We start from the raw sequence: 144,179 nt of genomic DNA, 5'->3' as shown, positions 1-144,179 counted from the left end.
AAAACTCCAAGGGGAGATTGCTGGAGGAATTAACCTAGAAAGAGCTACGCAGGAAGAAGAGGAATATAGAAAAAAGTGGAAGGATATTATTTTGAGGGAGGGTATGTGCAAGATCATGGTGTGCCAAAAAGTGGCGATGTGAAAAAAAGAGAGTTTGAAGACGTCTAAAAGCACTTCAAAATTTGCTCTGACTTTTTCCACCTATCCAGGTACCAAACCTGGAAGGTAAGACCGAGCCTTATCGGATATCCAATTACAGATCAGATATGTGATTTGATATTGGATATTTGATTACAGATCGGATATCCGATTTGATATCGGATATCTGATATTATCAGATATCCGAAAATATATTGAAAATCCGATATGCCAGGGAGCCTAATATAATATTATTATTATGCTATAATAATATAAAAATATTACCTTATAATAGTATAATATAATATAATACATCATAATATAATAAAATATTATATTATATTATAATTAAATACATTATAATATTATATTATATTATATTATAATACATTATGTATTATAATATAATATAATATTATTATTATACTATAATAATAATATTATATTATAATAATATAATATAATATTTAATATTACAATATATAGTAATGATATATTATATATATAATATAATAATAATAAAGTAATATATTATAATATAATGTTTAATAAAAAGTATAATATAATATAAATTACAATAATATAATATAATATAATACATTATAATAATATAATATAATATTATTATTATATAATATAATTTTAAAAATATATATATAATAATAATAAAGTAATATATTATAATATAATATATAAATTATAATAATATAATATAATATAATAATTATATTATATTATAATAATATTATATTATAATATTATAATAATATAACATAATGTAAAATATAATATAAAATATCATATGTTATGTAAAATGATTTGCGTTATAAAATATGAGATTTGCGTTATAAAATATCATATCCAATATATCGGATATCGGATATTGAATCAGATATCTAATATAATATCAGATATCTGATCCCTACCATCGCATATTTAAAAAAAAGACCCACAGCCTTGTATTTTCCAAATTTTGAGGCCAGGTGCGACCGATAAGGGTTCTACATTGGATATCAGATTCTATATCGGATATTAGATATCCAAGTAAGTTTTTTTTTTTTTTTTTTAAATTCATTTTTAATCTAAATTGAATAGATTTTAGCATAATTTTGTTTGTTTTAGTTGAATCTAGGGTCTTTTTGAAAAAATTGGTTAAAATTAAGGTTTTTTTAAAATATATATTATGTTTTGCAATTCAATAGGAATGGGTGATCAGAATGATGACACTGAGGTACAAAATAATATTCCTCATAACCTCCCACCAAACGATCTAGTACCCCTACAAAACCATCCACCAAATGATCCTCTACCCCCTCAAAACCCTCCTCGAATTGAGGATTTGATAAATGAGAACCTCACCAAGTTGAGAGGTTTGCATAGAACATATAATAATGTATCCGCATTGGCTCCTATGTTATCCATGTTAAACACCATAGTGGATAACATTGAAACCCTTACAAACCAACAAAATGTCGCTCTTTGTTGGTGTGATGAAATGCACACAATGTTTGATGATGGTTTGGACTATGATGAGATTGCGGCCCTCAACATAACCAAAGAAGTTTTGGCTAGCCTTTGTGCAAACCCGAAAACAGGTTTACCAGTCAACCCAAAAAAATCCAAACTATCTATTAAATGGTGCACAAATGATGCCATACGTGAAAACTTTTGGGATCATTGGTGGATGGTCTTTGATATCCCTCCACATGGCAATTTAGACATACCATTTTATTTCCTTAGAAAATTATATGCAAAATTTGTGTTGAAACTTAAAGTGAACTATTGGAGCATGAAGCCCAACATGGGCTTAGGACTAGGAGCTCCTTAGGATAGACCCTCTTCCCAGCGAAAGAAATCTGGCACTTTTGTCCCCCCCACTAATATCTCCCCTCCTCCTTGAGTGCAGCATCCAAATATTATGATAGAGGCTAGCTCTCAGACCATCAAAGCCATTCATAGGTTGAGTAGCCTAATGATATCTTAGGCTAGGCGAGTCCTACCTCCTCGTGTTGATGATGCTGGTGCCAGTTCATCATCGGCTAGCTCATCACACGATTGTGTGCCTCACACTTGCATTACATGCAAGAATATTTTCCTGGGTCCCATAGGTGATCTTCCTAAGTATCATTTTGTATTAGGCGAGGATACACCAGACACACGTGCAGAGGCTACAGAACTTGATGTGAGAGAGGAGGGGAATGCAAAGGCATGGACTCCTTCAGTATCAATATGTGTATACATTTTTTTGTTATGACATATGCGATTTAAAGTTAATTTTTATACTAGAGTAATTTTAATTTTTAAGCCATATTGACTTTTATATGTATGTGATCTTCATTCATGTTTAGTTGATGACCAAGGAGGAGCTCAGACAGATTGATGATGCCATGCTCTAGGCCATTTCATTTAGCCTTAAGACATCTATGGTACATTATGTCGTGTTCGCATTTTTTTTTAATTTGATATTGTAGCATATATATGGTTGCTAAACTTTCTTTTATCTTACAAGTAGTAGCTGTCCCGGGGCGACAAAGTGTGAAGGGTGAGCCAGTGCACATTCACAAAGGAAAGGTAATTAGGTGTTTTCTATTTGATTAAATATCAATGCATTCTTGTAACATGTTTGTTGTAATCTCATTTAATTACATTCTTTATTGAATATAGGGTGTGGCTACTAGCGACGAGCATGTTAAGATTTTGCATCGTAGACCATCAGGGATTTCCATTCACACTGAGAGCCCCATGTATGTATAAGTATCATTTATTTTTTATTATCCTTATCTTCATAAATAAATTCAAAACTGATTTTTATGATATTAAAAACTACTAATTTGTATGTCATAGGAGACTCCTAGTGCACATGAGGTCGGATGAGAGAGTTATGTAGAGTTGATGATGCAGGCACTCTCTCCTGAGGAGGAGCCTACAATAATAAGTTGTAGTTTGAATTCATGATTAAATATGTTATAACTTTAGCATGCTATGAATTATAATGTTATAGTTTAAATTTTAGATTCATTTGACAAACATATAATTTGAACATATATAGCCCACAATCAGAGAGGTAGAAGCATTGCTAAGGGCATATGAGAGGACTCCTGACCAGTGCAGGAGGTCAACGAGAGAGGTATTTATTAGGAAATTTTGATAGTATAAATTTTTAGTAAAAAAAAGATCACTATGCATTTGAGTAATTCAATGTTAGATACAAAGAATCATATAAATTTAGTTTTCTAACTTTCGGTTTTCCATTTTTGTTTATGTAGGAGGCATTCGATCCACCTAGTGCAGCGAAGAGGCTGCATTTTGATCATCCACCAGCACCCTAGGATAGTATAGTTATCGTAGGATGCATCATGAGACATTTTGAGATGGCATATGCCACATTGTATATAGAAACATTGATATTATACACATTTTGATGGCATGATCAGCCACACTTTGTATATGGATCCATGTATTTTGATATATATTTAAATTCTTTGTCTATGGATATGCTGGTCTATTTTGATATGTTCATTATTAATAAATGGTATATTACAGTTCAACACTTTATTATTGATTCATATTATATGAGTAATTGTTTGTAAATATTATATGATTCATATTATTGATGCCCATATTTCAAGGATTTATTTGAAAATCTTAGCAAGTGGAGAAATTGAAAGTTTGAATATATGAGACGATCTAGTTGAACATTAAAAAAAAAACTCCTGAGATTAACTAAAGTAGTAGGAATGAATGTTCATTTATTCTTGAATCTGAGAGATCTTCATCATTATGAATGTGGGTAAGAGTTTTTTCATTTATCGTTCATAAAATTCTTATAGCGAGTATTCCTCAATTCATATTCCTTTAATCATTCTTCAATGCATATTAGTGCTAATTTAAGAGCTTTCAAAAAAAATCATATAAGAAGTAACCCGAAACAATGACACAATGAATTAAATAAATTCAAATTATACACAAAACACTCCATATGAATTCATATCATATGAATTCAATATTTATTCTCAATCTCTGGCACTGGTAAAATCTTATTCTGAGTGGTTGAGCTAACCAAATGCTTTTAACATATATTTTGTCTTTTAAACATAAACTGTAATAACATAAAAAAGATGTGTGACTTATACAGATAATTATAGGAACAAAAGAGGTATAAGTACCTCGAAATGCACTTAGAGCACCTTGGAGACTCCTTGGTACGAGGTGGCCACGGATGACGAATGGTCTCCATGGCTGGAACAAGGGTGTGACTAGGGTTCACCCACCCACTCAGAGCTAATGGTGCTGAAGATTCGATGCCAAGATCAACAGTTTCAAATTTATGTTGTGGTGCACCTATGAACTGAGGCACACTGCGAGTTTTGGCATCGAGCGAGATCGCTGTGCTGAATCCAAACAGAATGTGATCTCTCAAAAATAAGATAGATTATTTTAGGCTTCAACATCATCGTTCTGTAGCATTCAACAGTTCATCGATATCCCTCACGAGTTTCAAGTTATGACCCTCGGAAGATCGACCTCAAAATGCACTTAAAGAACCTTGGGGACTCCTTGATACAGGGTGGCCGTAGACGATGGATGGTCTCCATGGTCAGAACAAGAGTATGACTAGGGTTCACCCACCCACCCAAAGCTAATGGCACTAACGATTCGATGCCAAGATCAGTAGTTTCAAAGTTGCACTGTGGTGCACCTATGAACTAAGGCACACTACGAGTTTTGACATCGAGCAAGATCATTGTGCCAAATCCAAATGGAATGTGATCTCTCAAAAATGAGATAGGTCATTTTAGGTCTCAGCATCATCATCTTGTAGCATTTGATAGTTCATTGGTAGTCCTCACGAGCTCCCAGTTATGACCCTTGGAAGATCGACCTCGAAATGCACTTAGAGCACCTTGGAGACTCCTTGGTATGGGGTGGTCGCAAATGATGGATGGTCTCTGTGGCTGGAACAAGGGTATGACTAGGGTTCACCCACCCAGAGCTAATGGTACTGACGATTCGATGCCAAGATCAGTAGTTTCAAAGTTACGCTATGGTGCACCTATGAACTCAGGCACACTGCGAGTTTTGGCATTAAGCAAGATCGCTATGCCAAATCCAAACAGAATGTAATCTCTCAAAAATGAGATCTCTAAAAAATGAGATAGGTTATTTTAGGCCTCAACATCACCATCCTATAGCATTTAATAGTTCATCGATAACCTTCATGAGCTCCGAGTTATGACCCTTGGAAGATCGACCTCAAAATGCACTTAGAGAACCTTGGGGACTCCTTGGTATGGGGTGGCCGCAGACGATGGATGGTCTCCATGGCCGGAACAAGGGTGTCAATAGGGTTCACCTACCCACCTAGAGCTAATGGCACTAACGATTCGATGCCAAGATCAGCGATTTCAAAGTTGTGTTGTGGTGCACCTATGAACAGATGCACACTGCGAGTTTTGGCATCGAACAAGATCATTGTGTCGAATCCAAATGGAAAGTGATCTCTAAAAAATGAGATAGGTAATTTTTTGTCTCAGCATCTTCGTCCTGTAGCATTCGACAGTTCATCGAAAGTCCTCACGAGCTCCCAGTTATGACTCTTGGAAGATCAACCTCGAAATGCACTTAGAGCACCTTGGAGACTCCTTGGTATGGGGTGGTCGCAGATGATGGATGGTCTCTGTGGCTAGAACAAGGGTATGACTAGGGTTTTCCCACCCACCTTGAGCTAATGGCGCTGATGATTTGATGCCAAGATTAGTGGTTTCAAAGTTACGCTGTGGTGCACCTATGAACTGAGGCACACTATGAGTTTTGGCATCGAGCAAGATAGTTGTGCCAAATCCAAACGGAATGTGATCTCTTGAAAATGAGATAGGTTATTTTAGGCCTCAACATCATTGTCCTTTAGCATTTGACAGTTTATCAATAGCCCTCACGAGCTTTGAGTTATGACCCTCGAAAGATCAACCTCAAAATGCACTTAGAGAACCTTGGGGACTCCTTGGTACGGGGTGGCCGCAGATGATGGATTGTCTCTATGGTCAGAACAAGGATGTCACTAGGGTTCATCCGCCCACCCAGAGCTAATGGTATCGATAATTCAATGCCAAGATTAGCAGTTTCAAAGTTGCACTATGGTGCACCTATGAACTGAGGCACACTGAGTTTTGGCATCGAGTGAGATCATTATGCCGAATCCAAATGAAATGTGATCTCTCAAAAATGAGATAGGTAATTTTAGGTCTCAGCATCACTGTCCTATAGCATTTGATAGTTCATCAATAGTCCTCATGAGCTCCAAGTTATGACCCTCGAAAGATCAGCCTCAAAATGCACTTAGAGCACCTTGGAGACTTCTATGTATGGGGTGGCTGCGGATGATAGATGGTCTTCGTGGCTAGAACAAGGGTATGAATAGGGTTCACCCACCCACCCGGAGCTAATGGCACTGACAATTTGATGCCAAGATTAGTAGTTTCAAAGTTATGCTGTGGTGCACCTATGAACTGAGGCACACTGTGAGTTTTGGCATCGAGCAAGATTATTGTGCCGAATCCAAATGAAATGTGATCTCTTGAAAATGAGATAGGTTATTTTAGGCCTCAAAATCACCATCTTGTAGCATTTGATAGTTCATCGATAGCCCTTACAAGCTCTAAGTTATGACCCTCGGAAGATCAATCTCAAAACGCACTTAGAGAACCTTGGGGACTCCTCAGTATGGGGTGGCTGCGAATGATGGATGGTCTCCATGGAAAAAGCAAGGGTGTCACTAGAGTTCACTTGCCCACCCAGAGCTAATGGCACTAACGATTCAATGCCAAGATCAGCAGTTTCAAAGTTGCACTATGGTGCACCTCTGAATTGAGGCACACTGCGAGTTTTGGCATCGAGCAAGATCATTGTGCCAAATCCAAACAAAATGGGATCTCTCAAAAATTAGATAGGTAATTTTAGGTCTTAGCATAACTATCCTATAGCATTTGACAGTTCATCGATAGTCCTCATAAGCTCCAAGTTATGACCCTTGAAAGATCGACCTTGAAATGCACTTAGAGCACCTTGGAGACTCCATGGTACAAGGTGGCCGCAGATGACGGATGGTCTTTGTGGCTAGAACAAGGGTATGACTAGGGTTCAGCCATCCACCCAGAGCTAATGGCACTGACGATTCGATGCCAAGATCAGCAGTTTCAAAGTTATGTTGTGGTGCACCTATGAACTGAGGCACACTGTGAGTTTTGGCATCGAGCAAGATCGTTGTGCCGAATCCAAATGGAATGTGATCTCTTGAAAATGAGATAGGTTATTTTAGGCCTCAAAATTTTCATCCTATAGCATTATATAGTTCATCGATAGCCCTCATGAGCTTCGAGTTATGACCCTCGGAAGATCGACCTCAAAACGCACTTAGAGAACCTTAGGGACTCCTCGATACGGGGTGGCTACGGACGATGGATGGTCTCTGTGGCCAGAACAAGGGTCTCACTAGGGTTCACCCACCCACTTGGAGCTAATGGGATTGACAATTTGAATACTTCTAGCCATTAGAAGTTAGATTTTGAAAAGTTGTTAAGAAAATTGCAAAAGTTGCTAAGCAACTTTTGCAATTTTTGTGCTAAGACAAGTTTTATTGCAAATGGACTCTAAAAACTCTTAGGTACCCTAATAATGTTCTAAACATCTAGACTTACCTAAAAAATATGGAATTTACCAAAAATCCACTTTATTGGACCAATTGATGGCCAAGGCTTATAGTTGCACCATGGGGTCTTGTGTCCATTACAAATGTGGATGGTCATAGGGAGATCATTAGATCTATCCCTAGACATTATTACATCAAGAAAAGAAAAATGATTAGGTGCTTTGCATTAGTGTTCCCTGTATTTCATTAATGTTTGACTAATTCAAAATTCAGACATCTATGTTTTATCACCATAAACATGAATCAACTCACAAACACTACCCTCTTTAAGGAAAATAAAGGATAGCCACAAGGAAGAGAATGAAGCAAGGTGAAACACGAGTTCAAGCTCAAGGTCAAGGAAAGCAATGAAAGGGGACTTGTCAAAAGCATTTGAGTTCAAAGGAAAATACTTCAAGATAATACACTTTGAAAGTGGAGCAAAGGAAAGAAAATTCAAGGATCAAGCTAAAGGAATTATCCCAAGACCAAACCTTCACTAGTCAAAAACATAGGAAAAGTTTGGATTTAAAGAGGTCCATGGACAAGTTCAAGGATTCAATTCATAGGCATTCAGGTGTACCAATGCAAGTCAACTTTACACTTGGTCAAAAACTTAAATGTTTGAAGAACAAAAACTATCTTACAAGGAGATCAACTTGTCTCTATTTACATCAATTTTCTATAAGGATCAAAAAAATACACCAAGAATATTCGAGGATCTACCAAAAAAGTGAGCTTAGGAGCATGAACAAGGACATAAAGAAAAGTTTGAGGTTGAGGACACAAAAGAATGAAAATATAAGATTCCCATCAACGGAGTGATCCCGATGATGATCAAGTTGTGCAAGGAAATGGAAAATGTTAATGCATGCAAGGGATTTCTCTAAGGATCAAACCCAAAGATGAAGATGAAAAAGAAGAATTACAAATGATGAAGGTGGAAATATCAAAGGTTCAAGCATTGTGAAGTCCACCTATCCAAAAGAAAGAAGTCCTAGAATGATAACAAATTCCTAAGAGCTATTTTTAGTTCCCCTAATTAGAGCTTGTAATGGATGAATCTAGATCATTGTTTTTGAATCAATCTTGTTAGTTCATTATAATTGGGGCTCCTATTTAAATCCCCAGCTCTATCATTTGTAAACCAAGGCTGTTGGAGAATTGTTGTCAATTAAATGCCAAATTTGCTCTACTTTTCATTGTTGTGTATTGCATGGAAAATTGTTGTGATCAAGTTTTGACACAAGGTAGGATGGGTAAATGATTTCATGGGAGCACTCAACAACCACCTTGCTAGAATGTAGGATTGCCAAAGAACCCAAGATGTCATGCATCAAGTTTGCATTATTGCATAATGATCCTTATTTCCTCACATAGCTTTAAATTTCATTTCATGTTGTTTAGTATTAGTTTTGTGGGATGAAAGAATTATGGATGCACTTTCTCAATTTGAATATAAACTAGATCATTAGCCTCTTGTTGATGGTAGGAATGCCTTGTGTGGTGAGTTAGTGAAAGTACTCAACTCAATAGTGTAAGTCACCCAAATGATTACTAGAAAATCACATTATTTCACTAAGTGAACATCCACAATTAAAGGAACCTTAAAATCATTTCATGATCCTACTTAGCAATCTTAGCATGAGAGATAACCTTATATCAAGAGAGTATTGAATGTTTGGTGTCATACATGTCATGGACATGGTCATTTCAATAAGGCCCAAAAAACTGTAGACAATTACAATAATGGATCTTTTTCAAATTAAATTTGGGAAGAATTACATAAAAAAATTTAAAAAATCAAATCACATAGTATTCTAATTGTTCATCCTTACTTTCTAGATTTTTCTTATTTGATTAGTTTGATAAAAATAGTTTTAATAATCATAATGTTAGCTTTATGTCAAATAAGGAAAAATCCAAACTTGTAATAAGATATTCACAAGCAATTATCTTTGATATAGTTATAAATGCTCTTAAAATTGTCTTTATAGCCTTGTATCACATGCAAATATGATTTGCAAGAACTTTTTCAATATCTTCCTCTTATAATTCCTTACAAAGAACCTACCAAAATACAAATTAGAATGTGCAACTAATTTAACCTGTCTTTTTCATTATTACAAAAACCATATATACAAAAAAAAGTTGACATCTTACATCATAATACATCATAAATCTTAGAAATTCTTCCCAATACCACCCCCCTCAAACTCTTCATGATGTACCTACATTCCAATATCATAAAAAAATTAGTAACTTATTGTATTAAACAAGATAATCATCAATTCATTAAATCATTATGAAGAAAATAACATAAGAAGTAAATATACCTAGTCGAGTGTTCCATTAGGGTCCTCTCTCTGTTTTAGGGTCTCCAATAGTGCTTCATGATCAACATTAGCAATAGTAAAAAGTTCTTTTACTTTTGGTCTTCCTTGATGCTTCAATAACTTTAGATTTTTTGTTATAATAAGATATGAATATATGAGAATTACTTTGTGCATCTGATAGTCTTCAAATGTAGGAATTCTGTTCCTTCTAAGCATGTATGTATGTAGCCATGTTCTAGCAACAACCACTGAACCAGTAGGATATGTGAATCCATCATCATCTATGATCGGTTGTGCAAGTTTTTGTTTACCTCTTATACAATGTGTTAACCAATAATCAAATTTCTCATCATTCTCCTGTGGTGCAACTAATGCAAAGACATGTCCTGGCTGAAGTAGATATGATAGATTGTTATGCTCAAGTGAACTTTCCATGTCATTATTTTTGATAGAGGGTATAATAGAAAATGGAGTAAGATAATGTGGAGCCCATGTGTCCACCCACTCACTTGACTCACACTGATCTCAATCACACTGAAAACAAGTAGGACAAAAACAAGCTAGCTGTCGTGTCCAAATGGTCCATGTACTAGAATCAGAGCTCTAGAATGAATGCATTTTTGATGAGTCTCTCATTGTAGCACAATCTAATCCATCAACTATGGACCCTTCCTCAACCAACTAAAAGAACCTGTGTACCACTAAATCAAGAGCCTCCCCCTGTGATAATACTAAACTACACCAATCAACAATGCTACGAGCATCAATAAGCTTTTCCATTGAAATCTTCAGTTGCTCCTTAACTAGAGCTCTCTTCACACATGCCCCTACTCCATCATGTTCCTCTTCTCCATGGCCGAACTCAAAAAAACTCCAAATATTAGGCACCCCTCTCTCTACGTGCATCCTACACAACCAATAAAACATCCGAGCATTCTTGAATTGACCTATACAATTATCTGACCAAATGATATGTCTATCCATAGCAATTGCATGCTCATGTAAGAAATCAAAATAATTCTCGAAACAATGTTGCACAAACTTGTGAGAGTGAGATCTCTAATAATCTTTTGATTATCTTCCGCACTATCAGGGGCATGTCTATTTGTTATTTGAACAAAAATAGCAATCTGAATGGAGTTGTAATACTGAGATTGTATCTCATTTTGAGGTTGCAATGTGTAGTTCTCAGCAAAATCAACAACTGATATAATAGTGCCAATGGGAAAAGTCTCACACATTCTAAATTGTTGATCCAACCACTGAGACATGTGACTATCTCTTGCATACTTGTAAAAAAGATTCACCTTGAAATCTGAAATAAAACTAGCCACACTGATATCTTTTCCAACCAATTCACATCTAGAGCTCTCACCCCCACTCTTCAATGTGTATTTCACCATTTCATGCACCTTTTTTTCACTATTATCTTTCCAAAATCTTGTTCGCACCCTTCATGGAAACATGTGTCAAACTTGGATAAGCCACCACATTCTGAACACTTCTCATTTAAGCAGGCATTTTTATAAAAGGAACAACCATCAACTCTACCACATAAGAGTTGATCTAGCAAGTCTCTTGATGATTTTGGAAGCCCACTAGCCCCACAATCCTCCAACATTTCTTTACTATGCAAAGTAGAATGGATGGAGCGTAATAGTTCATGGTGCATAGAAAATTCAACATGATATTTGCAACAACATGTATTTCGAATTTTGAGTGGCACACAATAAAATGGCTTCAAAGATTAAAAAGCCCTTTGTGATATATGAAGACTTGGATGACTCTCTCTAAATTGTTTGAACAACATAGTTTGACTTACCTCCAAATAGTGTTTAGGATGTGGCGTGCGATCTTTGATGCCAATTCTCAACTTTAACACATCTTTAGCATTGGGTAATACTCATGAGTTAGAGTGCCAAAATTGTGTAATTTCTTTCTTCACATCATCGGATAGATTCTTATCAAAACGTGGAAGTCTCCCACCAAATGCCCATGTTTCATTTTGAAGAGGATCATCAATTTTCTCTCATCGACTAAGTGCTCTTCTCAAAGTAGTATGATTTAGATTCAAATCAATACAAGTTCATCTCATATATCTACTCTTTTGCAAATGATGACTTACCAAATAGGTTGTAATAACCCTTTGAGCAGCTCTGTTATCCTTCTCTCTGCTATTTTTCCCAATGCTATTGAGAGCATTGAAAAGATTCTTCACAATAATGGCATTTCTTTCCAACTTTTTATTGACATGAATCTTCAATTTGGAAAGCATAGGTATCATCTTTTGCATCTTTAATAAGTGCATGAAATGCTAACATTTCTCTACCACTGTCTTGTTGCTGAAAAACATCTGATATCGTCTTGAAGCCCATAACTGAATGGGTCTTTCTGATTTTTTTCCTTTCAAACTAGTAATAATCATTTCATCAATTTCAATTATCCATTTTGGTGTTTTAGAACCTTCATGTCCATTATAATTAGGAGATATATAAGGTTCTTGTGAATTAGGTTCCTGTGCATTGTCATGTTCGACATGGTCAATTATGCAATTTGGATTATGACTTGGTAGCATTTCATCTTCAAAATTTTCATTCTCTAAATTTTCAATTTCAGCATTATCATTTTCAATAGGTACATTTTCATTGCCCAACTATACATATTCATTATTTGACTCTATGATTTCACCTTCAATTAATTCATCGTCAACTTGACTGATATTTAGCATACCTTGTCTTTTTCTTTGGTATTCCATTTTGTCCCTTTCTCTATATGCCACAATGTCTTCAATGGGTATCTTCCTTTTGCGTTTATCCTTTCGATGACTACTGCTCCCCATTTAGATGACAAATTCGAACACCTAAGGTTATATTTTCAAATTTTTTTCGATTCGTTGGGCCCAAAAATGCAACTTTTTGCAAAATTCGTGAAAAAAGAACTGAAAAAGTGATGTTGTTGGGTTTGTAGGGATAGGGATATGTTGGAAATTGGTGGGAGTAAAATTGGATATCCGATCTCAAATTGGATATCCGATTTTCTAAAATGACTTTTGATGAGAAAAAATTGCTATAATTTCCCTTCTTTGCTATAATAATATTAATATTATAAAACTCATTGGAGGGAAACCGACTTTGGTTTATTAGTACTAATAGTATAATAGTATTAATATATATATTATTATTATAGCTATAGTATTAACATATAGTATCAATATTATTATTATACCTATGATAGTATTAATATTATTACTATAGATATAATAGTATAAATATTTAGTGTTTATTTATATTATTATTATTATGCTACAATAGTATATATATATATATATATATATATATATATATATATATATATATATATATATATATATATATATATACATACATATATAATAGTATTAATATATATATATATATATATGTATAATAGTATTAATATATATATTATTATTATAGCTATGATAGTATTATTGTTATTACTATAGATATAATAATATTAATATTTAGTGTTTATTTATATTATTATTATTCTAGAATAGTATTAATAGTATCTATACATACATACATACATACATATATATATATATATATATATACTTTCATTTTTTAACCATTATTAAACATTCTAATATGTATGTAGGGCTCTTAGGACCCCTAGGGACATATGGCATCATTTAATGGGTCGTGTGGGTCATAGGACAACCTATGACCCCCTTTGACCCATATTAACCATTCTAATATGTCCCTAGGGGTCCTGGGACCCCTAGGGACATATGTCATCATTTCATGGATCAAAGGGGGTCATAGGTCACCCTATGACCCCCTTTGACCTATATGAACTATTCTAATATTTTCCTAAGGGTCCTAGGACACCTAGGGACATATGTCATCATTAAATGGATCAAAGGGGGTCACAGGTCACCCTATGACAACCTTTAGCCCATATGAACGATTCTAATATGTCCTTAGGGGTCATAGGACCCCTATGGACATCTCTCATCATTTAATGGGTCGTGGGGGGTCATAGGTCAACCTATGACACCCTTTCACATATATTAACCACTATAATATGTCCCTAGGGGTCCTAGGACCCCTAGGGACATATGTCATCATTTAATGGGTCAAAGGACCTATGACCCCTTTGACCCATATGAATGATTCTAATATGACCCTAGGGGTCCTAAGACCCATAGGGACATATCTCACTATTTAATGGGTCGTGGGGGGTCATAGGTCAACCTATGACCCCCTTTCACACATATTAACTATTCTAATATGTCCCTAGGGGTCCTAGGACCCCTTGGGACATATGTTGTCATTTAATAGGTCAAACGGGGTCATAGGTCAACCTATGACCCCCTTTGACCCATACTAACCATTCTAATGTGTCCCTGACCCCTAGGGACATATGTCATCATTTAATGAATCATGGGGGATCATAGGTCAACTTATGACCCCCTTTGACCCATTTAACCATTCTAATATGTCTTTAAGGGTCTTAGGACCCCTAGGGACATATGTCATCATTTCATGGGTCAAAGAGGGTCCTAGGTCAACCTATGACCCCCATTCACACATATTAACCATTTTAATATGTCCCTAGGGGTCCTAGGACCCCTAGGGACATATGTCGTCATTTAATGGGTCAAAGGGGGTCATAGGTCACCTTATGACCCCCTTTGACTCATATATACAATTCTAATATGTTGTCATTTAATGGGTCAAAGGGGGTCATAAGTCACCCTATGAGCCTTTTTGACCCATATTAACCATTGTAATATGTCCCTAGGGGTCCTAGGACCCCTAGGGACATATGTCATCATTTAATGGGTCATGGGGGGTCATAGGTCAGTATATGAGGTCATTTCACACATATTAACCATTATAATATGTCCCTAGGGGTCCAAGCACTCCTAGAGACATATGTTGTCATTTAATGGGTCAAAGGGGGTCATAGGTCAACGTATGACCCCCTTTGACCCATATTAACCATTCTAATATGTCCCTAGGGGTCTTAGGACCCCTAAGGACATATGTCATCATTTAATGGGTCATGGGGGGTCATAGGTTAGCATATGAGGTCCTTTCACACATATTAACCATTATAATATGTCCTTAGGGGTCCAAGCACTCATAGAGACATATGTTGTCATTTAATGGGTCAAAGGAGGTCATAGGTCAACCTATGACCCCCTTTGACCCATATTAACCATTCTAATATGTCCCTGGGGGTCCTCAAACTAGACTCCTAGGGAAATATCTTGTCATTTAATGGATCATTGGGGGGTCATTGGTCAACCTATGACCCCCGTTGACACATATTAACCATTCTAATATGTCCCTTGGGGTCCTAGGACCCCTAGGGACATATCTCATCATTTAATGGGTTATGGGGGTTCATAGGTCAACCTATGACCCCCTTTCACACATATTAACCATTCTAATATGTCCCTAGGGGTCCTAGGACCCTTAGGGACATATCTCATCATTTAATGGGTTGTAGGGGGTCATAAGTAAAACTATGACCCCTTTTCACACATATTAACCATTCTAATATGTCCCTAGGGATCTTAGGATCCGTAGGGACATATTTCATCATTTAATGGGTCGAAGGGACCCCCTTTGCCACATATATACCATTCTAATATGTCCCTAGGGGTCTTAGGACCCTTAGGGACATATGTCGTCATTTAATGGGTCAAAGGGGGTCATAGGTCAACCTATGACCCTCTTTGACAAATATTAACCATTCTAATATGTCCCTAGGGGTCCTAGGACCCCTAGGCACATATCTAATCATTTAATGAGTTAAAGAGGGTAATAGGTCACCTTATGACCCTCTCTGACCCATATTAACCATTCTAATATGTCCCTAGGGGTCTTAGGACCCCTAGGGACATATCTCATCATTTAATGGGTCGTGTGAGTTCATAGGTCAACCTATGACCCCCTTTCACACATATTAACCATTCTAATATGTCCCTAAGGGTCCTAGGACCTTGAGGGACATATATCATCATTTAATGGGTCAGAGGGGGTCATAGGTCACCCTATGACCTCCTTTCACCCATATATACTATTATAATATGTCCCTAGGGATCCTAGGACTCCTGGGGACATATCTCGTCATTTAATTAGTTGTGGGGGGTCATAGGTCAACTGATGACCCCCTTTCACACATATTAACCTTTCTAATATGTCCCTAGGGGTCCTAGGACCACTAAGGACATATGTTATCATTTAATGGGTCAAAGGGGGTCATAGGTCAACCTATGACCCTCTTTGACTAATATTAACCATTTTAATATATCCCTAGAGGCCTTAGGACCCTTAGGGACATATGTCATCATTTAATGGCTCGTGGGACCTATGACCCCCTTTGACTCATATTAACCATTCTAATATGTCCCTAGGGGTCCTAGGACCCCTCAGGACATATGTCATCATTTCATGGGTCAAAGGGGGTCATAGGGTGACCTATGACCCCTTTTGACCCATATGAATGATACTAATATGTCCCTAGGGGTCCTAGGACCCCTAGGGACATATGTCATCATTTAATAGGTAAAAGGGGGTCATAGGTTATCCTATGACCCCCTTTGACCCATATACATATGTCATCGTTTAATGGGTCAAAGGGGATCATAGGTCACCCTATGAAATTTGTTGACCAATATTAACCATTCTAATATGTTCGTAGCGATCTTAGGACCCCTACGGACATATGTCATCATTTAATAGGTTGAAGGGGGTCATAGGTCACCCTATGACACCCATTGACTCATATTAACCATTCTAATATGTCCCTAGGGGTCCTAGGACCCCTGAGGACATATGTCATCATTTAATGGGTCAAAGGGGGTCATAGATCACCTTATGACCCCATTTGACCCATGGGAATGAATCTAATATGTCCCTAGGGGTCCTAGGACCCCTACGGACATATGTCATCATTTAATGGGTCAAAGTGGGTCATAGGTCACCCTACGACCCCCTTTGACCCATATTAACCATTCTAATATGTCCTATGGATCCTAGGACTGCTAGAGACATATGTCATTATTTAATGGATCAAACAGGGTCATAGGTTAACCTATGACCCCCTTTGACCCATATTAACCATTTTAATATGTCCTAGGGGTCCTAGGACCCCTAGAGAAGTATGTCGTCATTTAATGGGTTGTCCTATGACCCCCTTTGACCCATATTAACCATTTTAATATGTCCCTAAGGGTCCTAGGAACCCTAGGAACATATGTCATCATTTCACGTGTCAAAGGCGGTCATAGGTCAACCTATGACCACCTTTTACACAAATTAACCATTCTAATATGTCCCTACGGGTCCTAGGACCCTTAGGGACATATGTTGTCATTTGATGGGTCAAAAAGGGTCATAAGTCACCCGATGACCCCCTTGGAGCCATATATACCATTCTAATATGTCCTTAGGGGTCTTAGGACACCTAGGGACATATGTCATCATTTCATGGGTCAAAGGGTGTCATAGGTCATGTTATGACCCCCTTTGACCCATATAAATGATTCTAATATGTCCCTAGGGGTCCTAGGACCCCTAGGGACATATGTCATTATTTAATGAGTCAAAAGGTGTCATAGGTCACCCTATGACCCCCTTTGACCCATATTAACCATTCTAATATGTCTCTACGAGTCCTAGGACCCCTAAGGACATATGTCGTCATTTAATAGATCAAAGGGGGTCATAGGTCAACCTATGACCCCCTTTCACCCATATTAATCATTATAGTAAGAAGTATGACATCATTTAATGGGTCATCCTGTGACCCCCTTTGATCTATATTAACCATTCTACTATTTCCCTAAGGGTCTTAGGTCCCTTAGGGACATATGTCATCATTTCATGGGTCAAAGGGGGTCATAGGTCAACCTATGACCCCCTTTCACACATATTAACCATTCTAATATGTCCCTAGGGGTCCTAGGACCCCTAGAGAAATATGTCATCATTTAATGGGTCGAAGGGGGTCATAAGTCACCCTATGACCCCCTTTGACCAATATATACCATTCTAATATGTCCCTAGGGGTCTTAGGACCCCTAGGGACATATGTTGTCATTTAATGGGTCAAAGGGGGTCATAGGTCACCCGATGACCCCCTTTGACCCATATTAACCATTCTAATATGTCTCTAAGTGTCGTAGGACCCCTAGGGACATATGTCATCATTTAATGGGTCATGGGGGGTCATATGTCACCCTATGACCCCCTTTCAAACATATTAACCATTATAATATGTCCCTTGGGGTCCTAGGACCCCTAGGGACATATGTCATCATTTAATAGGTCAAAGGGGATCATATGTCAACCTATGACCCCCTTTGACCCATATTAACCATTCTAATATGTCCTTAGCGGTCCTAGCACCCCTAGGGACATATCTCATCATTTAATGTGTCATGGGGGTTCATAGGTCAACCTATGACCCCCTTTCACATATATTAACCATTCTAATATGTCCCTTGGGATCCTAGGACCCCTAGGGACATATCTTGTCATTTAATGGGTTGACCTATGGACCTCTTTCACACATATTAACCATTCTAATATGTCCCTAGGGGTCCTAGGACTCCTAGGGACATATGTTATCATTTAATGGGTCAAAGGGAGTCATAGGTGAGCCAATGACCTCTTTTGACCCATATTAACCATTCTAATATGTCCCTAGGTGTCCTAGGACCCCTAGGGACATATGTCATTATTTAATTGGTCGACGGGGGTCATAAGTCACCCTGTGACACCTTTTGACCCATATTAACCATTCTAATATGTCCTTAGGGGTCCTAGGACCCCTAGAGACATATGTCATCTTTTAATGGGTCGAAGTGGATCATAGGTCACCCTATGACACCCCTTGACCCATATTAACTATTCTAATATGTCCTTAGGGGTCCTAGGACCCATAGAGACATATGTCGTTATTTAATGGGTGAAAGGGGGTTCATAGGTCACCCTATGACACCCTTTGACCCATATTAACCATTCTAATATGTCTCTAGGGGTCCTAGGACCACTAGGGACATATGGAGTCATTTAATGGGTCGAAGGGGGTCATAGGTCACCCTATGACACTTTTTGAGCCATATTAACCATTCCAATATATCATTAGGGGTCCTAAGACCCCTAGGGACATATGTAGTCATTTAATGGGTCGAAGCGGGTCATAGGTCACCCTATGACACTCTTTGACCCATATTAATTATTCTAATATGTTCCTAGGGGTCCTAGGACCCCTAAGGACACATGCCATCATTTAATGGGTCGAAGAGAGTCATAGGTCACCTTATGATGCCCTTTGACCCATATATACCATTCTAATATGTCGTTAAGGGTCCTATGACCCCTAAGGACATATATCATTATTTAAAGAGTCAAAGGGGGTCATAGGTCACCCTATGACCCCCTTTGACCCATATATACCATTCTAATATGTCCCTATAGGTCCTAGGACCCCTAGGAAGATATGTCATCATTTGATGGGTCAAAAGGGGTCATAGGTCAACCTATGACCCCCTTTGACACATATTAACCATTCTAATATGTCCCTAGGGATCCTAGGACCCCTAGGAATATATGTTGTCATTTCATGAGTCAAAGGGGGTCATAGGTCACCCTATTACCCCCTTTGACCTATATTAACTATTCTAATATGTCTTTAGGGGTCCTGGGACCCTTAGGGACATATGTCATCATTTAATGGGTGACCTATGACCTGCTTTGACCCATATATACCATTCTAATATTTTTTTAGGGTTCTTAGGACCCCTAGGGTCATATCTCATCATTTAATGAGTCATGGGGGGTCATAGGTCAACCTATGACCCCCTTTTACACATATTAACCATTCTAATATGTTCCTAGGGGTCCTAGGACCCCGAGGGACATATGTCATCATTTAGTGGGTCAAAAGACTCCATGACCCCCTTTGACTTATATAAACGATTCTAATATGTCCGTAGGGGTCTTTGGACCCCTAGGGACATATGTCATCATTTAATAGGTCAAAGGGGGTCATAGGTCACCCTATAACCCCCTTTGACCCATATGAAAGATTCTAATATGTCGCTAAGGGTCCTAGGATCCCTAGGGACATATCTTCTTATTTAATGGGTCAAAAGGGGTCATAGGTCAATCTATGACCTATTTTGACATGTATTAACCATTCTAATATGTCCCTAGGTGTCCTAGGACCCCTAGGGACATATGACATCATTTAATGGGTTAAAGGAGTTCATAGGTCACCCTATGACTGCCTCTGACCTATATGAACAATTCTAATATGTCCCTAAGGTTCTTAGGACCCCTAGGAAAATATGTTATCATTTAATGGGTCAAAGGGTATCATAGGTCACCTTATGATCCCCTTTGACCCATGTGAATGATTCTAATGTCTCTAGTGGTGCTAGGACCCCTAGGGACATATGTCATCATTTAATGGGTCAAAAGGGGTCATAGGTCACCCTATGACCCCCTTTGACCAATATGAATGATTCTTATATGTCCCTAAGTGTCCTAGGACCCTTAGGGATATATGTCATCATTTGATGGGTCAAAAGGGGTCATAGGTCACCCTATGACCTCCTTTGACCCATATTAACTATTGTAATATGTCACCAAGTGTCCTAGGACCCCTAGGGACATGTGTCATCATTTAATGTGTCAAAGGGGGTCAATGGTTGACCTATGACCCCCTTTAACTCATATATTAATAATACACACACACACACACACACACATATAACATAATATAACGTAATATTTTTATTAAATATAATAATGTTATATATATATATATATATATATATATATATATATAACGTTATTATATATATATTAATAACATATATATTAATATAATAATATATATAATATATTATATATATTATATATATTATGTTATTATATTTAGTAAAAATAATAATAATATAAATTATATTTATAGATTGTAATAAGATTAAGATAATATATTATTATATATTAATAGATTATATCTTATATCTTTACATTATGTTATTATATATTTATATATATATATATATATATTAAAATACGTCTTTACATAGTAATATAAGTGAAATAATTTATAAATCATAAGCTATAACTTTTAAACGCAATTTTCCCTTCAAAATGGGTTGAGATTTGAAATTTTCCACCCAAATTTTGTCGAAGCATATTGTATATCCGATTTGAGATTAGATATTCGATTAGGCTTGGTATTTACCAAGCCTACCCGGTCAACCCAAAAGACGTGTTTGAAGAGGGTTTTAGTGATACTCAAACTTTGGGTAGCCATCTAACAATGTTAATTTGATCAAAATTGAATGAAACGAAAAGGGTTTTTTAATATCGCTCTCGAGATTCCATCAATATAATTTTTGTCAAATTTTGAGTTTGATAAGTATTTATTAGTTAATTATCAATGAAGAGTATTGTAAAGTGTTGATTGACATACTAATTGAAAAATAGCTTTATCTTTCAAACGTTATAACATTTTTTAAATCTAAAAGTTGTGTCACATTCTATGCTTTGCCTAGTATAAGAAAAAAAATTAAAAAATTTGGTAAAATTTTCTATTAGTTAAGGTGGTCAGACATGAGACTTTTTTTTTTCGAAAAAGTTTTGGTAGAAAATTCATATTTAATTATTTATTTGGAATAAAAATACCAAAAAATATACTTAATATCTGGGCATGAGTCTACTTTTCATATCTATTATTATATTAAAAAAATCTTATCATTTGATTTTGATTAAGGTGGTCAGACATACACCTACCTTTTATTTTCATTTTGAAATTTTCATAGTACTGCATTAAAATTCAAATTTTTGACCGATCAATTGGTTTTTTCTCTTAATAAGGCCTAGTAGTTTAGAAACTACATTCAATTTCCTATAGATTATTTTCTTATAACTTTTTGATATAAAGTACATAACCACTTCAAAATTATGTGTCAAGTTGACATAAACTTGATTTGCTGATTTTTCATTGCCACTTAAGGCCATAATTTGGTACATCATGGGAAATTTTTTGGAAACAAAGATCAAGAGTCCAATGGTTAACTAAGGGTGATAAAAACACTACTTTTTTTCACAGGTCAGCCTCTAACCATAAAAGAAGAAACACAATTTGTAGGCTGGAAGGTGAAGGGGGAAGAATTTATAAGGATCAAGAGGAGATGGGAAGACATGCAATGGAATACTTTAGCAAGGCATACATTAAGGACAATAAAGCAAGAAATCTAGTGATCAGAAGAAGCTTGATTAATACAATCCCTCAGTTGTTGGGTGTGGTGGAAAACAATCACATTCTAGGAGACATTACAAAGGAGGAGGTGAAATGTGCGGTGTTTTCTATGAAAGCTTATAAGGCCCCAAGTCCAGATGGTTTCTCTCCAATTTTTTTTCTAAGATTTCTAGGAGGCTGTTAAATTTGAACTTGTTTGGGCTACCTGAGATTTTTTTAGAATTGGGAAGATCCTAAAGAGAATCAATAAGACTTTTATTTCTTTAGTCCCTAAAACTCTGACTCCCTTGAGCCTTCTCGATTTTAGACCTATAATCCTATGTAATACTATTTATAAGATATTTGCTAAAGTCTTGGTTAATAGAATAAAGCCTTTCTTGGAAAAAATAATTGGCACTCCACAAAAAGGATTTCAACTAGGGAGAAAAATCTCGGATGTGGCAATGACCACACATTAGATCATTCATTCAATGGAAAAAATAAAATACCCAGAATGGTTTTCAAATTGGATATATCTAAGGCTTATGATAAGGTTAAGTGGGATTTCCTCTATGATGTGCTTGAAAGAGTGGGGTTTACTGACAAGGTTATAAATCTGATTAAGATGATGGTTGGCTTGATTCAGTACTCTATTCTTCTAAATGGTTTCCCCTAGGGTAATTTTGGAGCAAAGAAAGTTCTAAGATAGGGTGGCCCTCTTTCTCCCTACCTTTTCATTATGGTTGTTGAGGTCTGAAGGAGGTCTTTCTCTAAAGTAGTTAATATAGGTTCTGTCAAGGAGGTTAAGCCTGCAACTACTGCTGATACTAAATTTTTGTAGCAAATTGTAGATGATACATTCCTTTTTGGAGAATCTTCAGTTATGGAGGCTAAAGCTTAGAAGACTATTCTTCACAATTATGAAGAAAATTCAGGTCAAGAAATTAATTACCACAAGAGTAAGATCTATTTCTTTAATATTGATGCCTCATTACAAAGGAGGATAAGGAACATTTTGGGTTGTCAGTCTGCCAACCTCCCAGATATCTATCTTGGCCTATCGCTAGCCACTAAAGAGGTGACTAATGACTTCTGGAATACTATAGTGGAAAGAATTCAGAAGAAACTTACAGGATGGAAAGGGAAAATTTTAAGCAACATTGGAAAATCACAATTGCTCTCCAAGGCATTCCTATTTACTTCCTGTTCCTTTTAAAATCAACCAAAATATGGCTAATAGGATTGAGAGAATACAGAGGAATTTCCTTTGGTCAGGAACAAAGGAGAAAAATAAATTGAGCCTGGTCAACAGGGAAGAGGTGTGCAAGCAAAGGGAGAAAGGAGGGTTGGGAGTAAGAAGACTTCGTGACCTTAATAAGGCCCTCCTTACAAAGATTGGCTAGAGATTGGGAGAAGATAATACTGATTGGGGTAATATTATGAAAGCTAAATATCTGGCAAATTCCCTTTTCAATTGGAATCTTTTCAATAATGATCTTCTAGGAGGCTCTAAAATATGGATGAATATTGTTAAGAGTAGAATCTTATTGAGGGAAGGAACAAGGTGGATATTGGGGAATGGTCATAGTATTAGATTCTGGGAAGACAATTGGATGGGAGGGAAACCACTGGTTTTCAACAAATTTAAAAGACTAATGGAGTTACTTAAGGAAGAAATGGGAAGAAAGGTGGAGGACTATATTGACCAAGGGAGGAAGTGGAAGAAGTTATGTAAAGATACTTACTCCTAGGAGGATATTCAGCTTCTCAAGGAGTTGGAAGAGTTGATAAGAGCACAAAGACCCCCAATTCTAATCTAGAAGGATATTAGAGTATGGGACTTAACTTCGAGTGGTAACTTTATAGTCAAATTGGCCTACAAGCACCTCTTTAGCAAGGACCACTGTCCACCATCATGGAGTAATATTTGGATTAGTAACCTTCTCCCTAAAATTAATTTCTTTTGGTGGATAGTTCAACATGGTAAAATTTTAGTTATAGACAATTTGAAGAGAAGGGGCTTTAATATAACAAATCGATGCTATCTCTACAAGGGTAAGGAGGAGAGTATCTCTCACCTGTTTCTTGAATGCCAATATGCCTTAAAGATATGGGCTATGGTGTGGGAGAGATTTGGTTTGAATTGGGTAATGAAAGACAACTTATGTCAATTCGTGGAGAGCTGGTGTTGTCCCTTCCACCACCCAAAATTGGTCTTTCTGTGAAAATTTGTTCCACCATATATTTGTTGGCATATATTGAAAGAAATAAATAACATAATATTTCAGAAGGAGGAAAAATCAATGGAGGTGGTTTTTGGAATAATGGAGAAATTGCTGAAGGAAAATATTAGGGTTGCCAAATGTAAGTTACTAAAGGAAGAACTAGGTAGGCAAGAAGGTCAAATTGCTGAAAAATAGGGTATTTAGGAGGATTTTCACCTTTTTGATAACTCAAACATGTTAAAGAGATAGCAAGATAGATGGAAACCACCTACCCTTACTCAATTCAAAACTAAATTTTGATGGTGCTACTAGAGGAGGTATAGGAGCAGTAGGTGGAGTGTTGTGGGATAGGAATGGGTATGCACTATTAGTCTATGCTGGGAAGGTGGGAAGTAGAAGTAATAATTTGGTTGAGGCAATGGCTTTGCTTTGGGGTCTTCAGATGATTAGTGAAACACAACTTAAGGAAATAATCATAGAGGGGGACTCCAAATTAATTATTGATTTGGTTAATGGAATATCCCAACTGGGATGAAATATTTAGACTATCATTATGGACATTAGGCATATGTTAGAAGGGATGGAAAGTGTCCACCTGTAACACATCTACATGGAAGGAAATAAGGTAGCTAATGCGGCGGCGACCATGGGGTTTGAATTAATGGAAATCATGTGCTAGAGAAATATGGAAAATCTAAACAAGGATATTAAATCCTTGATATGCTAGGAAAGATGGGGAAGTATCATTTAATTATGGCTATAAAATTTAAGGCTACGGCCAAATTTGGCAATCCTTTCCTTGGGGAGTCAAACTAAGCTAAATTTAATAAAGGTTTTAGGGAAATGAGGAGAAGTCATGGCCATACAAATGGAGAAAAGAATGAATGCAATTTAAGAAGAGTGTCATTTCATCATTATGGTAACACAGTGTGGAATTCAAATTACTTCCCCTTTGAAAGTATGAATGATAAGGGAAGGGCGAACTGTAATGTCCCCTTTTTAGCATTCATAGCATGATGTTATCGTTAGCCTATTTCCCCATAGTCCCATAGGCTAACTAGGACATTAAAGGGGCTTAGAGGCCATTTGGCCTAGATAGTTTCAGTTGCAGGTCTTCCTGAGGGGTTTTGAGGCAACTTTGGGCATACTTACTATTTATAGTAAGCCATCTTGGGCATGGGTGGACATCCAGTGGCAATGGTATGTCGATGGTAATTGTTTAAAATTGGCAAGAAGACTTGTTTATCATTGATACGATTTGTTTTGCATTGGTAAAGCTATTTTATAAAGTTAAATTAAATATTTAACTTTATTAATGCATAGACTATAGTTTGTGGGAAATATTTAAATTAAAAGAGTCCCCTTTATTTTATAACACATTGGAGACATAAGTTACATAAAGGGAGTTATGTTTTATCCCACATTGAGAAAATGAAGGATGGAGCTCTTGTGAGAACACTATAAAAGAAATGGAAGAGCTTCTTTTAAGCATGGTTGGAAATATCAAAGAAATTGGGGAATTTGCTGGAGATTATGTCACAATAGTTTTGAGGAGGAAATCCCTTCAAGCTGAAAATCTTGACGCCATTGAAAGATATGGTCTTGAGATTCAACATAGTAGCAATCCGAAAAAGCAGGCACGAAAAAGTAGTCTGAAAAAGTAGAATCGAAAAAGCAGGCTAAAAAAGCGGATACGAAAAAATAGTCCAGAAATAGCAGAACCAAAAAAGTGGGCCAAAAAAGCAATCTGAAAAAGCGGAACCAAAAAAGTAGGCTGAAAAAGAAGTTCAAAAAAAGAAAATCAGAAGGGGCAGCATTGAAGAAGATTATTACAGCCATCTACAACCAGGTTTCTTTATTAGTATTGTTTTTTTAGGGTGTTATGAATTTCAGCTATAAGTGTGCATTATACCAGCATTATCATTTTGTAATCCATGTAAATGCCAAAAGTCTTGGCCATATTTCATGAGCATTGTATTAGAAATTTCATTGCAAATTAAGAAGATAATAGTTGCTGGTGTCATTTAAGCAATTTAATATCATTATTTATTAGCTAGTTAGTTTGCACACCAACTATTTGTAAAAATGCCAGTTAGCTGTAGGTGTACATTTCTCATGATTAGATCATATATATGCACTAAATATTGTAAAAATTAGTAGCACACTCATGTTAGGCCATTGTGTAGTCCATTTGGAGTCTTCTAGCACAAGTTTTTCATTGATGAAAATTGAAAAGGAGTCATTTAAAGCCAGCTGAAATACTATATCAGTCATACATCCCTTGCATGTGAATTGTTTGATGAAATTCCTTGAGCTTTCATCAGCATTTTTTTGAGAGCAGATTTGAGGTGGGTTATTACAGTGGTATTAGAGCTTGCTTGCAAAGTGTTTGATGAAATGTCAAACAACTGAAGTATAAAGATTTTTTGGTGTTTGAAGAAGTTATAACCTATTAGGGTTATTACAAATCATGAATCAGTTGAATGAGAAAAAATAGTATAGACACAAATGCAAACCAGGACTAGGTTATATAGAAGAAGATGAATCATCCAGACAAGGAGCTCTAAAGAATCAAAGGCCTACTTGTAATCATTGTGGTAAGATAGGTCATACATAAAACAAATATTGGAGCAATGGTAAACCAAAATTCACTGGAAGTGTTACAGCTATAATAAACATGGTCATAGAGCAAGTGAATGCAAGGAGAAACCTAAGTTTGATGGTAAATATAATAATTGTAAGAAACAAGGACACAAATCTTTTGAATGAAAAACCAAGATATTGAATCTAGTAGAAAATATAGTGAAAGCAATATTTGGATGGGACTACAAGACGTGGTGTAGATGCCACTACTGTGGTGAATTTTGGCATATTGGAACTAACTGTGTAAAACAACATATAAAGAAAAGAGATACCACTAAAATATACTTTATTTGTACAGAACTTCGGCATCTTGCCAAGAACTATATGAACACAAGAAGAATTGAAGATGAAAAGAAAGACAAAGCTAACAATATTAGAAAGTAGATGAAGCAACAATGGATACCAAATTTTTTTGAGAATGCAAGTTCAAGTCATAAATTAAATGTCACTAAACAGTTTGGTGACTCAAGCATCTCAACTTGAATCCCTATGGGAATAACTAGAACTAAGACTCTAAAGAAAACATCTCTCATTAGTTCTAGCCAGCTAGAAGAAGAGATCCATATCAACATTTAAGATGCACAAGGATTACCGAGTGGTCACAAAAATCATAGACCTTACCAAGCTAGTTCAGGTTGCAAGACCCTATTAAGCAAGGTTGGGAGACACTAAAGTATTGTATGTGGATATTGAGCATAATGATTATGTTGAGCTATGAATGTCTACTAAGCATTAAAAATCGAACCAAGTGGAAGACATCCTATCACCAAGCGAACAAATGTACCAAGCATTAATGGTGATTGTAAAGAAGAAATTCGTTAAAAAGGAGAAAGTGAATGCATTGGTTCACCATGAATTTCTAGAGCTAGTTGAGAAGAGTAGTTTCAAAGCTTAAGAATGATTTGAGTGTTTGTTGTTGAAGAAATTTTGAGTTTTTTAAAATTGTATGAAGCATGGTGTCTTCTAGTAGAAAAACCAAAAAGGGGTCTAAAATGTTGGTTCGACAAGTCGATTACAAGGCACCAAACTTCAAATTGAGTCTAGTAATTGCAAAAGCACTAGACCTAGTTGGTGCACAATCACAAATTCTGCCCAAGGTATTGCTCATACATGATATTCATTCATATTATAAATGTTCTATCCAAGATCTAGGAACTCATGAGATAAATGAAGCATTGAACAAGTTATGTGTGAATGGCATTCTAAAACCTGAGCATCAACATCTGGAAGCTAAGGGCTTAACACATATTTCACATATGCCAAGGAAATTTTTGTCAAAGTTAATATTTATCCTTAGCAGAGTTCACCATGGAAAGTTATGGTTAGACCAACCCATTCTGATCACAAGGAAAATGATTCACAAAATTACTGGTCTTCCAATGTTGGACAAAGCCAAAGTGACCAAAATGCTAGGTCGGGTGCAACTAGAAAAGAAAATTCCTACAGAGTGGGATGGTAGAGGAATGAAGATCAACAATGTAACTAACATGGAACTGAAATTTGGCATCTCTATCATTGCTCATAAGATCTACAACTCCATTCATCTCAACAATGTGTCATGTGACACAATTGATCTAGCTCTCAAATTAGTGAAGAATAACATGTCATATGACCTTGCTGAGGTTTTATTGAATCAATTCAATATGAACATGGAAAGCATCAGAGGTTCCAAGAACAATTCGTGTAAGTTTGGTTCAGTCTTGAATTGTTTATTTTTCTTTGTGCAAAAATTATTCCCATCTTTAAAGGATCAATAGTATGGAAAAAAAAAATTCCCTATTTTATATCAAATAAATGTGTATATAGCATAAATGGGTGAAAATTTTGATAGCATCATGGATAATTACTTTGAAACATTCAAAGAGAAGATGTAGAATAGATAGGGGATACTTGTGAACCTTGTAGAAAACTACAAGGATACTATATGTTTTATGGTGTTGGAATTTCAAGTGAGAAAGATAAACTTCTAGCGAGGGGGCGCGGGGGTGGGGTTGGTGAATCAGGAGTTTAAAATTCAACCCATAAAACTTTCACCTTTCATGCATCACATGCATTAACATACTGAAATAACATGTAAAGTAAATACATCTAACACATATAAGTAATCAAACACACACACTTGACACTAGATATGATCACCTAGAAACCCTCCAAATGAGAAGGCAAAACTAGGGTGGGGATGACACCCACAAATCTTCACTATTACAGAAATAAAGTGTAGCCAGTTAAGGTTACAATGTTTTGACCATGAAACATGATCTTCCCTATTAAAGGCTTACAAAGATTGTTAAGTCCCAACTTGTTAAAGGATTTCAACACCCTATTAGAAGTGTGCCTGGCTAAAGGACTTTAGGTCACTCACTTGGAATGCCACCCTATTAAAGGATTTGGTAAAGCATGTTAGGACTACTCTACCTAGGATATTTGACTAAAATCACCTATCAAAATGTCTCAGCATAGATCTTGTGGTTGGAACTTGCTTGCCTAATAACATACCACCTCTATTTAGTCTCTAATTAATCTTTCATGATTTGATGTAACAATGTTGTATCCTATATCCTCTATTCTTCACTTAACTGATTCTACAATTCATTCTTACTAATAAGTCACCTTGAATGCTCTACAAATTGTCTTGTTCACTTCTTCAATTCAATCACTCACCCCTTCACAATGCTCTCAACTCTCTTGAAAATTTAGGGCTTTGTCCTCCTTAAGAAGACCGAGGTGGCTTAGGGTTAGGTATGAATCTATGGCTGAGATTCATCTATTTTACCACTTAATCCTTCCCATTTTTTGATTGGCTTCATGCAATTGCATAGGGAATCTCCATGTAGATTTTTCCTTATCTCTAAAGAATTGAAATCTATCCTCAGGTAGCTAAAAAATGGTTTACACAGTTGTTTGTGCCATAACAAATAAATATGTCCAATCTGTGTTACTCAACATATGTATTTACTGATGCTCGACATATACTATAATTTAGTTTCTGACTCGACACCTGAACTGCTCGGCATCTACTGTTCACTCGACACTTGAATCACTTAGCATTGTCTATTTGCTTGGCACTTGAGTGACTCGACACTCATTTCAACTCAACATGGTCTTATATTTATGTGTTATACTTGTCATCTATTACTAGTTCAACATGAACTAAGTAAATGTCTTAAGTGTGTTGACACTCAATTGTCAAAACTAATCTAAGATCAACAATCTCCCACTTTGACATGAGTGTCAAAAGTACTTGAATATACATAATCAATCTAATCTTCTCAAAAATAACATATCCATGACTCAGCTTATATACGGAACTTCAAAATTTTAAAATTTTGCAATAACCTATGTACCTCAATATCTATTCCATAACCAAAATCTATTCTCCATTCTAAGTAGATTTTTCTTTTCTAACTGATACTCTTTGACTTCAATGCACTTATACTTTTTATGTTCTACCTTTGATGATATTTTATTTTCTCTATGTCCATCTCTTCATTTTATTTCTCAAAATTGATATCTCCCCCTTTGTTCATGCTTTCCCTTTTTTCTTTGTTCATTGTATTTCTCCCCCTTTCTCACTTACTCACTTACTCCCCCTTAACTCCTTGCATATTTACTCCCCCTTGCTTCTATCTCCCCCTTTTTGACACTTATGTCAAAGGGGCTATACACTTATAGTGTATTTTTCCAAAAAGGATTTATGGACTTCCATCATTATTCTGAGAGCTGCATCCCAATTGTCACATGCAACATCCAATGACTTAACTTGGATAGCGAGTTTGACTACAAGGTGTATTAGGCCATGTAATGTAGAAAGATTGGGATCTTTCTTTAACAAAGTTTCTGCATAGCCTTATTCTTTATGGAGGATTTCTATGTGTCGAGTGAGAGGGGCTTGAATTTGTGTCAATTTGGATCTTATATTAGCCTCTTCTACTATTAACATAGCTAATTGACTTTGTGATTGAAGCAATGTGTGGAAATTCTTCTCACTCTAAGCTAGGTTCTTAGGTAGTTGTGTACCTGATATGTTTAGATTCCTCTCCAAGCTCAAAATTCTATGTCTGGTCTCTTAGGTGAAGAGTGTGGGATCACAAAATTTGGTGTACAATGAGAAGATATTCTCAAGTACCTTCTTTACATCATCAACCTTGGTTTCCAATGCAACTTGAGTAAGTGTTATATCACTAGATATCTTTTCATTTACTTTCCCTTGAAACTTTCTTTTAGACCATTCTAAAAGTTTGGTATTTGTATCCAGGTCTTCATTATTAACCTTTTCCACAATATCTAACAATTATTCTAGTAGTGGCTTGGTTTCTTTAGGAGTAGGCAAGCTGAATGCATCTAAAAGGATGTCTTTTAATTTCTTGTAGTACTTGCTTTTGTATGTACTCCTTCCTAAGAATTTCTTGATGTTTCTTCTTTTCTAAAGCTCGTTGTAGAATGCTTATTTGATCTATTGTCATTGTGACATAGAAAAATTTAGGAATAATTATCTCTTCATATAAAGTGATATCACCATAATGAATTACCTTTTCAACTTTAGAAGAGCTTGAGCTTGGAACTGAGAATTGTAGGGGTATAGCTTCCGTGCTTGGCTTCTGAAGAAGTTTTGTAGGTGAAGAGCTAGATGTTGGTAAAATTACCAATGCTCAGATGGCCTTTTGCTCCTTTACCTTCAGTGTTTGTTCACCTTCTTCAGACTTATCTTGATCTATGACAATGACCTGTCTTGCACCTTGTGTCTATGCTTTAGGTACAGATGTATCTATATGTCCTGTTTGCTTTGTTGTTGTCTTTTGTCTTCTATGGTAGTCTTCTTTGCTCAATTGTGTCCATTTAGACACTTGTGTCAACCTTAATAGATGTGTCTTCAATTTTTTGAATCATAAGTTGATCACTAGTAAGTAAAGGGATGATAGAAGTTGGTTCTTGTGTATTCACCTTATCCCTTGTAACTTCAGTTACTGCCTTTTGAAGTTCTTCTACACAGATAGTTTATAATGTTTGTGAAGAATTTAAGTTGCCACCAAGTTCTATAGTTACTACTGAATCCTTTGAACAAATCCTAGTGATTACCAAGCAGATTCAGTTAGTATAAAGTCTAGCAGTATAAACTGTGCATTTCAGTGTGTGTCAAGTTTATCAGTGGTTACCAAGCATTGCAATGCCTACCGAGATTGTAGTTCATGTGATGTGAAGCCAATGTTAAACAAGTGATTTAGTGTTTGTTGAGTTATACAATATCTACCCAATCACCAGTGCAGGCCGAGTTCAAGACCTCTTGAAAGTGATTAGTATGGATTGAGCTTCTACATTTATTGAGTGCATGATGATGTCGAGCATTAATAGTGAATGCCGAGTATCAGAACCTCACCACATCAATCTTCAAAACTCGAGTATCTTCATATGGGCCGAATTTGTAATATGTGTGTTAACTTCTATCATGGCCAACTTTGTGATTATGAAATTTGGATTGGTATATATATGTAATGCATTGTACCATTTAATGTAATGTGAATATGTATACGAAAGTTCAAATTATGAATGCAACAGAAAAAGAGTGAATTGTAAAGGCCATAGTAGCATAAGAAGCAACAGAGACATATATATCACAGAAAGGTGATCAGTACACAAAAGAATCTCTTTTAGCAAACCCAGTTACAAATCATAGATCTACTACTTCATCCTAATAGGTGAACCAGTCAAAATCCCTTAACAAGGTAGACCTAACAGTCTCTCATAAATCTCTTTACTGAGTGCATACTTCATTGTATGTTTGTAAATCCTCTCACAAGGTGAACCTAGTAGTCCTAATTGCTCCTAATAGGGTAGATCATCAGAAGTGATCAATTTAAGCCTTAACAAGCTAACTTTATATTGTAGTACTAAAGTTTGTGGGTATCATGCCCACGCCAGTTTTACTTTCTACTTGGAAGGTCTCTGGATCACCAAATTGTTGCGTCAAAGTGTTATGGATGCTTTCATGTTTTCAATTTTTCATACATGCAATTATATCAGATGTGATGAAATAAATGTTAATTGAATTATTGGATTAAGAATTGAAATTGTTAAAGTTTTAGGAGTTACTAATTCACCCCTCCCCTCTCAGTAACTTAGCATAGTCTTAAATATTTCCAAAAATTGGTATTAGAGCTTTGTAGTTCTTAGGAGAAAGTTTAATAGCTTGAGAAAAGATCAAGGATATATAGATATTTAGACTTGACAAAGCCATTGAAAATGAAAAGTTGGATCTGGTAATTGCCATTACCCAACTCAAGAAAACTAAGGAGAAACTTTCCCAATCTCTGAAAATAAGAAAGGAACTTGCAAATCAAATGAATGATCATCTCTACCTTGAAGAAAGAATTGAAGACATTCACAACTTAGATGAAGCCAATGAAGCAATCAAAGAACTCCTAGAAAAGAATGGTTCCCTGCAAGAACAAATAAGAAAGCTAAGAAGAGAACAAGAGATCCAGTCAGTAAGGTTATGTAAAGTCTTGGAATAGAGAAACAAGATAAAAGAAGAGATAGATGGAAGGAACAATGAAATCCAAAACCAATCCCTTCAGCAAGCAGACCTTATTGATCAACTCTCCAATGCAAATGAGGAAATCATGAGCCTAAGATTTGGAAATGAAAGAATAAGGAATGATATAAATTTTGAAAGGCAAGTTAATGAAAGAATGAAAAGTGATCTAAAATTTGAAAGAAAAATCAATGAAAGATTGAGGAATGAAAATTAGTAGTGTCACTAACGCATAATTAAAATTTGGAATTCATGTTATTGTACACAATTTATACAGTTCAAGCTGACTAAACAATGTGTCATGTGAAGCCATAGATTTGGCATACAAGGTGGTTAAGAACAACTTGTCATATGACCTTGCTGACCTATTGTTGAGACAATTCAACAAAAACATGGAAAGCATAAGAACATCAAAGAACAACCTATGAAAGTTTGGTTCATTGTTGACTTACCTATTCTTTTATGTACAAAAGTTCTTCCCTTCTAAAGGGACTATAGTTTGGAGAAAAGATGTGCATGTGCTCTACTAAATAAATGAGTATATTGCCAAGATTGGTGAGAACTATAACAATATCATGGAAAACTACTTCGATGCATTCAAGGAGAAAATGAACAATAGGTTCAGGATTCTGAAGAAGTTAGTTGAATAATATAAGGATGATGTATGCTTCATGATGGACAACAACAAGGTGTATATCCAGGCAGTTAAGCCTAGAATTGCATGGATGAAACCTTTTGGCTATGAGGTGAATATTGATGAAACAAAGGACATCATTGAAGATCTTGTCAATGAACTAGTTAATCCCAAGGCCTCTTATTTTGGAATGTATGATGAAGCAAAGGCTAGGATTGAACTTGAAATAAAGCTCCTATAGGCAGTCAACAAGGGAAAGAGAAGGATAGAAAAGATCAAATCAAGTGCATCTCTCTTGTTAACCAAAGGAAAAGGTGAGGATGTGGAGGAAGCAGAGGATGAGGAAGAATCTGAGAAGGATCATCATCAAACCAACAAAGTCATCCACTACAGTCTTCACAAGGAGGTCATGAAAGAAAGATGACAAGGAAGGAGGTGACATTATATTCAGTAGACCTCCACCCACCTTCTCGGATAGGATAAAGGAATTCAAAGATGGAGCCAGTATAACAAACTTCAAGGAATTGAAATATGAGACTAAAACTGAGGCTGAGCAGAAACAAATAGAAGGTTTGGTCATGGATAAAATGAGACAAAGAAAGTACTCTCCTAACCAGCTAGCTTCTCAAATTCCCAATGTATTATTGGAAAAAATTAAGCCAAGAAGGGTACTTGCTAAACAAATAGTCAAAGACATATATGCACAAACCTTGAGACAACTATTACCAAGCACATTATATGCAAAGGTAAAAGAATCTTTGAAGAAAAATGAAGATAAGATGTCTCTAAAATTTAATACCTGTTTAATTTTAATGAAAGATATTGAGTATGTTGTGAAGAATGCAACAAATACTTGGAAAAATGTCTATCATCTTCACAAACCAAGTGAATTTCCAATTGAAGTAAAGGATGATGATGATGATGATGATGACAAGGATGAAGAGGATGATTAAGGATCAACTCATTTTGTTACAGTTGATTATGAAGAATACAAGGAGCAAGAGGCTACCAAGGAAGAAAAGTAAGATAATGAGGAGACTGACCCTGTTAAAATAGTTGTCGCAGTCATTGCCTCTATTCCTCACTCCTTGAGAAAACCATTGACTACATCAAGTATGGAGACAACTTTAGCAAGTTTGATTGTGACCACTAGTGATATATCAAATGTCCAATGACTCTTTGCCCCTACTTATCTTAGCACATCATTGATAGAAGTAACTTCTACTTCATCTACCAAGCTGCAGACTCCTTATTCATCAACCGGGTTGGCATCATCAACTATGGATACATTGGCTACTTAAGTTTTGACTACATCAGTGGTAAGCACACCGGCTTTGACTACTTCAATTTTGGATACTACAATTTTGGCTTCATCAATTTTTGATTCTTCAAGTATTTTTGTAAGTATTCCCTCAGTTAGTATAGTATCATTTTGTTACTACAAGCCCAAGTATGTCTACCATTGTTTCCATTCCGAATGCTAAAGCAATAAGTGCAAGGACAGTTGAGCCTAATGTTCAAATGAACATACATTTTTTGGGAAAAGGAAAGGAGATAGAGGAAGACATTGATTTAGATGAGGAAATAGTAATCCCTAATTGGGATATTAACAAGCTTACTCCAAACCAAATGCAGAAATTTGGTGAACTCTTCTAGAAAAAGGCTAAACAACAAAGACTAAGAGAGGAGAGAGATAAAGAGTATAAGATAATTGAAGATGCCAAGAACATTTTGAAAAAGGCAATAGGAATTGAGATTGATTCTTCTTAACCTATTTTGTATTAGCTAGCAGAAGTAGTCCAAAAATTGAATGAGGACATTGATGGACAAGATAAGCTAGTGGAAAAGGATAAAAATAAATTTAATAATAAAGTGTTGGAGAAAATTGCTTAGCAAATAGCATTTCATCAAGTAGAGCTTTCTACAATTTTGGTCAATGTTAAGTCGTCCTGTTCAAATGTGTCATCACTTTTTGGGAAACTATGTGATGTCTCTGAGTTTACAAGGGAAATAAAGGACAAATTGTCCAAAATAGATATAGATATAAAGGCTAGTGCTCAGTAGCTACAACTTGACCCTAGTTCAAGCTTTGCACATTTCAAGAAAAATAATTTTTTGTCAGACATGCAAGTTGAATTGCTAAGAGAAGAAGCAAGGATAAGATCAACATTAATTGACATACAAAATATGATCCTTCCAAACATGGATGCAATGCAAAAACATATTGTATATTCAAAAATTATAATCCATGATAATAACTTCTCTATTGTGGACCATATGATTGAACTATCAATAGAGGTACAAATTGCACTTCATACATGCATGGTCCTACAAGAAAGTTGGGATAAAACCTTGGAGATCATTCTCGAGATAGATTCTAAATTCTTATCCCATTTTGGTGTTTCTATGTAAATAAGTTAGAATAAATCTTTGGCATTACTATCAAAAAGGGGGGGAGACACATAGTATGAGGAGAAAGATAGAAGACAGTATGGGGAGAAATATGCTATGGGGGAGAACTTGTAACAAGTGTGAAATGATCAGTAAGACATGTTGTATATAACAAAAGATGTATAGTATATTGTATATACCTTACAAAATCAAATTTGAAAAATCTCAAAAAAAATAGTATACTCCACCAAGTTAGTATCATGTGGTGATGAATACAAGGTATTCAATTTTGGTTAATAAGTGTTTTTGTAACTAATGCCAAAGGGGGATATTGTTAACATATTAGTCAAGTTTGTTATTAGTGACACACACTTATTCAGATTGTATATAGTTATCGAGCTTATTGTATAGTTTATTGTGTATAGATACCAAGCTTATTGTATAGTTTATACTATTTTCCAAGCATTTTAGTTGTCACTAAGTTCTATAATTGCTAACGAGTCCTTTGGACAACTCCCAGTGGTTACCAAACAGATTTAGTCAGTATAAAGTCTAGCAGTATAAACTGTGCATTTCAATGTGTGTTGAGTTTATCAATGGTTACTAAGCATTGCAATGCCTACCAAGTTCATAGTTCATGTGATGCGAAACCAGTGTTAGCTAAGCTCAAGGTGATAGTGTTTACTAAGTTTTGACATGGTAAACAAGTGATTCGGTGTTTGTCAAGTTGCACAATATCTATAGAGTCACTGGTGTAGATCGAGTTCTAGACTACTTGAAAGTGATTAGTATGGATTGAGCTTCTATGTCTACTGAGTACATGATGATGTCAAGCATTGATAGTGGATGTCGAGTATCAGAACCTCACCGAGTTAGTCTTCAGAACCTGAGTGTCTTTATGTGGGCTAACATTGTAATATTTGTGTTAACTTGTATCATGGTCGACTTTGTGATTATGTAATTTGGATTGGTATATATATTTAATGCATTGTACCATATCAATGTAATGTGAATGTGTATGCGAAAGTTTAAATTATGAATGTAGCAAAAAAAGAGAAAATTGTAAAGGCCATAACAACATAAAGAGCAACAGAGACATATCTATAACAGAAAGATGATAATTACACAAAGGAATCTCTCAACAAACTCATTTACAAATCAGAGATCTACTACTGCTTCATCCTAACAAGTGAACTAGTCAAAATCATTTAACAAGGTAGACCTAATAATCTTTCATAAATCTCTTTATTGAGTGCATACTTCATTGTATGTTTGTAAATCCTCTCACAAGGTAGACCTTACAGTCCTAATTGCTCCTAACTAGGAAAATCATCATAAGTGATCAATGTAAGCCTTAACAGGCCAACTTTATGTTGTAATACTAAGGTTTGTGGGTATCATCCCCACCCTAGTTTTACTTTCTATTTGGAAGGTTTCTGGGTCACCAAATCATTGCGTCAAAGTGTTATGGATGCTTTCATGTTTTTCAGTTTCTCATGCATGCAATTAGATCGGATGTGATGAATTAAGTGCTAATTGATTTATTGGATTAAGAGTTGAAATTGTTAAAGTTTTAGAAGTTACTAATTCACCCCTCCCCTCTCAGTAACTTAGTATAGTCTTGAATATTTCCAACACAATACATCATTATTTCTAAAGGTTTTTGCTATTTTATCAACTTCCTTAGCTAGAAGTGCAGTAATTGTTGTTGAGGCTTCATCAACATTGATCTCATAACCTAAGGGTCTTAGCCATCTAACCCTAGGTGTAGTAGCCTATACATATGTGTAATCATTATCTACAAGAAACCATATGTCATTTTAGTATTCTTCAACTAAAGAAATAGGTATCCTCATCCTTTGCTTCATAGACTTCTTAAAGTCTTCAAAATAACTTGTCATAATAGTTTCAAAATTCTCACCCATCTATTCAATGTACTCATTTATCTAAGCAACAACTGGTCTATTTTTCTTCCATCCTAATTTGCCAAAAGATGGGAATGTATTATGTACACATAGAAAAATATACAAATTATAATTGATCTAAATTTTCACTATGTACTCTTAGTCTTCCTTACTACTCCAAGGTTTTCCATTATTTGTTGCAATTGAAGCTTAGCTATATCATAAGTATGATCTTTCTTCACAATTTTGTATCCCACATCTACTGCACTATAGGGTACACTGTTTAATCTATTGCATTGATAAAACTTGTGAGAAATAACCCTTACTACAAAGTTTAATAGTGGATCTATTATAGAGTTAATTGTCATTCCTTATTTGTGCCACTTTGCTCCTGTATTCTTCTCTATTACCTCTTCTGAATCACTCTGCAAAGTCTTCAGCCAATCTAGGGTTGGGAAACTAGTAACCCTATGAATTATTATCTTTGATATCTTTATTAGTCCACCTTCTAGCCATAGGGATCCATCGTGAATTTGGCTCAACACTATTCTAATCCATTTTTTTTTAATATGCTAGGAAATTCTAGGGCATGTGTCAAACCCTTCCTTTCAACAATTTTGAATTCTTCTTTCAAGACGTTGTTTTCACACAATCTTTTGTAAGCTTCTCTTATCTCTATGTCACCTATTCCTCCTATCTTGTAGTTATAACATTTTCTAACATCTTGGACCATAATGACATTTGAGGGAATCATGGACAACACACCTAAGGGATCTTGTTTGTAAGAAACATTTGGAATTGTTTTGAAATCTACCTGTTTTACCTCATTACTAACTAATTGCACATTCAAGACTTCTTTCCATTCTACGTTTATTGAGCTAGATGCCATTGTGACAAACTAGGGTTTTTACAAATGAAAACTACATAGCTTAGCTTATGATAAATACCTTTAAAAAATTGAAGATCTAGAGTGAAATCATCATTGAGATCTTTATAGTCACTTCAAGCAAACTTTTGAATCACCTTCTACTCCTTTTTTCTCTTGCTCAAATTTGAAATCACAAGAAATGAGTGAAAAATGACCATATACCCTTCAAAAAACCTTTCAATGAATGTTGAGTGCTTGTACAACTATAAAATTGGCATTAACTTGATTTTAGATTCATTTGGCATCAATTGATATTACCATCACTTGGTAGCTACTACAAATTCGACATCAACTAGCTAGCCTGGCAGCTTGGCACTAACTGGCATTCCACTCAGCATCTATTGAAAAAATTTTCATGCTCAACAACAACATGAAAACTTAAAAATTTAATCTTGAATTTTCAACAACATCTTGCATCTTCATTCATGCTAATGTAGTCCTTTTAGTACTAACTTCTTTTAGAACTGATTTATGATATAATACTTTGAATATTAGTTCCACATACCACTTGTTTGCTTAGTTTGATGAGGTGTAATCACTTGAGCCATTAGGCGAAGTGATCCCTTCTCCATTTGATGTACTACAACCATCTTTCTTCTTCCATGTCTTATTCATCTCTTGCTAATGTGTTCAACATGTACCTTGCCTTTGCCTTTATCAAACTCACAACTTGGTGCTTTTTTTTGACCTAGTTGGATACTACTTGCTAATATGACCAGTCTTCAAACAACTAAAGCATGTGGTTTGACTCAACCCCCTTTTTTAGTTACCACTAAAGTGAGTCCTAATAAAATTCTTAGGTATATGTCCATATTCTTGATAGTAGTGATAGTTATATCTTGTATTATAATCCCAATTATAAGAGTTTCCTTAGCTTCTTACCTTTACTGGCTTTTTTGATGACCCCGTGGACTTGGATCTGCATTCAAAGGCTCAATGTCCACACTTCTAATAGTTGTAACAATATCCTTCAAATTTTGGTGCATGCATGGTTCTAGTTTTGCATTCATGTGCCTGATGACCTTGTTTATTGCACTTATGACAATGAGTCATGTTCTTAGGCTTGACATTATGATTTGCATTGTTTCTTCTACACACATTAGTAGTATGTCCTTTCTTTCCACAATTATGACAAGTAGGTTTGGAATTCTTACCTTTTTTGTTCCTTTCTTTAGCAACTTTGGATGGTTCTCCTTCTTTGGTACTTGTGTAGCCCAATTCTGATGTATCTCTATTGGATCTAGGGGATCTTAGTAATTGCTCAAAGTATTTGATGGCTTCATTTGGCTTGTTGAAACTTTTATCAAATTCCTTTTCTCTTTTTAGGTCATTCTGAAGTTGTTCATTTTGCAACTTCAATGTAGTTATCTCAATGTCTTTGACATTCAACTCATGGTGATATTTCATCATTTGGCTCAAGATATCCAATTGCATGTTTGAGATCCTTGTTAGCTCTGTTGATTTCTCTTCCAAACTATTTGCCAAAATTCTTGTCTTCTTCAATCATGGCTTTATCTTCCATAGCTTTCTTCTTCTGTTTAGTCACCTCACATAGCAGTATAGTTTGTGATTCTTGCTCCAACTTGAGACTTATGATTTCTTCAACTTGTGTGCTATTCTTTTCCATTAGATCTACAATTTTTGCATCAAATTTATTGGAGTTACCATTTGTAAATAACTTTGTGGTGTTGATCTCTTTGTATTGCTTGTCATTCTTTGCAATGATAATTTCTTTCCTTCTCTTCAAGAAACTCTTCAAAGCATCTCTGACTTCATTCAGTTGATGTAGTATAAGATGTATCTCAATCTCTTGGTTCTCCACTAGTACATTTGGGTTCAATTTTTGACCTTTATTGGTCAAAATTTTGTCCCAATTTTGGACCAAATTTCAACCATATTCGACCAACCCATTGGTCAATATTTTTTTGGTCAAAATTTTGACCAACTCACTAGTTGGTCGAAAGTTTGACCAATCTGTTGGTAAAAAACCCAACAAGCCATTGTCTAAGGTCATGCAGGAATTGGTCAAAATTTTGACCAGCAAAGGTAGAAAAAAATTTACATGTTGGTGGAAATTTTGACCAACAAAGGCAGAAATTTTTTTAGGCGTTGGTGGAAATTTTGACCAATGAAGGTGGAAATTTGAACTAACAAAGGTGGAAAAAATTTGAGGCGTTGGTGGAAATTTTGACCAATAAAGGTAGGAAAAAAAATTAAGCGTTGGTGGAAATTTTGACCAATGAAGGTGGAAATTTCAACCAATGAAGGTGGAAATTTTGACCAGAAAAGGTGGAAAAATTTTGAGGCATTGGTGGAAATTTTGACCAATAAAGGTAGAAAAAAATTTAAGCGTTGGTGGAAATTTCGACCAATGAAGGTGGAAATTTTGACCAACAAAGGTAGAAAAAAATTTAGGTGTTAGTGGAAATTTCCACCAACAAAGGTCAAAAAAAATTTAAGCATTGGTGGAAATTTCCACCAACAAAGGTCGAAAAAACCTAAGCGTTGGTGGAAATTTTGACCAATGAAGGTGGAAATTTCCACGAACAAGAAGGTGTAAATTTTTTTCAGGCATTCTATAAAATAGTTCACATGTCTTGCCTATGATATAACATTTTACATGCATCCTACACTCTCTCATCCAGCTGATGATGGATTACGCAAAGTGATCTAAAACCATGATTCTAAAAAACACACACAATCAAATCCAAAATGAACTTGCACTACAAATGGATTATGCAAATTTGATATTGTTAATTTTACATGCATATCTACCAAGACAAACATATGTTTAAGTTGTGATTGTCCTCGTAGACATGCATGCAATTTTACCAATATCATATTTCCACAATCCATTTGTAGTGCAAGTTCATTTTAGATTTGATTGTTTATTTTTTAGCATAATGGTTTTAGATCACTCTGCGTAATCCATCATTAGCCAAATGAGAGAGAGTAGGATGCATGTAAAATGTTGTATCATAGGCAAGACATGTGAACTGTTTTATAGAATGCTACAAAAAATTTGACAATAACTAATATGAAGAATACATAACTAGTTATTTAATTGAGAAAAATCATGTACTAGTGAATTGGTTGAAATTTCAAGCAAAAAAATTTTCACCAATGGGTTGGTCAAATTTGGTCAAAATTTGGGTAAAAATTTCAACCAATAAAGGTCAAAAATTGAACCCAAATGTACTAGTGCAAGTATGCTCACCAAGTTGACTCTTTGAGTTTGGTCATCAAGTCACCCCACCAAAGTGCTTCATCAAGGTTAGTCTTGAGGTCTACTCATCGAGCTTGCTCATCAAGTAAGCTTGCCATGTCATGTCTCTAAGTGGCCTCACTAAGTCGGCTTGCCAACTTGCCCCACCAAGTTGCCACTTTAAGCCCACTCACCATGTTTAATTTTGAAAATAACATCTAGTAACCAAAAATTGACATATTATGTCAACGATTAAATGGAAAAAAGAGTAAGAAGGTATAGAAAATACCTTTTGTCCTCCTACTACTTTGATAGTATGTAGACCAAAAAATTTAGTGATCAATGTGCTTTCATAAGTATGAACATGATTATAGTAATTTGGTAGAATACAAAGAAGTACCTGTAAAATGGTCACACTGGTAAACAATGAAGAAAAGAAAAACAATAGGATGCTGAAACCCTGTAGAACATTAAGGAAAACTGAGGAATCCCACAATATAAAATTTGTGCACCTTAGAACTAGCATTAGTTGGCTACCACACCTGAATGTATAGCTTAAAGGACTCATTAAGTTACAGCTAGCATCTTAAGATACAAAGATGCATCAATTTCTAAGAATTCTGACAAAAAGTGCCAAATAAAATAAGAACAATAACTCCCAATTTCTTCGACTAATTGCAAAAATTGCATAGATGAGACTAAATTAGTATGCATGGTGTTTAAGATGTAAATCTCTTGTACACCCAAAACCAAGTGTGGCAAATTCAAAATTTTGTGAATCCAATATGTCTAGGGACAAACACACAAACTCAACAGTATATTTCAATATAGTCTTCTTCAGTAACAAGAAATTGACTAAAAATAAATACACATTTTAAAATCATATTGTTTTCATCATTCAAATATTACACATATACATTTTTCATTCTCTTGTAAGTCTGACTCTGAATTTCTTGTTAGCAAAATCAATAAACATTACAAGGCATATCCATATAAATGTAAAATATTGAGCAAGTCGCTAGTCATATGTGTGAATATGCAAACCTAATTCCCAATTGCAGATTGAGCATTAAGTCATAATTTCTGTGCCCTTTATAGATAATTTCACCCGGTCTCTTACTTTCATTTGGCTGCCATTTATGCCCTCTTTTCACAGCCTTGGAAGGCACATTTATTTTGGATACCTCATTAATCAAAACTCCTTGAACATATTCTCTCTTGATAGCAGATTGCACAGGAAATTTTTTTGGACCACAAATTCTGACACCCTCGTCATTATCATCAAATTCCTCACTACTTGAGCTTCTTATCCCATCAAAGGAAAAGGTTATTACTATTCTGGATTCAAGGGTTTTTGAGGATGTTGTTTTAGAGCTAGGGGCATAAGAAGTATTCAAATAAACCTCAAAATTATACATAGAAGAGCTTCTCTCCTTCCAACAAGATTTCTCATCAACGGAGAGATCATCATGTTGATCCACACTGGAAGGCAATGATTCCAAAAGGTGGCATAGCCTAGTCTGATTGCCACATGCAGGATAAAATGTACCTTTCCCATCTTTGAGCCCCTTACTCCAGGTACCCATTGTAGATGCTAAAAAATGGTTCGCATCTATGATTTCATCACTTCTTCATACTAATTTTTCCCATTTTCTCATTCTACTTACTTTGATCTTATGGCCAGATTGACCATATCTTGTCATCTGTATCCTCTTTCACATCAATTTCATATCAACTCAAAATCATATCAAATCAAATTAGAATCATTCAAAATCAGTCCTAATAAACCCAAAACATATCAAACATCCCAAATCAATCATCATTTGTCCAACTCCTAGGTATTGTTGTGGCTTTTAGTGCCTTAGAAATCTATCAACCTATCAATCTTATCAATCTAACCTTAGTACTGTCGTGGCTCTCAATGCTAGGTCAAACTATCATTCATTTCATTCAATCTTTGAAATTGTTGAGGCTTTCAATGTCAAATCATGTCATCATCAACCATTTTAATAACATTGACAATATTCGTCGATGTTATTATGATCAAACCTTATCAATCAATTTCAATCCTGTAGCATTTACAATGTCAGTTAAATGTTACATATCAACCAATTCATGTCATGTGTCCTTGGCATGTTATCAACTTCAATCAATGAATATGATCATGGATTTGATCTACTAGTCATCATCTTATTCCATATCCATCATTGTCACATTTTCATCAAAGGATACATTCGCATTCATTTAATCAATTTGGCCAATTATCTACTAATTTTCTCTATAGGATTAAATAACCCATAATTTAATCCTATTCTTTCTAATTATTATTCCTAATTATCATCCTCAATTAATTAATTTTATTAATTAATTGGTTTATCATCTGCAAACCATGGAAATTCTTAATTTCCTAAGTTCCATTTTCCATCATTAATTCCATTTTCTATTAATTCTTATTTTGTGGAATAAAAGGATTTTAAATTCAAATATTCCATAAAATACTCCATCATCATGACACTTGGATATGACACCTCGTGGATTCTCCTTTGACACTTGGCTTAGATTTGTCATAATCAAATATTATTACCTCTTACGCATGTCTCTATTTGGCTTCTTTGTCATAGATTCTTGGCTTTAAGTGGGTTGAGGTGTCTTATGATGCATGATAGATTCTCTTCCACATTTAGCCAAGTTTGACTTGCATGTGTCATAGAATCTCACAATTGGCATATTCTGTCATATGTGTCATAGGAATCTCTTGCCACATCGCATATTTGTGGGTGACAAATCCAATGCCCTCACTTTGAGTGTTGATTATAAAATGAACACTCTTTCTCTCATTTTGGGTCCTTAGATCTGAATGCTTAAGTTTTGAGAATCCAAATCTTTGAGTCTTTGAGTCTCTACTTCTTTGAATTTTTCATTCTTTCTCTCACATTAAATCACACTTCAAGTATTCTCATGGCTTTATCCCTATTCTTAGGCTCTTTGCTTCAATCTTGTTTGCACTATAGTCAAATTGGAGCTACAATCACTTGGAGAAGAAAGAATAACATGGGAGCTACAAACGAAAAAGGGAGTTTTTAATTATGTTTGCTTTCTTTTGATTAGTTTGGCTTTCATGGTAGGCTAGTGGGTGCTAATATATGTTGATTGAGTTTGTGATTTGCTCATAGTATGTTATGCATTTTAACCCCTTTTTTTGGTCCTACACCCATATAACAACTCCCATCTGCCCATTTGTAGACTCCATGGCCATGCTTTAACCCATCAAGCCATTTCTCATCATATTTATCCCCATTGGTCTGACTCATAATCCCCATTTGATCATGGGTTTCCACCATATCTTCTAACTTATCATAAAAGGCAACAAGGTTTGGCCTGCTAAGGTTGGCATGAAAATCTAGCTTCTCTTTTTTTTCCTTGAAAATCACTTCTTTGAAGGCATCATAGTATACAATCTTCATCCTCACACATCTGTTTCTATAATCTCTTAGTCTTGCCATGTGTCCCGCTTCCTCCAATTTCACCATTTCTACCTTTAGCTTATTGATGTTCTCCATGAGAAATTCCTCCACCTCCCTTTCCACTATCAAGAAAAGACTGGCCTGGTAAGAAATAAAAAGAACAATTCTCAGTACATATTAATTTAACAAACAAATTGTGCAGCACAAAGCTTTTCATAGATAAACTCAGTTTCATATGTACCAATTTACTATGGATTGATGTTTTCTACTTATGTATAAATATATTCCAACTATAAGACAATTATTAGGATTCAATTATATAATTTTTGAATCCATCTATTGATTCATTTACATGAATAAATGATTGGCTGTATATAAAAATCTATGACTTTTTAGTTGAATTTATGAACTGATTTCTCATGAGTAGCTGTATACAAGAATCTCTCTCCTAAGAATGATGGTAGTAGATGGATGCAATAAAAAGACAAATAAAGAGGAAGGCAATAAATGGACAAGTTATTATGGATCAGTTAAGTGGGTTCTTATCACTGATTACTTATGAAAAATAGACTAACAAATTTAACTGAAAAACTACACAATTAAATTCTAGTTCTAGAAGTACCATAATTTAACTTGCTATGAAAAAATATCAAAAATTTACATACTAAATAGATAAAAGTAGTTTTTATTTTAGAAATTATAAAAAATAAATTAAAATATAGATCAAAGTCTAAATGCTAAATCTGCTATTCACTCTTGCAGTTTACATCATGGATCCAATGATAGGCTTCCAAACCTGATTGCTAAGTAATCTGTAGTTCTCTTCAGCTGGCTGAATTAACAATTTAACACAAAATTCTATTCTTCTAGACCCAATTCTACTCTACTATCGAATTAAGCAAGTGAAAACTAAATTCTATTTAGGAAATTGCATTATGAGTACAATGAAGGATAAAAAAGTTCTTAAAAAACCAGGCAAGATGACAAATTAGAGGGCATTTTGAAACTAGCCTCCATCTTTGCTTTTTTGGCTTGCAAATAATTAAAAAGTAAGATGAATAATGTCAAAAACCTTAATTGAATTCCAAGACCAAGAGCATCTAGTTGGACTTCCATGGAAGAAGAAGGTGCATCTTGTGATAAGGGAAGCACAAAAAGCCCTTCCAAGTTAACATTGCTTGTGTTAGCATGGAAGACTGCATCATACCCAGTGTGATTTGAAATATTAGCCTGATCTTGGGTAGTAAATAGGGAATTCAATAAGAATGGTTGCAAACACAGAATTCAAGAAATGAATTTCATTGATATGTGTAACATTTTAACTGATGATAAAAAACTCTATAAAATTACCAAGAGTAAAGGAACTTCCTCAATAATCCCCTTGAGCTACCATAGCCTAAAGAACAGGAAGGAAGAGACAACTATTAGAATCCTAAACAATGTACAAATACCATAAAAAATCAATACATGCATAACTTGAATGAGTGTGGCTAAAAATGAAGGTGGCTATGACCATTCGCATGCAAGCAGTGTGTAAATGCTTGTCATAAATAAACTAAATGAAAGAAAACATTCAATAATGTCCAAGGGACCATTAACATATAAATATCAAAAATCCCCCAAGGAAGTAATTTCATAAAACTGTAAGCTTATACAACTGTATATTGTAGGTAGTAGCAGATAGAAGAAAAGGGAATAGAAACATAGGAACAAGGATCCAATTTTTTTTTAATTTTGGAGAATCAAATGGAGCACTAGCATTCAAGATGGATGCTTCTGCAGGATAGAGACTAGGAAAAAGACACACAACTTATATTTAACACTACAGGTCACTTGCACAATATCTGGGTGTTCCAACCTTGTATGGCCATCAGAAATGGACACTTGCATTAAAGAATGGTGCCCTTCCCTCTGCAAATCACAAAACTGGACACATGTACTAAAGAATGGAGATCCTATAGACTGAGAAGACAAACTATTTTGCAGAAACACTACTCCATGACAATTCTACACTCTGACACTAGTGTCTAGACAAATAGTGGAGCCTTGAATACTAAGAGATGCATGATCATTCAAAGTTTAATTAGATTGACATATAAACTGCTATATGGACTCTGGACATCTAGAAAGCTAAATATTTACCTTAATAGGGACAAAAGACAAGGGTGTTGTTGTTTGGGAGACTGTCTTGGTTAGTCCTCTAGGTGGTATCTTTCAACCTTAACTGAGCCGATTGAATATTTGGGTGTGTGAGATATGCTAGAGACTAGCCAAATACTATTAAGTGGTGTTTACGAGAGACAAAAAAACAAATCTTGGATACCAAGTTCAAAAGAAGGTAAAAATTAACAAAACAATAAGATCATTATTTTTTAGCTGTTGAAATCTAACTTGTAATACAATGTTTCTTAGCTTTTAAAACCCAGCTTCTATCTTATGTATTCAAAATCTAGCATCTCATACCCAAACAAAAGGTGACAAGATGGAATCAGAGCTAGAATGAACCTAAAGCTAACCCTAAATTCTTCTCAAAGCAGAACTGACAAAAATTATGGAAAATAGAAGATCTTTTCCCATGCATGGTATGACAGCTACACGAAAATACGCAAAGCCCTTGCATGCCACTACATCTCTATTAGGAATTCAAAAAGTGCATTTCCTCTCACTAAAAAATGTTTCTCGACAGTTCACAACTTCTAAGACCTTTATTGTGAAGCTAAAATATGGAGAGGACAAAGATAACAAAGGCATAATTTATGAGATTGAACTAATGTCAAATTTATGAATTATGATAGTATAATCTAAAGAGAATGCCATGTTTAAATACATACACTAAAATTTCATAAGCATAAGATACCAACAAGTCTTGCATGGGAATGTACCTACTATAATCAATTATGAGAAGTTGTGATGACATAAAAATTCCCATTAGAAGCAAACAGTCTCAGAATGAGGAAGATGTCAAGATTTTTATAGTTGAGAGTTATGCCATTTTAACCAACTTATGTCACATTTAGAAAAATCTCCAAAGGCTATATGGCCTCACAGATTTTACTCACACAAGAAAAAAATCACATTAATTTATTTCATGTGAAAATTATAGCATAAAGAATATATCTATCCCTGCTTTCAAAGTGTCAATTTAGATATTACTATCCATGTTTAAGTTTTGCTCTCTCGTTTCTTGACAAAACTATCTTGAGCTCTATGAGGAAACTACAATCTAAAAACTCAATAGCTAGGAATCAGTTAAGCAGCTAAATGATGGTCTCATTCTAGTTAAGTTCACTGAATGATAGACAATCAAAAAAATTGATTTAAAAATATCTTTACTGAAGCTCATAGTCCTTGCCAACAATTTAAAGAAGATTATAACATATTCACAAGTAAAGCTTTTATATTTTGTATTTTACATCAAAGCCATACAAAAACCATCAAAAACTAACAATGGAAAAGCACCAACATCCAAACAAATACATGCATGACTATATAGTAAACAAAGTAGCATGTGCATTTAACTTTCTATATAATGCTTGACAACCATGTCTTCACATAATTTATTAACCCTATTCAAAGCAATATCACCAATCATAAAGTAACAACTTATCCAACTAAAACCTCTGATCTAGGGAGACTGTACTTACCCGATTTGATGTAGAAAGAATTGAATGAAGATTTGGTATTGAATCAGCACTTTCAATCTTCACAGTCACATGGATATCTAAACCACAACCTTCACATAATTACAAATACAAATGCATTGATATTTTATCACATTTTAAATTTTGATTTAAAATATAAATTAAGGGAACATGCTATATCAAGCCCAATATTGTATGCAAAGGATTATATTACATTGGAAAGTTAAAATTTTACTCAAAGGTTTAATTTTAAGGTAATCTTTCAACTCATGCACCACTTTAGCATCTTTAACAAAGGAAACAACATAATAGTCTATGCCATTCTCAACTCCAAATTTAATATCATTCCAATCTTTATCTACGAAAAAAAAGAGACAAGAAATAGATTTTATCAAATACCAAATTAAGCTATCCCAGATGTTGTGCTGGTCAAAACAACTCATCACATATACAAGTAACAACAAAATACAAATATTACACATATTTCAAGATTGATAAACATATCATTCAATTATATTCTAGGTAACTTCAATAAATCAATATTAGGTACAAAAAAGAGAAATCCCAATGAAATCAAAGCCCCTAAGAAAGAAGCAGATTGAGATGTACATGTCAATAAGCAACAAAAATCTAATTTTCTATGCATGCCTGAGAGTTGATAAAATGGTCTTAACCTATAATGGAAGGCAGGGAAGCACTTTTTCCACACACATTTAAGTGTCATCGTGATTTAAGCTCTCCTCCATTGATTACTTCACAAATTATAGAATCTAATGTTTTTGACTTCACTTGTAGTGACATCACCCCCCCTAGAGAAATTCAAATAATGATAAGAAATAGAAAGCCATGAAAATGTTGTGAATAATATTAGTAACTTTGTTCTTTTCAGCTAATAAATGAATTTTCAAGCCAGCACAAGAGAACGCACCATCAACAAGTAGTGTGTCTCCTTTCTCCACATCATTCACAAAATCATCATAATTCACGCTTACACAGTCTTTAGAGCCCACTCCTCTTTTGATTGTGAAAGTAAACTCTTGGCCCTTTGTGAGCATGATAGGCTATGGTAGATCTCCACTTCTGACTTTAGGGCCCTACAATAAAATGATCTTTTAATTTATTGTTTGAGCAAAGGACTAACTCAAAAGACATATCAAAAAGGGGGTTATCTGATAAATTGCACCTAAAACATTAAAAAAATGACTATTAATAATGTAGATGTATTTTAATTTAGGATGAAAAAAAAGTGAAACGGATTTCAAATCTACATCTTTTCTGATTGGCTAACAGTGTTGAAATATGAAAATAACCCACATTATGATGTTTTCAAATAGTTAGTTCCAACAACAACCTGTATATAATAAAGGAGTTTCAACACCTATGAAACTCTATGTAAGGAAACTTGGTAATAAAGAATATAACCGTTTCCACATAACCCATAATAGATCTAAAATAAACATGAAATTAAAATCCACATGCAACAGAATAGACAACATACCCACAAAATTGTGACACAAGATATACCTTGGGAAACCCTCATTGAGGGAAAAACCCAGCCTCCAAAAGCATCCATCATCATGTATTATTCAGCAAAAAATACCATTTCCATACAACCATGGAAGCCTTCATGGCCATAGCCACAACCGAGCAAACTATGTGATCAAGCATGAATCCACACATCCCATGCCATGCTTTCAACCTTCACAAATGCTCCCTTGGCTAACATGTCAAGCCTTGTCCCACTCGACTCTTGCCTTTTGTCTTCTTCGTGTCACTCTTTTCTCTCTCTTTTTTTACAACAACTACCCTTGTGGCTGCTTATATAGTAGCAAGTCCCACAAAACCACTAAATGGTATTACATAAACCATGTGCTACCTAACCCACTAACCCCACATTTTATATTGGGCATTTAATTCTTTTTTTCCCCAATATTAAATAACTACATGAAATATTTTCACAATGTTACAATACAACTCATCAAGAATATTCCATGGGAATCTTTACATGTTGCACGTCCATTTAGGTACAACATTACATAATAAAATAACAATATTATGCAATGTGTGCAACACCCATTATCTCAAAAATCTCCCACTTGTTGTATACATTGCATAGGGTCAATCCGTAGCCACACAAAATGAACAAGGGAACAATCCCTCCTAGCACATCCACCATCATGGATCAAAATACACCAAGTGCTCCATCCTGGTACTCGCAAAAAAATCAAAGTATCCAGCATCTCAAACATGAATGATCTCACCTCCTATTATGCCACTCCCACTGGACATACATAGAAGCCATCCAAAGAGAAATCCACCCAACCTGTTGCATTAGAAGATCATAAAATCCTGTACCAACTGAAATTCCAAGCACAAAAACCTGATCCAAAGGTAATCACATGTATCCATAGTTGTCAAAATATCCATAGCTGAAATAGCACCCACAACAAAGTGCCAACCCATCCAACTATCCATACCTCTAAAAGGTATAACAAGTGAATCTCATATCACCGACATATCCAATCTATAACCTGCAATCACAAGCTTCAAGAGCAATACCTACCACATTTATACCAAGAAGCTCCCACTGCAAAAGATAATGTCAAATCTATAACCAATCCACTCACAACATCTCAAAGAAGTGAATCCATGTAGTATCAAGGACATCCACAATACATAAACTGATATCCTGTAGAAAAAACTCTCATAACAGGTCTCCAATAGTCTACCAAATTCTCCACAACCAACAGAGGAAAGAGATAAAGGAATAACCATGTCATCTCTCACATGACATACATGAGCACAAACCGGTGATCACAATCTTCAACCAATCTCAAATCCAATGTAAGCAAAACTGAACATCCAAGAAGATAACCAAGACCAGAGAAACCATGCAAATCATAACCTATATTATGTCCTTCTACACACACCTCTAGATGTAAACTGTGCAAGTATGATCTTCTCCATAAAATCCCAACAAGAAGCCTCAGCAACACCCAAACCATACCATATAACTCATCATGGATGTAAGCCTCTCACAAGAAGATCAAACTCATAAAAACCATTCCTAAACCAAGGAATAACCATTCCTAATCGAAGGAATATGCCCAAATATAAAACCATCTCCCAAACTCAACCAGCATAACAACATATGCACATGGAGATAACCAATGTTAAACCATCTCTCAAATGAACCCTCCAGAACTAAATCATGTACCATAGCTCAAGATCCATATCCATGAAAGACTTGAAATATAATGCAACTGAGAGAAACAATGGGCTATACCTCTCAAGTAGCAAACTGCCGAGTAGACCAAGAGTGGGGAATGAGAATGCTCATCAAGATACCCAAGTATCTAACCAAGACTCATCTAAGAACAATCTCCTCTCAAGTCCATATCCGGTGACTGCCCCTCGGACTTCCTGCTGAAACCATCAACTGTCCCAACAAATACTTCTCTAATCTAAGAGAAATCAGCGTCACCACCGTTTTTAAGTATCCATGAGCACCTGTAACCAATCAATCCATGCCAACTCCAAATGCAACATAGCAATATCATGAAGTATCCAGCTTATGATCAGTGTACTCAATACCAAGAAACTAAACCAAGATCAATGTCAAAGTTCGAACCATGGCCTTAGGAACATAAACATGACAACATGATCTTACCATCTCAACTAAAGAGATAACATGCTCCACATGAACATACTATAACATGTCACAACTCTAAATGCGTATCAAGAGTATACCATGACATAATAATGAAACCATCCTCATACCAAGGATAACATGCCAAATAAAAGCATAAACTACACCTTTACCAAGAACCATGTGAGTCCTCAAGATGCAACTATCTCCACACACCATGAAGAAAACCATCTCCATATACCAGGAAGAACCATCTCCACACACCATGAAGATAACAAGTGCACCATGCAAATGTCAAAGACGCTTCTACAGCAATAGGATCTAAGACAAACCTCCAACATCTGCAAACACTCAATAAATATATCAATGCCAACAACTCCCATGCAACCGTGGTACCAAGTCACCTATGGCATCATAAAATCCATCCTCTCCAAACCAAGAAGATATAAACCAAACCAAGAACTAATCCTGCACTGTCACCCCATCACTGTCACAAGCTCCCACTAAACCGTTTATCCAAGCTATCCATGACATAATGATGAAAAAACCATCTTCTAACCATGAGAATCAACCAAGGCATCAAACCATCAAAGAACTCAAAGTGCACATCATGAGCTCCTCAAAAGAAACTAAATAACTATGATCCTCAACCAAGAAGATATACCACCATAACTAAATCAAAAATCTAAGCTAATGAACATCAAGGATGTACTTGTATATCCAATCATGTCATGCCAAAATCCATGTCACCATGATCACATCCATGAATCGAGCATCTGGCTCTCAAAGTGTCCAACTTGTTAGCATAGTCAACCACAATCCTTTGCCATGACTATACCTAGTAACAACATCTCATCCTTTCTACATGAAGATAAAATCATGTGACTTAGGGCATAGACAACCCAAATCCAAGCCACCAATCTAAATATGCATCAATAATGAAAGATCAATGGGCAAAGACAACCCATAACCAAGATATAAATGCAACCTGTAAGTATAGACCGCTTACAACACTGCACAACTTGTAGACCCAACAAGTCATCATGCATATCCAAACCAAACACTGATAACCATATCATCATGAGACCAATCTAAAATATGAACTGAGTATACAATGACATCAAATCTTAAATCTCCAATGCCATAAACTCACAATGTTACCATAGTCAAAAATATATCTATAAACTGTTTAGATCAATATATCACCAAATAAGTTATGCCAAACCTACACCAAATCTGAACCAATGTGTAGATCTCTCCAAGAGCTTTTTGTTGACTACTCGAAGTCCAAAATCCGACTCTGTATGCCCAAGTTATGCCCTAATCCGTTCTCAAAATAAATAACATCTAACTTTAGGGCTCTTAAAACCTAACAAAATCTCAAAATCATAGAACCAAACCTACACCATCTTGGAGTGCTCTGAATTAGCATTCCAACGCCTATAAGAACTCTAAAATTTGATATTTTGAGAGAAAGTTATGGCCATTTTACTAAGACAGTCTTTTTACCATTTTCAGTACAATTTTTTATTTTTTATTTTTTCAGTGACAAAAATTCCGACAGGATTAAATTTGACGGCCATCATGGGCTGAAACTGAAAAACTCTTTCATTTCCTCTGAACATGGCCAAACTAGGGCATATTATATATCAAATTTTATGGAAATGTCGACCTGGATCCAATGGTGAGGTTTTTTTTTTACCTAGGAGGTCATTTCTGCAAGCTACCCCCCAAAACCCTCATTTAAATGAAACATCCGAAAAAATCTTTTTGTCCAACAATTTCACATGCCCAAATCTTTTAACATCCCATCATAACAGCAAACCCAAAACCCTCAGATCTGCAATAAATCATTCATATATCTTTCCCTTTCTTTTATCCTCTCATGCATTCCCATGGATTCAATCTAGGGTTACAATAATAAAACCATAGCTCTGATACCACTTGTAAGGAAACTTGGTAATAAAGAATATAACCATTTCCACATAACCCATAATAGATCTAAAATAAACATGAAATTAAAATCCACATTCAAGAGAATAGACAACATACCCACAAAATTGTGACACAAGATATACCCTAAGAAACCCTCATTGAGGGAAAAACCCAGCCTCCAAAAGCATCCATCATCATGTATTATTCAGCAAAAAATACCATTTCCATACAACCATGGAAGCCTTCATGCCATAGCCACAACCGAGAAAACTATGTGATCAAGCATGAATCCACACATCCCATGCCATGCTTTCAACCTTCACAAATGCTCCCTTGGCTAACCTGTCAAGCCTTGTCCCACTCAACTCTTGCCTTTTGTCTTCTCCTTGTCACTCTTTTCTCTCTCTTTTTTTACAACAACTACCCTTGTGGCTGCTTATATAGTAGCAAGTCCCACAAAACCACTAAGTGGTATTACATAAACCATGTGCTACCTAACCCACTGACCCCACATTTAATATTGGGCATTTAATTCTTTTTTTCTCCAATATTAAATAACTACATAAAATATTTTCACAATGTTACAATACAACTCATCAAGAATATTCCATGGGAATCTTTATATGTTGCACGTCCATTTAGGTACAACATTACATAATAAAATAACAATATTATGCAATGTGTGCAACACCCATTATCTCAACAGTCTAGATGAAAGCAAATCTTGTATGATCTTAAACATTAGTGGTAGAAAATGCTTCCTATTTAAATTACTTGCCAACAAAATAAGCATCTCACATTGCAGATTAAAGCCCAAAAATAGTTATAGCAAATGTATAGAAACAGATCTGAGCCTAGATCAAGATAGCTCAAGTCCATACGAAATGTCTCAATGATTGAGTTTCTATATATAGTTATCTTATTTTAGGGCACCAAAATGGGTTTTATCCCATCACACAAGTAAATGATCTATTAAAATATCCTATATTTGTAATTATAAAGCTTTGCTTCGAAAAAAATGCCATAATCAAATTGTGAACTAGAGAATAGTGGAAGGCCACACAGGCAATTACTTCTCACAAATACTATGATAAGAAAAGATAGTGCTCATGTTGGTCTATTTTTTTGCGTATCAAATTTTCTTTGAATCACAAAAAAAATCAGATGAGAATCCTCTAGTAAGTCATAGGGTCTTAGGTTTTTGTCTAGTGTATTTTGATACCTTTGAAAGTTTGTGAAAAACCCTAAGTTTGGCTTTTAAAATTTACCCTGGCACGAATTCTTTTTTTAAAAAGGGGCAAAGAACGGATATTCTTATCCCACCTGTTTGGATGTCATGGTTGAGTCTTATGAAAAAGGGTTTTAGTCCTACCATCAGATCCGATTTGAATCCACGGTTGTTGCATACTCGCTAGGGCAAGCAACTCATATGTTACTCATAGCGAGATATCAATCAACAAAAAATTACATGTGATATTGAAAAGTGGAATCCGATGTCGCGAAATGTGTTCACGAGATGATCTTATGACCATGTGATACATCCTAGACCTGTCAGTTTCAAGAAGGAATGCATGTGGGAAAAAACTTGCAAGTGGTGTCACTAGAGTTCAAAATTATATGGCAATTCACCAAGTCACTAATGGGAAATACTTGCAATTTGTTGGTGGCGATATAGCGAATGCTCGAATACTAGCTAAGTAGCCACGAAAATGCACCGACTAAATAGCCTGTGTCGTTACCTCCCTTACTTCCGTCAGCTCCTACAAAATGTACTACCCTGCATGATTTTGGGCCGTGTCCTTTTAAATAGGCCTGGGGCAGTGTGAAGGTGGGGAAAAATATTTATGGGGCCCTGAGCCCACGTGGTTGGAAGTTGGAAGTTTGTGGTTGTGGGCGGTTAGTGTTAGGGGTTTGGGGTTATAGTATAAGTTATAGTTTTAGTATAAGTTAGTTTATATATATATATATATTTGTTAGTTTTGATTATGTTTTTATTTATATATATATATAATTTAATTAATATGTGTCTTTTAAAAATTAGTTTAGAATTAAGTTAGTTTGTGATGTGAATATCAGGATTTAACTGTGTGATTTTGAGTCAAACTCGATGACCCATGTTTCATGAGTAGTGATTCAACATGAATCCATCTCTCATGAGAATAAATGGAACACTTAGCACTCATTGGATCTAGGTGATGCTCACAGGGGTGAAGCATCGGGACTTCTCGGGAGGTCACCCATCCCAGTACTACTCCAGCTTGAGCGCGCTTAACTACGGAGTTTCCTCCACAGTTAAACCCAAAGCTTGCAACCCCATTTGCAAAACCTTCACCAAGTGTTGTGCCTTATGAACCATTCATTAGAAAGCCCCTTAAGCTCATCAATTGATAAGTAGGACATGATTTCCACAGCTAGTCAAATTGTGATGTGAATATCAGGATTTAACTGTGTGATTTTGAGTCAAACTCGATGACCCATGTTTCATGAGTAGTGATTCAACATGAATCCATCTCTCATGAGAATAAATGGAACACTTAGCACTCATTAGATCCATCTCTCTTAAGTTAGTTTGTTTTTATTTAAAATTATTTAAATTAATATTAAATTAAGATTAGTTTTAAATTTAAATTAGTATTAGATTAGTTTAATTTTAAGTTAGTATAAATTTAATTTACTTTTTAGTTATTAATTAAATTTATTGTTTGTTATAATTAATTTAGTTTTAGTTTAAAGATAGATTAGTTATTTAAAATAAGTTTAAAATTTAGATTTTAATTGTTAGGTAGTTTAATTTAAAAGTTTTAAAACATTGAAAATTTATTGTTTGAAAGTTAAGTTAGTAGTGTTAATGTCTTAATTTTTATTTTTACTTTTCATTAATTTTAGTATTATGAGTTGTTAATGAGTAGTATCAGATTTTAGATAGTTTTTTAAAAAATTAGGTTTTAGTACATTTTTAAATTAGGATATTTGACAATAGAGTTTTTTGTTTTGTATTAAATAAAGTATTAGTTTAAATGATGTTAATTAGTATATATATATTTTTTAGTGGAATCAAATATAATTGCTTTAAAAGCATAGTTGTGTTAGTATTATTAAATAGTATCATTGTTAATTTATTTTTTAGGATTGTATCTTATAGACCAAATTCAACATATAATTATCTCTTCTTACACAATAATAAATTTACTTATCTATTTACCTTTATAGTATATTTTTGTTGGAAATGATTGAAATGATCATGAGGGAGATTGTTGGAAATGATTGAACAAGCTCAAGAATGAAAGTAATAGAATTGGTAAAGAATGTTCTCAATCATTTTTTTGTCATTGATGTCAAACTTGCTACTTGCAGGAATGACAATTGCTTTAGTGATCCAAAGACTATCACTTGGTTGATTGACAAGGAGGTGGCAATCAATAAGATATAACTAGAACACCTAGAGAAAGGTTGAAATTATGATGATGTAATGAAGTACAAGGATCAACTAAGCCATTGATGAAATAGTGTATTGATGACATACTCTAAGACACAGAGAATAGGCACACTAAAACACATCAAAGATGTAAGGTTTTAGCTATGTCATTTGTAAAGCCTAACTAAGATCATTAGAGAGAGAGAGCTGAGAAAGCTAGTTAGTGCCGAACAGATTCTTAATTGAAGCTGAGCAAGTTCAACTTGAGTATGTGCCAAGTAAAGAATATATGTCGAGTGATCTTCAGGTGCCGAGTAAAGATCAGGTGGCGGGTAAAGATCAGGTGCCGAGTAAAGATCAGATGCCGAGCAAAGATCAAGTGCCAAGAAAATACAAGTGTCAAGTAATACAGAGGTGCCAAATATCAGTAAACAAATAGTGCTGAGTTGTTGCATTATTTCAAAAATTGAAGATTTGTCAGATCTAAACTGACAAGGTTGTTATCTAAAATTCTATGAATTAAATAAAATATAAGAGTGATGAGTTGGTGGCACAAAACACTATGTACAATGTTTTTGGAGAATACAACTGGACTCTAGAAGAAGTTTTTAAATAAGAGCAAGATATGGGGTAGATATATTGTATCCTACCTAATCCATTTGAAACCCTAAAGTAGGAGAGGGAGAATCGAGCGCGAAAGGCAATCCAGATTTCTATTTAAGGAATCATAAGGTCATGAAGCAAAGAGAGGAGGTCAAGCATGAAAGCATAAAGTGCTAAAGGAGGTGCAGAGAGCATAGTTACTCTACTTTAATAGATGAGCACAGATATGGTTGAATTGGCATGATGAGTAAGAAGACTCAAGGAGACAAAGCTTGAGATGACAAGCTGTCAGAGCTAAAGTGATTAAAGCCAAGCAAAGGATTGAACTGAAGAGTGATCTAAAATTTGCAAGATATGCTGTAAGCTGTATCAGATCAACAAGCCATTATTGTTACTCTCTAGCAATTGTAATAGGCAGTTTAAACCCTATGGACTTAGGTTGGTTTAATAGCCATGTTGTAAATCCTTTAATAGGGTGACATTCCAAGTGAATGTTCTAAAGTCCTTTTACCAGGCCCATTCCTAATAGTACGGTGAAATCCTCTAACAAGGTCACATTTAACAGTGTGTTGTAAGCCTTTAACAGGGTAGGCTTTTAATAGGGCATCACTTTAGAAGAGTGAAAATTAAGTAGCATGTTACTGGTGGTTTTTCCCAAATTAGGTTTCCATGTAAATCACTGTGTCATGTGTTGATCTTGCATTTTTATTTATGCATATTAATTTTTTATAACTTGCTAAGATGATTGATCTAAGCTTGGAAGGATGAATAGTTTAATGGGCTCACTATAATTGGTGAAAAAGTGTTATTATCGCATTTAAACCTTGGATAACTGATTCACCCAAGCTCAACAAAGATAACTTTGTTGCATGGAAAAGTTTGATGAAGCTACATCTTGGATCGATAGGAGATTATGGCCAAAATTCAATTATTATTGAACATGTTGATCCAACTGGTACTCTTACTGCAAAAGATTTGAAGAACAAATAGGAACATAATCAAACAATGCTGGAGATTGCTTTTGCACTCAACTATGTTGAATTTGATGATACCAAAGGATGTGACACTGCATTCAAGATGTGGAAAGCACTGTTAGACATTTATGGAGGAGATCTAAATGTCCAAAGAGAAAAAAGAGAAAGCCTCAGAGGAAAGTTTGATGATATGAAAATGGAGGAAAGTGAGAATGCTGCTCAATATGGCGCTAGAATAAAGGAAGTGGTAAGTGTAATAAGATGTTTGACTAGTCAATTGGATAAAGATACTATCAATAGTAAGTTCTTAAGAACCTTGCTCCCTATCTATGCTATTAGAGTATCTACAATACAAGAGCTAAGATGCATGCTAGGAAACAATCTAAGTATTGAAGGTATAGTGGGTAGACTGACTGCATTTGAGTTATCTAACTTTGACAACTACAGACCTGAGAATGTTGAATCTGCTTTCAAGGCCAAGCTATCACTGAAAGATGCTGGACAGGTGAAATCAAAGAAAGGAAGAAAAATGAAATATGTATCTAGTGATAGTAGCACTGATGAGGAAGATGTGGAACAATTGGAAGCATTGCTAGCTAGAAGATTTCATAGAGGCAAAGGAAAATTCAAAGGTAAGATGCCTATCATTTGGTTCAATTGCAATGAAGTAGGACATATTGTTGCAAGGTGTACATAGAATAAGGATTACAAATAAGGCAACAAGTACAAATATAGAAGAGAAGATGATAAGAAAGATTACAAAGAGAAAGGCAACAAGTGTTATATTGTTGAAGAGAATTTTGATGATAATGATGATGAAGTTGTTTATGTAGCCATGAAGGACCAATCTGATGAAGAAGGACCTACAACACTGGTAACATGTATGAACAAGAATGACAAATGGATCATAGAAAGTGGATGCTTACATCACATGACAGGAGACAAAAGTAAGTTTGTTAACTTTACTCAATATAATTGGAATAGTGTTAGATTTGGTAATGATGCTCCATGTCAAATAAAAGGAAAAGGCTCCATCAAGATTACAAAGAAAATTTCATGTGATAATGCATACTATGTAGAAGGACTAAACTACAATTTGTTGAGTGTCTCACAGTTAGGTAATGTAGGATGCAAAGTAGAATTTGGAAACAAAACTGCAAAAATCCATGATACTAATGGTAAATTGATAGGAAAAGGAGATCAAACAAGAAGTAATCTGTTTTACCTTGATATGGATGATGTTTCTTGTTTTGTTGCAAAATTTGATGATGAATGGCTATGGCATAGAAGGCTATGCCATGTCAACTTTGACAATCTGGTCAATATCAGTAAAATGAAGAAAGTCAGAGGTTTACCTAGACTGAAAAAGCCTGACAATATCATGTGCAAACAATGTCAACTAGGAAAGATGACAAAGTCAAGTTTCAACAGTAAAAACTATACATCTAAAGAAGTACTTGAGTTAGTTCATACTGACTTATGTGGTCCAATGGAAGTAAAAAGCTACAAAGGAGACACATATATAATGTTGTTTGTTGATGACTATTCTAGGATGATGACTATTATGTTCTTAAAGCGAAAATTTGATGCTTTTCAAATGTTTAAGTGGTATGTGGCTAGAGTTGAAAAGGAAATAGGAAAGAGTTTGAAATGCCTGAGATTAGACAGAGGTGGTGAATTCACATGAAATGAATTCGAGATATTTTGTAATGAAAAAGGAATCAAGAGACAAACATCAGCTCCTAGAACTCCCCCATAGAATGGAATTGCTGAAAGAAGAAATAGATCTATGATTGACTGTGCTAGAACATCAATGATGGAAAATATTGTTGCTCTAAAATACTGGAGAGAAGCTATAAGTGTAGCTGTTCATACACTGAACTGAGTAGAAGTCAAGAAAGGTACTAGTGCAACACCTTTTGAATTATGTTATGATCACTCACCCAATGTAAAACATTTCAAAGTATTTAGTTGCAAATGCTTTATCCTTAAAGATGCTAGAAATGAGAAATTTGATGCAAAAAGTGATGAAGGAATATTCCTTGGTTGCTCCACTAGAAGTAAAGAATATAAGTGTTTGATTACTAACACTAACAAAATTGTGGAAAGTGCAAATGTAAACTTTGATGAGCATACATAAGTCCAAGTTGAAGAACCAAAGAGAATGGATGAATACAGAACCTTTGTGTATTCTTATGAAGGAATGCATGTTGATGAGGTTGTTGTCAATCAAATTGGGATTCAACAACAAGTTTTAGTTTCAACCGAGTCACAACCTGTGAATGCTAAGTTACATTTAGAAGCCAAGTTGTAGAATGAAGAAAATGCACATTCTGATCTTGAAGTTAGTACACATGAAAGAGATGAAGACCAACCCAACAACGAAGTGCATAGTGACCCTAAATCTGAAAGATCAAACATGGAAACAAGAACAGAACCAAGATTATCCAAATATGTAAAATGACATCACCTTGCTGAATAGATAATTGGTGACAAAGATGCAAGACCAATGACAAGGAATAGACTAAGACATGAATCATGTCTGATTAGCAAACTTGAACCTAAGATAGTATATGGTGCATTACAAGATGATGATTGGTATAATGCTATGGAAGAAGAAATTGATCAAATAAAGAAGAACAAAACTTGGAGTTTAGTTCCTAGACCAATTGACAAAAATGATGATTGGCACCAAGTGGGTATTCAGAAACAAGTTAGATGAGAATGATGAGATTACTAGAAATAAAGCTAGACTAGTATGCAAGGGTTATGCTCAAGAAGAAGGATTATACTATGGGGAAACATTCACACCTATTGCTAGAATGGAAGGAGTAAGAACTTAACTTGCATATGCTGCATATAAAGGTACTAAAGTCTATCAGATGGATGTAAAGTCTACTTTTCTAAATGGTATATTGGAAGAGGAAGTCTATATTGAACAACCAAAGGGATTTTTTGATGAGAACAACAAGGATATGGTTTGTAAATTACATAAAGCACTCTATGGTCTAAAACAAGCACCCAACGCATGGTATGAGAGACTTCACAAGTATCTAGTGCAAATAGGATTTGAAAGAACTGATGATAACAGCAACATGTACATCAAATTAGAAGAAGGTAAGGATATTATTGTATCTAAAATCTTTGTGGATGACATAGTTTTTGGAGGAAAGGAAGTGCTTTGTAAAGGTTTTGCTAACAAAATGAAACATGAATTTGAGATGTCTGTGTTTGGAGAGATTAAATTTTTTGTTGAATTGCAAGTACATCAACTAAAACATGGTATATTTGTGACACAATCAAAGTACATCAAAGAGATACTTAAAACATTTGGATTAGGGGAATCCAAACTAGTCAACACACCAATGGCAAAAGGAAATAAGCTATCCAAAAATGATGAATCAGCTGAAGTCAATCAAACAATGTACAGATCCATGATTGGAAAACTACAATATGTTCTACATAGCAGACCAAACATAGCATTAGCAGTTGTAATAGTGGCTAGATTCTCTACTAATCCCAAAGAAAATCATCACATAGCAGTAAAAAGAATAATGAGGTATCTCAAAGGAACTAATAACTTTGGTCTATATTACAAAAAGAATGAGAAGTTTGAGCTAAATGCATATACAGATGCAGATTGGGGAGGCAACATTGATGATAGAAAAAGCACAAGTGGAGGTGCATTATTTCTAGGAAAAAGGCTAGTTACTTGGACTAGCAAGAAACAAACATGCACATCCCAGTCCACTGCAGAATCAAAATATGTGGCAACAGTAGTCAATTACACAAACATTGTGTGGCTCACACATCTATTGAAAGGAATGAAAGAAGAGGTAACCAAACCTATGATATTGTATTGTGATAATACAAGTGATATAAACATATCCAAAAATTGAGTAATGCATGCAAAAACCAAGCATATTGCAATCAATTATCACTATGTCAGAGAGTTGGTAGAAGATAAACAAGTGAAGTTGGAGTACATTCACAGAAAGGAACAAACTGTAGACATCTTTACCAAACCATTACCCAAGGATGCTTATGAATATCTTAGAGGAAAGTTGGGGGCAATGCCCCTAACTCAAGCAGTCTAAAGCAACAAGGAAGCAGACTTGCATCAACAAGAACACATCATCGAAATCAGAAGAATGATGCAGAGGATGACAGCAGAAGTAGAAACTCCAAATCAGTCATAAGCATGGTGACAGAGGGAGAAATCATGAAAGGCAAAACTTATATTTTGCATGTTAAAGATGCTACATATTTGGTATTCATGTCAAAGAGGGAGATATATGTAAAAAATTGATCACTGCAAAGTAAGAGGGAGATATATATGAAAGAGGGAGAGATATGAGATCAGTAGTAAGGATCCAATAGTCAGGAAAGAAGCAGAAAATGTATAGAATTTTGGTGGTAACCAAGTTGATCAATTGATCAGTTTTGTTTGCCATCAATGCCAAAGAGGGAGATTGTTGGAAATGATTGAACAAGCTCAAAAATGAAAGTAATAGAATTGGTAAAGAATGCTCTCAATCATTTTTTTGTCATTGATGTCAAACTTGCTACTTGCAGGAATGACAATTGCTTTAGTGATCCAAATACTATCACTTGGTTGATTGACAAGGAGGTGGCAATCAATAAGATGTAACTAGAACACCTAGAGAGAGGTTGAAGTTATGATGATGTAATGAAGTAAAAGGATCAACTATGTCATTGATGAAATAGTGTATTGATGACATACTCTAAGACACAGAGAATGAGCACACTAAAACATGTCAAAGATGTAAGGTTTTAGCTAAATCATTTGTAAAGCTTGACTAAGTTCATTAGAGAGAGAGAGCCGAGCAAGCTAATTAGTTATGTAAATAAATTTTTGGATTAGATTGTGTGGAGATTTTTACCATCAACGTTTTGAATCACACTACGTGATCCATCATCAGGATGAGAGAGCAAGAGATGTCAAATAAAGTAAATAGCAGATTTAGCAAAGACTCACCATATAAAGGAGAATAGGAAAAATTAATGCACCAACTCCGAAGCTAAACCAAAAAATAATAAATAAATAAAAATATAAAAATAAAACAAGACAATAGGGGTGAATGACTAAAACAAGGAACAACACACAAGAAAAAGGTAAATAAGAGAAAAAATAAAATAAAAAATAAAAATAAAAATGAAAAATAAAAATAAAAACAAAAATTAAAATAAAAATAAAAACAAAAATTAAAATTAAAAATTAATTAAAAAAGGAATTAAAATGAAGACCAAGAAAATCAATAGCTACAAAAGTTTATATATATATATCCAAGAAACTATGTAATACACCTAAAAACTATAAAACATAAAAATGAGCAAATATCATAATTAATAATATTTACTTGGTGTATATATGTAATACACGTATTACATATATAAATAAGCATATAATATATCTATATCTATATATATATATATATATATATATATATACATACATGCACACATACATACAAACGTACATGAATATATGTATATATATATGTGTGTGTGTGTATATATATATGTATGTATATATACATATATATATATATATACATACATACATATATATACATACATATATATATACACACACACATATATATATATATACATATATTCATGTACATATATATATATATATAAGACTTAATTACATAAAAGTAGTATAGGCTCTTATGCTAACTAGATGAATATAAATACAAATCTACCTATCTAAATAACCAAAAAAAAAAGATAATGAAAAGTAGTAGAAGCTAACTAGATGAAAAGCTAGTTAGTGCCAAACAGATTCTTAATTGAAGCTGAGCAAGTTCAACTTGAGTATGTGCTAAGTAAAGAATAGATGCCAAGTGATCTTTAGGTGCTGAGTAAAGATCAGATGCTGAGTAACGATCAAGTGTCGAGTAAAGATCAAATGTCGAGTGAAGATCAGGTGCTGAGTAAAACAGAGGTGTCGAGCATCAGTAAACTAATAGTGCCGAGTTGCTGCATTATTTCAAAAATCAAAGATTCATCAAATCTAAACCGACAAGGTTGTTATTTAGAATTATGTGTATTAAATAGAAGATAAGAGTGATGAGCTGGTGGTACAGAACACCATGTAGAATGTTTTTGAAGAATACAACTAGACTCTAGATGAAGTTTCTAGATAAGATCAAGATATGGGGTAGATACATTGTGTCCTGCCTAATCCATTTGAAACCCTAAAGTAGGAGAGGAAGAATTGAGCGGGAAAGACAATCCAAATTTTTATTTAAGGACTCATAAGGTCACAAAGCAAAGAGAGGAGGTCAAGCATGAAAGCATAAAGTGCTGAAGGAGATGCTAAGGAGTAAGAGAGCACAGTTACTCTACTTCAATAGATGACCACAAATATGGTTGCATTGGCATGATGAGTAAGAATACTCAAGGAGACAAAGCTTGAGATGACAAGCTGTCAGAGTTGAAGTGATTAAAGCCAAGCAAAGGATTGAACAAAAGTGTGATATGAAATCTGCAAGGTATGCTGTAAGTTGTATTAGATCAAAAAGCCATTATTGTTACTCTCTAGCAATTGTAACAAATAGTTTAAACCCTATGGACTTAGGTTGGTTTAATATCCATGTTGTAAATCCTTTAATAGGGTGACATTCCAAGTGAATGTTCTAAATTTCTTTTACCAAGCTCATTCCTAACAGTATGGTGAAATCCTCTTACAAGGTCACATTTAATAATGTGTTGTAAGCCTTTAAGAGGGCATCACTTTAGAAGAGTGAAAATTAAGTAGCATGTTACTGGTGGTTTTTCCCAAATTGGGTTTCCACGTAAATCACTATGTCATGTGTTGATCTTGCATGTTTTATTTATGCATGTTGATTTGTTGTAACTTGCTAAGATGATTGATCTAAGCTTGGAAGGATGAATAGTTTAATGGGCTCACTATAATTGGTGAAAAAGTATTATTAGGGCATTTAGACCTAGGATAACTGATTCACCCCCCTCTCAGTTATTCTAAAGAATTCTAACAATTTTGACAATTATATAAATATTATTAATTCTTATTTTTAATTAAACTTTATAAAAAAAAACTAATAATTAATATAGTGAAGTTGTAAACTTGTAATAAATTAAATTTTAAATAGGAAATTTTTGAAATAAATTTTCTAAAATTTAATTTATATAAACTCTTGGAGAACTACTATGCTAAATCTATGTGAATAGTTTTCTTAATAAAAAATGATATAATATTTAGCTGAAACTTTAATAAACTTATTTTATAGTCTAATTATTAAATTTAATTATTTTTAAATTATTTTAAAAATAAACTTATATAATAAACTTCCCTATCTAAAATCTGATACTACTCATTAACAACTCATAATACTAAAATTATTGCCAAATATCCTAATTTCTTATTTAAAATTTAATTTATTACAAGTTTACTACTAATGTTTGCAAGAGCAAGACTGCAAATTAGAATCCTAAGTAGAAGTTCATGGGTCACTGCCACAAATGCAACAAACAAGAACATCAGGCACATGAATGCAAAACCAAGACCTTGAGCACACAAAGATTTGAAGGATACTCCTATAACTATCAGAAGTATGGAGATAGAGCATATGAGTGCAGATCCAAGCCTAAGTGGTCATCAAACAAATAGACAATGGTAAATCACAATGGAAAATCTTATAATTAGGACTACAATACTAGGTATAGTTGTCACTACTATCAAGAGTATGGAAATTTTCCTAAGAATTGCATAAGAACACACTTTAGAAGTGACTAAAAAAAATGGTTGAGTCAACTACAGGTTTTAGTTGGTTGAAGATTGGTCACATAAGTAAGAATTGCCTAATAAGGTCAAAAGTGCCAAGCAGTGATCCAACAAAGGTAAAGAAAAGGAAAATGTTGAGAATGTCAAAGATGAAATGAAAACTACATGGAAGAGAAAGGAAGATTGCAACACATCAAGTTTTGATGGGATCTCTTCACCCAATGGGTCAGTTGATGACACCACCTCCAACTAAGAAATCAAGAGGTATGTGTGGAACTGATATTTAAATAATATATCATAATTATTTCCAAGGACTTATTTTTGAAAATATTATATTTTCAAGAAGAAAGATGCAAAGTTTTGTTTATAATCTTGAAGAAATCTTTTAGTTTTTCAATTTTCATGTTACTGTCAAGCATGAAAATTTTCACTTAAGTTGTTGAGTGAAATCTAGTTGATACTAAGCTATTATAAGTGATAGCGTTGACCAATCTCATAGTGGTTTCTGAGCAAGAAGTAAACTTCATGGAAGTTGAGCGAGTTGAAATTTCTATTCAAGTTGAGCTTACAGTTGTGTAAGGACTGGGCATTAATTACAAAGTTTTAAGGTCTATATGATCAATTTTTTACTCATTTGACATCAACAAAATTTAGAGAGAGAACAAAGAGCTAAAGGAAAATTGAAGAGATCATTCTAAAAATTTTCAAAGTGAATTCAACCACTATTCAACATTGTTCATCAAATTTTTGAAGGCATTTATTGTATGTTGAGTTACACTATTTGAATTTCTATAAACCATAGGTGATAATTATGGTGCCTAGTTCTTCTACTACCAAGGTTAAAGAGGGAAAGGAGGTCTTGAATGTGCAACTAATTAACAATGAGATTAGACAACCAAATTTCAAAGCAATCCCTAATATTACATATAAACAAGATCTGTTTGGTGTGTTATCCATGATACCACCACAAGTCTTAATGATTCAAGATGTGAAATGTTGTTCACATGCAAGGTGGGTAGCATAGGTGACATGGAAATCAAAGACCTATATGAAAAACTATGTGAAAATGGAATACTAAAGGAGAAATACAAAATTGTAGAAATAAAAGGGTTAATCATGCCCTATATTTTCCAAATATTTTCAAGACTAAGTGGATTAAGATTATTTTAATCAAAATTCATGATAACTCAGTATGGCTAGAAGATGGACCTATCAAGATAACCAAGAATATTGTGCAAATGATAATAGGGTATCCAACCCTAGATAGACCAAAAACCATGAGGAGTGATGCAAAAGAAGTTATTGAGAAAAACATAGGGGCAGTGTGGAATAAAAGAGGAATGACAATGGATACTATCATAGATCCCCTCATTTATTTTGTAGTAAGGATTATTGCACATAAGTTCTTTCAATCAAGAAGATTGAATAGTGTACCTTGTATTGATGTTGATGTAGGATAAAAGATAGTGAAGAAGGATTGTACTAATGAGCTTATCAAGCTTCAATTGCAACAACTATCAAAAAATTTGGGAGCCATGATGAAAACCAAGAGTGCACAATGCAAGTTTGGATCAATACTTGTATGTATACTTTTCTATGTGTAGAACACATTTCCTTCCTTTGGAAAAGTTTCATGGAAGAGAAAAAAATCCATTGTAGTACAAATAGGAGAATTCATTGAGAAAATGGGAGAGACATTTGAGTCTATTATGACTATCTATTTTGAGGACTTTAAGTAGTCAATGAAACAAAGACACAAGATACCAGTGTCACTAGTTGAGAAACATTTCAATGATGTTTGCTTTCTAGTTGATACTGATTTCACAAATGTACAAGTTGTAGCTCCAAGGGTTAATGGTTGAGATCACTAGGATATGAAATCAATTTGGATGAGGCATCTATAGTAATTGCATCCTTTCTTGTAGAAGAAGAAGTAGATAATAAGGCTACTAACTTTGTAAATTGTGATGTTGCCAAATCAAAGATAACTATGGATCTAAAGACAACATTAGTGATAAGGAAGAAGAACAAGATTGCCAAGAAATTGAAATAAAAATATGGTGAAGGGGGAAAGGAAGATGATGAAGATGATAATGATGATGAAGAAGAAGATGTACTAGCCCAAGCACCATTGGCCCTAACACAAGGTCAAGGAGAAGATCAAGGAGAAGAGGAAGTCAATCTTGAAGAAGGTGTCAAAGGAGAAGAAGTTAGTGAAGAACCTATAGCCATAAAGAAGAAAAGAAGGTAGTCAACAATTAAATAAGGTTGTAAAACCTAAACCTACAGTTCTAGCTACACAAACTAGCACAAGACCTACTACTAAGAAAGCTCAAGAAGTAGCCAAGCAAAAACAAAACAAAGCTAGGAAAGCTATACAAATTGATGTGTCTGAGAAGAGACAAAGGAGAAAGTACATTTCTCCAACTAAATCATATGAAGAGAGGATAGAATTTGATGATAATAGCCAATTTAAAGTGGTAAGTCATAGTCCTTCTGATTTAGATTATCTATGTGAAAATATAAAGAATAATGTAGATTTGAGTGGATTTTCACATATTGGATTTGATAGACTTGGAAAGCTAGAAATGGATAAAGTAGAAGAGTTAGTATATGCCATGATGGTAACATTTAAGATGACTCTAATTGAGATTTTGAACTCTCTACCAAATACTTTATACGATAGAGTTGAGAAAAGATGGAAATATAATCTTACAATAGAAAGGAATATTAGAGAGACTACACTTGTAAGAGTGATGCCAGATTTAGGTAAAGCTAAGATGACTAAAGCCATAAAGAAGTATGTAGGGAGATTTTATTCTAAGTATCATGAATTTAATATTCTCCAAACTAAAATTAAAGATGTTGTTTAGAAAAGTACCCAAATCTGGAAGGTAATTTATGGGTTGACAACATCTAAGGTAATTGAGGAGAAACCTATTGAGGTAGGTGAAGATAAAGATGCGCAAGAATTAATTGAGGCTACTAAAGTTGATACTAAGAAGGATGAGCATATGGAATGCACTAAAGAATGGGAAAAAAAATAGGAAATAATTGAAGATGAGTAGGAAATAGAATAGAGTATACCAAATATACAAATGTTGACTACCAATCCACTACATGTGACAAAAGTAGACACTAAAATCATATAAATCAAGGATGTTTCTGACACTATGACTCAAAAAATTAATTCACTAATAGAGGAGGACATGAAGAAGATACTACTAGACACCACTCCCAAATAAAACTTATGTAGTCACCCTATATTGGTCAGTGCAGATGAACTTAAGGAGGTAGAGAAGATATTTATAGAGGTGGAAACTTGAGACATCAAAAACCCCTTAATTTACTATGATGAAACCTACATTACCCATTGTAGTGTATCAAAGGAAAGAAACAACCACCATGGCTAACATCAAAAAATTGGTGCAAAATTTTTTAGCACCAAAAGTTTCTACTCAAGCATGGGATGGAACACAAGTTCAAACAAGACAGGTAGATACTCATCTACCTACAACACAAGTTCAAGATGTAATTGAAATTGAAAAGAAAGAAGAGGAAAGATGGAAGATTCAAACTTGATTACATAGCCTTGTTGGAAGATTAGAGAGATTTTTGGAATATAGGTTTGATGATAATATGTAATGTTCACTCATCACTGAGTTTGGCATTGATGTCAATATAGCATGTTTGATGTTTTATGTGGTATCTGACAGAAGAACAATGGAAATATCAATTTGATATGCTTGACTAGTTGAACATAACAACCACTCATGGTTATGAGAGATGCATTTGAGTATCTAGCATATTCAGTTAACATCGAAAGTAGAAAGGTTAAGTCTAGAAGAAGTTATCTAAGTTTTGGTAATGTTTGTTCTAAGATAGAGTTTATAGAGGCATGTTTGGGTAAACTTGTTATATCTCTTAGCAGATTTGATATATTGAGGATCAAGGTTGAGGACTTGGAGAAGACATGTTAAGCATGGCATGGCTAAGCTCACTTGTAATAATATTATGTGTACAAAAAGTTATTCAAGTTGCAAGGTGGAAGATTTGTGTTATCACTAAGTGTAACATGCTCTTAATGTGGTCCTATAATAATTAATTGAGAAGGATTAACAACCAACTCAAGGAATTTTTTAATGGACTTGGTATAAAGGAAGGATATTTTCCTTTATCATGCTATGGATATATGTGAATTATGAATGTTTGGAAAGTAGCAGAGAGTATGGAATGTGAAGTTGAGCAACGAAGTGTTTAAGTAAAGGAAACTTTATTGCCAAGGTTTTTTTGAGTGATCTAAGGTTTGGTATTTGGATTTGAGGTTTATGACCTGGTCTACAAGGTCTAATAGTAATTGGTCTTGTTGATAGGATAGAGGAAAGAACAAGCAGGAAAGATAAATAATAGTAAATTACTTGTTTGAGAAATGAGCTCTTCTCGTAGTTGAAATTGCATGTTTTGGCAATGGGATCTTCTTGCATACATTTTACCACAACTCCTAATAGGGTTGGAATATCCTAACAAGGATTCAAAGTCTCTTAACAAGGATTGATTTTACTAAATGTTGTAACAGACTCCTAACAGGGTCTATACTGTAACAAGGAATATTTATATTAGTACATCATCTTGCAGGCATCATTCCCACTAGGGTTTTCCCTCTGATCAAGGATTTCCCTAGTCAATATATCTAGTGTATTTGTTTATGTGAATCTTTCTATTGTTTCTATTTAATTTGGTTGAATAGTTAAGTTTTTTTAAAGAAGATAAGTGTTTTAATTATTGGATAACTAATTAAAACCCCCCCTCCCTTAGTTATCTTGGTTGACTATTGTTTCTAATAAGCCTGAGGAGAAATTGTCAATAAAAACACTGGTTACCTTACAACCAACCACTACTCTTCCAAGTCAAGCACTTCAAAGGTCGAGTATAGAACTGACACCATTATAATCACCAAGGTCTAGTACATCCAAGGTAGGTGAGGTTACATCATTTATTGATGTCAACTTGGATGAAGTGATTTTCCTACCAAATTTTGGCCTTGCAACAATCACAATTGAACAAATGGGCATACTAAAAAATTCACTTGCAAGGAAAAAGCATCAAGAGCTACTCAGAAGGGAGCATAGGTAGAAGCAAGCATTGCAAGACATCAAGAATATATTTATTGATGCATTCAGCCTACCAGCACCTGAAGAAGACAAACCTATCATGGAACAGCTGGTAATCATTGTAGAACACATCAATGATGCAGACCTAGATTCAAATGTCAAACTACTTGAATGGTCTGAGAGAAAATTTCAAGGAAAGGTAAATGACAAGGTATCAAGTTCTATTACAGTTAGTCAGGTTGAGTTAGCAACCAAGACTAAAAGTGTAAATAAAATCTTAGAGAATATTTTCTTACTTTACACCAATCTGTGTGATACAAATTTGTTCACACAAGAAGTACAATGCCATTTTGACAATTTGGAGGCAAAAATGAAGCTAACAGGTATTACTCTACCCAATTCTCTAGCTCAGAGTTAGAAACACTTCAAGAATTTGATGAATTCCCAAGGTCAATTGGTTGACCTGCATGCTCAAGAAAAAAGTATTTGGTCCACATTGATTAGCATCCAATCCATGTTGACCCCACAGATGGAAATACTTCACAAGGAGCTAGCCTTTGTAGAGAAACTAATGCAAAAAGATCCCCATCTTTCTATACTAGAAGGCTTAGTTTATCTTTTTGCCAATTTGGCCATCCAAATCAAATCATTGGAGGTAGCTTGTGATAATTGGGATGTAGCTTTGAAGCTAATACTTGAGATCCATAAATCTTTTTTGGATAAACCCACTATTTAGGTATAACCCTTTGACATAAGTGTCAAAAAGGGGGAGTAATAAGATAGAAGGAGAAATAAGAAAGGGGGAGCATGCATAATAAGTTTTTTAGTGACATTGACTCCAAGTGATGAATAGATACAGTTTTGGGGAAGAAAAAATAAAGGGGGAGTCAAAGACATAAACAAAGTATAGCATATGCATATTTACTTAGCAATAGTATTGATTCAAGATTCAATATATAATAATAAACTCAAGGGGATTTATAAGATTTTGTGGTATTATAGTAAAGTCAAGTTTTGCAAAATTTTGAAAATTTGAAATTTTGTATTATATAGAGTAAAAATGGCGATTATCTAAGTTATGCTTATAAGTTAAAGATATTCATGCATGACCAAGTGTTTTTTCCACTCATTTCAAAGGGGGAGATTGTTAATTTCAAATTGGTTTTTACATATGTGTGTTTATACAAATAAGTCATTTACAAGATTAGTTCATGTCGCACAAGTAATACATTTGGAGCATAACATGTCAGATAGTGCATATCAAGTGAGATTCTTAGTGTATGTTGAGTAAACAGTTGGTGCCAATCCACTCAAGTGTTGAGTAGATAGATGATGTCAAGTGATTCAAGAGCTGAGTAATCAAAGGATGTTGAGTTATTCAGATGTTGAGTTCTTGCATTGAAGTTGTAGTTGATGTTGAGCATCAGGGACTTCTAGTGTCGAGTTATATAGTTTTGACATAGTTGTTTGTAATGGCACAAACTCCTATGTAAATTATTTTGGAACCAACTTAAGGATATATTTTGATATCCTAGATGATAAGAATGAATCTTGATTGATTATCCCAATGCAACACACACAACCAATCAAAAAAAAGAGAAGGATTAAGCAATAGGTGAATCACAATCGTTGATTCATACCTAACCCTAAGTCACCAAGATTTACATAAGGAGGGTAAACCCTACTATAGAATGTAAGTAAGGAGATAAGTAGAGAGATAATTTTGTGCATGCAAAAATAGAATCAAGGTGTGACTAAGGAATTGTGATCTAGAGACATGAATTATAGAATATGTTAGAGGAGAACATAGTAAAGGAGTTAGAGGATAGAAGAGATACATCTAATCAAAGAAGGATCAAGAATACATGCAAAGAGGTGATCTAACATCAAGTAGTAGAGTGATAACAAAGGATCATTTTTGAGACATTTTAATAGGTGAATCATTTAAATCTCTTAACAGAGTAGTCCTAACATGCTGAGATAAATCCTTGAATAGGGTGCTTACTTCATTGTAAGTTGAAGTCCTCTTACTAGGCACACTTCTAATAGGTTCTTGAAATCCTTTAATAGGGTAAGATGTAATAGGCTTTGTAAGCCTTTAATAGGGCATACCATTAATAGGGTAGATCATATTTCATGATCAAACATTGTAACATTCATTGGATATACTTTATAAATGTAGTAGTGAAGATGTATGGGTGTCATTCCCACCCCATTTTTACCTTCTCATTAGAGGGTTTTTGGGTAATCATATCTTGTGTCATATGTGTGAATGTTTATTTAATTTCAAGCTATGAATAGTTATGTTTAATTTGGTATTTTAGTTTACATGCATAGATTGTGAGATGGATGTGTAGTGAATGATTTTACGGATGAAGTTTTCAAGTATTTTATGGGACTTAGTATTATCATATATTTATTGACAAACCTCCCTGCAGTAAGTGTTAGAGTAAATAATTATTTATTAATTATTTATTCTATTACTTAAGCTTACTTAGGTAAATGCATTTATTTAATATTTTGTATTTAATACATGTAGTGGTTAGTTGTTGACAACACAGGAGTTTGTTCCCTTCTAGCATGTTCCACCTTTTGTGGATATGTGCTGAGTTGTCAATCTTATCTTCTACCACCTTCTAGCTTGTTCTGCAAGCTTCCATGAGCTCTTTATAAGCGGGCTCTCTCATTGTATTTTAATAATATCACATCTTAACATATCACATATTGTATATTGTAAATACATTTTTATTGTATTTGCATATGTGGTCTCTCATGTCCATTTAGAGTTTTTTCCCTTGCTCCATGCTCTTCCTCTTCTTGGCTTCTCTTTGATAGGTTCTCGCATGCAAGTGATCATGGGCATCTTCAGAGTTGGCTTTCCTCAACTCCAACAGTAAGTCAATTTCATCAAACAAAAAACAAAAAAAAGTAATGATTCACTTGACCCCATGTCACATGAATTCTGGGAAGGTTGACGTCAGGTTGGGATTATAGGGATGTTAAGTGGGTTAATGTTATTTGTATGGGGAGATGTATAAGTAAAGTAAAATGTAGTAAATAAAATATTTGGCTTAAATATATTTTTTTTTAAAAGGATATAAGGGTTAATAGCTAGTGGATAGGGAATTAGTGATAAAATTAGATAAGGGGTGGTAGGAAGTAAAGCAAGATGTAGGGGATAGTTATAGTATAGTTTAGGAATGGTTAGTAGAAAATGTTAGGAGTAAGGAATTGTATATCATATTACTAATAGAGATTATTTTAATTGATTTAATTTTCAAATACTATAAGAAAATAAATTAAACTAAGATAATATACATGTTTATATATATAATAAATATATATAATTAATCAATTTACAAAAAAAATAAAACACACAAATTATAGCATTTATAGCCTTGTTTTTGTAAAACTTATGGGTTTCAGGATCCCTTAAAACCTGTTTATCTTATCAAAAACTATTCACATAATAAAAAAATGAGTAGCTCAAATTAAGATAAATTAAAAATCATGTTTATCATTACAATACTAATTATTGAATATTCTTATTATTTAATTGAATTAATTTTATCTTAGATGGTAAATATTTCTTATAATTTATAAAAAAATTGAAACTAAAACATGCAACATTACAAAGAGAATGGACTAAATTAATACACAAATCTGTACACTTATTTTTCAACTAAATAACTTATTTACAAGAAATGTTTTATCTACTCTACCTTTCGTAAATATTTCGATGGTCATACCCCATCATTTTATGTATAAACTATTAATTAAAAACAGTAGTAATATATAAACCTGCTTCTTTTGAAAGTTTTCTACTAAACTATTAAAATAGTCAACAATCATTATCAAACTTTTAATAATATTTGATATTTTTAAATCACAATGTGGATCACATTTTCACTATCAAAGTACGTTTGGATCAAACAAGACTGTCAGAGTATGTTTGGTAGGTCAAAGTACATTTTGTTCTAGATAGTTAACAGATGGAAATGTAATGGCACTGGCTAGCTGGTGCATTATTGCGGCTATTTAGCTAGTGCCATTTTGAAAATGGATACCGAAACTCGCCATATCGCTAGCCGAGTTTGTTGGTATCTATGCTGGTAGCGATGTAGCAATTTCTCAGAAAATGGTAATGTAATTGAAAATCCTCAAAGGTGGGCCCCGAATGAGTGATGTGATAAGGCTAAGTTGTGTAGATCGAGTTACACAGTGGCATCCCATTGAGCATCTTTGAGCAGGAAGATTTTGATTCATCGAAACTCGCCATATCACTAGCCAGATTGTTGGTTTTTATGTCGGTAGCGATATAGTGATGAGGCCTAAGACATGTGATGTCATGTAGAGATTAGAAAATATATATATGTGCCAGCGTGTTGAGCCAGCTCAATGACAATGATATCATGGACCCACTTCTTGTGTACTAGGTACGAAGATTTTGGTCGTGAGATCGAGCTGGGATCAAAGGGTGGCGTTGACTCACTATGAAGAAGTGCTCGAAAGTTAAGTATAGTGAGTAAGCGAGTGTGGCCCACCACTGTTGAAGTAAAATTGATGTCCATAAGATCAAGTTTGGATTGATGATACTCATTGACTCGCTATAAAGAGATGTGCCAAAATTAGGTATAGCGAGTTAACGAGCAATGAACCCACCATCGTGTTCTTAAAGGTTGTTTCAATTGTCTACCACATGATTAAAGTAAGATCAATGATCATTGCTAGCTCACTGTGGAAAGGTGCTCGAGAATTATGTATAACGAGTTAGCGAGTTGATGACACGTGTCCATAGTCATCCATGGGCCCAATTTGAAGCACCAACCTTGAATGAAAGGTACAGGTGAAGGTGTTTTATTGGCTTGATTGCCAATGTGTTAAGAAGAAAGCTGAGTCAGCTTAGTTATCATTCCTAGATCGTAGGATTTTTCAAGGATCAATGACACAAGTTTAAAAAAGAAAGTGTGATGCCACTCTATTTTTCTATTCAGTGCATTTATGATAAGTGAAAGCTTCCCATGTGGGAGAAAAAGAGTATAACATAGAGATTTTCATTAATTCCAATCCCACATTAACAAAGATTGCAAATTTTTTGAGCACAAGAGCCTGATTGATTGTGTCGTGTTAAACCTGGTAAAGATGTGAAACTATTCTTCTATCGTTAGAGAGAAATTTTAGAAGTTCAAAGAAGAACAAGTTCAACAAGTCAAGTAAGTACTCATATTATAACCTCTATGGCATTACAATTCTCTCAATATTGTCAAAATGCCTCTAAAGAAACCATTCTCTAGACTAATTAACTATATGGATAGAAATGTCCATGATGATTTATTAGAATTACTCCTAGAATCTATTGTACAGCCTGCACAAGTTAAAAAGTTAATTTCCTTAAACCCTAGGCTTTAAATTGGTGATGGCCTATATGACAAGGGGAATTGGGTTAGGCATGCAACAACTACTCAAACTGGCCTTATCTTGTTTAAAAAGTGGTTTTCAGAAAGAAAGTTGTTAGCCCCGCATGCTAATGTCTAGAATTTTGATTTGGGAAAGTTAGTAGTCCCAAATGTTTTCATGGATTATGATTTTCTTGAAGCCATTGCTAAGAATTATGACCAAGCCATTAGGGTTGTAAGAAGAAAGGATGGTGTGCCTCTGGTCTCAATTACTCCTAAAGAAATTAGAGAGGTTTTTCACCTGGAACCATTATTAGACTACCATGTGCAAATCAATCTACTAGAATTAGAGAATGAATATAAAGAAAAGAAGGATGTAATTAGGGGAGGTGCACTAAGGGCACATATTGGTACAATAGGAACTTTTCGAGTAATTATTGCAGCCTCTAGAGAGCCTTTTAAGAAGAGTCTTTTCACTTCCCAAGCTCTAGAGATATAGAGGACCTTATGCCAAGCTTTTGATGAAGATGAAAAAGAATTTATTCCCATTGGTTTCATGTACATGATGGTTCAGATTGCTTCCTTCGATGTAGATGTTTTTTTAAATTTTGCTTCCTTTTTGGCTGAAGAAATTCACATTGGTTTAGTTGGGATTGCGAAGGGCAAGGTGGAACTTTTTTTTGTCAGTACTCTCTATTAATGCATATGTTTTTGTTTAAATGAGTGACATATTTTGGTAATGAGATGGAACTAAATAGAGAGGAGAGTGGGGAAATACTGCCAATCTAGTTGTGGAGTGTAGATATGACATGGGATGCAAGTAATGCTAGTTTTGTCAGATTTGATAGATATTTTGCTGCTAAATTGAGATGCTTGATATTGAGTGACAATCCTAGAATCCCTAGGGTACTAATGAGTCTCATCAAGCCTCTGGATAACTCCCACGACTTGAAAGTTTCACATAATTGGGGAGATATCATCCCCTACCCTATTTCTAGTATTTTTAAAATCTATGGTTTCAAGGGGAACCATAATGTTTTGCCTTACCAAGTTCCTTTGAAGGTGGGAATAGCTGAAGTTTTATGGCAGTTAGGGGGAGTAGAAGAAATTTTTTTTGTTGAAAAGGCAATTAGGGTCAATTTTCCCTACCTACATAATGGCCCATCAGTTTGTGATTCTGAGGGATTTTTCAATCAGATGTTGAGGCATAGAAACAAGTTGGGACCGTTCAAGCACAATTCTTATTATCTAGAGGATATTATAAGGAATGAATTCTCATTATAGGAGTAGGAAACTAAAAAGGAAAAATGGAAAGTTTATTTTTGGGTCTTAGAATTCATTCATTATTTTGATAATAAATATGATACTTTGGATAATGCTATTACAGAGGCTGAAAAAATAAGTAAGCTCATGAATACCTTCCCTAAAATAATGGAGGTCATGAAGGAAAAGACACAATTTTTTATTGAGTCATATCTTGATAAGGCCAGAGAGGTCATGAGGAGGTTGGCTTTCACTCCAAATATGCAAACTAGTAAAATAATTGTATAAAAGAGGCCTACATATACTATACTTTAGAATAAATGGGTTCCTATAGACAAGGGTAAACAAATAATAGGATCTACCTGTATAGCCCAAGAGGAGAGACCTAAAGAGCCTAGTTCTAAGAGGTAAAAGGTAAAGACAAAAGAAAGGCCTCAAGATGAGGAATATTCACCCACCCAGTCCCCTTTGAGGATTGGAGAAGAGTAGCTCACTGGTGAACAGGTTGAACAAATGGGATCACAAGGAGATATTTTTATTACTCAAGTAGAATTAGATGAGGGTAACCCTCCAGAACTTCCTCTCCCAAGTTTGGGTCTAACAATAGTTGATTATAGAGGTAGGGAGTTGGACCCTATATTAGAGCAGGCAAGTCATCAATTTTTGACTGATGATAGTTTTGTGAAATCAAGGGCTTTTCAGTAGTTTGCATGGAAGACAAACATGAACATTTTCGAGGAGAAATGTAAAAAGATGAAAATAGAGCATCCGAAAATGGATGAAACTTCCATGAAAAACCAAATTAAAAAAGAAATGATGAAGGAATTGCAAAATATAAGCCCTGAGGAGGGGAGTAAAATGATAAAGGCATTTAACATTTTATTATTGTCCAATTGGGATATTGCAGATGCATTAATTTTCAATTCTGTTTCAAGTAGATTGGAGTTGGAAGACCCAAATAGAAGAGACTTCCAAGGCACTTCATTCATTGAAGATCAAGCTACATTGGTTTGTTGGTCATTGAGAAAGGGATCTAGAGCCACACCATCATAATCAAATGAGTCTGGGTTGATGGGAAAGATACTTGTAAGAAGGATTGCTAACACTTCACATGTACAGGAAAAATATTGGAATGTGGATTCTTCTAAGTTTGTGTTGGCCACTGCTAAGATTGAGGAATAGGTTATGTCTGAGTTATAGAATAAATATGAAATACTTCTTGAGGCCTATAATAGGGAGGTAAAAACGAGAATTGAACTTGAAAACAAGGTAATGGGGAAATCCACAAGGCCAAGAATAATATACCCCCATCCTCCAGTGGAACCTTTTAAATCCACTCCCCTTGTAGAGATACCAAACACAACTCAAAGGCCTGAATATTATACAACTGAGGAATTTGAAGAAGAGAATAGTAAACTATGGGCCTTACATGTAGAGTTAAATATACAGTATGAGGATAAGCTTAGAAAGGCTCTAATGTATTTAGTGGACAAAATTGAGTGGCCCTTATTCTTTGATCAGTTGGTAAAAGTAATAGATATATGGGAGGAATTGAAAACTCATGATGATATCCTGAAGCCTATTGTTAATAAATGGGGAAGAAGGGAAAAGGAAATCACCCTTCTATGTTATTCAGTTATAAAGTCTTCCAATGACCATGTTGAAAAATTGTATGATATTGTGAATGACCTGTCATATTTTGATAACAGGAGAGTTGCTTTGCAATTTTGAAAATTGTTTCTTATTTGAATAAGTACAAGAATAAAAAATTTGATCTACTTCCTTCTGCCTTGGATAGAAAGAAGAAATTGAAAAATAAGGAATAGTGGAGTAAAGAATTGGATGACCTTTTCTGCACAAGGATAAATAAAGTTATTAATGAAAAGGGGCATGCCTGGTGGGCCACCACAATAGAGGAATTGGTTAAAGTCCAATTATTTTTTGATTCTTTGAAGCAAGAATTTGTTGGTTTTGAAAAGGAGGCTAGTTATATTTTAAGAAAAATGATATCCTACAGTTCAGCTGGCCGGATGATATACAATTTGACACTTCCATGGTAGATCTTTTGTTGGACAAGTAGTTAGAGGAGGATAGTTTAGATGATGATGAGAAACAAGAAGGTGAGGTGTAGGTTATTGACACCTCTACACCAGAACTAAAAAAAGAAGGCGAAAAGGTAATAATGCCTGCTCAGGGTGAAAGCAATGAGAACCCGTAGGAGAAAACCAATTTGGAGGGATCACAAGATCATCCTTCTTTAGCCAGCTTGGTAGCCACATATTCTGAGGAGCCAAAATAATGAGAGACAAATCAAAAGTTGATGATTCACAACAAAAACTGGAACGGGCCTACCTGAAGGAATAATTGATATGACTAGCATTCTGTTGTGATTTTTTTTTGTCTTTTGTATGATGCTTTGTTCCTTTGACACTTGTCAAATAAAAATTTCCCTTTGCTTGTTACAACTCATGCTATATAAATGAGTTTTCAACGCATTGTGATGGTCTGAGACTTGTGCAATTTTTTGTTTCTTTCAAGAAGAGTACATATTTAGTTGGTCCAGTAGTATGCAGAGGTTTCGAGTTTTCTTCCATTGTACTTTCTTATAAGAAAATTGAAATGACAGAAATGGCAATCTATTCTGGGCATTCATTTGGTTTTCTATTGGTTATTGTATTAGTCATATGAAAAGGATAATACAAAGGGGTATTTACACTAGATCTGTGTCATCAATTTTTGTCTCCAGTTTATGGGTTTGTTTACTTTGAAGTCATTTAAATAAGGTTTATTTGGCTGAATGCAGTCTGGATGGGTTGTATGCTGGTGTTATTGTTACTTTTAATTCAAGCAATTATATAAATGCTTCAATAAATCTGTCGGGTTTATGAGTTCATAAAAGGGATATTGCATAATAATGGAGATGGGTGATTGCAGATGATTAATTCTTATACAAGTTATTTGAATTAGATCTCCCACCAATGGTCAATTTCTTGCCCAATGGATAAGGTACTAGTCCTATAAATCAGAAGTAAACAAGGATGAATTCTGCTACTCTATATCAAATCATCTTACAAAATCAAAATTATTTTCAATCCTATTTAGGAATTATAAATGCTGGTTTGAACTCATTTATATCTAATTCCTGAGTCCTAGGTAGCTGCTATTCCCAAGAATATTTGTAAATTTTAGGAGAATTATGACCAGATTGTTGATAAGGGATGTGTATAAGTTTGAGATCATTGAAGAATTGAAGTGAGCTATTTATGTATGTGAGGGTAACAGATGAGAATCAGAATGAAACTAAGATAATTTCATAAACAGTTGCATTAGAATTATCCCTAGGTATACCCACCTTGGTTTAGTAGAGCTAGAAGAGTAGGAAACCATCCTTTGGTTTTGTTGAAGTTGGGTTATAGTGATTCATTCATATAGTTGATATTGGGAATTGGCTAATCCCTAGATTGTGTGAGTCATTTCGCTATGATATTAAGCATTTTGTTGCTTGATAGTTTCAGCAGTTTGAAACACCAATAGCTCACACACTACTTGAGATCTGAAATAGAACAAGCTTCAACAATACATTGCAATATATATATATATGGATGTTTTGGCACTATTACTAAAATAGTTTACCTTCTAGGTAAGAACATAAGTTTGTCTCAATATACAAATCTTCAAAAGGAATTTCATATTAGAAAAAAAGGTAACAAGAAATAAATTAAATTGCAGTGCACTAGGAATAATATAACACATAATGAATACTAAACCTCAATTGAACAAAACACTATACAATGGCTTCATTAAAACTGATGCTACACCTAAACCATCACTTGTAGCAACCTACTTGAAGATATGTAGTACAAACCATCCCAGAGAACAACCTTTAATTTTTAAAAAAATTCACTTTTATTGGGTGAAGTTTTACTTTTTTCCTTGACAAAGTCAACCAGGTCTTCAACCAACTTATCTTCAGGTTTAACTTGTTTGCTAGAAGTTAAAGATTGTTGTGGATATGCATCATTATAAGTTTCATCATGAATGGAGATGAAAGCCAATTTTCCTGACTAGATTCTTATAATGAATATATGAGAGCACTTTAATTTTATTTTTGAATTCTGCTACACCGTGGACTTATAGAGATCCTTTCTTGTTCCTCTTTGCGCCCACCACTTAGCCCACATTATTGAGTGTCCTATACAAGAAAGTATTATAGCAAGCAATTTACCCAAGATTCTTGGAGTTGTACCACTATAAGATATGATGAAATCATGAACTAATTGCCTATTATTTAAGAAAATGAAAAACACTATAAGACACTTTGCAGTGCTGCAATAATAGCCAAATCACCAAAGTAGGCATGCTTTTTGGATCATATTCTCTCTCAGACATAAATGTAACATGCATTTTGGTTGCAGGTGATTTCTAGGAGCTTGAGGTTTACTATCAATTCCAACACCTTCGACTAAAATTTTTGAACAAGTAAAAAGTTGTTCCACTATAATGATTAATAATAAACTTTATCATTGTTCAAGTCAAAAGTTTATCATTAGCAAAAATGGTAGATAATTTTGTTCATGGTCTCAAGGAAAACAAAGACTGCTTGACAATAGTAGGAAATAATACAGATGACTTAGAAATAGTCTGTCACAATGAAAGACATATTTTGCCCATCATAACACTAGCAGTGCTCTGCTATCTCATTTTTGGTAACAGAGACACCCCCCAAACATGAAGGATTCATGTAATGCCCCGCTTAGAGATCCTTGGAAACAAGGATGAAAACAAGCTAGAATAATTTATTTTAACAAGTGTAAGTGCACATGACAAAAACATACACGGATCATCCAGATCGCAATGGAAGACTTAACGACCATTTCGACACCCAACAGATTCCAAACATCACCACTAACCAAAACACAAACAAGAAAACATAAGAGATCAACTAAGCTAAATGATCAAAATAGACTATTGAAAATAGGCTAAGTCTGAATTCTGAAGCCCTAAAATTTCCTAGAATCTATATCTTAGCCCGTAGAGGTCTGAAACCCATCTCAAATGAATCGTCGCATATATTAAAATATATCTTAAGTATAAGAAACTTATACTTAAATGATATATTTTAAACCCCGAGGAACTATAATAGAAACTCAAAAACTAGATTTCAAGAGAAACCATCTGAAATCAAAATGCAACAACATAGGGTCAAAGAATGCCCAAAAGGGTATCTAGATCAACTCTCAAAAAGTTCTAATCAACTCAAAAAGTGCCCGTTTCCAGCCTACATAGATTTTTACAAAAATTGTGTGATACTTTAATGCAGCATAAAAAAGTGTCATTCGACATTTCGAGCATGAAGGAGTGTGACACTTTCAGGGACTAGGTGATACTTTTCATTAAGGCATGCGACACTTTAATAGTGTGGTATGACATTTCTTTAAGAGGCATGCGATACTGGAAAGTGTTGTGTGAGACTTCTCAAAAGAACATGCGATATTCTTCCAGTGTTGTACAACATTTCTCAAGAAGGCGTGCAATACTTTATAGTATCATATGATACAGTTTTTATGGGTGTGTGATACTTTTTAAATGTCACACATTGCTGAATAAATGTCACCCATAGAAAACAAAGAGACTTCCAGAACTCAGAAAAGGGAAAAATAGACCAAAGAACCTCCATACCGGGGAGTATCAAATCCACACTTTGAGGCTAGAACACTCAAACCAGAACTAAGTAATAGAAATACAAAAAAGGAATCTAACCATCTAACAAACAGTAAAGGAAATCATACATAAAGGAAACATCACAACACCTATAATAACATCGTAATGAATAGTATAACCAAATAAGTACGTGGTTCCTCCCAACCATCAATGGTGTCATAAGACCATCGTCGGCCCTAGCCATCCCCTGTGTGTAACATCCCAAGCCACTGATTAGATCATCGGTGCTATCATGATAGGGACATCACTACTAAACATGCTACAAAATAAGTAAATGAACTCTAACATGCTAGTAGAAAGCATAAGATAACCATGTAATTAGATAACATCATCTACTATATGCTAAAAATCATAATAAGGAATGCATAAAACCAACATCATGTAAACATGGAGACAACATCCTAATGAAAGCATAAATCACTAGAAAGCATACTTTGCAAATCAAAGTACCAAGGGACACATCTAGCAACAATCATGCTAGAATAATAGATCGTCTCTACACATTGATCCCTAGTAGTGGTGAAGGTAGCTATGCCTCCCAACCATGTGGCATCCATAGGCCCACACCCACCGTGCTGATGGAGATAATGATCCAACCACACACACACAAAACAACAACCATGGCTAACACACACGCCAAGCAGTATGATGACTGAATCTAAGACAAAGACAATGCATAAACTATAGGTCCTAGTTAGACATCTCAATGGACTACTACGTAGGGACTGACATCATGGAGAGTCACTTGGCATCGACAAGCCCAAGCTAGTATAGGTAGCTACTCTTCTCAACAAAAGGCACACAACCTAGGGCAGCTACTCTTCACGATAGAAGGTGCACAACCCACACACATTTTATTATCTTGTATTTATTACCACCCAATGTTTTTATTTAATTATCATGTATATAAAACTTCCTTTTCCAATCGGGAAATAGTCACCAAGTTGTAAGATAGAAGCCTCTCCATATGTTACCCTACCCTACCCATGCTCATCCAATGATGAGTGCCCATAGGCATGCAAACTGCTGACTCAACCCCAATGATCACAACTTCTGAAAGTACCACGAAAGATCGAGCCCTGTAGGTCACCCGACAGATGTACAAGTGTGTGGCACACCACCATCACAGAGATCATACACAAGGACAGGATGAGAATGCAAACAAAATTCAATCAACTGAAAGCATAATTCTAGATGACGAATGCTACATGCATCCCAATGCAAAAAAGATGCAAAAGTGTTTCGACTGGTATCCAAATGGATCATCTAGGTCCATGAACCACAATGTGTTGAGAAAACTCGAGAAAATAGGGTGGCATGCAAAACGAGGTAAAACTCTCAAATTTTGAAAAATTTCTAAATAAAAAACCCATTTAACCAAGTTGGGTTCAAAAACCCCAAAAATTTAAAAATAAATGAAATCAAACATCGTATGCAAAAACGGCCAGCATAACGGCTCAAAATCTCAAACCCCCATTTCAAAAATAGAAAAAAATGTTCATACCTGATAAACCAAGCAGAACCAGCACATAGAAATAGAGGGGAATGTTAGTTCACAACCTCCTAAAATATTGCTACAAGAAATGGAAGTAGAAATAGAGCAAAAACATTAAAATGGAAAGGCCCTACCTGATAGCAAAAGGGGTCGAAACACAAACTCGTAGAATAAAATAAATACTCAACCGAAACTGTTGAAACTGACGGCAAAGCAAAAACTCCTCAAGCTAAATCCAATGAGACCAACCTCATGAAGATCCCATGCTCACAGCTCTCACAATGAACAAAACAGTAATCCTTCAGAAGAGGATTTCCAAATTTGCTCTCCAAATTCAATTTTCAAAATGTGAGAAGTGAATAATGAATTCACTTTTTCAATACTTATTCACTTTTTGAGTGAATAATCAATTCTGAAAAAAAGCTAGCTGGAGTAGCTAAACTCTGAATTGACCCAAACCAAAAATATGTTATTATTCGTAATGGAAATTCACATAAGGCAAAGCTGCCAAAAAATAAATCTGAAAACATTTAAAACACAAAATCACAAAAAATCACTAAACACTTTCATGGAAAAAGTGAACTTCTAAAAGCACAGACACACTTACTAGTCTAGTTACAAAATGCAGATGAGTTTGGATTTACTAATCACCAAAAGGTTTTAATTAAAATAATTAAAATAAGGATACGTCGACCATATAGGGATGACATTGGTAAATATGAATAGCTGAATCACTAACTCCATATACCACTGCCAGGGATATAATTCCTGCACACTTAAACACACAATCAAGTGCAATTGCATATAATATCATAGCTGAAGAAACATGAATTAAAATACCTATCTAATCCATTTACATCACTCACATTCGCAGAAGTGTAAAGAACATAAATGAAGTAAATAACCATAGCATAGAATTCATCTCATAATATAATCAACATGTCCAATACATAATATAACCAGATATCATCATAGATCTACTGTCATCTCAAAGTAGCATCAACATGCAAATATGGTAAACTAAACAACATAGCAATATAGCATCTATGGAACTAAATCAAAGTATAACATCTGACCCTCGGGTCATCATAAGTTACAAAATAAGAGTATCAAGTATCTCTTTAATCAAAATAGATAGGCTACAAACTACAAACACAAGAGGCACTACATCCTCCCCCACTAGCATAGGCTTACTCCTTGAAGCCAGCAAAAAGATAGGGGTACAATCCCCTCAGTCATGTAGCATCCTCCCAAGTCGCAAAGGTCTCATCACTCAGGTCCCATTGGACCCTTACTTGCTCTATTTCCCGACCTCACAAGGTCAACCTTTGATGCTGTAGGATATGAATGGGCTCCAAAGTAAGCTACTCGTTTACTACCTGCAAAGCATCCCAATCAAGAACATGGGTCACATCTGCTATATACTGTCTCAACACAAAAACATGGAAAACATCATGAATATGCAATAGGCTAGGTGGCAATGCTAGTCGATAAGAAACAGGACCAATCCTCTCGAGGATCTCAAAAGGTCTAACAAAATGTGGCACCAACTTAGAGCCTTTCCCATAATGGATGGGGTTCTTCCTTGGCTGTGCTCTAAAAAACACCCTGTCACCAATAGAAAAGTGACAATCCAACCTACGGGCATCAACATACTTCTTCTGCCTATCTTGAGTAGTAACCAAATGCTCCCTGATATGAACAACCTATTGCTCCATATCTTGAAGCATCTCTAGACCCAAAAGAACTCAGTCCTCTAAACGATTGCAACTCAAAGGTGTACGACATGGTCTATCGTACAAGGCTTGAAAAGGTGACATGCCAAGAGAACTATGATACCCATTATTGTATGCAAACTCAACAAGGTACAAACAGTCCTCCCACTTCACCTACCTGTCCATAACATACATGTGAAGCATATCCTCCAAAACCTAATTTACTCTCTTAGCCTGACCATCGGTCTCTAGGTGATAAGCTGAACTGAAATTGAGCTGAGCATGCAACACATGTTGTAGAGACATCCATAGTGCAGAAGTAAACACTGGATCTCTATCTAAAATGATCCAATGAGGAATCCCATGCAAACAAACAATATCTACCAAGAAAAAATGCACTACTGAAGAAGCAGTGTAGGATGCTCTCATGTGTGAAAAATGTGCTACCTTGGACAACTTGTCCACTGTCACCATGATACAATCATGTCTCTGTGATGACATAGGCAACCCTATGATAAAATCAATAGATATCATATCCCACTTCCACTCTGGAATGGTATGTGGCTGCAAAAGACCCACTGGATGCTGATGCTCTTCCTTCACTCTCTAGTAGTCAAGACATCTAGCAACAAATTCAGTGACATTGCATCTCATCCTCGCCCAAAAGTATAGTTGTTTGAGATCAGCATGCATCTTCTTGACTCTAGGATGTGTGAAATATGGTGCACAATGTGCTTCTGACAAAACCAAGGTACGAAGATCACCCAACAAGGGTACATAGATATGCCCCATGTGATGTAGTAGTCCATCCAACTCAAGTACATAGCCTAAAAATCTCCCTTCAAGGGTACATTCACACTCAATGTTTGTCCTCACCTCCTAATACCAAGTGTTAGTAAGAAAAGCCTCCAAGATACGGCCTCGCAAATCCACTCCCAATGACAACACTAATACCTCATGTCACCTTCTATTCAAAGCATCTGCGATCACATTCTCCTTCCCTTTAATGTAATGAACATCAAAGTCATACTCACACAAGAACTCCATCCAACAACGCTATCTTGCATTCAAATTTGGTTGAGTAAATATATATTGCAAGCTCCTATTATCGCTATGCAACTCAAACCTATGTCCCAAAAGAAAATGCCTCCAACGGACAAGGGCATGCACTACGGCCGCAAGTTCCAAATCATGAGTGGGGTAGTTAAGCTCATGGTCTTTGAGTTTTCTAGATTCATATGCAATCACTCGACCATCCTGCATCAAAACTGCATGCACACCTTCCAATGAAGTATCGGTGCAAACCATGAAATCAACTATAGGATTAGGCACTACAAGGATTGGTGCACAAGTCAAACACTCCTTAAGAGCATTAAATGCTACCTCACACTAGTTTGACCAAACAAACTTCTTCCCTTTCCCCTAAAGAGAAGTGATGGGATGGACTACTCGTGAAAAATCCTTCACAAAGTGATGGTAGTAACCTGCTAATCCCATGAAACTATGAACTTCTGAGACATTAGTGGGTGCTAGCCAATCCATGATAGCACAAATCTTCTTCAGGTCCACTGCAATACTAGCACCAGTGATGATATGTCCCAAATACTTCACCTCTGACTAGAAGAGCCCAAATTTACTCAAGTTGCTATACAGCTAATGGTCTCTCAAGCACTACAATACTTGATGTAAATGGACTTTGTGCTCCTCCATAGTCTTCAAGTAGATCAATATGTCATCCAAAAATACAATGACACACTAATTGAGGGGTATACAAAATACCCCATTCATCAAACTCATGAACACTGATGGTGCATTGGTCAACTCAAAAGGTGCAACTGTGAACTCATAATGCCCATATCATGTACAAAATGTTGTTTGATGAATGTCAAACTCTTGGATATGAAGTTGATGGTATCCTAACTTTAGATCAATCTTTGAGAACACTTGTTCTTCCTTCATCTAATCAAATAGGTCATCCATCCTTGGCAAAGGATAACGGTTCTTCACCGTCACCTTATTCAACTATTGGTAGTCAATGCACAAATGCAAAGAACCATATTTCTTCTTTACAAAGATGACTGGTGCACCCCACGGGGATACACTAGGATGAATATGGCCCTTGGCCAATAATTCCTTCAACTGCAATTTAAGCTCACTCAACTCTTGAGTGGTCATGTGATATGGAGCTTGAGAAATTAGCTCTGCTCCTGGTACAAGATCAATCCAAAAATCAATGTCACGCTGCAGTGGCATACCTGAAATCTCATCAAAAAACACATCTGCATACACATGAAGGAGTGGATGATCATCAAGTGTCAACGTATGACTCTCAGCTTCCTCGAGATCACCAAGAGACATAAGAAACATTTGGCAACCCTTTCATAAACTCTGCTTCAGCTGATTAGCTGAGATCATACGAAGAGAGACTGGTACCTGAATTAACTAAAGTTCTACCTGCCCACCTATGTCATCAACACACTGTACCACCTTTTGATGGCAATCGATATTCTCCTGATGGGTGACTAATCAATCCATGCCCAGCACAATGTCATATGATCCTTGAGGTAGAATGAATATGTCCACTATGGTGGTGAAGGTTCCCAAACTCAAAACACAACTCCTAACCAATGAGTCAACAGCCACCTTAGAACTCGTGGCTAGCTTAACTTGCCACACATCAACCTGACACATTGCCACCAGCCCACATCGCTGAACAAGAGATGGTGAAATAAAAGAATCAAAAGCACCAGAGTCAAATATAATTGAAGTTGAAATACCATGCAACATACCTATAGCCTCGACTATCGTACCTTGATGCTTAGCTTGATAGTTGTCAACCACTGCAAAGACTCTATGATTCTAATCCACATCTCCTATAGTAGGCTCAGATCTCGCTACACTCTTACTAGGTCCTGTAGATGGTTTGATGGAATAATCATAAGATTTATGGCTAGGTTGGCCACAAGAATAACAATTCCTTGAAAATTTGGGTCCGGTCCCATGACTAGCCTGAGTAGCACTAGAATATGGTGCACTACCTCTGCTAGAATTCTATTGATTGCTCTGAGGAGAATGATCCTACTGGGACTTCTATCCTTGATTCTAATTATCTCCTTTCTTCTCTAAGGTACCATAATATTGTCCCCCTTTAGCTCTATGATGATAATGACCTTTCTTACCACCATGAGGGGGTTCTGATTGGGCTTGACCATTCCTAGTGGACTAAGAATACTGAGAATTTTGTCCTGAATACCTTGCACTTTGGTTCTCAAAATTAGATCTGATACTGAATCCTCTAGCCAAATTCTCTTCTGCAATATGTGCCTTCTCTACTGTGAGCACAAGAGTCCTAGGCTGATGCATGCAGACTTATCCAATGAGAGAATCCTTCATCATGATTGTAACAAGAATACTGCTTGAGTTCAAAGAATCAGATCTCATACTGATCCACTGACATATTTCCCTATCGAAGTGAGTGGAAATCATCAGCATGGGCCTCTCTGAACTGAGGAGATAAGAATCTCTCTCGAAATCTCTCCTCAAAGATCTCCCAGGTGAGATCTGCAATGCTAATCTAAAGCTTATGATTCTCAATATTCCACCAAATGGATCCGTGGTCTCTCAACTACATAATTGTACAATGGTCCCTCATGTTGGTTGAAAATGGATACATGGTGAAGCAATGCTCCATGTCCAACAACCAAGTCTCAGCCTTAAGGCCACTTCCCCTACCATCAAATGGTGGTGGTCTAGAACTCTGAAGGGACTTCATGATATCCATTCTGATGGAATCCTCACTATTGTGGTCTCGCCCACCCTAATGGTACCCTTTGCCACCAGGTGGAGTAAGAGAATGCTCATGCTCACATTCCTCCTCTCTATGCTCAGAGTGATGGAAATCTCCATGATGAGATCCCTCTTCCCAATTTTGATCCTGCTAGTGCTCCTCAACACGAGGGACCAAAAGAGAAAGAATCTACTGGAGAACAGGCATCATCACACCTACGCCATTTTCATCACCAATATTACCATGTTCTCACCCTCCTCCCTAACATTCCTCTTCATGGTTTTCATTTCCATGGTTACCACTATGAGTACCACCATGGCTACCAAGTCTATGGGCAGGAGGCATCACTATAGGAACAACAAGATAAGGTCAGGAACAACAAAATAAGGTCAAGACAAATGGATCACAAGCATAAGAGTTAAAACATGAAACAATGAGATATCAAATAATAAAACATAATATAACAATACACAACAAAAAAAAAACCATAGTTGAAGCATAACACAGAGATCCCAATGTTGCAATATGGGCTCTGATACTAGATGTAATGTCCCGCCTAGAGATCCTTGGAAACAAGGATGAAAAAAAGATAGAATAATTTTTTTTAACAAGTGTAAGTGCACATGACAAAAACATACACGGAACATACAGATCACAATGGAAGAATTAATGACCATCGTGACACCCAACAGATCTCCAAACATCACCACTAACCAAAACACAAACAGGAAAACATAAGAGATCGACCAAACTAAAAGATTAAAACAGACTCCTGAAAATAGGCTAAGTCTGAATTTTGAAGCCTTGAAATTTTCTAGAATCTATATCTTAGCCCGTAGAGGTCTGAAACCCATCTCAAATGAATCATTGCATATATTAAAATACATCTTGAGTATAAGAAACTTATACTTAAATGATATATTTTAAACCCTGAGGAACTATAACAGAAACTCAAAAATTGGATTTCAAGAGAAACCATCTGAAATAAAAATGCAACAAAATAGGGTCGAAGAATGCCCAAAAGGGTATCTAGATCAACTCTCAAAAAGTTTGGATCAACTCGAAAGGTGCCTGCTGCTAGCTCGCGCAAGATTTTACAAAAATTGTGCGATGCTTTAATGTAGCGTAGAAAAGTGTCGCACGACATTTCTCATGAAGGAGTACGACACTTTTAGGGATTGGGTGATACTTTTCATTAAGGCGTGTGACACTTTAACAGTGTCGTACGACATTTCTTTAAGAGACATGTGATACTGGAAAGTGTCACGTGAAACTTCTCAAAAGGGCATGCGATACTCTTCCAGTGTTGCACAAAATTTCTCAAGAAGGCGTGAGATACTTTATAGTATTGTAGGATTCAGTTTTTATGGGTGTGCGATACTTTTTAAATGTCGCACATTGCTGAAAAAATGTTGCCCATAGAAAATAAAGACACTTCCAGAACTTAGAAAAGGGAAAAACAAACCAAAGAACCTCCACACCGGGGAGTATCAAATCCACACTTAGAGGCTAGAACACTCAAACCAAAATTGAGTAATAGAAATACAAAAATGGAATCTAACCATCTAACAAACGGTAAAGGAAATAGTACATAAAAGAAACATCACAAAAACTAAAATAACATCGTAATGAACAATATAACCAAATAAGTACGCGGTTCCTCCCAACCATCAATGGCGTCATAAGACCATCGTGGGCCCTAGCCTTCCCCCGTGCATAACATCCCAAGCCACCAATATGATCATTGATGCTATCGTGATAGGGACATCACTACTAAACATGCTACAAAATAAGTAAATGAACTCTAACATGCTAGTAGAAAGCATAAGATAACCCTGTAATCAGATAAGATCATCTACTATATGCTAAACATCATAATAAGGAATGCGTAAAACCAAAATCATGTAAACATGGAAACAACATCCTAATGAAAGCATAAATCACTAGAAAGCATACTCTGCAAATTGAAGTACCAAGTGACACATCTAGTAACGATCATGCTAGAATAATAGATCATCTCTGTATATCGATCCCTAGTAGTGGTGAAGGTAGCTATGCCTCCCAACCATGCAGCACCTGTAGGTCCACACCAACCATGCTGATGGAGATAACGATCCAACCACACACACACAAAACAACAACCATGGCTAACATACATGCCAAGCAGTATGATGACTGAATCCAAGACAAAGACAATGCATAAACTATGGGTCCTAGTCAGACATCTCAATGGGCTACTATGTAGGGACTGACATCATGGAGAGTTGCTTGGCATCGACAAGCCCAAGCTAGTATAAGTAGCTACTCTTCTCAATAGAAGGCGCACAACCTAGGGTAGCTACTCTTCACGAAGGAAGGCGCACAACCCACACACATTTTATTATCTCGTATTTATTACCACCCAATGTTTTAATTTAATTATCACATATATAAAACTTCCTCTACCAACCGAGAAATGGTCACCAGGTTGCAAGATAGAGGCCCCTCCATATGTTACCCTACCCTACCCATGCTCATCCAACGATGAGTTCCCATAGGCATGCAAACTCCTGACTGAACCCCAATGATCACAACTTCCAAAAGTACCATGAAAGATCGAGCCTTGTAGGTCACCCGATAGATGTACAAGTATGTGGCGCACCACCATCACAAAGATCATACACAAGGACAAGATGAGAATGCAAACAAAATTCAATCGACTAAAAGCATAATTCAGGATGACGGATGCTACACGCATCCCAATGCAACAAAGATGCAAAAGTGTTCTGACTAGCATCCCAATGGATCATCTAGGTCCATGAAACACAATGTGTTGAGAAAACTCGATAAAATAGGGTGGCATGCAAAACGAGGTAAAACTCTCAAATTTTGAAAAATTTCAAAATTAAAAACCCATTTGACCTTTGGGTTCAAAAACTCAAAAAATTCAAAAATAAATGAAATCAAACATCGTTTGCAAAAACAGCCCCCATTTCAAAAATAGAAAAAAGCATTCATACCCGACCGACCAGGCAGAACTAGCACACATAAACAGAGGGGAAGACTAGTTCACAACCTCCTAACATATTGCTACAAGAAACGGAAGTAGAAACAAAGCAAAAACATTAAAACGGGAAGGCCCTACCTAACAGCAAAAGGGGCCAAAATTGAAACTCGTAGAATAAAATAAATACTCCACCGAAATTGCTGAAATTGATGGAAAAGTAAAAACTCCTCGAGCTGAATCCAACGAGACCAACCTCGTGAAGATCCCACACTCACAGCTCTCACAATTTGAACAAAACAGTAATCCTTCAGAAGAGGATTTGCAAATTTGCTCTCCAAGTTCAATTTCCAAAATGTGAGAAGTGAATAATGAATTCACTTTTTCAATACTTATTCACTTTTTGAGTGAATAGTCAATTCTAGAAAATAGCTAGCTGGAGTGGCTAAACTCCAAATTGACCCAAACAAAAATAGGTTATTATCCATAATTGAAATTCACCTAAGGCAAAGCTACCAAAAATTAAATCTAGAAAGATTTAAAACCCAAAATCATAGAAAATCACTAAACACTTTCATGGCAAAAGAAAACTTCTAAAAGTACATACACACTTACTGGTCTAATTACAAAATGCAGATGAGTTCGAATTTACTAATCACCAAAAATTTTTAATTAAAACAATTAAAATAAGGATACGTCGACCATACAAGGACGACATTGGTAAATATGAATAGCTGAATCACTAACTCCATATGCCTCTGCCAAGGATATAATTCTTGCACTAAAACACATGATCAAGTGCAATTTCATATAATATCATAGCCAAAGCAACATGAATTAAAATACCTATTTAGTCCATTTACATCACTCATGTTCATAGAAGTGTAAAGAACATAAATGAAGTAAATAACCATAGTGTTGGTGTAAATACGTACTTTACTATTTACACTTACTTAAGTTTACTTAGGTTAATGCATTATTTAATTATATTGCATTATTTTATTATTTTTATTATGAGACACTTAGGAGTTTGCACACCTTGTTAGTTTTCATGTTGACAACATAGGAGTACACAACTCTATTTGAGCACATGGTGTCTACAACACTATTTTGCGTGTCCCACGCTTGTAGACTTATTTTCACATCATCACACTTACTTTCGTGCTTAATGGAGGATAATCCATATCTGGTGGACATGTGCTTGGTTGTATGACACATCATGGTGCTAACTCTATGCATTCTAGAAGCTCTCTTGAGGCCTTTATATTCAGGCACTCCTAGTGTACTCTTAATGTGACAGTTATTGAATACATTGTTATTTTGATCATACTCTCTCCATTTTTGGTCTACAGTTGTGCTTGTGTTTGAGTTCTTAGTTCTTGGATGAATTTTTCCCTTAGGAAAATTCTTACATGGTATTAGAGCTTGGAGACTTTCTCTTCACAAGTCATTCGAGACCTCTTGCTACTTCATCACCTCAGCCTGAATTCAGAGTGCTACAGAAATTGGGAGTGTCTAGCATCAGATCTGACCTCTCCATTGTGTCTAGAGCGCTGAATTAGTGAAGATTGACTATAAATTCACCTATCTTAGGTGAAAGTTGACTACAAGGAAATTTTTTTTTGCAAATCGGCACTCGAAGGCACCGATTTGCAACTGGGTATGATTATTTTTATTGATATGATTAGTTGATTTTTGGATCTAAATTCTTTGTTATTTCAAGCTATTTTCAGAATTATTTTTTGGATTAGCATTAGGCAGAGAATATTTTTTAGACAGACCTGGGTGATCAAATCCTGGATCTGTAGTGTTGGTGGAGTATTTATTTATTTGTAGGGTTTATTTATTAATCTGTGAGATATTTCATCTAAATCTGTGGGCCATACTACTTCTTGCAACTTCACAAGTTACGACCATCCCTCTCCACCAAATCGACGATCAAAATACATTGGCATAACATACCTGCGGTGCAGTGACCGATAGAATCCATAACATCTCGTCCACCTCGAGGACTCTATAGTCATTTACTTTCAACTTGCGGTAGTCTGCATTTAAAAAGCGCAAAATTCACAATCCCCACAAATGTGGTACTAAACCAAACACATCGCCGAAAACCTCCCATTCGGTGGCAATGTTTTTTGACGTTGCAACAAACCCTCTGACACATTTGCAGGTGCCATGCAGATGTTCTACAGTCATCTGCACCATGTAGGATTCAACAGTTTGCCACGTAAACAACAACTTAGCGCTGATTCATCGCCTGTTAGTGTCCAAGTCAGTTGCCATCTAAGCAGACACATTGTCTTCATCTGTACTGGCATGTAGGAAGCCACATAGATTTTTTGTACATATTATATGGATCCGTACATTTCCATACAGTATAGCCTTGCCAAGTCAACCAAGCGAGTCATTTCTGCTGACATCATCATTTTAGTGGGTTAAATTTGACGCCCGTCTAGACGTCATTCTGGGGCATTTTAGAACTACTTCAATGGCCATTTGACTGTCAAATTTAACTTCAGAGCTTTTTCTCCAAACCCCTCTTCAGATTGCTTTTTAGTTTGGCAGCCTAACTTTGCGAGCTCATAACTTGGACATACAGACTCCGATTCAGGTGCAATTTTTTTTGAAATCAGTAAATTTTTTTGAATTTTCTAGTGGTGGTGTTGTCTTTTGGTTTTGGTGCACAAATTTTGTAGAATTAGAAATTTTTGGTGATTGTACCTGCATAATCTTGCATTTTGCAACTTTAAAAGCTCTGTACTGGCACATCTAGTCACTTTTTCAGGTTCCATTTTTTTTGAAAGTGTGTTTTTTTTCATCTAATTTTTAGATTTGAAGTCAGATTCTAGGGCTATATGGACCAATTTCTCACTTTCAAAATTAGGCCTTCTTTGGCATTGTAAAGCTTTGATTGTTTTTAGAATTGTTGTAAATCTAAGCTACAGTGGTTAAGTGATAGATTTTAGCCTCATAAGGCAGTCGTAAAAGGAAAATTAGAAAGTCCACTTTGTTCATTTTGACAAGTGGCCCATTGTAAACACACTACTTATAAAGTGCCAACAACATCTTTTTTGCGGGGGTCTTTTGATTGAGTGAAAAGGGGGGGGGGGGGGGGTGTGTACTATGTTTCTTGTGTGTCTATTTTGTGCTCTTTCATTTCTACATCATGGGTTTTAAATGTCCTCCTCTAACTTCATGCAACTATTCTACATGGAAAGATATTGCATGGAGTAGATTAATGGAAAAAGGATATAGTTTGTATGTTGATGGTACAATTACCAAACCTATTGATGCTAAAGAACTCATTGAGTGGACAAATCTAGACCGATAGGCTTTAGGTGTAATTAGGAGTTGTGTACATAGAAATATTCTCTTCCACATTAAAAATTGTTCAGAATCTAAGGAAGCTTGGGATAAACTTGAACAGTTGTATGGTAAAGTGGATGAAGAAAAGGGATTTTAGATTGAGGATGATCTACTTCTCTTAGATCCTAGAAATTATGACACAATTTAGGATTACATTGTTAAAGTCAATGAGTATAGGGCACTTCTTAAAGATTGTGGAAATCCCATGAAGGATGATAGGTTAATTCATCACATCCTGAAAAAGCTACCTACTGAGTATGCCAACTTTGTTTCAAGTTTTAATACTCACAAGTTGACCATGGGATTTACTTACCAGAAGCCTTCCTTTGATGGATTTGTAGATATGTTGATTGTTGAACAATCTCACTTGGTGGATTTTGGCCTTCTCAAGTCATCTAAGACCAAAGCCTTAGTGGCTATTGATGATCATAAATCTAGTCAAGGGGGAAAAAGAAACAACAAGAAGAAGCAATGGAAGCATAAAACACAATCTGAGACACAACATGACTCCTCTCAACAAGGCGGTTCTTCTTCAAACAAGAAAGGAAGTAATGAAAAGAAGGACAAGCTCTTTTGTGTGTATTGCAAAAAGCCAAATCATGAAGAGCATCATTGCAAGACAAAAAGAATCGATGAGTTAGAAAATCTACTCAAGAAGAATAAGATTCAAGTGTCAGGTACTTCTAAGGATTCAACTCCAACCTCTTCAAAGGGTAAAGGTCAAGCACTTATGGCAAACACAAGTTCTTCTTCATAATGGATACTTGATTCAGGAGCCTCCTACCACATGGGTTCTTCAAAGCAAGATTTTTCTTCATTGAAGCAGTCAAAGGTACCACACATCTTCATAGGAGATGATGCCAAAATGGAATTTGAAGGGAAAGGACATGTAGAAATGGAAGATGGGAATTCAAAGACATTCTCTATGTTCCAAATCTAAGCTCTAATCTACTATCAGTTTACCAAATCACTCACCTTGGAGATGGTCATAAGGTTGAGTTCCTTCTCAATTCAGTCATGGTGCGAAGTCTCAAAGATGATTCATTGGTAGCAATTGGGAAAGTCAATTATAGCAGGAGGCTTTATTCCTTCTCCCACTTTGTGCATAAGAGTGTTTCCCAAGCCTTGTTAACTCACTCTACTTCAAACAACTTATGGCATGAGAGGTTTGGTCACCTTGACTTCTTCTCTCTTCAACAACTTTTCTCAAGACACATGGTTAAAGGTCTACCCAATATCAGCTTTTCCAAGGGGGAATGTTCATCTTGTTCAGTGGATATGCATCTCAAGGAGAAGTATGATAAAGGGAAGTCTTCTCGAGCTCTAGTTGTTCTTTAGCTTGTTCACATGGTATTAGCAGGACCATTTGTAGTGACTTTAGTCAGCCAAGGCTACTACATACTTGCATTTGTTGATGACTTTTCAAGATTCACTTGGGTCTTTTTCCTTCATCATAAGAATGAAGTACTTCATAAACTTCAAGAATTCAAGGGTCATGCTGAACACAAGTCAAGGAAATCCATCAAGGTATTAAGAGTGGACAATGAGAACAGATATGTTGATAGAAGACTTAAGAACTTTTGCAAAATTGAGGGGATTGATCTTTAGAACTCACCAGCATCCAGTCCGCACAAGACAGATGTTGCAACTATGAGGATTAGGACTCTCAAGACCATGGTAAGTTGCATGATTAAGGCCAAGTCTCTTGATCCTACACTTGAAGTTGAAGCCATTAGCAGTGCTATTCACATACTTAACAGGTCTCCTCATCCAACCTTAGGTGGAAAGACTCCTTTTGAGGCATGCTGTGCCAGAAAACTAGTTGTGAGTCACCTTAGAGTCTTCGGTTGTCCAGCATGGGAAAACCTTTCTTCCAGGAGTTGCAAGGCACCGACAGCTAGGCCTTGTACCTTTATTGGTTATGAGACAATGTGAAGGCTTACAGACTTATGGATCTAGAGACTCATGAGATCTTTGTGGAGAAGGATGTTCATTTTGAGGAAAGTTCTCCCAGCTTATCCTCTACTCCTCTTCACACTTCATACACAATGGAAACTGATAGTGACAACAATGATAATGCTTCAATAGGTTCAAACACGTGGGGTTCTATCGATAGTTGTAGTGACAGGTCACATCAATCTAGTCCATGTGCTTATATTGCCATAGTGAAAGGTCAATCACAACATGGTACATCTCATCTTCTAGCTTCAGCTTCATTTGACTTGGGAGATAGACCTTAGGACTTAAATCTTCTCATTGATGATGATTCTTCTATAGTTGTTGCGAGGGCTCACTCTGACCCTCATGTCCATTCTCTATATGATCAATCTGAATAGGTTGGTGTGATTATGGATCCTTATGAACAAAAATTAGTCAACGTCTCTTTGTCAGTAGAGGAGACAGATGGTTCAGTGGAACAGGTTCAACAAACATCCTTAACAGATCTGCATTCTTTCTTGTCAACACAGTCGAAAGGGGTGAACTTCAGCATCAGTACAGGGATACTTGAGCAGGTTTCAGGGCCAGCACACATCTTTAGGACTGTACCTTTGCCTTTGTTTCTTCCTAAGGGGAGGAACACCATTCTGCAATCTTGGACCAGCTTCTTCATTGGAGCAGCTTTCACTTGTTGGAAAAATTCTTTTGGAGGGGGAGTGTATTCTGTCTCTCTTCCTTCTCTCATTCGCTTTTGTATATATTGGATGTATGTCGTAATGGGGGGGTCTTGATTACTCCATCCATCGATGCATCCTCTTTCATCTCTCTTTTTGGGGGAGTGTTTTTCCCATGAGGTTTTCCCTCTTTCCCTGCTTCATGGGAGATTGCATTTCATTATGTACATGGGTACCTTACATGGCCTAGTAGCTGGGACCCATTATGCACCTTCATCCTAGTTTGTAAGCTTAAGGGCATCCCCTAAGTTACACTTAAGGGTGGTTGTTGGTGTAAATACGTACTTTATTATTTACACTTACTTAAGTTTACTTAGGTCAATGCATTATTTTATTATATTGAATTATTTTATTATTTTTATTATGAGACACTTAGGAGTTTGCACACCTTGTTAGTTTTCATGTTTACAACACAGGAGTATGCAACTCTATTTGAGCACATGGTGTCTACAACACTATTTTGCATGTCCCACTCTTGTAGACTTATCCTCACATCACTGCATTTACTTCCTTGCTTAATGGAGGATAATCCATAGCTGGTGGACATGTGCTTGGTTGTATGACACATCATGGTGCTAACTTCTATGCATTATAGAATCTCTCCTAAGGCCTTTATATTCAGGCACTCCTAGTGTACTGTTAATGTGATAGTTATTGAATACATTGTTATTTTGATCACACTCTCTCCATTTTTGGTCTACAACTGTGCTTGTGTTTGAGTTCTTAGTTCTTGGGTGAATTTTACCCTTAGGAAGATTCTTACACATAGCATAGAATTCATATCATAATATAATCAACATGTCTAATACATCATATAACTAGATATCATCATAGATCTACTGTCATCTCAAAGTAGCATCAAAATGCAAATATGGTAAACTGAACAGCATAGCAATATAGCATCTATGGAACTGAATCAAAGTATAACATCCAACCCTCGAGTCATCATAAGGCACAAAATAAGAGTATCAAGTATCTCTTGAATCAAAATAGACAAGGTACAAATTGCAAACATGAGAGGCACTACAATTCACCCCCTAAACATCTTCAAACATGAAATGATCCACTGTCTATTAGACTGGTGTCTAATCCAGGCTAAACCTCCATCAGCAATTACCATCCAACACTGCACTTACACCAAGTTTTCACACTCTCCTAAATTTTGTTAATATAGTACAAATAAATTATCACAACCTCATTATCTCCCACCAATAATAGTTACTATAGGTGGTAGGAGAGAATCTACATTTGAAACTTTAGAATAAGTTCAATTGATTGTGCCTAACTAGTCACTGGTTTGAATGCACATGTCTATTATTCCTTACTCAACTCGCAATGAAAATTAAAAGAATGGGTGGACAAGATAACAAAAATAATAAAATTTTCTCACATTAAATATTAGTCAAAATGCATTTGATACATCATAGGAACTCACTGTTCCATGGGACAGAGATTGAATTGCAGAGAATAGGATTATTTTATTGATTAAATTTTTTCACAATGCCTTGTATCACCACCCCAACTCTACTTCTCCCCTAGACACTCGAAAAATCCCTTCTAAATAACCAAACAACAGTAAACAACCACTGCTGTCTAACTATCTGACTGTTACTAGTTAGTTATAAACTGTGTCAACTTTGACAACTTACAATGATATATGCCTTTAATATATTTCACTAACCTTTTCAAAGGTTTTATAACCTCACTAACCCTTCCAAAGACACCTAAAACCCTTACAAGATGTACTAGGCCTAAAGACACCTAAAACCCTTACAAGCTTTTCTTTGCATTTTTTCTACATTTGATACTTTCTTATAGGTGGACATATCTATCACAAATATCCAACATGTCTGTCCTTAGACTTCATGGCAAAAAACCCTCCAAAAAAAAAAAAAAAGGGGGACATGAACCATCCAAACATCTCTAATAGCTTGTGGATATCCCAAAGATGCATACATGCATGACTTGTGAAAACCAGAAAGATAAGACTAACTTGTATAACAAGCGAATAACCAAAATGATTTTATGTTTGTGTTATGTTTGACAATGATAATGATATTTGGATTCAAGTATGAGGAAATTTGTATCAATCAAATTATTAAATATCATTTGAATACAAAGAAGATTTTAAGAGATTCAAGAGCATAATTATAAGCCAAATTTTTGAAAGACCTAAATTAGACCTAAGTGAATAGACATGTGAAGGTTTATTTTGAATATGATGAGCAGATCTAAGGCATAATTTTTATGGAGGTATATTCCAAGTTTAGCGCATTTATTGAAAAACACTACTTCAAATCTTGGTGGATTACTCATAAGTACAAGGCAAATTTGTTGAAGACCTCGAAGGAGATCTAAGGAAAATCTACCTACATTATAAACACTTTGCATTTCAAAGGTCAGTTCCTTCTGCATTACAAGATTTGAGGTTGGTGTCTCTTGCTAATTGAGTCTACACATTTGTTTGAAGTTATATACATACATACATATATGTGTGTGTCTGTACATACACACACAATTCACCTACAAGGATTTCCATGCTAAATGGTATATGCATCTTGTCTTCTTTTTTTAGACATCAACTATGCGAATGCTTTCTACATTGCTTTGAGTTGACTAAATATATATAATAAAATATGCAGGTTTCTATGCCAAACTAACTTCAATGTGGACAAATATCTAATAATTGGGATTTAAACTAAGAAAGAACTATATGTTCGAGGAACCAAAAGATGACTGCAATGAGACTATTACAAGCGAAAAAACTTCAGTCTTGTTAAAGAGAATTGGGATGTGTGTTTGAAGACTTAATAAATTTGAGCTTCACTTGGTTTCAAGAATACTATAATAGTCTCTACTTAACAAGGCCAACCATGTGAAGGTGGAAACTCATTCGGCCTCACCCCCCTCCCCCTAACACCAATCTAAAGTACCCATTATCATTTAATTACATACTTCATTCATTCATTGATCCATTTATGAACTATAACATTCAATCACATAACATTCACTAATATGATATAAAATTCATTAATACACAATGCTAATCAAAAATTCATTAACACATAACAATATTCATTAAAATAAACTAAAAATTTCTATTAATACACATCATTCATACAAAATTACTTAAAACAAAGTTCTTTCATTATCCAAAAAGGTTTATCGAAGAAGATTTTTAAAACATGATTTGTTTTTTTTGTTTTTCTGAGCTCTCTTAAGAAAAGTGCTCATAGGAGTATCCATATCTACTTCATTCTCCTCCTTTTTAGGCACATGTAATGTCAAATTATGATGGCTCCTTCTTTTTGGAGGAGCAGGAGGTTGCTGCACTAAAGGGGGCTCTGTTGCAAGAACAAATGAATGCAATAAATTAGAATACTCTTTTTCTTTTTCTAACTGTTACAAGTTTGTAATTAATTATGAGTACAACATAAAATGCATTTTTCTTACCTGACAATGCCACATCATCTACATTAACATTTTGATCTGCCATTGCGTCAACATGTTGAACACTTGGAACATGGTCCACTACTTCAACATGATGTTCAACATGCTCTGAAATATTCAAAAAAAGGATACATGTCAAATTCCAATTGAAGATGTTAAATTGTATTCATAATTGCATAATTAATTTCCAATAGAAAATTAATATCTCCACCACTATAATGCACATCATGGCCTTCATCAAGAGCAGGTTCTGTGGTAGCATATGAAGGCTCTAGTAAAATATTATGCACATTGTTATATAGTCAATTTATGTTTAAAACTAATACCAAAAAAGAATCTTCTCAACTATTTAATTTCATTTACTTTTGATTTGACCAATTTACCTATGAGATATCATTTAGTGCACTAGATTCTTGGGTAGGGCTTACAGATTCTTCACGTAGGCATGCAACCACAACTTTATAGCCTTCCTTCAAGGCAATTTTACTATCTTCATCTGTGACCTCCACATTGAAATCTATGCCCTGTGTTTTTTTCTTGATAATGTCAGTTTTCCATGTATGGTTTCATTAAAAAAAATTTTTTGCAACATTATATTAAAAAAAAAAATATAAAATTCATTGCTCTACTTACAAGTCGAGACTGCAAATTCATATAGCCACCAGAGCCAAGTTTGTGTTGGCCAACCTTTTCTATTCTCACTTTTGTAGCCATGGATGTGTCCTGCAATCTATGAACAATTTCAAACATATTAGATTATATATTTTGAAATATCAATAATTAGTGCATGATTACAATGTACTTAATACTATAATGACATACCTCTTTTTGCCCTGTGATGCTTTATTATCTCTATCTTCATATACCCTTTTCTCCTTTGCATCTTCTATTATTTCATTCCACTCCATCGGTGGAATTATAGGAGGATGGTCGTACTTTGTGTTATCCTTAAGAGCCCTTCTATATTGATCTCTCATAGTCTTTATATGCTTTTCTGCTCTTTTTAGAAGTAGGCTAGTGTCAAAAATGTTTTTTCCAAATTTCTCCTCAATGGATGCAATTAGCTAATTTTTTAATTCCACAGCTTGTAAATTCCACCTTTTTAAAAACAAATAGATTGTTAGATTAATAGCTTTAATATATTACAATAAATAGAAGAAAACAAAAATTATGTAGCAATGATATGAAACTACGTACCTTTTACGTATGGTAGGTACAAATAGTCTAAATGTCATATGAAAAAGATGTTCAAAAAAAGCATTATTACTTACAAAAACATAAACCATTTATCAGTCCAAAATGAGTAATGTAAAAGTAAACTAAATTTAAACTTTAAATAATATCAATTTTAAAGCACCTGGAAGCTTTTGTTCTCTTAATGGAAACATAGTTTTCTTATTCAGCAACAATGTCCCTCCATACGAACCAGTACTAATCACACAAACTGCTCTAGGAAATGGATCATCTTCAGTAGTACTGCTCTCTATTGCTCTATCAACTAAAACATCATACAATTAAATGACAATTTTAGTACTGCTCTCTGTTGGTCTACCTCCCTGCCTATGTCCATGTCTCTCTATGTGTGGCTATTAATATATATGTATGTATGTATGTATGTGTGGTGTGTGTATGCATGTGTTTATGTGTATGCAAGCTTCTGTAGACATCATTTAAGAACTAATATGCTACTTAGTTGTTCATCAACTACCACAATATCCTAAGCATGGCGAACACTCTGGTAGGAAAATTTGTAGGGCCAAGACCTAATATTGATGTAGTGAGGACATTTACCAGGAGAAAATGGGACCTTAAGGGGCATGTAGATGTGACTGCTATGGCCAAAGGCTTCATGTCTTTCGAGTTTTCTTGCTCGAAAGATTTTTCTCGTATACTATGTGCTGGGAACTAGTCTTTGGGCAGATCCAACCTAATATTGCAAAAATGGACATCCAACTTGGATTTGAACAATGATTTCCAATCTCAGGTTCCAGTTTGGTTAAGATTTCCAGAACTTCCTTTGGAATATTGTCATGAGGATGTCTTTGATGGCCTAGCTAGGACCTTTGGAGAGCTCCTCTCCATTGACCCTGTCATAGCCGCTAAGAAAAGATTGAACTACGCAAGAATCTGTGTAGGAGTCATTGAAGGCCAAGACATGCCTCAAGTTTTAGAACTACAATCTCGTCTGGGAAACAGATCTCAAAAGATTGACTATGAAAGTGTGCCTTTCGCTTGTTTCCATTGTAAGAATGCTAGCCACAAGGCTGGATCATGTCCACTTTTCAAAGGGAAGAGTACGGTGGGAAAGGCTCATCCACAAGGGGGGATAAAAGATTCTCTAGATCCCAAAAAAGAATGGAGGAAAAAAGCATCGCAAGTCAAGGCAAATGGAGAGGCAGAAGAAAAAACAAATTCTGCTCCTAATGCGCCCCAAGAGGAATCAGGGCCTCCTCGGGTGACTAGAAACTTAGGAGGGGGAGAAGAGGAAGGAGTGAAAGACGATTCAACACATCTCCCCAATGCGAAGGAATCTGAGAAGAAATCTAAGGAGATAGGTGAAAAAATGACTCTTCCCCCTCTGGATTCTCAGGAGGATGACTTGAAACTATCCTTTGTCCCGAACTCCATGGAAGAACCAAAGGAGGGGGAACCCATGTCCCAGGACCCTAACCTGGTGTGTTGTCCCCCCCCTACAACAGTAAACAGAATCATAGAGAGGCTGTCTGCATCGACAATGGAAGATTTGGCGAGAATTGATGCTTGGCTGGACAAAGGACTAGAGGGAGAAGAGAATCCCTGGACGGAAGTTAGGAGTAGAAAGAAGAAAAATAGCAGGGACCCTTCTCCGGTATCTCCCCCTTCTACTAGAAGCATGGCCAAGGCTGATCTCGGCCACAAATCTAACCTAGTGGGAAGGAAAAACAAGAATGAAATTAGGAAAGAGGAAGCCAGAAGAAACATTAAGGATGGTACGCAGCGCACCATCCAGGAAGCATGTTCAGTAGATAAATCATGAAGATCTTATCTTGGAATATTCATGGACTCAATGGAATCCACAAGCAAGAAGTTATTAGAAATATGATAAGGGACCAAAGGCCTGATGTGTTTCTAATCCAGGAAACTAAAATGAAGAAGGAAAGGATGGAAAATATTAAGTTCAACAATAGCATGAAGGGCATAGCCTCTAACTCTGAAGGAGCGTCTGGAGGACTGCTGTTACTTTTCAATGATAAGTATTTCAATATAGTAGCTGAGTATGATGAAGATAACATTCTTTTCTACAGAGTTCAACATTTGCACACCAATGATTCCTGGTATTTAGTGAATATTTACGCCCCCAATAATAAGAGAGATAGAAAAAAATTTTGGACCAAAGTTGGTAATATGGTGCAAGATTGTGACATTAAGAAAGGTATAATCATGGGAGACTTTAACACACCACTAGAAGATAAAGAGAAAAAGAGAGGTAAGCCCCCAGATTGGGAAAGTAAACAGGATCTTTCTAACTTCATAAATAATTTGGCCCTTATGGACGTAGAGCTTAAGGGTGGATCCTTTACCTAATCAAACAAGAGAAAAGGCCATGATTGCATTCAGGTTAGGCTGGATAGAGCTCTTATATCTTCGGACTGGCTTCAATCCTTCAGCTGCAGACTATCTCTGCTTCCCAGAATTGGTTCAGATCACTCTTCCATTTCTCTTGTTGTTTCCCCTCTAGTTCATAGGAGATACCATCCTTTCAGGTTTGAGAAAATGTGGACCTCTCACCCTGACCTCATGGATAATATCAAGCTATGGTGGGGGATAGAGGTGGAGGGCTTAGCCATGTTCAAAGTCACCAGAAAACTTAGCAATGTGAAGAGGATGATTAAAATTTGGAACAAGTCTGATTTTGGTCACATCTTCCATGAAAAGAAAGATTTATTTGATAATCTAACTATTATCCAAGATTGCATTCAGAAGGAAGGTTACACTGAGACCAACAGGGTTTCAGAGCTCAAGACCCTGTCTGAAATTCATAACATTATTAATAAGGAAGAAAAATTTTGGAGGCAAAGATCGAGGATCACCTGGCTAAAGGAAGGAGATCGGAACACTAAGTTTTTTCACCTAACCACCCTCAAGCACTGTGCTAGTAATAGGATCTATGGTATCAGAAAGGGGCAAGAGCTATTAACTGAAGAATCTGCCATCTCGAAAGAAGCTGTTTCCTTTTTCTCTAACCTTCTCTCTGAGGACCCAATGCTTTCCAATTTGGACCAAGAGGATTTGTTACACTGTATCCCTCAGCTCATTCAACCTATCCATAATAAATAGCTCTATGCTATTCCTAAGGCTTCAGAAGTTAGAGAGGCTCTCTTTTCTCTGCCTGCTGACAAGGCTCCAGGCCCGGACGGTTTTCCCACTTTTTTCTTCCAAAGGTTCTGGCCGGTGATCATGGGAGAGGTTGTTCAGGCTGTTCAGGAATTCTTTGGAGCCAAATCTATTCTCAAGGAGCTAAACTCGACTTTTGTGGTTCTCATTCCTAAATCCCCTGGGGCAGACTCGTTGGACACCTTCAGACCTATTAGTTTGTGCAACTCTCTCTACAAGATCATCTCTAAAGTTCTCACTTTAAGAATGCTCAAGATATTGCCCATGATAATCTCGCAGCATCAATCGGGTTTTGTTCCAGGGAGACAAATTTTGGATTCTGTCTAGATGGTGCACGAAGTCATCCACTCTCTTGAGGCATCCAAACGGGAAGGTATGCTTCTCAAATTGGATCTTTCTAAAGCTTATGACAGGGTGGACTAGTCTCTCCTTGGGAAGGTCATCTTGACTTTTGGCTTTGACAGTAAAGTTTGCAAAATTATCTCTCAAGTGGTCTCCACCTCCTCCTTGGCTGTTCTGGTTAATGGAGTCCCTTCTAAGTTTTTCAAACCTTCCAAAGGCCTCAGACAAGGAGTCCCCCTTTCGCCCATTTTGTTCATCATTTTAGCTAAATGCTTAGGAAGGTTTATAGACTGTAGAAAGCATGAGGCTTGTATCAAAGGGATCATTCCCTCCTCTAATTGCGTTCCCTTCACTCATCAACAATTTGTTGATGATACTATCTTGGGGGGGGAAGCTTCTATCAAAGAGGCTAGAGCCCTAAAGAAGATTCTTGATACTTACTCCAGTGGGACGGGTCAGCTGATTAATTGGAACAAAAGCTCGCTCTTTTTCATCAACACCTCTAAGTTTAGACAAAGTAAAATCGCCAGGATTCTGGGTTGTGGGGTAGGCTCTTTCCCCTCTACCTATCTTGGTCTTCCCTTGGGATCCTCACCCCCAGAGTCTTTTTAGAATGATATTTTGGACAGATTCAACAGGAAGATGGCTGGTTGGAAAGGGGTCTCTCTTAGTCAAGCGGGGAAATGCCTCTTAGTCAAATCTTCTCTTCAAAATCTGCCAATCTACGCCCTGAGCCTCTTTGGAATTCTGAGGAAAATAGCTGAAAGAATGGAGAAAATCTAGAGAGACTTCCTCTGGAATGGTAATGAAGGGAAGAAAAGATATCTTCTTGTTGCTTGGGAGAAGGTTTGCCTCCCTATGAGGTACGGAGGTCTGGGCATTAGAAAGATCACTCACCTCAATAAGGCTCTCCTAGCTAAACAAATATGGCAGATTTTCAATAGCACCGGTGAATGGAGGGACACCCTGGTAAACAAGTACCTTAGAAGACCCACTCTTCTTTTCACCCTTTTTAATGAAGATATCCCAAAAGGATCGAACATTTGGAATGGGATCATGAAAGCCAGGGACCTGGCTAAGGCCAGGATATCATGGAAATTGGGAAATGGGAAGGACATCCAGTTCTGGTCGGATAGATGGCTTTCCCAAGATCCACTTATCAATAACCCTATTTTTGAGAGATGGATGCAAGCTTGTACTAATCAAATTGGGTCCAAAGTTTGTGATTATTGGAATGCTCAGGAATGGAGTGACCTATCCCTCATCTCTGAGGACTTGACTCCTATAATGCTTATGCTCAATTTCATGATTCCTATCAATTTGGGGGATGAGATGGTCTGGAGGGATAATCCCAATGGAAGATACTCTGTTGCCTCAGGCTATAATTCCCTTTGGAGCTTAAAAGAGAAGGCCCCTTGGGCGGAGGCTTGGATTCCGGGTCTCACTCCAAAGATCAAAATTTTTTACTGGCTGGCTCTTCAGAACAAAATCCTTACTCATGACAATCTCATGAAGCGAGGACATGTTATGCCCAGTAGATGTCCCTTGTGTAAGAATCAGGCTGAGACCGAAAATCACATTTTCATCTTATGTGAGTATGCTTGGGAGGTATGGAATTTCATCACACGTGATAATGAAACCCTCTGGTGCAAATCAGATAATCTCATGGATTTTTTCCATCAGTGGAAAGGTCTTTGTAAGATTGCTGGTCGGCAGGATCACTCGGACTGGATTTTACCCCATTTTTGCTAGGGAATCTGGAAGGAAAGGAATAATAGAATATATAGAGATAGAGAGGAGTCGGCTATAATCCTTGGCAGGAAGGTCTCGAAGAATATAAAGGAAAATCTCCAAGTGCTGAAGGAGGAAGAAGAAGAAGAAGGGGACAAAAAGATAGCAAAAGAAAAAGACAGGAACCTCAAAAGGCAGGATGCTAGCTGGCTTCTCCCCCCAAATGGTTGGTCAAAAGACAACTTTGATGGGGCCTCCAAGGGTAACCCAGGCCCTTCAAGCTGTGGTGGAATCATAAGAAATAGCTATGGGGAGGGAATAGCTGCCTTTGCTTCCCCGCTGGGAATCTAGACTATTCATCTGGCTGAAGCAAGAGCTGCGAGTAAGGTGGTCAAGTTAGCTTTTGAAGCCGAGATTACTAAACTCTGGCTTGAGGGGGACTCCAAAAACATTATTAATACCATTAATGGTATTTCCCCTCCCTCATGGACGATTGCAAACATAATTGTTGAGACTTGTGCCACTCTCACAAAGTTCGATAAGGTCCACGTCACTCATGTTTACAGAGAGGCAAACCCAGTCGGTGATTGGTTTGCTAATAAAGGGGTTAACGCCACCAATAATCTATCCTAGCATGCCGGAAAATATTTTCCGGCGGAGGCAAAGTTGCTCATCGACCAAGATAATATCTTGAGAAGGACGGCTCAAATCCAATGCAATTATGGATAATAAAGATTGCTTAATAAATGGTAAGTGTCATTATTGGCATCATGATTTGCACCAGCAAAAGGGGTTTCCTCTGACATTTTGACACGTTCGAAAGGACGATACCATTATTTTCAGAAAGAGTTTTATTCATGGGTATCATAAAAGAAACATCACCATTTTTTCAAATGCAAATAACTTGCACAGATCAGAGTTCATGAGAATTGTGGAAGTTGATCAGGTAAACATGATGGGTGAGAGGAGCAGAAAGGAGCCGGTGGGGGAAGTTCAGAAGTGGAAGAGCAAGGCCAAAGTTTGGAGAGAGTTGGAAAAGGGTGGGGTTACTAATTTCTTCGAGAAACTTCATGGCTCGAATCCTGAGATCACTAACAGTATGGTGAATTCGTGGAATAATGGTAAGGTTAAGGTGAACGGGGTCTATTTTCAAATTACTGAGGATGTGGTTGCTGAAGTCACGGGGATTCCGATGGAGGGGCATAAATTTTTTAGAGACAAGAAGATGTCTTCTAATGCTATCAAGGATTTTGTGAAAAACACTGAAGAGCTGAACAAGCTGGGCAAGAAAGAGACATTTTTTGTAGCGGACACTATAAAGTAGCTCTGGAGGTATGTTCTCTATGTTGTCATTGAATATATAACCCTAGACCCCAGGTTTGATAGGGTTAGGACTCACCATTTTGTGATTCTGAATCATTTTTGGCATGGTAGTAAGATCTCCTTCCCGTATTATCTTTTTAACTCGATGAACAAGGCCATTTCTAGTTTTAAAAAGAAAGCTACCGTCAACCCAGCACTGCATGAGCATTTCCACGCTCAAACCATTAGCAAAAACCCTATCTAGGGGGCGGATGTTGACAAGAGCAGCTCCAGTTTTTCCTCAGATTCCAACGATGTCGAGAGCATCAGCTCTGATGAGGTTTTTGAGCATTTAGGTAAGAAGACTAAAAGCCATAAGAAGGATTACCCCTCTATCAAATTACCCAGCAGAAAGAGCCCTAGAGGTCATACCCCAGCTAAAATTGGCTCTGCTGAGGAGGAGGAGGAAATGGATACTGATGATTCTGACAAGGTTTCAAAGGAGGAGCTGGATGAGGAGAAACTAAGAAAAAGACAGAAGAGGGAAGGAGAGAGCATGGAGCACTCCAGCAGTCAGGGAAAGGATTCTCTGCCCATTCCCCTCTCCCCTATACATCCTCAGCCTCCTTTGGAGGAAAATGACAACTCTGGACAGATTGAGGGGGAAGTGCAAGTTAATAACAGAAGGAAGGCTTGGAAGAACTTCAATGTGAGAACGGCCACTATGGGAATTTACAGAGAGGTGATGAACCCCCAACTCCTGGTGGACGACCTCGAGAAGCCTAGACTCAATGAGCTAATTGACCCGGCTAAGGTGGCTATTTCTGATAATGCAAGAGAAACGGGTATGAATTTGTTGAACAATGCTCGCAATAGCATGATCGACAACTTCAGATCAATTAAATGGCTTTTCCATGAGCTTGAGGATGTCAGAGATAGGGTTTCCCAAATGGAAAAAATCAAGAGCAAGATAGGTACTGAAAGCCAAGGCGACCAGAATAGCTGGGAGACTTTGATGGAGAGGAGAGTAAAAAATATTGAGAACTACAATCACAACCTGGCTAGTCAAATGATCTCCCTCCTCGCTTCGATCAACGACAACATCCTCTCTCTCTTGGATAATCTCAAAGACAGGAACCAGATGGAGGAAGATGATAAACAGAACAGAGACAAAGATAGGCTGAATGTGGATAAAGCCAAGGACAACACTATGGAGCAAGATTTGACGAACGCCCAGGATCATAAGGTAGAAGAGCAACAAGAGTGCGCCGAAGCTGCCTAGACCATGCTCGAGATGGAGAAGTAGTCTGCTAGGTTTGGTCTCTGTCCTTTGGTTTTTGTTTCTCCTGGCTTTGGCTTTTTGTTTGGTCTCCATTTTTTTTGGTTGGTTCTCTGGCCTTTTTAGTGGGCAGCTATTTTGGGCTGGGCCTTTGGGCTTATTTTCAGCCGTAAGGATTATGATTTGGCTGGGCAATTTTTCGCTTATTTTCTTAATGAGTACATCAGATATGTTGGTCTAAATTTTTGCGAATCAAATTTTCTTAGGATCATAAAAAAATCAGATGAGAAGTTTCGGATAAGTCATAGGGCTTTAGGTATTGGCATAGTATATTTCGATACCTTTGAAAAATTTGTGAAAAGCCTTAGGTTTGTCCTTTTAAGTTTTTCCTGGTGCAAAATTTTTTTTACAAAAAAAAAAAAAAAAAAAAAGACAAAAGGGAGTGAATATTCTTTTCCCGCCTGCGTGATCGCCGTTGTTAAGTCTTTTGAAAAAGGGGTTTTAATCTTGCCATCTGATCTGATTTGAATCTACGGTTGTCACATGTTTGTTATGGAAAGATTCTCATATGTTATGCATAGCGAGGTAGTGACCATTGGAGAATTATGTGTGATACTGAAAAGTGGATTCCAGTGTCGCGAAATGCATTGGCAAGAAGATCTATTGACCATGTACTATGTCCCAGACCAAAGTGGTGTCATCAAAGTTTAATTTTATCTGAAAATTTTCCAACTCGCTAACTAAAAACACTTGCAACTTGCCGATGGCGATATAGCGAAAGCCTGAATTTTCCAAAGACAATGTCTTTCTGAGGTTAGAAGTAATTTTGAGGATCTCGAGGAAGATATGGTGCACATTTCACTTTGGTTCCTCTGCAGGTTATTGTCTTCTATAATTTCTTTTTTCGGGCATTGTTTTTAAAGTGCTTACCGAAACTCACCATATTGCTAGCCGGATTTGTCATTTTTATGTCGGTAGTGATGTAGCGATTGCTTGAAAAATAGTAATTTAACTGAAAAATCCTCAAAATTGGGCCCCGAATGAGTGACATGATAAGACTGAGCTGTGCAAATCAAATTACATGGTGGCATCCTGTTGAAATATCTTTGAGCCAAAAAACTTTGATTTGTTGGAGCTTGCCATGTCACTAGCTAGATTGTTGGTTTTTTTTTGGTAGTGACATAGCGACCCACCTAAAAGTCGTAAAGATGGCAAGGCCCAAGACATGTGATGTCATCAAGAGATTTAAAAATATATATATGTGCCAGCGTGTTGAGCCAGCACAGCGACAGTGGTATCATGGATCCACTTCCTGTGTATAAAGTAAAAAGATTTCTAATCATGAGATCGAGCCAGGATCAAAGGCCATCGTTAGCTCACTATGAAGAAGTTCTTGGAAGTTATGTATAGTGAGTTGGCAAGTGGTGGCCCACCACTGTTGCAGTAAATTGCTGACTGCAAGATCAAATCTAGATTGATGACACTTGTTAACTCGCTATGAGGAGATGTACAATAAGTAAGTATAGCGAGTTAATGAGCAAGGGACCCACCATTGTGTTCTTAAATGTTGTTTCAATTATCTACCACATGATTAAAGTAAGATTGGTGGTTATTGCTAGCTCGCTGTGGAAAGGTGCTCAAGAGTTATGTATAACGATTTAGTGAGTTGATGACATGTGTCTGTGGTCATTTGTGGGCCCAATTTGAAGTGCCAGCCTTGAAGGAAAGGTACAGATGGAGGTATTTTAATGAGTACATCAGATATGTTGGTCTAAATTTTTGCGAATCAAATTTTCTTAGGATCATAAAAAAATCAGATGAGAAGTTTCGGATAAGTCATAGGGCTTTAGGTATTGGCATAGTATATTTCGATACCTTTGAAAAATTTGTGAAAAGCCTTAGGTTTGTCCTTTTAAGTTTTTCCTGGTGCAAAATTTTTTTTACAAAAAAAAAAAAAAAAAAAAAGACAAAAGGGAGTGAATATTCTTTTCCCGCCTGCGTGATCGCCGTTGTTAAGTCTTTTGAAAAAGGGGTTTTAATCTTGCCATCTGATCTGATTTGAATCTACGGTTGTCACATGTTTGTTATGGAAAGATTCTCATATGTTATGCATAGCGAGGTAGTGACCATTGGAGAATTATGTGTGATACTGAAAAGTGGATTCCAGTGTCGCGAAATGCATTGGCAAGAAGATCTATTGACCATGTACTATGTCCCAGACCAAAGTATCATGGATCCAGCACAGCGACAGCGACAGTGGTATCATGGATCCACTTCCTGTGTATAAAGTAAAAAGATTTCTAATCATGAGATCGAGCCAGGATCAAAGGCCATCGTTAGCTCACTATGAAGAAGTTCTTGGAAGTTATGTATAGTGAGTTGGCAAGTGGTGGCCCACCACTGTTGCAGTAAATTGCTGACTGCAAGATCAAATCTAGATTGATGACACTTGTTAACTCGCTATGAGGAGATGTACAATAAGTAAGTATAGCGAGTTAATGAGCAAGGGACCCACCATTGTGTTCTTAAATGTTGTTTCAATTATCTACCACATGATTAAAGTAAGATTGGTGGTTATTGCTAGCTCGCTGTGGAAAGGTGCTCAAGAGTTATGTATAACGATTTAGTGAGTTGATGACATGTGTCTGTGGTCATTTGTGGGCCCAATTTGAAGTGCCAGCCTTGAAGGAAAGGTACAGATGGAGGTATTTCATTGGTTTGACTACCAATGTGTTAAGAAGAAAGCTTAGTCAGCCTAGTTGTCATTCCCAAGTCGTAGGATTTTTCATGGATCAATAGCGTAAGTTTAAAAAAGAAAATGTGACACCACGGAAAATATTTTCCGGCGGAGGCAAAGTTGCTCATCGACCAAGATAATATCTTGAGAAGGACGGCTCAAATCCAATGCAATTATGGATAATAAAGATTGCTTAATAAATGGTAAGTGTCATTATTGGCATCATGATTTGCACCAGCAAAAGGGGTTTCCTCTGACATTTTGACACGTTCGAAAGGACGATACCATTATTTTCAGAAAGAGTTTTATTCATGGGTATCATAAAAGAAACATCACCATTTTTTCAAATGCAAATAACTTGCACAGATCAGAGTTCATGAGAATTGTGGAAGTTGATCAGGTAAACATGATGGGTGAGAGGAGCAGAAAGGAGCCGGTGGGGGAAGTTCAGAAGTGGAAGAGCAAGGCCAAAGTTTGGAGAGAGTTGGAAAAGGGTGGGGTTACTAATTTCTTCGAGAAACTTCATGGCTCGAATCCTGAGATCACTAACAGTATGGTGAATTCGTGGAATAATGGTAAGGTTAAGGTGAACGGGGTCTATTTTCAAATTACTGAGGATGTGGTTGCTGAAGTCACGGGGATTCCGATGGAGGGGCATAAATTTTTTAGAGACAAGAAGATGTCTTCTAATGCTATCAAGGATTTTGTGAAAAACACTGAAGAGCTGAACAAGCTGGGCAAGAAAGAGACATTTTTTGTAGCGGACACTATAAAGTAGCTCTGGAGGTATGTTCTCTATGTTGTCATTGAATATATAACCCTAGACCCCAGGTTTGATAGGGTTAGGACTCACCATTTTGTGATTCTGAATCATTTTTGGCATGGTAGTAAGATCTCCTTCCCGTATTATCTTTTTAACTCGATGAACAAGGCCATTTCTAGTTTTAAAAAGAAAGCTACCGTCAACCCAGCACTGCATGAGCATTTCCACGCTCAAACCATTAGCAAAAACCCTATCTAGGGGGCGGATGTTGACAAGAGCAGCTCCAGTTTTTCCTCAGATTCCAACGATGTCGAGAGCATCAGCTCTGATGAGGTTTTTGAGCATTTAGGTAAGAAGACTAAAAGCCATAAGAAGGATTACCCCTCTATCAAATTACCCAGCAGAAAGAGCCCTAGAGGTCATACCCCAGCTAAAATTGGCTCTGCTGAGGAGGAGGAGGAAATGGATACTGATGATTCTGACAAGGTTTCAAAGGAGGAGCTGGATGAGGAGAAACTAAGAAAAAGACAGAAGAGGGAAGGAGAGAGCATGGAGCACTCCAGCAGTCAGGGAAAGGATTCTCTGCCCATTCCCCTCTCCCCTATACATCCTCAGCCTCCTTTGGAGGAAAATGACAACTCTGGACAGATTGAGGGGGAAGTGCAAGTTAATAACAGAAGGAAGGCTTGGAAGAACTTCAATGTGAGAACGGCCACTATGGGAATTTACAGAGAGGTGATGAACCCCCAACTCCTGGTGGACGACCTCGAGAAGCCTAGACTCAATGAGCTAATTGACCCGGCTAAGGTGGCTATTTCTGATAATGCAAGAGAAACGGGTATGAATTTGTTGAACAATGCTCGCAATAGCATGATCGACAACTTCAGATCAATTAAATGGCTTTTCCATGAGCTTGAGGATGTCAGAGATAGGGTTTCCCAAATGGAAAAAATCAAGAGCAAGATAGGTACTGAAAGCCAAGGCGACCAGAATAGCTGGGAGACTTTGATGGAGAGGAGAGTAAAAAATATTGAGAACTACAATCACAACCTGGCTAGTCAAATGATCTCCCTCCTCGCTTCGATCAACGACAACATCCTCTCTCTCTTGGATAATCTCAAAGACAGGAACCAGATGGAGGAAGATGATAAACAGAACAGAGACAAAGATAGGCTGAATGTGGATAAAGCCAAGGACAACACTATGGAGCAAGATTTGACGAACGCCCAGGATCATAAGGTAGAAGAGCAACAAGAGTGCGCCGAAGCTGCCTAGACCATGCTCGAGATGGAGAAGTAGTCTGCTAGGTTTGGTCTCTGTCCTTTGGTTTTTGTTTCTCCTGGCTTTGGCTTTTTGTTTGGTCTCCATTTTTTTTGGTTGGTTCTCTGGCCTTTTTAGTGGGCAGCTATTTTGGGCTGGGCCTTTGGGCTTATTTTCAGCCGTAAGGATTATGATTTGGCTGGGCAATTTTTCGCTTATTTTCAGCCTTTCTTGTTGTTAAACTTATGGGTTTCAGGACCCCTTAAAACCTGTTTACCTTATCAAAAACTTGTAGAAAGACATTAAAAAATATAACACATTACAAAATATAGCAAAACAAGGTTTTATCAGTTCTACTGGGCATAGACAATGATGTTTGCATGGTCCTTGTTGCTGACAATGTTGCTGACAATAGTGGACCGCCAACTAAAGGAGGAGTCTGCATTTCATCATGAGCTGAAGAATAGAATATTGTTAGCAAAGATATTTTCAATGGATAAATATCAAATGGGATACTAGTGAGAAACATCCACAAAAAAAAAGGTAAGTGTTATAATTTTGATCAAAACAAACAAAGTGTTACTTACACGAAGGTACTGTGCAACAATCTTGACCATGTTCACCATGTGACCTCGCAACTAGCACATATGTCTATACAAGAACACATAAAATTAGAGATCATGATCCATAAGATACTATAAAATATTACTATCTATTGAACTTCTATTATTTCTTACTTTCAAAGATTGGATTCTGTAGTCCAATTCTATTCTTAGTGCCTCTTTCTCCTCACTTCTATCACCCTTGATGATAATTCTAACAAGCTCATCAGTGTATCTTTGTGTAATTTTTTGGGTGATGAATACAGGTTCAGTACTAAGGCCAATGTTGTGTAGATATGATGCCCATATTTTAGATTGCATTTGATCAGCGGTCATTGTAGCTTTTTCCTATCATTTGTGACATCAAATATTTGTATACTTTCATCAAAATAACTCCAAATCCATAAAGAAAAGAACATAATAATAGGACATTTGTTTCTATATTAACATTAAAATTTACAATAATTAATGTTTGCCTCTATTTAAAGTGTCTGAGATGGTGCATCCATATCACCCTGTGAAAAAAATTAGTAAGTCTTAGAAATCAGCAATGAAATTAAAGTAATAGACTTACCAAAAAATAAATAAATAATAAAGTAGATTGTATATGTAAATCATTTTTCTTAAGTTAAAAATTTAGCATAACTAATTTTTATATCTAAAAAGATATTTGACATGTTCTACTTAATGTTTATATGTGCACATATGGTTTGGAAAGAAATATTTGATCATACAAGAGCCTATCATAGTTGACATTGATCGTATCCGAATATTTCATTGATCATCATGATCTTCATCCATGGCATCATCATCATCATCATCATCATCATCATCATCATCATCATCATCATCAAACTTGTCACTTTGATCGTCGTCATCACCACCACCATCTTCATCACCATCATCATCCTCTTGATCAATATCATCAGCATGACCATCACCATCTTCATCACCATGATCATGATCATCATCAGCATCCTCATCATCATCATCATTATCACCATTATCGTTAGCATGACCAAAATCATCACCATCTTCTTCTTCTTCATCAATGGGTAACTGTTGTTCCTAATAATCATTTACTTCCTCTTGTGCTTCTTCAATATCTTCTTCTTTGATCACATTATACTTTACTGGCCTTCCTCTTGGGTCATGTCTAACAAAAAATGACCAACTTGGTTTTTCTGGAACACCAAAGTAAAACACTTGCTCGCATTGACTTGGAAGAACATAGGGCTCATCTCTAACTGGCTCAAATAACCTTATATTAATCATAGTAAATCCATTGCCATGTTCAATAATAGTCCTATCAGGATCATTTTGATTCATTCGTAACCTAAACAATTTGATGACAAATAGAACTATTTTGAATAAATCAAAGTCACACTCGAGTATATCATCCAAAATGCCATAGTATCAATTTTTAGATTGTTGAGGATGTATGTCAGTTCTAGATGAAATATTGGTGATCGCAAAGACACCACTTATCCTGAAATCACACGTTTTCTTTGTTTCATCTAACTTTTTTGTGTGGAATTTATAGCCATGGTAGTACATAGCTTTGTGGTGTTTGACCTAAAATTATTCAAACATATCAAGAATCTTCTCATTGATCTATGAGTTGATATTAAACTTATGTCTCATGATTAGTAATCTTATGCATACCTTTGTATCTCTTAAGTGATATATTATATCAAGTACCATTGGCATAACATTAGGATCTCCATTATGATAAGCTTCTTAACCAAAAATGCAACACCATCCCATATTAATGAGCGACCATTTTCTTGAGACTGTTCAATCCACACTGTCATCCAATCAAGATTGTTTGCAATGTACAAGTGTAGTGCATCCCACTCACGACCAAGTATTAAGAAGACAATTACACCAGTTAGAAACAACTTATATATATATTGATGATGGATAAGAATTGTTAAATTACAAAAGAAACTTATAATTACCTGTCACCCTCCTCAATCTACCTTTCCCTGTCAGGTACTCCCCTTTGAATTTGTCATTATAGTTGGGATCCCAAATGCGATCTACATGGATACCTGCTACAAACTTTGGAAGATATTCACTGATATACACCATGGTCTAGTATATCATATATCCCTCTATCATAGAAACCTCAGGACGTGCTTTTTGTCGAACCAAGCCCTTCATAAATTTCAAGTGCCTCTCAACCATCCACATTGATCTAGCTTGTATAGGTCCACACAATTCAATCTCGTCAAATTGATGTATGAGGTAGTGTTCTTGAGCATTGAAAAATGTTGGAGGTAAACACTTTTTCATTCCACACATAAGCTGCAAAATTTTTCTCTTCCAATATTTTATATCTTTTTTTATCAATTTCTTTAGATGATAACCACCTAAAAGAGATTCAACACGCAAAAACACATAGAGGAGATTTCAAATAAAATTATACAATAGATTTCAAATAAAAAGCTACAAATCTAAGAAAAAACACTCTTCTAACGTCATGTATTTTCCAAGATCATATATAAATTTTTTAATATTGTTGTCAAAGTGTTGTGGAAGGGATAGAGGTAGGACGAACTGCAATCATTAAAATATGATCATTTCAATATATTATTAAATAATGCAATTGGTACTACATTCAATCTTACAAATATACTGTAAATAGAAAACATGACTTACCTTGAGGAAGGTATGCCAATCATGTGTCTTCAACCTTGGTCCAAAATCACCTTTCTTTGATAGAAGAGTTCTTATATTTGCAACAAATCCTGTTGGAATTTCTTTTTTTTAATGACTTCTTTTAATGCATCACTTTGTTGCTCTGTTAATAACCAAGGAAGGGCACTTCTATTTATGAAGTCTCCATTCCTATTTGATTCAATGAAAATTTTTAGTGCATGATTAGATTCATGAATGTCAGTACAAATTTTAGCAATTTTTTCTCAATCACGCTTCCATCCAACATTTTTCATAGTGTCTCTATTACATTCTTTCCAATATGCATAACATCAAACAAATGTGCGATTGAGAGATCCTTGTAGTATGGTAACCTACTAAATTGAGTAGGATAACTTTTCATTCCTCTAGGAAGTTGGTCATTGATGCCTTGATGACCTTCATGAGCATCAATTACAACATTAGTAAATATAAGACAATATTGAAATACAAATTGTAAACTTTGAACGACCAATTGGACATTACCTCGACGATTTAGTCAATCATATTCCAACTTCCATAAATGAGGTTCCATTTTTTGTGGCCTTGATGATGTCTCTTCTTTCCCATTGAAAACATGTTTTTTGGCAATTTGATACTTATGATTATGGTGGAGAAAGTGTCTAAACTCATCAAACACCTACTTTCCTAAACTTCTCGAATGATGATATTTCATCTTTGTACTACAAACTGGACATGCAAATTTTCCTTTTGTCTAAAGACCTAAAAGATTATGTATAATTGGATCGTGTACAATGATCACATGAAACTTAAGCATTCGATAGTAATGTGTAACCACTATAACATACCAAAAAAATGTAATCTTACCAATATAACATACTAAAAAAATGAGTTAGCCCAGGGGCATCATGTATTGTCCATACAAGCATTACATGGAATTGAAATTGTTGATGTCCTATAGGTCTAGAGATGTCATGCACAGTGATGCCATTCCATAACTTCAACAACTCATCAATTAGGGGCTCAATATACACGTTCATATCTTTAACTTGGTATTTACCTAGCAATTGAATGAACATAAACATTATGCAATTATTATAACTATTTTCATGCACTATTTATAAATTAATTTAGATAACTATAAAATAAAAAAAATACTTGGCACAATAATTGAAAACATTATATGCTCCCTCTTTATGAACATCCAAGGAGGAATGTTATTGTTAATAACAAAAATAGGCCATACTGAGTAAACAGATCTCATATCTCCATATGGATTGACACCATCTGTCGCCAATGAAAGTTTCAAATTACGAGGTTCTTCTTTAAAGTGTGACCATGTTTCTTCTATCTCTTTAAATGTAGAACCATCGGCAGGCATTTGCATAATGTCATCCTGACTTCTATTGCGTGCATGGTAATCCATAAATTGTGCCAAGCTAGTGCACCTGAATAATCGTTCAAGACATGGAATAATAGGAATGTATCGAAGAACCTTGTGAGGCACTTTTTTTGTTATTTGATCTGATCGATATCTACTAACATGACAATCAGGGCTTTCTGTTGCAAATTCATGTTGTTTATAATATAGAATGTGATCATTGGGACATGCATGTATTGTCTGATACTTCATTCCAATTTGATCCATAATGTTAGATAATTCTCGGTATGAACGAGGCAAAATATTTGATGGTGGTAACAAAAACTCACTAATCAACCTACAACAACAAATATGCTTTGTTAATATAATGAATAGTAATTGTATGCTAACATTGAAGATGACAAAAATGACACACCTTAGCATATGTGACATTGCTACATTGGATATACTATTCATAACCTTTAAGTTCACCAACAACACTATGGCCTACAATAGAGTTGTTTGGGAGCCTTCATATAAGGGCTCGTGTGTCTTCTCAAGTAAAGGTATATCAAGACCATCTTCATCATTATTATCAAATTTTCTAGTATCATCATTGTGAGCCTCTTCATCACTTGCCTCAATACCATCTTCTTCAATCATGTCCTTTAGCACATTATCATCTTCTTCCATGGGAGTGTTATCCTCAGCTTGGATATTCACACCTCCATGTTCCTCCAGTAGAAAATCCACATTCAGCAATGGATGAAAATTGTGGCCCCCTTCAACATGACCATATTTCCTACGATGAATCTGGGCTGTTGTAATTAGAATTCTTTGATTCTTTAAGCCCTTACACTTTTTGCAAGGACAATAACATTTATTAGGTTTTCTTCGGAACTAAGCCCACAATGTAGCCATTGTCTCATTATTTTGTTCTGGGTTCATATTGTCAAGCATGGTCTTTCTTCATAGGAAAATATACTTACTTGCTAAAGATATTTCAAGTTCAGCAACTCTTTAATCATAGGATCCACAATAGTTGGACGCTTTGACCTATCTGTCAGCTGTGACTTGGCTTGCATCAACAAAAAATTCTTAGTATATGCATCTCAACATTTAAAAAATACATCAAGAAATTTAGGTTAGTTATAGTCTGTAAATTAACTGGCATTTGTTTCTTCTTTAACATATTCAACAATCGAGTACAATTAATAGGAATACAAGAGCAAAACTTGGAATTCTACTAATGTCACCAATGTTAATCTTGGGTACTAGTACAAAGCCAGTAAGAAATCTGCAGTTGCACCAACCAAGATATTTACAAGACTTGATCACAAAAGGTTTATTTAGCACAAAACAACTTCAAAAATATTGTATATATACACTCTTTGATGCTGTCAAAGGGAACAATTATTTTAATGTTGTTTTACATAAGAATTACTAGAGGAAATGATAAGCATGATCTCTTTGTTTCGTAGAATCCACCATTAAATTCCCTTGTGATTCACTCTCATTATGTCTCCCTTTCCACCTAGGATGATTTTATAGATGTACTCCTAATTTATCAGTATGGCAAGTCTTGTTGGAGCTACAAGCTTCACTACCATGAACATGTTCAATTGGAGATCTCAATTCAACATCTTAATCATGCTTATGTGAGAAATTTAATGGGAGTTCATACATCACCATGTCTTTTGAAATGGTTTTAATAAATACCTACTCTTATCCACTCCTAATGTTAATAGTAGAAAATTCCTTTGAGCATGTATTATCTGGATTGGTATCATCTATAATTAGCTTCAATGATCTACTTGTGAGAGAGATGTCTAAACCTGTCAACAAAAGTCATAGATTATGAAAATTTGAAGTAATATCTTGCTAACGATAAATTATTTATTTCAATAATTATTGGTGCCTCAAAACTAACAAAAGACACCCTTTGAAAATGCATCTTGCATTTTCTTGAATCCATAAGTGACCTTATATGAGGGAGAAATTATACTAGAATGTACAAGGCCTCTATATACACAATATTCTTGAACTAAGTCATCAAGCATTCACATGTTCACCTTCATTCAGCTAAGTTCATTCTATGAGAAGAAATGCACATAAGAAAATAAATTCATTCAAAAAACTTGTGACAACTTATCATGATAGAAAAAATGGAGATGATACCTACTATTTGGAAAATAAGTAAATATCCCCAAGGAAATACCAAATTCAAACTCATCCTCAGGTTGTATGTGTCAACATTCCCCATCGACCTTAGTCGCAAGGCTAACTAACTTATCAAGAGTGTGTATCCCACAAATGAAATTGGTATAAATGTTACAACCACCAAATTTGGAGGGCATGTAAATTCATTCATCACTATCCTATGTAGTACACTTAATTTCATATGTTGGAATCATTTTGTGACTTGTACACATGATAGTCCAATAGTTTTTAATGTCATCTTCATCACAATTTTTCTATGATAGTCTAATAATTGCAGGTGGCATCTTCATGACAATCTTTCCATGATAGTTTGTTATTCATCCAAATGGAAACCCTTGTAGGGAAGACCTAATTGCAATGCAACAATTAAATGTAATGTTGAAATATAAGAGAGACATTTTTTTGGTTGAACTAGAAGATAAAGCATCTTCTAACAAAATGATAGAGACTTTTAGTGAAGGATCCAAAGTACACCAATTTAATTATAGTCTAGTAAATTTAGGTGCCATCTTCATCATAAGTTTTTGAAGATAGTCTAGTATTTGTAGGTGTCATCTTCATCAAAAAATTTCCATGATAGTCTATTAGTTTGAAGAGTCATCTCCATCACAAGTTTTCCATGGCATACTTGTAGTTAGAGGTGCATTGAAGACCTTTAATCACTACATGAGCTAGTAGCAGATGGTGATTATTCATTATCATCATCATCATCTAACATAGAATCACATGAATATCATGTTTTATAGCCCACATGGCCTAGGTATTGAGGGTACAACTCCAAGCACTAAACACACCAGATTTCAAATTATTATCTTTATGTGTTGATGTTTAAGTTGAATTTTCTAGAGTTGAAGAGAGAAACACACTCAATTTTTTTTTTCTTTTTGTTCTTTTTTTGAATATGAAACTGTTGTCTAAATGAGACAATATAATTATGTATTATTAAAACAAAAATACAAGAAAAATATGATACGAACACAACTATATTTATAAAACAAAAAATTTGTCATTATTATTTCTTCTAAGCTTTTACAACTACAGCTTCTACATATACATTTCCTTTATTTTCTTTCATTACTATAACAAAATGTATAATAGTTGTTACAATAGACCACAATTCCAAATGATAAATCTGCATCTACACACTTTCAATAAAATGAAACAACAAGTACATTACATTATTTTTGCAATTAGACTCTTTTTAACACTTATCATCAAAACATCACTGAGAAAAAACACTTGAGCAGAGACTCTCCCATTTATATTACACAACAATGGCTGAACTTTGGCATAAAAAATAATAATGATAGTAATAATATTCACTTCCATCTTCAATATTATCATAAAAATCTACACCAAAAATATACATGTACCTATGGAAATATGCTCAAAGAGAAATCCCTCTCCTCGACTACAACAAAAATACACATGTACCTACGACAAAAATACACATGCACAATGTTAAAATGCACTACCTTGCTGTAAATTAACTTTCTAGAATGATGACATGGTGAGTAGACCCAAGTGGGGGTATATATTTTACAGATTAAAATATCCATAACTATCTAAGCTACTATTACAAATTCAAGTAACAGTATGAAAGAAACATTTCTACAAATGCAGGAATGAAGTACAAAAAAGGGCTAGACCTAAGCTAGTGCATTCTTCAAAATTCATCATGTCAATAGGAAAAAGATCATATAATGTATCTCACTAAATAGATAAGCATGCAAGCCTGAAGGCCAGACATCAAAAAGCTTTAGCTTAGCTTAAAAAGTTATAGCACAAGAACACAAAGTAAATAGGAATTTTACTGGAGGACTGGAAGTGATACAAGAGTTATGTGGAAATTTGACAAAAAATAGTCGAAGAGTTGGAAATCAAGAAATGACCTAGATCTATGCTCGAAAGCATTCTTGATCTCATTGATCCAGGTAGTAAAATTATTAAGTTTGTACTACTTAATAGTCACAAGCTCTCTAATTCAAAAGTAAAGATCTGCAGTATGTTAGTGCCTAGAAGCAATAAATACGCTAGCCCATAATAAGAATCTATTTATTTCCATGTCTTACATATCAGTAGTGACTCACTGACTTATCAATAGAACATATCAAGGACTACTTAAGTCGATGGCACTAAGTTTGAAAATTTAAATAGAATACCCATAGCTATGCATATAAAAAACTTACAGAGGTTGTGTGGATATATCCATGGAGTTGCTGGTTTCTCGGGTTAACTATGCTGGATAGTAAAAATGTTTTCTAGAATTTTTTTCACAAGTTTGAATTTGTCAGAACTAGTAGCCACTAATTTATTATGTCAAATCAACGTACCCAACATCTAGCAGATAAATGTGCAATACAATTTGTGTGCTATTCACATTAAATTGTACAAAAATGATCCCCCAATTGAGTACAAAGTATCTTTTAATGAGTACATCAGATATGTTGGTCTAAATTTTTGCGAATCAAATTTTCTTAGGATCATAAAAAAATCAGATGAGAAGTTTCGGATAAGTCATAGGGCTTTAGGTATTGGCATAGTATATTTCGATACCTTTGAAAAATTTGTGAAAAGCCTTAGGTTTGTCCTTTTAAGTTTTTCCTGGTGCAAAATTTTTTTTACAAAAAAAAAAAAAAAAAAAAAGACAAAAGGGAGTGAATATTCTTTTCCCGCCTGCGTGATCGCCGTTGTTAAGTCTTTTGAAAAAGGGGTTTTAATCTTGCCATCTGATCTGATTTGAATCTACGGTTGTCACATGTTTGTTATGGAAAGATTCTCATATGTTATGCATAGCGAGGTAGTGACCATTGGAGAATTATGTGTGATACTGAAAAGTGGATTCCAGTGTCGCGAAATGCATTGGCAAGAAGATCTATTGACCATGTACTATGTCCCAGACCAAAGTGGTGTCATCAAAGTTTAATTTTATCTGAAAATTTTCCAACTCGCTAACTAAAAACACTTGCAACTTGCCGATGGCGATATAGCGAAAGCCTGAATTTTCCAAAGACAATGTCTTTCTGAGGTTAGAAGTAATTTTGAGGATCTCGAGGAAGATATGGTGCACATTTCACTTTGGTTCCTCTGCAGGTTATTGTCTTCTATAATTTCTTTTTTCGGGCATTGTTTTTAAAGTGCTTACCGAAACTCACCATATTGCTAGCCGGATTTGTCATTTTTATGTCGGTAGTGATGTAGCGATTGCTTGAAAAATAGTAATTTAACTGAAAAATCCTCAAAATTGGGCCCCGAATGAGTGACATGATAAGACTGAGCTGTGCAAATCAAATTACATGGTGGCATCCTGTTGAAATATCTTTGAGCCAAAAAACTTTGATTTGTTGGAGCTTGCCATGTCACTAGCTAGATTGTTGGTTTTTTTTTGGTAGTGACATAGCGACCCACCTAAAAGTCGTAAAGATGGCAAGGCCCAAGACATGTGATGTCATCAAGAGATTTAAAAATATATATATGTGCCAGCGTGTTGAGCCAGCACAGCGACAGTGGTATCATGGATCCACTTCCTGTGTATAAAGTAAAAAGATTTCTAATCATGAGATCGAGCCAGGATCAAAGGCCATCGTTAGCTCACTATGAAGAAGTTCTTGGAAGTTATGTATAGTGAGTTGGCAAGTGGTGGCCCACCACTGTTGCAGTAAATTGCTGACTGCAAGATCAAATCTAGATTGATGACACTTGTTAACTCGCTATGAGGAGATGTACAATAAGTAAGTATAGCGAGTTAATGAGCAAGGGACCCACCATTGTGTTCTTAAATGTTGTTTCAATTATCTACCACATGATTAAAGTAAGATTGGTGGTTATTGCTAGCTCGCTGTGGAAAGGTGCTCAAGAGTTATGTATAACGATTTAGTGAGTTGATGACATGTGTCTGTGGTCATTTGTGGGCCCAATTTGAAGTGCCAGCCTTGAAGGAAAGGTACAGATGGAGGTATTTCATTGGTTTGACTACCAATGTGTTAAGAAGAAAGCTTAGTCAGCCTAGTTGTCATTCCCAAGTCGTAGGATTTTTCATGGATCAATAGCGTAAGTTTAAAAAAGAAAATGTGACACCACTCTATTTTTTTGTCCTATGCATTTATGATAAATGACAGCTTTAAGTGTGGAAAAAATAGAGTATAATACAAGAGATTTTCATTAATTCCACTCCCACATGAACAAAGATTGTAGATTTTTTGAGCACAAGAGCCTATTGATTTTGTCATGTTATGCTTGGTAAGAACGTGAAAACGATTCCACAGTTGTTCGAGATCAATTACAGAGGTTCAGAGAAGAACAAGTTCAAAAAGTCAAGTACTCATACTATAACCTCTGTGGCATTCCAGTTCTCTCAATACTATCAAAATGCCTCCTAAGAATCCATTTTCTAGGAAAATTAACTATATGGATAGGAATGTCCATGATGATTTATTAGAATTACTCCCAGAGTCTACTGTAGGGCCTGCACAATTTAAAAAATTGATTTCCATAAACCCTAGGCTTAAAATTGCGGATGGCTTGTATGACAAGGGGAATTAGGTAAGGGATGCAACAACTACTCAAACTGGGATTATCTTGTTTAAAAAGTGGTTTTCAGAAAGGAAATTGTTTGCCCCGTATACGAATGTCTGGAATTTTGATTTGGGAAAGTTAGTAGTCCCAAGTGTTTTCATGGATTATGATTTTCTTGAAGCCATTGCTAAGAATTATGACCAAGCCATTACGGTTGTAAGAAGAAAGGATGGTGCGCCTTTGGTCTCGATTACTCCTGAAGAAATTAGAGAAGTTTTTCACCTGGAACCATTATCAAATTACCATGTGCAAATCAATCTGCTAGAATTAGAGAATGAATATAAAGCAAAGAAGGATGTAATCAGGGGAGGTGCACTAAGGGCACATATTGGTATAATAGGAACCTTGCCAGTAATTATTGTAACCTCTAGAGAGCCTTTTAAGAAGATTCTTTTTACTTCCCGAGCTGTAGAGATATACAGGACCTTATGCCGAGTTTTTGGTGAAGATGAGCAAGAACTTATGCCCATTAGTTTCATGTACATGATGGTTTAGATTGCTTCCTTTGGTGAAGATTTTATTTTTGATTTTGCTTCCTTTTTGGCCGAAGAAATTCACATTGGTTTGGTTGGGATTGGGAAGGGCAAGGTGGAAATTTTTTTTGGTCACTACTCTCTATTAATGCATATGTTTTTGTTTAAAGGAGTGACATATTTTGGTAATGAGATGGAACTAAATAGAGAAGAGAATGGAGAAATACTGCCAGTCCAATTGTAGAGTGCAGATATGACTTGGGATGCAAGTAATGCTAGTTTTGTTAGATTTGATAGATATTTTACTTCTAAGCTGAAGTGCCTTATATTGAGTGACAATCCCAAAATCCCTAAAGCACTAATGAGTCTCATTAGGCCTATAGATAACCCCCATGACTTGAAAGTTTCATATAATTGGGGAGATATCATCCCTTACTCTATTTCTACTATTTTCAGAATATATGGTTTTAAAGGGAGTCCTCATGTTTTTCCTTACCAAGTACCTTTGAAGGTAGGAGTGGCTGAAGTTTTGTGGTAGTTAGGGGGAGTTGAAGAAATATTTTTTTTGAAAAGGAAATTAGGGTCAATTTTCCCTACCTGCATAATGGCCCATCAATTTGTGATTACAAAAGGGAAATGGCTCTTTTTGCATACAATTTTGGAGCAGTATATGATGGCTGTCTCTCATCCCCATTTTTGTGATTCTAAGGGATTTTTCAATCAGATGTTGAGACATAGAATCAAGTTGGGACCAGTCAAGCATGATTCTTATTATCCAGAGGACATTATAAGGAATGAATTCTCATTGCAAGAGCAGGAAACTAAAAAGGAAAAGTGGAGAGTTTATTCCTAGGTCTTAGAATTCATTCATTGTTTTGATAATAAATATGATCCTTTAGATAATGCTTTTATAGAAGATGAAAAAATAAGTAAACTCATGAATACCTTCCCTGAAATAATGGAAGTCATGAATGAAAAGAAACAAATTTTTATTGATTCCTATCCTGATAAGGCTAGAGAGGTCATAAGGAGATTGGCTTTCACCCCAAATGTGGGAGTTGGTAAAATAATTGTACAAAAGAGGCATGGGTATACTACAATTCAGAATAAAAGGGTTCCTATGGATAAGGGGAAGCAAATAAAAGGATCCACTAATATAGCCCAAGAGGAGAGACCTAATGAGCCTAGTCCTAAGAGGTAGAAGGTAATAACAGAAGAAAGGCCTCAAGTTGAGGAATATTCACCCACTCAATCCCTTGTGAGGATTGGAGAAAAACATCTCATTGGTGTACAGATCGAACAAATGGGATCACAGGGAGGTATTTTTATTACACAAGTAGAATTAGATGAGGGTAACCCTCCAGAACCTTCCCTCCCAAGTTTGGATCTAGCTATAGTAGATAATAGTGGTAGGGAATTGGACCCTGTGTTAGAGTAGGCAAGTCATAAATTTTTGACTGATGATAGTTTTGTTAAATCTAGGGCTTTTTAGTAGTATGCATGGAGGGAAAACATGAACATTTTTGAGGAGAAATGTAAAAAGATGAAAACAAATCATCTAGAAATGGAGTAAACTTCCATTCAAAACCAAACTAAAGAAGAAATGATAAAAGAATTGCAGAATATAAGCCCTGAGGAAGGGAGAAAAATGGTCACGGCATCTAACATTTTATTATTGCCAAATTTGGATATTGCTGATGCTTTAGTTTTTAGTTCTGTTTCAAATAAATTGACTTTGCAAGACTAGAATAAAGAGAACTTTCAAGGCACTGTATTCATTGAAGATCAAGCTGCATTGGTCAGTTGGTCACTGAGAAGAGGATCTAGACCCACATCATCATAGTTAGATGACTTTGGCTTGATGGGAAGCTTAATTATGAGAAGAGTTGTTGATACCTCACATGCGCAAGAAACATCTTGGAATGTGGAATCTTCCAAGTTTCTTTTGGATATTGCAAAGAAGGAGGAACATGCCATGTCTGAGAGACATGGTAAATATGAAACACTTCTTGAGGCCTATAATAGGGAGGTAAAAAGGAGAATCTAACTTGAAAACAAGGTAATGGGGAAGTCCACAAGGCCAAGAATAACATATCCCCATCCTCCAATGGAACCTTTTAAATCCACCCCCCTTGTAGAACTACCAAACACACCTCAAAGGCTAGAATACTATATAGCTGAGGATTTTGAAGAAGAAAAAAAAAAGCTATGGGCTTTACATGTAGATTTAAATATGCAATATGAGGATAAGCTTAGAAAGGCCCTAATGTATTTGGTAGATAAGATTGAATGGCCCTTATTTTTTGATCAGTTGGCAAGAGTAATAAGTATATGGGAGCAACTGATAACCAATGATGAAATCCTCAAGCCTATTGTTAACAAGTGGGGAAAAAGGGAAAAAGAAATCACCCTTTTATGTTATTCAGTTATAATGTCTTCAAATGACCATATTGAAAAATTATATGATATTGCTAATGACTTGATAGATTTTTATAATAGGAGAGTTTCTTTGCAACTGAAAATTGTTTCTTATTTGAATAAATACAAGAATAAAAAAATTGATTTGTTTCCTTGTGCTTTGGATAGAAAGAACCAATTGAAAAATAAGGATGAATGGAGTAAACAACTAGATGACCTTTTTTGCATAAGGATAAATAAAATTGTTAATGAAAAGGGGCATGCCTAGTGGGCCACCATGATAGAGGAATTGGTTGAAGTCCAGTTAATTTTTGATTCTTTGAGGCAAGAATTTGTTGGTTTTGAAAAGGACGCTAATTATATATTAAAGAAACAAGATGATATCCTGCGGTTCAGCTGGTCGGCTGACATATAGTTTAACACATGGATGGAAAATATTCCTTTGGACCAATAGTTGTAGGAAGGTAGTTCAGATAATGATAGGGAACAGGAAGATGAGGTGCAGGTCATTAACAAATCAGGACCAAAATTGAAGGAAGAAGAAAGTGAAAAAGGAAATAGTGCTTTCTCAAGGTGAAAGCAGTGAAAACCCATAGGAGCAAACTGATCTAAAGGCATCACAAGATCACCCCTCATTGGCTAGCCTAGCAGCCACATATTCTAAGGATCCAAAACAATGAGAGACAAATCAAAAGTTGATAAGTACAATAGTGACAGGAACATGCCTACCTAAAAGAATATTTGATACGCCTTACATTTTGTTGTGACCTTTTTGTCTTTTGTGTAATTTTTTGTTCCTTGGACACCTATCAATCACATTTGCCCTTTTCTTGTTGCAACTCATATCAATATAAATGAGTTTTCAAGGCATTGTGATGGTCCAAGACTTGTGTAATTTTTTGTTTTCTTTCAAGAAGAGTACATATATAGTAAGTCCAATAGTATGCAGGGGTTTTGAGTTTGCTTCCATTGTACTTTCTGATAAGCAAATTTAAATGACAAAAATGGCAATCTATTCTAGGAATTCAATTGGTTTTCTATTAGTTATTATATTAGTCATATGAAAAGGATAATACAACAGGGTATTTACACTATATCTATGTCATCAATTTCTGTCTCCAGTTTATGGGTTTGTTTACTTTGAAGTAATTTAAATAAGGTTTATTTGGTTGAATACAATTTGGATGGGTTATATGCTGGTTTTATTATTTCTTTTAATTCAAGCAATTATATAAATGCTTTAGTAAATCAGTAGGGTTTATGAGTTCATAAAAGGGATATTGCATAAGAATGGAGATGGGTGATTGTAGTTGATTAATTCTTGTACAAGTTATTTGAATTATATCTCCCGCCAATTGTTAATTTCTTTCCCAATGGATAAGGCACTGGTCCTATAAATCATAAGTAAACAAGGATGAATTCTGCTGCTGCATATCAAGTCATCTTATAAAATCAAAATTATTTCAATCCTATTTAAGAATTATAAATGCTAGTCTCAACTCATTTATATCTAATTCCTAAGTCTTAGGTAGCTCTTATTTCCAGGAATATTTGTAAATTTTAGGAGAATTATGACCAAATCTACTGATAAGGGATGTGTATAAGTTTGAGAGAATTGAAGAATTGAAGTGAGCTATGTATGTATGTGAAGGTAATAGATGAGAATCAAAATGATACTAAGATAATTTCATACACAGCTGCATTAGAATTATCCCTAGGTATACTTGCCTTGGTTTAGCAGAGCCAAAAGAGTAGGAAACCATCATTTGGTTTTGCTGAAGTTGGGTTATAGTGATTCATTCATATAGTTGATATTGAGAATTAGCTAATCCCTATATTGTGTGAGTCATTTCATTGTGATATTAAGCATTTTGTTGCTTGATAGTTTCAGCAGTTTGAAACACCAACAAGATACACGCTACTCCTAATCATTCAGAGCACAAGCATGAGGGAAAAAATGAATAATTATTTATAGAAAGACTATCTATGAGAGAATATAACATAGCTTAAAGAGTATGAGCTACGTCTTTAGCTAGAGATTATAAAGCAAATTGCTTCTTTTCTTCTTCTTTTTTCTCCCACACAAGCATACCCATCTGCACATCATCTACTAGAATCACTACATTACATTTTCTATTTTGGAGAAATAGTTCCTTAAAATGGTACTTCTAGATTGCACCAAGAAAGCTTGTATAACTTATAACAATGCATCTCGTATAGTTTCCTCATAGTATTTACATTGTTGGGGCTCCAAAATCTACATTGAAGTTCTTTTGAAAACTTGCAAGCTAAGCTTCCTTTCTTCTTTAAATAAAGTAGTGAAAATGACTCCCGACTCAACAAGGTTATGTTGTTGATGCAAGCCATACAAAAAGATGAAAATAAACTACTGGAATGAAAAGGAAAGGAATGCAGATATAGATGTTCTACAATATATTAATCCTCCCAAAGATTGAGTTCTTGTTTAATGTCTTGCAAAACAATCTATAGTAAAATGGCCACAAACCTGTGTGAATGGGTTTAGATCAAATTTTGTTAGAGGTAATGCTACTAATTTGAGTGAGAAAGAAAATGGGAGTAGCTATGGCATATTACATTCTTTGTTTCCAATCCAGAGTTTTCCGACACCAAGACATCTCGAGATTCCCTGCATGCAAAAGAAATACAAAAAATGAATAGTGCATTGTATCAGAAATATAAATTTTCCACAGCTTTATCCTTGCACTTAAATATATGCTAACCCTGAACCTAAACATCATCTATAAAAAAACTTTTTGACTTGAAAGAATTAATAGTGGGTCTATTTTTTAAATTGCAATGAGTAGAAGAGAAAGAGAAAATGTAAAAGCATTGAATAGCTTTGGAATCTGCCTTTGCAACTTTTTGATAGATAAAAAACTTGGAATGATATCTAATGACCAGATTCTTACCTCCTTTCTCCTCTCCTGTTGACCCTACACCAAACTCTTGCCCATTGCAGTCACAATGCGCCCCAAAACAAAATTAACACTATCGTGACCTTTTTTCTTATGTTTGAAAGGTTGAAAATTAAACAATTTTACCATAGTCAAAATTTGGTCAAAATTTCAACCATATCGGGCCCATTTTTTCAAAACAACTGAATTTAACAACCCAAATAGGCCTTTGGTCAAACATTTTGCTCAAAAATGGGGGCCTAATGTACTAGTGCTCAATGGTCTTTACCAATTTTTAGACTTCCATTTCAAGATCTCTCCTCTTAGATGCAAAGCTTCTCCTTATTAGACCTTGGCTTTGATACCAATTATTGGAATTGCAAGTCAAAAAGATAAACTTCTGAGAGGGGGGGGAGGGGGGGGGTGGTGGCAAATCAGGAGTTTAAAAGTCAACCCATAAAAATTTCACCTTTCATACATCACATGCATTAACATACTAAAATAACATGTAAATTAAATACATCTAAAACATATAAGTAATCAAACATACACACTTGACACCAAATATGATTACCCAAAAACCCTCCAAATGAGAAGACAAAACTAGGGTGGAGATGACACCCACAAATCTTCACTACTGCAGCAATAAAGTATAGCCAATTAAGGTTACAATGGTTTGACCATGAAACATGATCTACCTTTTGAAAGGCCTACCCTATTAAAGGCTCACAAAGATTGTTAAGTCTCACCTTGTTAGAGGATTTCAATATCTTGTTAGAAGTGTGCTTGGTTAAAGGACTTTAGGTCACTCACTTGGAATGCCACCTTGTTAAAGGATTTGGTAAAGCATGTTAGGACTACTCCACCTAGGAGATTTAACTAAAATCACCTATCAAAATGTCTCAGCATAGATCTTGTGGTTGGCACTTGCTTGCCTGATAATAGATCACCTCTATCCAGTCACTGATTAATCCTTCAAGATCAAATGTAACAATATTGTATCCTCTATCCTCTGTTCTTCACTTAACTAATTTTGCAATTCATTCTTACTGCTAAGTCACCTTGAATGCTTTGCAAACTCTCTTGTTTGCTCCTTTATTTTGATCATTTACCCCTTCACAATGCTCTCAACTCTCTTGAAAATTTAGGGTTTCATCCTCCTTAAGAAGACTGAGGTGGCTCAGGGTTAGGTTGTTGGATATATTCAAGACTAGATAAGTTATTAAGAGGGGAGAGGTGAATCAATAACTTCAAAACCTTTCTTTAAATTCACCACAAATCCATCTATACTACTGCATACATTTGTACTGAAAGATAAAACATTCATCACACAAAAGAACACAATGTTTTGGTGACCCAAAAACCTTCCAAATAGAAAGTAAAATTGGGGCGGGGATTTTACCCACAAAACTTCACTACTGTAGCACAAAGTTGGCCTATTAAGGCTTACATTGACCACTTCTAGTGATCTGCCCTATTAGGAGCACAAAGGACTGCTAGGTCCACCTTGTTAGAGGATTTACAAACATACAATGAAGTGTACACTCAGTTAAGAGATTTATACAAAGACTGTTAAGTCTACCTTGTTAAAGGATTTAGAAATGGATTCACCTATTAGGATGAATCAGTGGATCTACTTACAACTGATTGCTAATAAGATCCTTTATGCACTTATCACCTTATGTGATAGATATGACTTTTCTGCTTTTGTATTGACCTTGTTGCATTCCTTAAACTATTGTTGATAATCCTTCGCATGCACTTCTCAAAGATACTTCATAGTACTTCAATATATTGATATCATACAATGCATCTTACATATATACTTTTCCAATTTACAAAACTACAAGGTTGGCCAAAATACAAGTGAACAAGACATTATAAAGTCGTCCCATTAGTAAATAACTCAGGTTCACTAAACTAACACAGTGACCTTTTGATACTTGACATCCATTGCATTACATGACATCATCATGCACTCGATAGAAGTGAAGGCTTAGTCCATACTAATCACTCAATGCAGTTCTGAATGCACTAACCACTAGTAACTCAGTAGATGTAGTGTCACTTGGTAGATACTATACACTGAGTTTACCTTGCTTCACTTGGTAAACACTACTTCCAACACTTAGTTTACATTGAATTTTCATGACACAAACTTACTGCTCAGTAGACATTGCAAAGCTCGATAGACATTACTGGTCTTTACATTGCCTGTATTCACTTTGTAGCCACTATTCTACTTGATGTAAATTGCTAAACACTTCAAAGCTTGGATAATACTAGAATGCTTGGTGAGCATAGGAAGCTAAGTGCTGAGCTTGGTAGCTACATTGATATAGATAAGTGTTGTCACTAATGACAATGATAACTTAATGCCAACAATCTCCCCCTTTGGCATTAGTGACAAAACACTTATAAACCAAAACATATGTACATAACTATAGACATATACATGCTGAATCTTATTGAGTGCAATCTCCCCCTTTCACTTATACAAATATCTCTCCCCCTTTTTGACAGTGATGCCAAGAGCTACATATACTATTTATATAGTTACACTAAAATGAAATAGAAATTCTTTATGTACCTTGAGAATGAGGGCGAATGAGTTATCCCAATTCTCTTGCAAAATTTTGCAGGTGGAGAGGGCAATCTGAACTTTTGCTGATAATTTGATCATGTGATCAACCACTGTGAAGTTCTAAACTTGGACCAATGTTTTGCAATGAGCAATATGTTTTTGCATTGTATCCATTATTGGTAAGACCATGTTCTAAATATCAATAAAGTTTTCTCTTATTCTTGCTTCTCTTAGAAGTTCTACCTGCACATCTGTCAGATATTTCACCTTGGTGTGATGAGAGGAGCTAGAAGAGGGGTCAATCTACAACTTTGATGCACTTGATTGCATATCAACATCAATCTTATTTATCTTCTCCTTTATTTCTTTAGTAAAATTGGAGACATCACAAAGTTTTGCAAAAAGTGATGTTGCACTATTAAAAGAATTTTCAAAATTACCCAAAAATGCAGACAACTCAACTTGTTTGATTGCAATTTGCTGAGCAATATGCTCCAGCACCTTGTCATTAAACTTCCTTTCAGCCATTTCAATTTGTTTTTCTTGTCTAGAGGAGTCCTCATTATATTTTTGTACAGCCTCTTCTAACTGAATCGAAATGTGTTGAGTGGAATCCACTTCAACACCTATAGCTTCTATAATTATATTCTTGGCATTCTCAATTATTCTATACTCCTTATCCCTTTTAGACTTTAACTACTTCTACATAGATTTCTTCTCTATGAGTTGACTTGCTAACCTCATCTCTTCAACAATAGCAGTGTTAAAGTCAATCTTAGGTATTTCTATCTCTATGTCTAAGTCAATGTCTTCTTCAATTTCTTTTCCAATGATAAGAAGTTTCAATGGTTGCCTTTGTTCTACTTTTTTGATTACTGGTTTGACCTTTGGAATAGACACAATAGTGGAGATAGAAGTGCTAGCAATGAAAAATGGGATAGGACTAAAAGATTGAATATGAATAGGAGTACTAATCAAATAAAAAATTGAAACACTAAAAATGGTGCCACACTCGGTAGAATACCCATAGAAATATCTAAACTAACTAGAATCGAAGTGGATGCAAATAATACTGATGAAAAAAAAACTATAGAGCTAATTGGAATTGATGAAGAAAAAATTGTAGAACTCATTGTTGCACTTATTGATGATGAAGGAGTAGAGGGAGCTAATTTGATAGCTAAAGAAGTAATAGTCAACTTGGTGGATGAAGTTTGACACTTCTATTGTAGAAACCTGGAGCTGGTAGGTGGCTGGTGAAGATTGAGAAATTGATGTAACTATTGTGCTCACAATCGCACTAGAGGAAGTTGTCTCCATAGATGTGACAGTATTTGGTGGAGTGTGAGGAAGAGATGCAATTTCTTTAGTTGCTATTCTAACTAGATCATCTTCATCCTTTTCTTCCTCTTTTTCTTCCTCCTCCTTTTCTTCTTCTTCCTTGTCCATTATGACATGCAATTCTCCTTCTATAACTATGATTGAAGGAGTATTGTCATCATCATCATTAATTTCACTGCTATCATCATCTTTAATTTCAACAGTTTCTTCTGATGGCTTGTTGAGATGATATATATATCTCTCCAAACATCTGAGGCATGCTTAATTGCTGATTCTATATTCTTCATTAATATGAAGCATGTATTGAGCTTTAGAATCATTCTATCTTCATGCTCTTTTATTGCCTTCTTTAGTTTTGCATCAGTTAGATTTGGTATCAACTATCTTAGTTGTTGTTCAAAGATGTCCTTTATAGTTTGCACCATGTTCTCCCATTTGACTTTGATTTTATCAAAAAGATTTGCATGGGTTTGAGGTTGCATTTGTGCAGGGGAGTATTTCCAAATGCCCATCTTTTTCATAACTAAGTTCTCAATCTCTTTTTGCTTAGCTGGAGTCTGAGTCTCATATTTGAGAACTTTGAAGTTACAAATTCCTACTCCAACTCTTAGTTTTTTTTGTTTCATTCTTTCCTCAAATGTAGGTGTAGAGTAGATGAATATTGGTTCATTTTTACCTTTCCTAGATCTCCTGGTGAACACTATAGTTGGCTACTTCTGAGGTTTGGTGATAAACACTCTACCTTTCTTCCTTGCTAGTTCCTCTTTCTCTGATTCTTCCTCTTCTTTTTTAGATTACTCCTCTTCATCCTCACCCTTGCCTTTGATAAGTATTAGAGGACCTTCAACTATCTTTAATTTAGCAATTATCTTCTTGCCTCTATTGAGAGCTTCAGGAATCTTAATACCAAGCTCTATCCTCTTCTTGGCTCCCTCATATTTGCCAAATGTAGGAAGATTAGGATTGGCTAGCTCATTTACTAATGCCTCAATGATGTCTCTAGCTTCATCAATGTTAATTTCATAAGGCACTGGTTTTATCCATGCCACTCTTGGTATGACTACATGAATGTGCACTCTGTCACAGTCCACCATGAAAGATATATCATCCTTGTAGTCTTCTACAAGCTTGGGTGGGATCATGAATCTATTGTTCATTTTCTCCTTGAATACCTCAAAATAGTTATCCAACACCCTTTCAAAAATTTCACCCATTTCTTCAATAAATTCATTTATCTGATAAAGAATAGGGGTGTCTTTCCTCCACATGACTATGCCCTTAGATGGAAAGAATTTGTGAACATAAAAGAATAACCAAGTAAGAAATGAACCGAACTTGAAGGGATTTTTCTTGGAAGTCTTCACAATGTCAATGTTTTTGTTCAATTGCTTCAGTAACACATCTAATAGATCATATTCAATATTCTTCTTTACAACTTTGTATGCTGGGTCAATTGCCTCACAAGGAACACTATTCGATCGACTCGAGCTATAGATCTTGTGTGCAATAATGTGGATTCCAAACCTAAGCTCTATGTTAGTGACATTATTTATTTTCAAACCTCTACCATCCCACTTAGCTAGGGTTTTCTTTTGTAGTTCCTCCTGACATAGGGTTTTGGTTGTCTTAGCTTTGCTTAGCATTAGAAAACTCGTAACCTTGTGTATCATCTTCTTTGTAATCAAAATGGGTTGCTCCAACCATAATTGTCCATTGTGGAACCAACTCAATATGTACCTTATCCATTTTACTAGGAAATTTTGTGGCAAGTGAGGGATATGAGTTAATCCTTTCATTTCCAAATGCTTATGCTCGAGTTTCAAAACTCCATCAATACACATTTTAACTAGGGCATTATCCATTTCTAATGTCCCTACTTCTTGAAAAATTCATTTAAAATGAGTTCTTATATCATTAATTAGGAGTACCTTTGAAGGGATTTGTGACTGAGCACCATAAGGATCAAGTGATTCAGCAACAGTCGGAATGAGCTTGAAGTTTGGTGCTTTCCATTTGATGCCCTTAACTAGCATTTCAGAACTCATCTTCGATTTAGTGCTACTTCCATTGGTAGATGCCATTGCTGCTCGGTAGATGATAGAATTCATGAAGATCTCATTACTAAATTGCTCAAAAACAATATAATGCTCTTTCAAATCACTCTGCTCTTTGAATGTTGTGGATGCGATGAAAAAATGAAGTCAAAATTGCCCCTTTTGTTGAGAATTTATCATAAATTGTTGGTGCCATAATGAAACAGTACGTGATAGACTGTCCTTCACTGGCCTAACTTGGAAAGAATATCAACTTGGCAAAAAAACCAAATTTCCTTTACTCCTGACCTCACTCGGTAAGGTCTTCAACCAGCTTTCCTCAATGAAGTCTAATGCAACTCGATGAAAAATAACCTTTTTGTGATCCTTGTGTATCTGGAATACTGATTGGATCATTTGCATTCTTCATATTTGTTGGAACTGCTTATGATTTTCTTGTTGAGTATAGCTCCAACACAATCTTAGGAATTTAGTTCAAGAGGATGGAGTCACCCACCTCTTGAGTGACTTCACTTCCATGATTTGAGCTTGTATCCTTAGTAGATTTAGGAATCCATTGCTGCTTCATTTGTTTCCTTATGTTGTCAGCCCTTGCTTTCTTTTCATCTTCAACTTTGCTTATATTAATGAAGTTTTGAGCTTTATGACCGAGGTCAGTGCATGTGTAACACCTTATAGTTGTATCCTTCTTTCTTAGGTGATGCCTTGCACAATTTATGCCAGTGTGTACATATTTTCCACAATAGTGACATCTGCACCAGGTATTGTAGTCCCATCCAAAGATTGCCTTTACAAGTTGTTTAGTTGGATTGATTGATTATGATTTGCATTAAGATGCCTTTGACCATGCTTTTTGCATCTGTGACATTTACCTTCAAATTTTGGTTTCTCCTTGCATTCATTAGCTTTGTGACCATGTTGATTGTAGTTGTAGCACTTTCCATTGAATTTTGCTTTTCCATTGCTCTAGCATTTGTTTGATGTATGACCAATTTTCCCACAATGATTGCATGAGGGTTTTTTATTCCTTTTTGCACCTTTCTTGGAAGATTCACCTTCTTCTTCATTGTATCTAAGTCTTTCTTTACATTTTTGCCTATGAAGATTCTACTCATTTTGTTGTTTCAATTGATTCATGTCTTCTTGAGATTTCATCATTCTCTCATTGATTTGTTTTTTAGCATTTAAGTCATTCGTCAATTTTTCAATGATTTTCTCTTTAGATCTCAGTTCTCTCATTGTTCTTTCATTAATTTCTCTTTCATAATTTAGATCATTTCTTATTCTTTCATTCAATGCTTTGAGAATCCTAATTTCTTCATTTGCTTCAATGATTTGATCAATAAGGTCTTCATGCTGATTGGATTGATTTTGTTTTTCATTGTTTCTTTCCTCCAAGTCTTCTTTTACCTTATTCCTTTATTCCAAAATATCACATAGCCTGACTGATTGAATTTCTTGTTCTCTTTTGAGTTTCCTTACTTCCTCCTATAGAGATCCATTCTTTTCTAGGAGTTCTTTAATTGCATTATTTGCTTCATTTAATCTACTTGAAGGAACAAAATCTTCAATCTTTTCTTCAACATAATTGAGGTCATTCATCTAATTTGCAAGTCCCTTTCTTCTTTTTAGGGATTAGGGAAGATGTTCCTTTGCTTCCTTGAGTTGAATTGTGGCCATCTCTAGATCTAGCTTTTCATTTTCAATTGCTTTATCAAGTCTAAATATCTCCATTCGACCTTAGATATTTGCTCAAGCTGTTAAACTTTATCCTGAGAACCACAATGCTCTAACACCAATTGTTGGAAATATTCAAGACTAGATAAGTTACTAAGAGGGGAGGGGTGAATCAGTAACTTCAAAACTTTTCTTTAAATTCACCACAAATCC

Source organism: Cupressus sempervirens, chromosome 2 (assembly GCF_028749045.1).
Source record: "Cupressus sempervirens isolate cs-2001-9-10 chromosome 2, ASM2874904v1, whole genome shotgun sequence".
Taxonomy (NCBI): domain Eukaryota; kingdom Viridiplantae; phylum Streptophyta; class Pinopsida; order Cupressales; family Cupressaceae; genus Cupressus; species Cupressus sempervirens.
Note: the sequence above shows the minus strand (reverse complement) of the source record.